This window comes from Cyanistes caeruleus, chromosome 5 (genome assembly GCF_971803275.1).
Source record: "Cyanistes caeruleus chromosome 5, bCyaCae1.hap1.1, whole genome shotgun sequence".
In the NCBI taxonomy this organism is placed as follows: Eukaryota; Metazoa; Chordata; class Aves; order Passeriformes; family Paridae; genus Cyanistes; species Cyanistes caeruleus.
Window position 1 is genome coordinate 45,777,979 of NC_141705.1, and position 134,001 is coordinate 45,911,979.

The following is a 134,001-nucleotide window of genomic DNA, read 5'->3' on the forward strand; positions in this document are numbered from 1 at the left end:
AGCAGCATTATTTCCAGTTATTTACCTTAGTAATGCTGTGATCAGAGGCAAAGTTTATTATAATTTTCATTGAGATTCCATACATCATATTCAGTTATTTTGAAAATTTTACGCTGCTCCTGTAAGCACATGACAAAAGCAATCACAAAGGAGTATGCTATTTTCTAAGGCTGCTTGCCCCCAACATTTGATTTCTTGTCCACAAGGCATGGACATAGGCTTTATTTGTAGCAAGAGGCTGTTATAGAACATGAAAATAAGATTCAGAAACCAAAAATAATGTGAGTGTATGTATAAAATTCTAAAGGCCAGTCTCTGAGTACGTGAGTGTACTATTTACATTGATTTCAGCTGATTACATTGATGATGTTCTCATGTGAGATAGACACTTTAACCCCACAGTACCAGGACTTCTCTGCAGGTAAACTGCTAGAAGAGACCTTCAAAGGAAAATCTAGTTCTCCTCCTTTACAACTGAATCTATTGATTTTAATAGCACTAAAACATCAGGCCCCAGCATGAAAAGTGTTGTTTGCGAAGATTTCAGTCAGCATTGCACTTTAGAAGGGCCTTATAAGATAAAAAGCAAAAAATAAAATTCTTTCATAGAACAAACAAACATGCCCAATTCTTTTTCTGCACTGAAACATAGTTTTTATCCTAATTTAATTAACATGTTACCTTGGGGCAACACAGCAGTTCAGAAAAAGGTACAAGGAAATTAAAAGGGCAACAGAGCAATTTTACTGAATATTTCTCTAAAGGAAAAACATTAAGGGACTCTAACAAAAATTTATCCTTTGAGGAGAGATAAAAGAATTCATTCAAGCTGGCTAAATACATTTTTCTTTCATATGATAACTAAGAATGAGACAAAATCTGAAGACAATCATCAGTCATTTTACCACATGAAGAATGGTTTACTAGCAAAGTCAAAAATATAAATATGTACAGATGCTAGGAGAGAGGGTAAGATTATTTTCATCAGAATGCATGAGCTGCGTTTTCTTTTATAGCCTAACTTAAGCATTTTGCTTTGTATCTCAGGACACAGCACTGCCTAGCCTGCATTGCTCATTTCCTGCTGCAAAAACACCAGTGCCGACACTTCCCAGCACCCTTGTTTCTGGGCAGTCTCAGACCAGGGCTTTGAATCCCCAGACGTGGAAGTGTCCTGACCCAGGGATTAGCTTGGGGCCACCATGAAGAGATGAAATATAGACATGGATGGCTTCTCAGAGCCCATCAGTAGCATTAATCTGTTTGTCTGCCTATTTATCCTCATTTGGGTTGGCCAACAAAACATCAAGACTAAGCAAACATGGAAGTGTCGTTGTTACTCATCCAGCACCAATTACTACTGCCCTGCTCCCACTGCACCTAAATCTAAGATATTTGGCTTAACTAGCAGCATGGGCTATAATGAAAAGCAGATGTAGACGCTGCCACCTTTTGGTGATAGCCAATTGGATTAATACACATTCCCAGAATTCACTGATGTTGTACCTGTACCCATCCCAAAGTAGTTCTGGCACATAGAGAGAATCTTGAGCTCCTAACCAGCCTGAAAGGCAGACAGTTCCTGTCTTCTAGGAACTGCTTTAAAAATAGAGGTATTTTTAAATTACAATTTGTCTAAAGTCATCGTGCTGTGTCAAGGCACTACTGCAGTGCTTTAGACTTTTTTCTGACAAAGAGAATGGCTACAGCACAAGCCCACGTCAACCATTTATGTCAAGGCCTTGGTATGAAGGGAAATTAAATTCTTTACTCCTTAGAACTCTGAGCATTAGTGGCAACTTTCAAGAGCAACCTTGGTTGTGTTTTTTTCCAAGAAGTTTGTCCACTGCATCATAAGAGGAAAGGACAGAAATACCTAGGTAGCAAAAAGATGTTGGGGAGGAGCATTTCCATCTTAGCAAAGAGGAAGGGCCCCCACCATGAACACCCATCCCAGCAGAGAGCCAGACCAGGCAGCAGAGCTCACAGCAGGCAGCTTTCAATATGCACAGCCTGGCCACGGGGAGGTTTGCAGCAAATCCCAGCCAGGCTGACAGCATTCCTACTCAGGGCTCACCCAGTACACCAGCATTCCAGAAGCTAGTACTCCATCAGGCACCTTTCTCTTGCTTGATATATTTTGGACATCCACCTGTACTGGAGGAACATCAGCACCTGAGCCACCACAGGATGTCACACAGCACCTCCTGAGGAGCACTGAAGCTCAGCACTCAGAAGGCTGACAGAAGGGAGGAGGGAAGGGAAAGGGGGAAGGTGTTGTGCCAGCACTTGGAGCGGCAACACGCTGTCTAAAAGGCTATCCATTTTCCTGACGGGTATCCAGTGTCCTGCTGTCAACAGCGTGCAACAAAAAGGAGCGTGCTGCTCTGTTCCAGGGCAGCAGCAAAGTGCCCTCTGCTGCACATGCCCTCAAGGTCCTGACAGGTAATTCAACCTTTGCTGAGCATGTCCCTAGGGCGCCCTGTGCTCCTCACAGCTAGGACTGTCACTACCTCAGTCAGTAGTGAGGTCAGTACCTCACTAGCCTGGACTGTGGCCGGCTAGGGCACACCAGTCCTCCTTCCATGGGATTTCCCTGCCTGAGAATCAGCAAATGTGGTGCTGGCTGAGTCAAGAGGAGTTGTCATTCAGCCACCACAACCCTAAAAAGTTAAGGTCATTCTGCAAAGGCAAATAGAAGCCTGGGCAGCTTTCTGAAAGCGTTTGGCTTATACACAGTGCTTACTCATTTATTTACCTATTTATTTTTTTTTCACTTGTATGGGCACAACAGGAGAAACCCAAAGTAAACCCTCATTTACCACACAAGGAAATAATCTGAATAACAGAGAGAGAAACATACAAATAGCTGCTGTTCCAGCTGGGTTACCAGACTATTAGCACAATGCCTTTAGCTGCCACAACACATCACCCTTTGCTCCCTGATTGTTAATACTTTGTCTCAGTTTCCAAGCTGTCTTTGCTAACAAACAACCTTGTCTCAAGGCTTTGAACTTAATCGTTACATTTGTAAGTGGTGATAGACTTTGTCACCGCTACCCTGACTATCCAGCAGCAGCCCTGTTGAACATTAAAATGTATTACTGCAAGCACTCAAAAGTTCAGAAATGGAGGAACAGTTAAGGATTTTGTATTTTGATCTCTGCACACCATAAGGATGATGACAGATTAGTACTATGAGATGTAACCTTACAGAGGACTGAGGTCCAGTTTTCCTTTGAAGACACACAATTTCTTGTGTGATGGGGTGCTAGGAAACACCAAAGTTCCCACAGATCAATCTAAATGTGGCCCATGGACAAATAAGCAAAAGTGATATAATTTGTGAGGGTTTACATTTATTAAAGTCAATTCTCACACAATACAACTTCTCTCTCAAGTTTTATGTTTAGGCTAAAGCTAAAGGCTTTCATTACTTTTAAATGAAAAACTGATTTACTTGTACAACAGAGCTGAAATTCCACTTTGAAAAATAGGGTTTTGAGGCTTTAACTACAGTTACACAGCCATATATGACTATAATTTTAGACTTCATATTTCTTCACAATGCTGATGAATTAATTCCACTGAAAGGACATCTAGTGCTAATGCTAAATTTACAATAAAGTCAAGGTTGTCATTTGTAAACAGATACATTTAGGAGCTAGTATTCCTAGGTATAATGGGTAAGTTGTGTTGCTCTCAATAAATTAAACACAATTAGATATATAGTTTTTTGAAATATCAGTGGTGTCTTTTGACTTTGTGAATCTAACATTAATCCCATGCATCCTGTACAGATGATTTTTTTAATCTTTTATAGGTTTTTATGCATTAGCATCCATGGCATTATCACACAGGGATGCATGCACCTTTCCACTCCATGCTTCTCTACCTGTGTTTGTTTGCTATCTGTTAAAGAAAACTAGGCAGGGGAGGGAGATTTGAGCAGTAAAAACATTCATCTTTCCTCAGCCTCTATCCATGCTTTTTCCACCCTTCACAGTTTTAGATCCCATACAGGACAGTTTATGGTTACCCAAGAACAAGTGTCAGAATAACAAAGAATTGGCATCTGTGTAGCATCTGGAAATATGGTTGTGGCAAAACTGAACAGTAACTCCCTGCAAACTACTTCAGCACAGGGATTAGAAGCATTACTTAACTCAAAAATAGACAGTTAAGTACTAATAAAAAAAAACTCAAACCAACCAAACAAAAACACCAAACAAACAAATAAAAAGTCACACTAAAGAAATCCCAAACCTCCTGTTTCTCTAACTAATAGGAGCTGGAACTAGGGCAACAGAAACCGTGTAAGCATCTTCTCCACAGCATGCTGCCATCATATGGAAAGAAACAAGAGGCTGGAGAACTGAGACAGATATAACACCTGCTGGGCTGGGAACAGAGCAGAGTTCTTCTCTGTCAGCAGCAGGTGCCAATCTAACCTGCTAACACCAGACCAGTTATACTTAGATATTGGTTTGTGACATTCATCTGGTAAAATAACAGCTGAACTTTGCTTCCTTCTATGATGGTCTTTTCTGTCCCTGCCTTCACTGTACCTAACCTGTCTGTCCATACTGGCACAGTAGATACCATAGACAGCTTAACCACTTCTTGCACTGCATCCCTTTTGCCAAAATTATCTGAATTTCTCCAGTTATAAAGGTTTACACATGAGGCTGATGAGGTGAATTGAAGCCTTCCTTCCCAAGGAGCAAGTTGGACAATTCCAAGTGCAGCTATAGCTTGTCTCACCCAGTGCTTTAGTTGCTGTTGGTAAACTTTGTGCTGGAATCTCAACACTGGCAAAAACTTACAGCTAGTAGCAGTGGAATTAATTTTACCTTATGAACTTGTATTCAGTTTATGTTGCATACTTACACCGTTCAGCCACTCACATCACCAGTACACTGACTATCACTCCTGAAAACCTGGCTGCATGAGTGAATGTCCTCAAGAAACTGAAGAGGTCCAGATTTTCAGTTTGGGGGTCTATTTTCATTCTGACAGGAAAGACACCTTTTTGCTCCAGTAGGCAGTCAAGAAGAATCTGTGGAGTTCACACCTTGAGTTCTTCCAGGAACAATCCTTCTCATGTGGGAAAGACTACTGGAAGTTGTTCCTTGAAGTCTTTGCTATATTCCTGCTGCATCAAATCCTCTGATGATGGGAAGTAGCATAAGGCTACTGACATTCGAGGTTTACCCCTGGCAGGCTTATTGCTTTTTTTAAGGCTTTTTCAAGGTACGGTTCCAGCTGCAATGATTCACAGACATTGGCCAATATTCTCTCAAAAACAGAGTGGCTACTGTAACATCAAATTAACTTAGACTTTTTTGTCATTTGTTCCCTTAGAAAATACTGACCTGAATTTCAAAACACTGTGTTTTAGCATAAAAAAAGTTACAACTCATAAAAGAATATCTGACTTTATAAACCTACTCAAAGCCTTTTACTGAAGAGGGAATTCTTGGTTTCTGCAAAATTGATAGATTTAATGAATATATTCCTGTTATAATATGACATCTCATTTTTCTCTCTCATAAATACTTGTCAGGTTTATGATTTTTCACTCATTGGCCAGGAATTGTGCTGCACAAGCTCAGATTGTGGGTGCTCATACCAAGTTTAATTTCACTCACAAGTAGAGTTGACAAAAGATCACAGTCACTAAGCCCTGGAATTACCCTAGATATTGCCCTCTGTGCTCTGCAAATGAAATCCTACAGAAGACCCTTTGGAAAAGAAGAACACGATGGTTAACTCTCAGAAATCCATTTTGCACAGGGCAGTGTCAGTACACAGAGAAGCACTGAATGACAGGCAGGTCTGCCAGGTCCTGGATGAGCAAAGTCAGATGCTCAGCATTACACTCTTGCTGTCTGCCTGTCTCAGGCTGTTCCTTTCCCACTTTCCCTTGTTCCTCTCTCATGCCCTTGATTAACTACCAGGTCAGATAGGAAATTAAGAACAGTGAAATCAGAACCAGACCGCACCTGTCCCCTGCACAGCCAGAACAGAACTGAAATAAAGCACTTACGAAATTGCTGTGATCATAACCTTCAAAACACCAAACTCCCCCAGCTGTCTGCTCTCACGGACCAGGCACTAGAGTGGAGAGCTGGGCAAGAAGGCCCAGCAAGCTATTTCTAATGAAATGCTGTCACTTTGGGAAAGGCTAAGGCAGTTCACAGAGTAAAGATCTGTTTTTAGCAACAAAGCTTCTTAAAATAGACATGACACTACTATTTAGTTCATCGGGTTACAACTCAGTAATAGAGGGATTGCTTTACTGCTATTTCATTTGATGCTATAAGGTAAAAAGATAACTGCTGTTATGAACGAAGCACTGCTTATCTACTACTTAGCCATTACAGCAGCAATTGTCATGGTGAGTGCCTATTGTAGTAGAACATGTTATTCTTGCAAGATACAGAGAACATTTCAGTCTCAGGATACAGCTGCAGAAGTTGTATTGCTGATCTTGGTCCTAAATACATACGTAGGCATAATTATGCATGTTTGCCTATAAATGTATAAGACAGTTCTATACAGTCAAAGCTGAAGTCTTATTTTTACTAGCAGTGTATTTCAGGGACAGCCTCATTTATCTGATGAGTGCAGGTAACTCTGAACCTTACCAGATTTTTGACCAAAGAGGTCCTGAGGACAGAAAAAACCATCAGAGGGAAAACATATTCAGAGAAGGTTACTTTTTAAACCCAAAGAGGTGCAGAAGAATGGAAGTCTGTCTATAATCCAAGGCAGGAAACCAGGTTTACAGTTCCTGCAGTGAGCTCAAGGCTACTAAATTAGATCTCCAGCTCTACTCAGTGCAAGCAGAGAACATCTCAGAATGAAAAAGAAAGTTAATAATTTGAGTCCCACACATCTAGCACCATAAAACTGTGACTGGAGTAACAAACTCAGTAGCGGATATCTTGGGCTGAGGTGTCTTTTATGAAGGAAGTTCAGGATCCAAAGACTAAAATGTTTTTCTGCAGTATAACTATGCTTTCTTTTGTAGAACAGGCAGGAATCCACTACTTTCTTTGAGAGACAAGGTGCAAGACAACGTGGCAGCAGTCCCCTTTGAAAATGCCTCATGAACCACACGCTAGCACAGAAACAGGCTCATACTAAAAAAAAAAAAAAAAAAAAAAAAAAAATCACAGAAAAGAGAATGTCTTCCATACAGTACTCTAGGTTTCCCAAATTCAAATTGTTTTCATAAGTCTGAATATTTGCTGCTTCATAATTAAAGGAAGTTACAAAATGCTCCTCCTAGCTGAAGAGAAATACTGACAGATGTGCAACTAATGCTACACTTCAAAGCAAGAACACAATGCAAACTTGTCTGTTCTGAAAGAAAAAAAAAAAATAAAAGTGACATTTCATTAGGTAGCAGTCTGGATTTGGTTTGTCTGGTTTACAACCATAACGTAACCCCTTTGCTTATTAAGTTGTCAGAGGAACACAGATTAGCACATAGATTAACAAGGAAAACATATACCTTTCTAAAAGAATTATCCATTTCAATTAATCACTGAAGCGTGAATGAAGTCACAGGAGTTCTGCAAAGAATTTTCACATACTCTCTTTTGGCTACATGTGCAGTTACATGTATTAACAGAACTCATTTGAAGATCACCACTGACTTGGCTCTTCTTCCAAGTAAAAAATAATAACACACGAAGTTCTTTCTTAGTTCCCACAAAGAGCAACAGGAAATCCTCAATGAGAAAGCAAAAATACCTATGGAGCTGTGAAAGAGTAGAACATAATTGCACATTTAGATCCAGCTCAGGTATTTAGTGCTGCTACTCACAGCTTTGAACAGAAAGACATGAATGCATGTACAGCTAGTTACTCAGCAGATTGTTTGTTCCTGCTTGTGGGCAATGGTTATGGTACTCTATTTACACAGGTCCTTCAGTAGTCTAGACTGTATATTATACCAGTGTATCAATATACATTAGACCATTAAAGAGTTCCATTAGAAAGCCATTGTTAAGGAAGAAAAAGTATGACATTCTAATTCCTCAGCCGTGATGCAAAAACCTAGCTCAGAATTTAGCAAGTGACTGTATCTCAGACCAAAATCAGGATGGCATGTCACGAATTCACTGTTATTCTCTATGGTTGTAAGGCACTCTGCAAAAATGGAGCATTTAAAACAATTTGCAGCTACTGAAATGCTTCTCAAACAGGTTCTTGAAACGTCCTATTGCAACATATGGCACCTAAAACTGAGACAACATCCAGCTGTTAACTGCATAAACCTCTGTCACAAAGCTGAGTGTTTCATATCCCCCCCAGCAGAGGACAGGGTACATGCAAGAACTGCAGCTGGCAAGGACACTAAAGCAGAGACTGCTCACCACCACCTTCTGGGAAAAGACCTGAAAGAAGAACCTACAGAACAAAGCATCTTTGTTATAATTTAGATTTATTTTCAGTCCAGATCCAAAATAAAGAGGAGAGTGAGAGAAAAATGTTAGGTACACTTTTCATGATAAGGGGAGAACTTTGCTCCTAAAATCATTCACTCCACATTAGACTTTCCATCCTTATCCCTATATGAGGACACTTTGGGGAAAAACTTTTTATTGTAAATAGTTTTTTATTTCACACTGACATTTCGGCAAGAACAGCAGCAGAAAGGTTAATGGATGCACGTAAGATTGTATTTTAAAATTTGGCTTTGGACAATAGAATTAAAACACACATACCTCAAATTTTAAGGAAGTGTGCACTATGAGATTAGTCATTATGTTTACCAATGTTCATCAGTGGTGGGATAGTATTGCTTAAAATGAAATTAACTAAGCATTCAGAAGCCCTAATACTCTGATGGCTTCTCTTCAGGTTATGATTATATTGCAGATTCTCTGTCATTTTAAAGCAAGCAATAGATTTAAAAACAGAAGGCTACATAGTTGCTTACAGGTAATGAACAATTACATCTGGAAAAGTGAATTCCATTTTACAAGACAATAGCATAGAACAACACCTGTAAAGGAGCTCAATTTGAATAAGGTCATTCATATTAATTAATTAACGTAATCACTCATACCAAAACTGAATAAAATACAGACCAAAAGAATTTAACATGTGAGCAGCTTTTTGTACCTTGTAATTTACCTGCCTTTGACTATTTCTACAGGACAAGACTTAATATATGCTTAAATCTTTGTAGGACTATGGCTGAAACCAGCTCTGTAGTTGTTTCTTCTCTTGCTTCACCAGGCACAAGCTATGACCATAAAATTCCTAAAAAGTATTTATTATTACTCTAGTTGTATACTGAACTGCATGTTTCTCTGAATCTGTCAAGTGAATTTTTAAACATCTCCATAACTTGAGTGCCAATACTGTTAACCATGAAATCTGTTTTGAATTTGAAATGGGGGGGGAGGGAAAATAGGACAGGAGGGAGAGATAAATCCTGTATTTTTCTTTATCTTTTACAAATTTTATTACTTCAGTCAAAAAATGTGACTGAAGCAATAAAATGTTACTGTTGCTCAGTGTAATGGTATGTGTTTGAAATACAACCCATTTGCTCTTCATTCACTTCATCAGAGTTTTGGCAACTGCTAAAGGCTTCAAGTATGTGTGTAGAATATTCCTTATGCTATCACATCCATATTATTTCTCCACTTACCATTTCTTACTGAGCTATTTTTAACAGTTGCCCACTTATCAGTTTTCTATTTATGGCTATGTGCTTTCCTCTGTCTAAAAACATTTAATGAGATTTGTTTATGAAACCCGTTTGCAATGCTTTGAATGCTGGCAGCAGCTACAAGAGACCATAGGTGCAGCTCTTCCAAATCCCTATCCTGACTACAGACTGGTGGTCACTGCCAACTCACATGAAATATGGTCAACTATGCAATCCTAGCAATTATACAGATGACAGGACACAGCTTGAGTTTATATCATGACATTGCTCCATTGACCCTCTCTCTCTGACGCTAGGGACGCCACCTCCAGGAATCATGGAAAGCAGTAGGAATGCTGGGGAAGTAATACACTCCTGCTGGATATTTGGGGAGCTCCAAAAGGCAATGTGGCAAGCTGATACTTAGCTGCCTTGTTTATCCCTTATTCTGGCTCCCTCGTATTTATCTAGCTGTTTATGGACACCTAAAAGCTACAAAAGCTGTTTTCTTTGGCTCTGAGCTACAGTCTATAAAATACTGCTCAGTAAGGGGATCATGTTTGTGTCCTTTAATACCTAGCCAGGTGTTTGTCAGAGTTGGCAGCAGTGTCTTTACTGATAAATTTGACTGCATTTTATGTCTTTTCCTTTTACAATTACAATGCAGACTGCTGTTCAGCTATTGCTCCCTCTAAATCATGCATGATCTTGGCTTGTGGTAAAATTCAAAGACTTTCCCACAAGCAGTATATGCCTCTACCTACTAAAAGCAAACAAACAAAAAAGCAGTGAGTATAGAAATTCCCATCTAACTAAAATTGGATTTTCTTGGCTAACTTCTTAAGTACCTAAAGGGCATAAATTGTATTTTGCCAAAGCTTAAAACTCCTCCATTTCTAAAACCAGCAGAACAATATCAGCACAGGAAACACTGGAGAGTGTTCCTACAAGAATACATTTGGGTGCAACAATTAGTATTGCATAGCAAACTTTCTGGCACATTTTGACTCCTACTGCACCATTTCCATACTGGACTAATTACTAATTTTGAATTTATTTTCCTTAGAAGACCAAGACATATCCATTTCCCTCCTTAGAGCAGGAGAGGAACCTCTGCCACAACCTCTCTCCCTGTTCTATAAAGGACAGGGATTTTCATTCTGGACAATATCAGTAATTTTTTTGTATCAAGTACCCTGCTCGCTTGCAAAGTTCAGCGATGATCACAGCTTCCTTCCCTCCCTTCCCATTTCGATCTTGTGAAACTGCTCATTTCACTTTGAGTGAGTTATGGTAAACGAGTTACCAAAATTTTCTTATATGCTTCCAGTTTCCCCTACTGGTTCATACAAAGAGCTCAGTGGATATTTGTGATATGTGTCAGCTGTCAAGAAGAGCCATGTTCCTGGAATGCAGCACAAGGATCATCTCTTCACATAGCCAGGAAGGGTACACAGACCTTGGCTCAGTTCAGTGAGAGCTGACACAACAGGTTATCTATTTGCCAGAGTCACCTAGGAAAACTTGTGCACTATGACAAGGTCTCAGGAGGTCATTCATTCTGTTTCAGAGAAGCATAATAGGACATTAGTGCCTGGGAACCACTATAAAGGCATTTTAAATTATTTCCTACAACCTTAAAAGAAGACTTTGGGGTTTGGGTCTTCCGAGAATTGCCTGGATTTTCTGCAAACCTTGGCATAAATCTAATGTACATCAGGGTAAGCAACTGAATTATTGACAAAAACTGAATAAATTCACAAGGGTGGTGCCTAAGGCCAAATAGAAAAAAATAAGCTCTGTTACTGCTTAAGAACAGCAGAAATGTGGAAAGTCTTCCATTTAGTTTACAGTGCATAAGTGACATGCAGTTTTTATTCCCCTCAACAGCACCTCATTTCATATAACTATTATGGCCTTCAGAAGGCACCTCTGTGGCACTGAGTAAAATCTCCAGTGTGGGACAATTACGTAAATGACAACTTATGTTCAAAACATAACAAACCTCACAGGAAATGTGAAAATAACTGATTTTCCAAAAATTTTCACAGTATTTCTTTTCCATATTTCTGTTCCACAAACTGTTCTGAACTGAGAAAAAAATAAAACAAACAAACCCATAGTTTATAAGAAATACTCAAATTCACTGATCATTTCCTTCACAGTTTAAAAATTTTCTCTAGAACAAAGCAGAATACAGATCACTAAAACCAGTATTTGGGGAAAAAACAGTTTTCATGACAAGACCAGAATGCTCTGCATGTTCATATCTACAAGGGTGTAGATAAAAATGGCAAAATAGGTAATTTCTATGACATGCCTACATGGGCACTATCCCTTATTAACCTTGGCAATATTTCAGAGGGAAGCTTTCAAGGATTAACTGTTCAATCAATCAGATTTTATGACACACAAACCGGCTTCACAAATGTACTTGCAATCAAGTTGCAGGAATAACAACAAAAAAGGTTTAATCTATTGTTAGCTCTTACACCAGGACACACAGAGAAAAGTTGCATGCTTTGGCAGGAACCACCTGAATGTTTCAGAAAACCCTCACCTGCCTCAGTCTGTAGCAAGGGTAGAATGTAGCTCTTATGTTTGGAGGCTCTTTATATAGGAAAGTGCCTTTCTTCACCCCACTCTCAGTACATTGAGCTAATGAGAACTGACCCTTTTGCAGCCAGAGAAGGACACCCTTCCCAAGTGCCAGTTGCTCCCTTTGACACACAGTAGAAGGCTATGTACATGCAAAAATTAGAGACAGAGAGAAGATGCAGCCTGAAAGCAACCTTGTGTGCAGAACAGGATCTATCTTATTATTAGAATAATCAAATTGCATCCACGAACCTTAGTCATGACTGCATGGCCCTGAAGATTGTTGTTGTACTCAGAGTCATGCTATAAAAAGACAGTACTGCCCTCAAAGAGCTTAAAACTGAAAGATTGTAGCAAACAGGTACAGATAAGCCAATAATACCCCCGAACAGGTCCCCAAATAATGATGGTTATGAGACAGATGGAAATATAAGGTGAAGGACATGATCTTCTAACAAGCTTTTGTAACAAGTACATTTAGCAGGTGGAGGGAAGAAAATTTATCAATTCTGCTCTACAATATATCCTGGTAAGAAGAGAGTGTGCCATGACTCAAGGAGCTGTTCTCTATTTCACAAGTATAAGCAAAGCAATTGATTTCAGGTGATGTCACTTTACCTCAGATTAAGCAAATTTGTAAGTGCTTTATTGAGTGAAAGCCAAATCCCATATATTTCATTGCAAAATATTTGAGTGAAATCTGGACAAACAATGACAGTCTTCTCATACACAGAGAATCCCACAGAAAGCCTCAACAAACCCATTTATCCAGTGGTAAGAACTACTCAGTATCACACCTCTGCTATTTCTGATGCCCTTTTTTTGCAAAAATAAAAGCAACTAGAAAATTATTTAAGGAATGGAGGGGAGATATTTGATGGGAAAAAAAGGTAAAGGTAAAGATAGGATACTCTGGCCCCAGATTTTTTTTTCACCATTGTCATCTTCTAGGTCAAAGGGCAGATCAGAGCATGAACTGGGAAAAAAAATATTCCTACCAAACTAATTGAGTCACACTAGGATTTGGAGCTCATCTAACATTTAAAAAAATTGAATACCTTTTTAATAGATACTATTAACATAAGCAAATTATCCAATTTTTTTCTTTAAATTTATTAATAATCTTCATTCTAATTTTGTATCCAAAATTCTGATTAAAATAGATTGGCCAAATTTGATACCTGTTTGATTTGCTTCCTTTCACTATGGCTGCAATTGCAGCCAGCACAGCCAAGAATCTGGGTAGAAAACTTTTGACATGAGCAGCAGGTGATCATTCACAGCCCATAACTTGTCCTGAAAGACAGCTGTGAAGTTACCTTGAACTGTAGAATGACAGGTTTAGATTAACACCTTGGCCCCATATCCACAAAAAAAAAATCTTGAGGACCTACAGCCTCTACAGCTATAGTTTTTTGTGGGGTTTTACAGAGCTCTGAGTAGAGAAAGACAGGGATCTTTTCAACAATGCAGTATCCTCTTCTCCCTAGCACTGAGGAGAATATTTGATACAGTCAAACTTTGGAAACCAAAAGAAATATTTTTCCTGTGTTACGTGCATATTTTTATGTCTATGGTTGATGCATTCACATCAATTACAGTAATTGTAAACAAAAAAGTAAGAGATAGTGAGGTTTATGCTGCACAAGGAATTTTTTAGCTGAAGATTTAATTAAAGAGTGTGTGTTATTTGTAGATGGAAGAACCATACAATAAATCAGGCTGGAAGGGGCTACAAACTCCAGACATGGCTTGCAAGATAGAATTCATGAAAAGTGAAAGGAAGTTCAGATAAAATTTAGATGAAGTCCTTGAAAAACTCTGAAGCAGGCAATTTCTTTTTAAGAAAGAGCAATTAAGAGAGCCGGGAACAAAGTTCAGATATACATGGATGCACACAAGTACGTGTGGAATAAAGCTCTTTTTCTCACCTCAATGTATCTTCCAGTAAAAAGAGTCTTACTGTTGAGTGATTTTGAGTTGTTCTGCACAACTGTATTTGAAAAGGTTAATGGGATAAGTTCATTCTTCTTGTAATTCTACATACTTTCCAGTCTCTACTGTCCAGACACTTTGAAAGGGGGAGAAGAACTAAAAAAGAGGAGAAAGAAATCAAGACTATTTCAAGCATACTCTTTGGCAAAAGCTCTAGATCAAACTGATAAGCTTGCAGACTGCTGTGCATACTCCATCACAGTCTTTAAGAAGTGAAACAACTACACTGTACTTCCAAAAAAAATATTGAGAAAATAAGACTCTAGACAACAACCCAATTTTACTAAAGTTCGGATAGTTTAGCAAAAATGAAAGCTGCTGCCTTGTCTTCTTACTGTGCTTTTCTTGTCACCTTACCAGGTCTAAACCCTTCGTTACTGAAGAGTAAACATTGTTAAATTCCCTCTGTTATTCAAGATAAAGAGCTGTGGTATGAGCTGTAGTTCTGCTGACAAATTCCCTCACTAGGGTAAGCAATTTATTTCTCTAGGACCATGCAGACACTTTTTCTTGGGGCTCTCCTTTGGTTTCCCTGATGCATCTTCTTACACATGTGCCTATTCTCTGCTTCACCTCCAGAGCTCAAGTGTTGCAAAAGCAATCATTTTGCTCAATCATCCTTAGTTTTTTTTCCCTTATATACATGAGGAAAAGGAAGTATGAAAACATGAAGACTAATTAAAATGCTGTGAGTGAAGAAGGAATAAAAATTACTTCCTGACTCCAGGCTTTCTTGAAACCTCTTTTTACCCTGAAGGTATTTTGGAAAGAGAATAAACTGAAGATTATTATAAGCATAGCCGTTCAGAAAAGGAATGAAAGGAGGGAAAAGGTTTGTACCTAAGTAACAATCCAGCCAGAGCTTGTATTAAAGCCTAAGAGGTCTGTGTCTCAACAGCCCTGTGGTTTTAAGGAAGAGCTCTAATACCAGCTTGCAAAGTGTGCCTGATTTGGCTGCAGCTGCTGAGATGCCCATGCACAATGACAGCCACTGCACATTTGCTTCAGTGGAAGAGATCAGAAGACTTTGGCAGAGTAGCTGAAAGGCATTGGTGTCAAAATTCTGTCCCTTGGTGGAGCTTTGCTTAGCCTATTTTGTTACAAAATAAAGAAGTCATATCACATTTTTAGCACATTAAAATGACATTAAGATTGCACAGTCAGGCATTCAAAGATGCAGGAAAACACCAGAGTTAAGGATTTATGTGAAAATTTAATTAGTCTCATAAGACAGACATTGGAAAACTTATGTTTATTCTAATGTGCAATTTTTCATTACTTAATCATTTACTTCTCTCTCCTCTCCCCAAGTAAAAGCAAATGCTGCCTGCCAGATTTCAAGTGGAAAAGCATAGACTGTAAGGTTTCTCCCCCTACCTCTCCAAGTGAAGCAAGATGCAGGATATTTTCGGTTTGAAATATGTAAAAAAAGGTCATTTTTAAAAAAAAAAAAAAAGCTTATTTTAAGAAGTACACCAGTATAAGCCTGGCTGAAATCCCTCCCCTCCCCACTTCTTCTGAATGAAGACACCCATCTGGAAAATCTCAGCCTAAATTGTTTAAGCTTTGGCAGCATTAGCACAGAGAGTTAAAAACACATCCTTCTGGCTGAATGTGTTAAGCAACCTTAAGCATAGGTAGCGTTAGCAGCCCTGTCCATCATACATAAACACAAACAAAAGAATGAGATCACAATATTCTGAAGTTTTTAGAGGGGGAAGGAGATCCATTGCCAGAGCTGTGTGAGGAATACATTTAATGCCTCTTCAAGCCAATGCAATGGCATCCTTCAGTAACAGGGTTAACAATAGATATTTGCACATTTTCCTACAACATCTCTGCCAAAACAATTTAGCCCTGGCCTTCCAAACCTTTTGTCATACCCTCAATCTCTCAATTACACTACCTGCAGCTCCAGGAAAAAATAAAATATTCCTTTTCTCAATAGATGCTGAGGAAAAAGTTTATAGCAGAGTTTTTCTTCTGTCCAAAGTACATGGTTTACGTTCCCTCTGGAAGACTGTGTTAACACTGTGTACCCAGGATCCTCCTCTCTTCCTTGCACCCATTTACTGTTTAGCTGACTCTTATTCCACATCAGATACTGTTTTGCACTAAAAGACACAACTACAGTAGTCATCCCTCTTCTGATCAATAGAAGGAGATTTCTTCTATGTGTTCAAAACCCACACTCAGCTAATTTGGTCACAAGTTACTTAGCCAGCTGCAAGAACCACCAGGGAAACTCACTGCCTTACACAATGCAATTAATGGCCTCTTCTGCCCTCCAGAACTATCAACCTCAGAATCTCTGTTATGAACAAATTATCCAGGAACTAGTTCTCAGGTTAGTGTTACTCAATTAAGACATATAAGAATATCAATACTAATAGGTGGTTTGGTTTGTTGTTGGGTTTTTGGTTTTTTTTGCTTGTTTCAAGAGAGGGAGCAGTGCTATTTTAAAAGCATTGATTCTAGGTAAATGGTAGAAATGTACCATTTGTACAAATGTACCAATGTAACATTCACTGATCATCAAAAAGGGATACATATACAACGTTTATGTCAAGCAACATCATGGGGTAAAGCCATGTTCTTGCTTGCTCCCAGTCTCCAGCTGCAATCAGCTGTCAGGTATTTACTCCTGCAGATGGGGCTATCCAAAAGTTTCTGTGTATGGAGGAAAGGCCACCCACAGCCATTAGAGCTCCACATGGATAACAGCCACACACAGCTCAGCAGGTACTGGAGCACTGTGGAGATGCTCCTCTGGCACTGCTCTTGTGCTTCCTCATATTGGAAGGGAGCCAAGTAAATTCAGCAATGAGCAGGGGTGAGTGATTTTTAGCTTAAAGTTCACCAGTCTTCATTGCTGGTGTTTCCCAGACTATGAAGCAAGCCACCACCATCCTTCTCTAAAATCTCTGTAATTTACAATCATGCTCCATTTCAACGTTATGATTAAAATGGACAGGCTGACCCAGTCTGGAGACAGTATTCTGGACTAAAGTTCATTTCAAAACACTTGTTGCCATGGGGTGCTCCTGCTGTTTCCATCAGGACAGTTCAAGTTCATGGCCTAGAAAACCTCCTTGACTGCCTGCCTCCCTGTCTGTGAGCCACATCACCTGACTCAGGACATCAGCAGAGGCCCATGAAATCATCCCCCTGCCAGGATCAACACCTCCAAACAGCCTCTGTGTTGTTTCATATAAGCACTTCTAGGTGGCCACAAGGTCATTTGGTTGAAGAGGGAAATGTTTGGTTTGTGTTAGCTAAAATTAGTCGACGGGTGCAAAGTATTCCTTTACTTTGCAGTTAGAAGGTTGAGAGTAGCTGGATGCTCTAACTGGAAAAATTATTAATATAACAAGACTGTATCTTCCTTTCAAAAGTGCTGTGTCTCCATGTAGCACAGTTGTCTTAGGCAGAGTGGGGTTTTAAACACAGAGGGAGAAAGGCTTTGGGTTTGGATTTTTTTGTGTGTGTGTCTTTTAATGTATTTTAACAAGCTACTGCATGGAGTTCTCTAACTATTGTGCAGATATAAAAGCTAACTGGGTAAAGAGCTCTTGAAAAGAAAATATTAATGAATAAAACTTGATATATTCCACAAATTTTCTACTGTTTCCCCAACACTTATTTTTTAACTTCCTTGAAGAAAGCAATTATAAAATAAACTGTATAGAGAAGTGGGGGACAGAAATACGGTTACCATATAACAGAAATAACTAGCAAGCATTTATTTTCTTTGTGCTATGATCATGTCACTTACTTTGCCATCTGCAGCCAGCTTAAAATCAGGGTTTCCATAAAATAACAACCCACAAGGACACCACACAGGCTGTTGCAGTGGAGAGTCACTTCCTAGGCACATGTGCTCATAAGTCCTTGAGCTGGTTTATGCCCCAGCAGCTTTTCTCCCACTGGCTTCCTGGATAGAAAGCAAAACATGCCAGTGGGGCTCTCAGTAGAATGGCAGTAATGACTAATGACACTAATGACCTCATACTCTTGTATATTTGATTATGGGTTGATATGAGCATAAATTCTCAGACCTTCAACAATCCCTTCCCTAAATGTACAATTATCAAGGGCACAACACAGCCCATAAAAAGCAAAGTTTGAAATTTACAATAATATTTTCTTGTTATTTTGCCCATCACAAAGCCAGAACACAGATGGGCAGCCAGGTTTCTGTTTCTGCAACCCATCCTTTGAATTGTGACTTCTACCTCTTTTGTGCAGCCAGCTCCCTCAGCCTCAAGAAGTCCTGATCTCTTCACTTTCCTGCTCAGCTTGCTGGGAACACACAGCAAATTCACACCCATTTCTGTGTTTTTCAGATGCAGCTGATTTCCTCAGAGTTCAGTTCCAAGGCATTCTCATCCAAATGGGAGGCACAAAGGGTAAATGACAATTTACAAGAGATATTTAACCCTATTCTGTCAACTATCTAGGGATTACACTGATGATACTGCAGCATCACAGTTGTCAGCAAGGATTGATAACAAACATGTGGACAGATTCCCTACATTATAAAAGACTTGGGACAGATTTTGCACATGGGAAACAAGGTATGTTTTTGTTTTCACTTACTAAAACACAAAGTTAAACTTTCAGTCCATCTGCAACATGAGTTACTTCATTTCTCTGTGAATTCCATTATTATCTATTACAGGTATGTTATTTCAATAATTCTGTCCAGGATAATCCAGCATTTGGGATTAAGGGTACTGAACCTTTGAGAGCTAGAAAACCACTTTATTATGAGACCAAGAGATGCAGAAATGCAGAAAACCACAGTCTGAGAGGCTGACATTACTGCTGTGACACATTAGTGCACTATATTGATTCTGACATAATTTGAAGTTTTGGTACACTATGCAACATCAGAAATTAATGATTTCCTATTTCTATTCATTTCCCTTCACTTCAGAAATGGTTTCATTAAACAGACAGATGCCTGAATTTTCTCTAATTCACCAAACCACAGTGATTTCAACAACAACGAAATCAAACCAAGTCAATCTATTACCTATTATTCAATCCATTTCAGGAATCTGACCTCTAAATTTACCTCTAATTGACCTCTAAAACATATAACAAATACCCAAGAAGCAAGAGCTCTGAGGGAAGTAAATGCACGCCTCCATCTTTCAATGTAAGCAGAACAGTATGCCTTGAAGTAAAAGTTACTGCAACATTGTCATGATGCCAGCATTACATCAGTAGCATCAGTTTCTACAGCATGGAAAAATCAAGCCCTGGCACATCAGTTTACCCTTATCAGCTAAGCTGCTTCCCCAAGTTTTCTCTAAGAATAAATCTCAACCCCAAAAAAACAAAAATTAAAGGCTCTGGCTTACAAAATCAACCCAGAATTTGGCAAGGCTTGGAAGGCTTTAAAGGGTTAATTACACATCTGCTTTTGTTGCCATTTTTTAATTCTAATTGAAAAAATGAAAAGCTATAAACTGGATGACAACCATGGCCATCAACTGTTAATATTTCTATTCATTTGTCATGCAAAACAAGGGTTCCCATTTACTACTTTATTCTTAGTATAAAAATAAAAAAAAAATTAAAAACTTGCTCATAAGCAGCTTTGTATTGTCATCTGTCAGTTTTGAACTTGAAAAAAGTTACAGCACAGATTGCATTTACACTTTGCAGCTGGTCTAGGTATAACATTTTTATAATCACTTGAGAGGATATGTTTTCTACATATGAATCTCTACATTCTATCAGATGCACAAAAACCAGAAGAACTGTGCATTTTTAATTTTTTTTAAAAAAAAGAAGAAATGTGTTAGGATAATTTTCTATATCAGAGTTATGCTTAGAAAAAAAATTAAAAATTCATAACTAGAAAAGGGGAAAGGGAGAAATTATAGAGAAATATTGAAGTGTGGATGTTGCTTTCATAATCTTTGAGGTTGCTAGGTGGAGCTAAAATGGATAGCTTAACATAGGATCTTAAACGCCAGCCCACAGGAAAATAAATCTGTGAGGTTTTTTATGTGTGGGGGGGAGGTGAACTTGAACATTCTGAGTTTTTCAAAACTGATCTTAAAGTACTGTGCATACTGGGGATGATCTCAGAGTAGAATCCTCAGAATGCTCAAGAGGGTGAGTGACCACAAGCTTTCTTTTTCTCCTCTGAGAATGTATTGTCCAAAATTAACCAAGTCATTGAAAATTATAATGGAAATCTACATTTGAATGCTGAAGGAAAACAAATTGAAGTGAGGGCAAAGACATTTTTTTCAAGAGAACTGGTAGTCAACCAACAGTGCAGTTATCTCTTGGCATCTTCCCACACAGACTAGATAACCTTTTTTACACTAAATTAGGTAACCTGAAAAGGTATGGAGCTCAATATTCATAGAGTGAAGGGTTAAAACAAACACCTGTAACAGCTAGGAGCTCAAGCAACCTTTTTTCAATAGTCTCTTTTTGACTTCCCAGTCTTTAAACAACTTCATCAAGCTCAAAGAATGAAAAAAGAAAAAGTTAAGGACAATTTCTCCCCTACAAAACTGTAACAATGATGTTTATTTCTCTTTTTACTTATTTTATCCACACATAATAGTATGTCTAGTCCATAGCATCTAGCCATAAATAGAATTCCTCCAGGTATAGAAGTGGAAAAGTCTACTAAAAACTGATCCACACTAAATGAAATACAGGCTAGCCATTTTCTCTTTTAGAATTGTATTTTCATTGTTATTTTTTATGATCTAGTCTTACAGTAACATTGTTTGCACATTTTTTCTGAGTCAGAACGTCTAATAAATGTTATATGTTGTCAATAGGTGCATAGTGTGAATAAACTGCAGTGAATGTAACCTTTCTTCTCTAATCCATGCTGCCAAATTACTTTCTAGAGTTTCACTCAACAGGTGAGAAATGCACAAATTGCCACAAAATAATGCGACAGTTGGAGCCTCTACTCTAGAATGCAGCAGATATGAAACAAATTAAAGAAGCTACTGCAGCTAGTTAAAATAATCCATTGAAGATAACCAATACTTTAAAACATTTTGTCTGAGAATAGACCTCATTTCATCTGTGGGCATACTTGGGTTCAGAAGCTGGTTCCTAAAGTAACAAAGCAAATATGTGAGCTAACAGAACAAATAATAAAATGCATCTAAATGAATCCCTTATTGTTGAAGCCAAATAAAATAATCATGGTGATATCTATGTTCATATCCATTTTTGTATCTTCTGAGTCTAGGCTTTTTCATGTTAAATGCCAGAAGTCAGCCACAGAAAGCTCATCACATTATAAAAAAAAAATTAGAATCTAATAAGAAACCAAACACTCTGCTATAACATCTCTGTAGACTAAAAAAATACTGAAGGGCACAGCCCTCTCAAAACATGCATGAAATTGCCATTGACACCTATTAGAGCTCAGTGTACAGCAAAAGAGCAGGATGAAGCCAAACTGTTTTAGAATGGTTTACAAAAATCATACCAGTTTACAGGCAAGTCCTACACCTCACACAGAACCCCCACAGGTCAGCAGGATACTTAGTCTAAAAGGGCTTCAGGAGACAGATTTTTATGTGACTAAGAGACAGATTAAAAGAGATGTTGTTTTGAACTTTCATTTATTTAAATTAATTTACACTATGAAAAGTGCTTTACTTAAACAAAATCTGTGAAAGGTTAGAGTACAGGGTTGCATCTCCTTTTCTAGTACTTCATACTTATTAAATGCTGAGTAATATGAACCTAACCATAGCCTTTCCCTTAAAGCTAAAAAAAAATCTGGATATTCTCTCTATCAGCAAATAAAGATAAGAGCAGCATGCTAAAAATGCCAATTTTACTGCATATTTCAAGAGGTGATAACACACTTTTCATGACTAATTCTCTTTTCTCTACCCAAAAAATCAATGACTTAACCATGTTCTTTTCCTTGAAAAAAACTCTGGAATTTTCTGAAAATATCAATTACAAAGTCATCTTGGTATTACAAATTTACGACATCTCAAGAGCACAAAAAATTTGTAATTATGTCATGGTGGGAAATAAATAAATATGCAACCATTTATGGTGGGAAAGCCTTTAGGAAAATCTTCCTTCTGAAAATACACATGAAAATGCTGAAAACCAATTGAAGAATGTGAAACAAGAGTGCTTTTATACCTATGCAAAGGTTCACATTCAGCCAAGAATTCCACTTGAAGAGATGAAGCCTACAATGGCTTCAATACATGACATTTACAAATAAAAGCAGCTGGCTATGAAGAGTCTCTAAAAACTAATCAATTTTCCAATACATTTTATTATGGTTGTCAAAAATCCAATGATGCAAGTTAGTAGCATGGAGCTATAAAAAGCCACACACACCATGCCAGCTGCATAATCTTTGCTTGTTTGAAATTCTGACAGTTTCTCTTGATTAAAATAAAGATACTTCATTATGAGTATTAAGCATTGCTTTATGAGTTATGTAAAGTTTATGCTTTTTCATTTATGCTTTAGAATTTTAGCCACACTGTCTCACTTATGCATAATCCATCAACCCAGGTGACAAATAGTCTTCTATATTTACACACTAGGAATATACAAGGAGCGTAGTGTATTAGCAGCTGAAACTACAAACGCCACTGTCAATCAAACTGGCTAGCATAGGGCCATATTTCTTGTCACCAAGAGGCTTAAAGCAAAGAATCTGTGCCTAATTCTCTTAAACCTTGCAGGTCAAAAGGTTTTAAAATTATTTTTGACACCATTTCTTTGCTTTGTCAACAGGCCTGAGTACTTTTTAACATGTAAAGGATATCAAAAAGCTGCTCATCGGAACAGTCTGGCATTAGCAATTTATGGGTTTAAAGTCTAGAGTGCACAGTAATTCCATTGGTATAACAGGAGGTTGTTCTGGAGTGAGGGAGGATGGAGATGTGGCCGTAGCACTAACTTTCATTAATGCAAGACCTCCAAACCAATCACTTGTGCTCCAGGCTACCAGCACTTGCTGAGCCAAAGCCACTGCAGAGCCTGAAGCTGTGGCACACGGCAAAACACCCCACTGTCAGCACAAGCTGTCACAGATACACCTTTGCTGCCTGGTGGGTGGTTTTATGGCTGTTTCCAGGTCTTGCATTGTCCACAAACTCTCAAACACAAAAATAGAGTCTCTAAATGGCAGCAGTGATGTCCTTTTTTGTTGATGTAGTCTACACAGAGATAACAAACAGCATCCTCGAAAAATCAGGGCTTTTAAAAATCTTCAGGAGCCCAGTAGTTTGAGCCTTTCTTACTAAAGATGCTGTTCTGCAGCAGGCCCAAACCTCAGTATAAGTTTTGGCCCCATCCCAACAGGTCAGCAGAAGAAAATCATTCCCTCCCAGTGGAGTTTACAGAAATTCTGAAAATACTAAATGACTGAAAAATAAGCCCACCACACAAATGGCTGGCTGCAGCTCTTGAGGACAGTAGCCAGCATCTCCCACTCTCTCTCCAGCAGGTTCAAGACAGTCCCTGTGACCTGGCAAGGAGCAGAGGAGACACACCATGGAACAGGCAGCACAGTACTTCTTGGAGAACCAAGAACTCACAGAAGTGGAGGCTGATCTACCACCTAGAAATTGCTACACAAACCACTTCCCAGTTTCTCCAATAAAGCAAGGCTGCTGCGTCCTCCCGGCAGAGTGAAGATTTCTGGCTGAAAACAAAGACAGCAGGCTGAGCTGAGAGGTGATGTAAGCAATGACAACATTTACATGCTGAAGAAAAATAGGGTGAAAGTCAAGTAACAACGGGGAGAGCTTGAACCTGGTGATGCAAATAAAGATTTGAAGATGAAAAAAGGACAGTAGAATAATACAAAGGAAAAAAGTAAAATAGATTACTGTGAAAGTAAAAAATGACAAGATATCAAGAAAGGAGAAAAACAAATTAAGAATAAAAAGAAATACATTGTATTTACACTGAAGAGATCATCAGGACTAGAGTTCCCTGGCCCAATATCACATTCAAACATCAGAATAAAAACAAGCAGTGAAGGAAGCTCAGAAATTCTGGAATAGTAATGCTCATTGGCCCTGCCCAGAGGTACTTATGGGATCACAGAATAATTTAGATTTGCAAAGACCTTTAAGATTATTGAGTCCAATCGTTAACCCACAACTGCCAAGTCTACAATTAAACCATGTCCCTAAGTGCCACCACTACACATCTTTTAAACACCTCCAGGGATGGTGACTCCACCACTTCCCTGTTCAGTCTGTTCCAATGCTTGATAGCCCTTTCTTTGAAGAAATCTTTCCTAATATCCAGTCTAAACCTCCCCAGGCACAATTGAGACCATTTCCTCTCATCATATGCCTTGTTATTTAGAAGAAGGGACCAACCACCTACTTCACTACAACCTCCTTTTAGGTGGTTAAACAGAGTCAGGCCTCCCAAGTCTCCTTTTCTCCAGGCTAAACACCCCCAGCTCACACAGCCACTGCTCACAGGACTGTGTCACAGGACTCCAGATCCTTCACCAATTCCACTACCCTTTTCTGGACTCACTCCAACACTTCATCTTTCCTGTAGTTAGGGACCCAGAACTGGTCACAGCACTCGAGATGAAGCCTCACCAGTGCCACAGAGGGGACAATCCCTTCCTAGTTCTGCTGGCCACACTATTCCTGTTATAAGCCAGGATGCCATTATGCCTTCTTGGCACTTCCCAGAACTTGTCATGAGGGTTCTCTCTCTGTCAGAGAACAGGTATTCAAAGCAGAGATCCTGCAACACTAGGCTTTACAAAAGTATGAACACTGTAAGGAAATCATGTTCTTGGACAGAACAATGATGCCTCTGTGCCAGTGAAATTGGTGGTGCTTTGAGTGTGGGAAAGGAGGCAGCAATAGTGAGAGCAGGTGCTGGTGTCCCTTCACCTTTGCTTTACTGCAGAGCAATCATTGCCAAATACTGCATTCCTCCCCTCTTTTCAAAAAGCTGTACAACATTAACATAAAATTGTCCCCATGCTTTCCCAAATGTTAAGCTTAAAACAATTATTTACAGCAGCAACAATTATATGCAGCCTAGAAGGCCACAGCCTTGCTGGAGTGGGTTACCTCCACATTCTTTCCCAGCCTTACAAGAGTTAATTCTCCTGTCTGCCAAAATGCTTAATTCAAACACTGAAGGAGAGGAAAGAGGAGGGGGGAGGGAGGAGAAAAGAGGGGGAGTGTAGCCAACAGGACGACTCTATGCAGCCCCTAGAAGTGCTCTGAATTTTGGCCTACAGCTCAGTGCTGGTGAATACCAGTGGCTTCAAATATATTAGATGAAATATTATCATAAGGTTATATCCATGTTCCTCCCTTCACTGTGTGTGTGCACTGAGTCTGGTTTTTATTTTGGTTACAGGCAAAGACACTGCATTCAACAACCCAAACTGACACTCACAATTAAAACAGTGTATTTCATGAAAACATGTACACTGGGACATAAATATCAAGTCTATTTAGATGAAAATTGTTGTGAACCAAACCTAAGGAGAGCTATGAGCTATGGAACACTTACACACAAGGATCATGGCTCGGCCTTCTTTAACTTTGCCCTGTTAGAGCCTTGCATCAGGACAACAGATTACCTGTTACACCTTCCTTCCTTTCCTGCACTGTTCTGCTATGCAATTCAGAAAGCAGCACAGCCAAAAGCTTCTCATTTCTCTGAAGACAGAGACAAACACAAACCTCACCCCGAGGTCTGACCTTTGTAAGGGTTGCAACTCATCTGTCAGAATAGGATAAGTGATAGATAACAGCCCATCATACAGGCAGGGAGAAGGAATAAAATCTACCTTCCATACTGGAAAGCAAGAGAGATGAAAGGCAGAGATAAAGGCTTCCCATCAAGAAACAAGGTGAAAGAGATACATGTATCCTTGAAGCAGAGACTGCAAAGTTTGTGAAAAACAGGAGAAAAGGAGACCTCAGTGAGAACAGAAACAGACCAGAAGACAGCAGCCACATGATGAACCCATTCTAACTTCAAAAAAAGGAAGTATAGGAATTTGTGCTGTTGCTGGAGAACCCAAAATATTTCAGATGTTTACAAGGTAAGCAAATAATCACTCTTGGTGGTGGACCACAAAATGCAGTTCAACTCAAATAACTTCTAATCGATTTGAAGATTCTGCTCTTCTTCTTTCTAATACTTATTTCCTTTACTGTCTTTCTCTTCCTATCCCCGGATCAATTACATGTTCCTTTTTTTTTTTTATAAAATTAAAGATCTGTTTGTAGAAAAAGAATTATCTTCCTTTCAGTAAAATTGCCAAGGCCTTTACAACCCTTACTTTTCTCTCTTTCCCCATTAACATCTTTCAGTTCCAGTGTGCTCCTTTCATCCATATTAGGTGGCATTACAGACGGTTCTGTTTTAGTGTAACCAAAGTGTAAACTTTTCCACTGATTTATAGCTGAATAATACTTATATTGCTTACAATACTACAGTTTTATATGTGACATAGAACTTCTCATGGTTCCTCAGATGTCTCTTCAAAAAGTGAAGTAGCGTGCGTTTTCCATATTGAACAGAAGGGTAATGCTAATTGATAAAAGAACCACACAGGTAGTCATGTTTAGATCTAAGAAAATTCAGGGAATCCTCAAGACACTGGAAAGCAGAAAAGCATTGTAATGTGATGCCCTTACTCAGCCTTAGAGAGAAATTACAAGATCCTTCCTTTTGTAGGTGTGCCATTAATTCAACTCATGTCACACTCAGTTGCTCACTTTATCTGGTGCCTTCCAGGTTTTCCCCACAGAAATTTCTCTTGCTAGGGAGCATGACGGCTTTCAACTCTTTCTGTTAAAATAGTTGGAGCCTAAGGTGCAAAATTCTTTGGAAACATTTTCCTTTGTTGAGAAAGGTACTAAAAAAATCTTACCTGCAAGAAAAACAAGCTACAAATTGGCAACATCAGGTTTCAGTAATAATCCCTTTCCATTCTCTAACTAATTCCATCTAATTCTCAGAAGTTTTGCTTGTCTGAGTTTGAGATGCTTCAGATATGGATCATGCGGAAGAAAATCCCAAACACAGAAGATCCAAAGGTACTAGGCAATGCAGCAAGGCTGTCAGACTTGTTAGGACAGATTCATCATTGATTCAGTGTGTACTCTGAGGAGGGCCCAAGAGCAGGCTTTCATCCAAACCTATTGAATCCTGGTTTAATTTCACATTTAGGCTGAGGTTTGGACATGTTAATATTTTTTTGGGAGTGATTCATCCAAAACTTTAAGTTATCCAGGAAAAAATGTGGGATTAAATTAATCCTAGATGTTAGTATTTAAAAAGGAAAAACCATGTTTAATATGATCTGAATGGCAGTAGAAACGTGAAGCCACAGAAAAATGATACATCTATGGAACAATAGCATAAATTACTAAGATCAGTGGATCTTAAATAACGAAATATATTCAGAAACAGTCTCTAGGAGAGGGGTCCTATACTGGCCAGAATTGGCCAAGAAATTAATTCAAATCTTGCCAGCACAGCAGGACAAAGCAGCAGTAAGGGGTGCTTCACCAGTCATGTACCAAATTAGCCCCCCTAATCCATCTGGGTGCTCCATAACAGCTGCTTTTGGTTGCGCATGCAGTATAGGTGGGCGTGGAAACCCAATTCCATTTCACTCCTCTACACCCAGCCCCCCATAACCCACAGGAAAAAAACTGCTGCACTTTCATGCCAAGACCCAAGACTCTGGGATTTTAATCTGGGAGGGAGGGAAGAAGGAAAAAAAAAAAGTGAAGCCTGCAGCTGGTTTGGGTCTCGGGTGGGAAAAAGAATTGAGAAGTCATAAACTATTCCGTTCTTTACGAGGAGATGGGCTCAGGAGTTTGGAAAGAAATTTCTGATTGCACTGAAAAGATTAAAATAGTGATAACAAAATAAGTTTCAGAAATGGAAAATGGTCTGGAAAAATAGTCTCCATATCTGCATATCTAATCTGCTTTACTTCAGCTGTCTAACCAAATGGTGATTCTACACTGTGGGCTCCTTCTAGAAATATACGGAAAGATTGGATGCCAAAATATTTATTTCCACAGTGAAAGGCACATTAGGTGCTGAAACAATCATCAGTTTTGTTGATGTTTACATTGTGAATATTTAAGCTGTGGTAAAGTTTTGAGTGATCATTTTTGTTATGAAAAGAAATGACAGGACATTTGTATTTTGAAAGCATCTGAGTTTATCAGATTATGATTTTTAGCATATTTGTGGTCTTCCCCTAAAGCATATTGTTTGTGTGTGCCTGTGAAGCTCAAGTGTTCCTATCCTGTTAGCCAAGGCATGTATGAAAGAAAGTACTTCTATTTTCTAGCTGGGCCTATGCTGCTGTATATTGTGGGCCTCTCTCTTTCTCCCCAGCAGTGTTCCACAAGCCACAGGGCTCCAAGCTAGGAGCTGCACTTCTCCTGACCAGACAAATTACTTGAGTCTTGAAATCCACTCAGCAAGAGTTCAAAACCAGCTTAGTTTGCCTTCCCACAGAGCCCTCCCCATAAGTTTGCCTGAACACTTGCTTCAATTAACTTCAGTTTTCAGTGCTTTAAACATACACAGGTTTAGGGAAAAAAAGACCAAAAGACTGCTTCTCTGACCATACAAGAACTTGTGCAAAGCATTCAAGGACTCAGCAAAGCAATGCAGCAGAGCTAAATATGCAACAAAGTGTTCTAAGAAGCCCTAAAGCACAAAGTCAACGTCATCTTTTTCTCCATGTGCTGTCCCTTCAACCAACTGCCTGAAATGAAAGACTGACACTCACCGAATTCAAAATCTTGGTCCCATATGAGACTAAGAAATTTGCTGTCATATTGTCATTGTATGTGAATGTCTAAGGGAAGGAGAGTCACCCAACACTGGGAACCAGTCAGGAGGGCAGGTTGAGGACAATACCCCTGTGCAACTTGCCCCAAATCCCTCCTCCTCTAAAAATGATATACCACTGTGACATAGGAATTCCTGCAGAAAGTCTGCTAAGCACTGCATGCTGACAATGCACAGGGACAAAGCCCAGCTGCTGCACAGGCTTCTTGTGGAGGAATGCACTTCCGTGAACATTTGGGTGCACACCCAGCACGTCTTAAAAGCAAAGAGGTGAAAACCAAAAAAACCCCTTTCTTCAAACCTGTCAAGTCACACACATTCAACGTGTGATTCTCTGATCCAATTCCTTCTTTGGACTTCCCTCCACTGGCCCCAAATTTTACATATTCCCAGCTACTGCCATAATTGCTTTGTTCCCCACTGCAAACACATATCAAGAGAAACTTCTCCCCAACAGGCCCCAGAGTGCCCAGAATATCAGGCCACCTGGTAACAAAGGGGCAAGACCTCAGCAGAACTCAGCATAGACAGGAGTCTGGTTTTCTGTTCCCTTGAAAAATCAACAAGTTGTGTCTCTCCTTTGTAATTCAGCCAGTCTTGTGCTGTATTCCCCCAGGTGACCAACTGCTTTCTTCCAACTTAACTTTGACTTCCCCTCCCCCCATTTATTTAAAGATTGGAATGAAAATATAATTTCCAAGGGTACCTACATTCCATTTGGCCTGTTTCCTCCTCATTTAGCATCCAATATTCAGAATTCACAGTGGATTTACTACTTACACACAATCTCTCTATTTTTAAAAAATATTGCAAAATCAGAGGGTACAAAGACTAAGCTTATGACAATGAAGGAATACGGGGGAAGGACTTTCCATAAGGTTGGAAGCTAAAGCAGTTAGACATATTTCAGACAAGGAGCAAATATAGGCAGCACAAAGGACAAAACTACAGAGTGAGGTATGCAAAAGATGGTCACAACAGCTATTTTTCCTTATCTAAATTCAAACCCAAGAGGCTTATTCAAATTTGTGAGCTCCTGGAAAATTCAAAAAATCACTCAACTGAAATACCATCATGCACTATACCACTAGACCAAGGTATTATAGGCTGCAGGAATTGTTCAAACAAAATAAGGTATCTGGATATATGCAGGTTGATATAGAGTTAGTACTGACAAGTAATTTCAGAAACTTATTAAATCACATCCCATAAGATTTAAGACAAATTCCAGTAAAAACTTGATGAAACTATGTTTTCCACAATCTGGCTCAAAGTTCTTACCAAGAGCTGTAATCAACAAGCCTAAACTAGAACAAAAACCAAATTATTTTGATAACAGAGAAAAAAAATAAGTCAGGACAGGAAGAAGTTTTGCTTCAAATAATAATCCTGTTGAGCCTCCATTTATCTTGTATAGCTTTACTAATGACGACATTTTTTTCCATTGCATGTCATCAAATGGAAAAGACTCCCTGAATGAATGACACATTAAAGAACTTCACGGACTGTGAAAGAGTTGAAAAGGAAAAACCAAGCCAAATTTCTGTCTAAGAAATACATTCCCCTCACCTGTGATGAGGTGAACAGTACAGCTGGTAAAGCTGAAGATTTTGGTAGCATGGATCTTCACATCACAGTTCTGATGAAGAGATTATATGAATGGAAAATCCCACTTCTCATGGATCATCTATTGGAAACTGGCTGCAGAACGTTAAGGTTGCAAGGCACACATGCAAAGAAAATGCTGTAGGGATCAACTGATAGTTCAGTAAACTGAAGTAAAATATGGAGGAAGAATTAAGCAAAGCACAGTCCTGTCACTAAGCTTCAGAATGCCCAGTTCCCTGAAACTGAGGAAACTCTAAGATAACCTAATAGAAAGGAAAGATCTAGGCAGGAATTACAACTGCAAATCGAAAATCCCAGAGATATAATTTATAAGTTTAATTGTTTGTGAAGATAACTACTTTGCCAATTCAAAAAGGGTTGGTGTATTCAGAGAGAAAGACTGGGGAAAAGGTAGGTTTTTCTGGTGGAAACCAAAGGATTAAAAATACTGCATAAAGATATGGGATGCAGATTATTTTTAAATTTTTTTGATGTTTAAGAGGGTGCATGAAAGAATAAAATAATAATAAAAAGCATCCATTTTAAAGACTGGAGAAAATTTTCAGGCTTTAAAGGTTTATCTGTTTAATTTATTAAATCAGATTATGCTGGTATCCTCTCATAGAAAATGAATCCTAAAGGACTTCTTTGAACCATGCTAAATGTTATAAATAGTACCTTGCATGTAAAGCTAGCAAATGCAGAGAAAATAAAATAGTATTGTTTTGGTTTTTGAAAAACTAAGTTGATTAACCTTGGTAGCAACTAAAATAGAAATGGAAAAGTTTTGGTTGTTTCAAATCAAGACCGTTTTGGGAAGATGTGCTTCAAATAAAAACAAGCAGTGGGGATCAATGCTTGTGTGTTGTTTCTATCAGGTTTTCTGTCCTGATGAATACAGGCAGTTAGATCAGATCACAATCTGTCCTGGCCCTTAGTCCTCTGCATCTTGTGCTTGCACTTCTGGTTGCATGTCCTGTGAAACCCCAAAACATATTCCATTTAGTAATACTCATACCTAAAACCAATCCACGTTTTGTTATACTTTCTCCTCCCTTGCAACTGGCACATGACATATTACCATTTTCCACTTTCCTCTCAAACATCACTTTACCCTTTGTATGCAGCTCTTCATCGGAAACAATGATATTAGCACAATTACACCGTCCTGCACCTATCCTCTCCTTGTATGTGGTTCAAACAGAAACTTGTAACACTGTTAGGAACCCTAACCTAGATCCAGATTTTGAAATTACTCTACACAGAAGCATAAGATCAGGAGTGCCCTAAATCATCTTGGCAAACACTCAACACTGAGGCAAAACTAAGTAAACTTAAATTGTTCTGTTTAAACCACTGTTAAGACTTACAAAGAGAAAGATCCCCAGAGCCTGCCAGGTAACCTAGTAAAGAACAGAATTAAATTACTGTTGATTGCAAACTGCTGTAAATGAACACTAAATCAGTAGGCCAAAGAAATCACCTAACTACATGAAAAGGTCTGATACAGGAATGATTAAGGAGCCTTCCATCCCAATAACTTCAGTCCCAGAAGACAAGAGCAGCATTAGCTATTGCTGTAAGTCTTGGTAGAAACTCTGTAGTGATGTATTCTCCCACCAAGCAAATGAGAATGATGAGTAAGATGAGCAATAAAGATCTCACCTGCAAATCCATCAGCATCTTTCAGGACTGATACTTGCACAAGCTAGCACTGAATTTCAAGCACTGTGCATTAAAATATGCTATTCACAGAGTTTCCATTTCCCAGCATTTCCATTTCCCATATTTGTACATTAATATTCTCTGTAAAATAGCCAGGCTCTAACATTATTTCATAGGGTGTGTCATTTCAGTTAGCTTGACTGATGCTCAGCAGCACCTGAGAGAAGGCCAGCTATTCTTACCCATTTTATTAGACTTTAGTGGGCAGATCATGCTATTCAGAGGACAGCTATACCACGAGTTACTTTGGCAGCTCCAGAGTGAGGGTTTCCCCCAGATCTTGTTGCATAGTGTCTCTTTTCCTCACTCTAACTCACCCTGTCAGCCAATACATCCTCTGCACACGATGTTTTCAACTGGTTTAATTTGTGCCCCCACAATGAATTAGAAATGCAAATCTGAATGCTCTTGTTCCTAATTATCCTGTCAGCACCAGCAGCCAAAGAATTATGGATTTAGGTGCTCGGATTTATATCACACTTGAACGCAGCACATTTGAGTGAGTTGAATGAAACACCTTAGGAAAGCAGCAAGTACCAACCTATGGAAAGTACAACCAGAGCCACAAATCCAAAAAATGCAGCAGAACAGCAGTCTCTGACATGTGTCAATAAGGATATACAAGTGTCCTTCATGGGATTTACAATGTATATATTAAGAAGCTAGAAGGATTTAACAAAATTGCTGTACTGACAACCTTTAAGCTAACTGCATGTGTCTTGACATCATACATGGTGTGGGAGGATACCACCACAAAGAGGTGCATTCCAGACAACTCATGCCCATGTTTGGAATAAGATATGATTTATTTTTACTTTTGTTTTGTATTCTTACTAGGGAATAAATAACAAAATAAAACATGTCACATTTTATTTATTCTTTTTTGGCCTTTCCAGCCAAGCATGCTCTCAGTCTGCAAACATTTAACATTTTCAGCATCAGTGCTTTACCACAGAAGACATCTGAAGGTTATCCTCTTCCCTTAACTCTAATAAATTATATAACTCAAAGATTGATCAAAGCACTCTCTCAACTTGAGCAAAGTAATGAAAGAAAAGTTTAAATTAGAATCATTTAAATATCCTCTGTATTGAAAATGTGGCTAGGCATTGCAGAAAGAGGAGGGAGTTGGGGTTTGTCGCTGATTTTTTTTTTTTTTTAATTTTTAAACAGACATAATCAAATCTCTTTTAAAGTTGCAATTAATTCCTAGCTGGGAGAGGGCATAACACATATGGAATTCAGTTCCTCTTTGGAAATCATGTGTTTGCATTCCTCCTATATGATGATTTTTACCACACCAGAAACTTCCTAATTAATTGCAACCTACTTCACTATACTGAAACAGATGTAAATAAGAATTTTTTCTAGTCACTATAACCATCCTCACTACACATGTACGTAAAGGAGAGCACTACTGGCTTTGTGCACCTACAGACTAAATTGCATTTCACCACAGGCTGGGGGATGAATGAATCAAGAGCAGTCCTGCAGACCTGAGGGTTCTGGTGGAAGAGAGGCTGGACATGGCCCAGCAATGTGAACTCACAGCTCAAAGCCAAACCTGTCCACCAGGTCAAGAGAGATAATCCTGCCCCTCTGCTCTGCTCTGGTGGGATCCCACCTGCAGTGCTGCATCCGGTTCTGGAGTACACAGCACAGGACATGGGCCTGTTGGAGCAAGTCCAGAGGAGGCCAACAAGTTGATCAGAGGAACAGAGCACCTCTCTTATGTGAGAAGACTGAGGGCATTGTGTTTGTTCAGCCTGGAAAAAACAGGCTTTGTGGTGACCTAATTGTGGCCTTCCAGTACCTGCAGGGAGTCTATCAGAAAGATTTTACAAGGGTGTGTGGTGACGGGACAAGGGGGAATGGATTCAAACTGAGAGTTAGTTTAGATTAAGGAGGAAGAAATTCTTAATTGTGAGGATGGTGAGGCACTGGAACAGGTTTCCCAGAGAACCTGTGCATGCCATCCCTGGAAGTGTTCAGTAGCATGTTGGATGGAGCTCTGAGCAACATGGTCTAGCAGATGATGTCCCTGTCCATAGCAGAGGGGCTGGAACTAGATGATTTTAAGGGACCTTCCAACCCAAACGATTCTGTGATCCTGTGCTCTCCTGCAGAATATCAAAAGTTGCTTTTTCCCATTGAATAAAGGAGCAAAGTAGTTTTCCATAACATTTCATTCATTCCTACTCTCACTCTACTCTAAGGAAAGTCAATGCTTCGGCAAAGCTCTTTAAACAGCCAACCTGAAGCAATTCTAACTTGTAACAGAAAGTCACTATAAGGGATGAAATATAAAACGTGACTTGAAACAGTCCCCCCTCGACATATTTTGCTTCAGAGTCAAGGGGATATTGTCAGAACCTGAGCATTTGGGAAAATCTGCCAAGTGACTGAGCTTGGTTTTAAGTACAAAAAGGCTGGAAGAATCACAGGAGAGCTTAAATTATTGGAGAACTTAAAAGTGAGAGAAAGCTAAAGCAGTAAAACCCAATGAAAACAAAATACTGGAGACTGAAACATGCCCAGGAGAGGCAAACATGGCCTAATGCCAATCAACATCAGCTTGAAGGATGGTACTTATTAAGAAGAGAGCTTCATACTCAAGAGACTGTTTTGGAGTAAGCCATGGAATCAGGAAGAGGGTAGCTCAGATGATGGGTATTACCAGTGGAATACTCACAATAGGCTTGCTAACAAAGACTCCTGAAAATATTAAAAGACTAAAGAGAGAGAAATATGCTCTATTCTCTCAGTTCAGCTCTACTGTGGCATCTGATTTTTTGTTTAGATGTCAGCAGCTGTAAATTAATCCATTGTCCCAACAGGACTTTCTTTTGGGTTAGAGGCTGAAGGTCCCCATGATGAAGAAGAGTTGATGTTAAAGCTCTTCTTTAAAGGTTTAAAGCTAAGAAGCACTGTTTCCACTGCATAATCTCTGGGTTAGTATCCTTAGCTTATGCAATATCAAAAAGTAAACTACAACTTGCAATATCACAGAAATTTTTGCAAAGCAATCCCAAAAGGAAAGAAACCTCTTGCTACACAGCCTACAACACCTCTGAAAGGATCATTATGAAGATAGGAAAATGCAGTCAATGTGATTTGTGTATGTTTGAATATCTGGTTTTTTGATCACTTAAGTACTGGATCAGAATTTGGGAAACCTACATTCATCATTTGTTTATAGCAGAGGACCTTGTAAACGTCACATTTTTTGGGCATCTTTGACTGCTCATGGGAAAGCATGGGAAATAATTCTTCCCCACTCCGCTAAATCTATACTAATTGGAAATTCACACTATACCTGTGCCAGTCACTGACACGGCATCTCTTGGCTGTTTCAGGCTCCATGGTAAACATAAAAACTTGCTTCAATATTCATTGTTTAAAAAATTTCTAGCCTTTTGAATTTTTATCACATGTCTGTCCTACAGTGGCTCAATAGTCTGCAGGGGAATGTATCTCCATGGGTTTTGCATGTTTTAAAAGGGCAGGACTGCAGACCAAGGGAAGAGACCTCCCTTCATAACACCAAAACCACTTTATTACCACACAAGCTTTTCCTCCTTCTCTCCCCAAAACTGTTTTTGTTTCATCATACACAAGGGATGTGTGAGAACAGGAAGACAAACTAAAACTCCTTTTGATAATAAAGCCCTATGGTGGTAAATAAGTTTTTCAGTTGAATAATTTGCCTTGACCTTTACCCAGTCCTTCTCTTACTGATTATCTTCAGGACTCTTTAGGGCTACCGCAGTACCTTGGAACTCATACTCAAGATGTCTCCTTCTCACAGTGCAGTCACTTCCAGCTGCCAGCACATCTCATTCCTCATCCTCTGTGTCAGGGGCTGCATGAGCCTCACAGCAGTGTCTTCAAAAAAACAACAAAAAACCCACAGCATATTTAAGAATATCCAACTGTTTCACATCTGCACTGTACTCAGCCAGATTGAAAATGTGTTCTGAGTAAGTGATGGAAACAGGTCAGTGTAAATACTTGGCAACAACAACAGACATGGCAGTGTCCCACATTTTATTTCAAAAGCTAGCACACACGCCTCTGTAATGGAGAAAAAAACATAAAATCATCACTAAGGACAAGGTGATTTGCTCCAGATAGACATTGAGCAAGCCTGTTTTGATGTTCAGCCCTAGAAACCTTTCATTATGTAAACACACATCCCCAGAGGTAGGATGCATCATTTATTTGATGATCAAAAGGTCAAACATACTTTAATTTCTTCAAGTGACATTAAAACTAATGTCCTTTCATTAGCATTTTGAGCTGCTGTTGCTGAAGTCAAGCATTTTAACAGCACAGTTACTCCTCTCCTCCCCACCCCTTTTCTCCTAGGATGCCCCCCAAAAATTAAATCAGGCAAAGTTATCTCTGTTATTAACTTGCACTTGGATGGAACCTTATTTTTCACACAAATAAGAAGACACTTAAATTATTTTTCACACATAAAACCCACACAGCTTGTTTAAACACACAGGGCAGAGAGCAAAACTGGATAGAGACATTTTGCTTTTGGAAGCAGCCTTAACAATGTATAACTTCATGGTAGTAGGGGGATATGGTTTCAATTCTAACCTGGATCAGACTCTAAATATTCTGACATGTATCAAGCAGAATTGCCAAAACATATTCTTCCCTTTCAAAACATTCCATTGGCTCTGGCCTCATTAGGCGGTTTAAATGCTATTTCATTTTAATAAATTAAAAATATAATGTTAAAAGGTTACATTGAAATAGAGAAATTATGTGGAACCATGGCACTTTATTTATTCTACTTTTGCAGTCTTCGGGATACCATAGTGTTAGCTATCAGGTTAAATTTAGGCATTGCCCAAATGAATAGCCTTTACATTAACTAGGTCCATTTCTACCCATTATTCTGGAATTACTAAAATTAAAACCATTGTTTCTTTCTTATGTGGCACATTAAGCATCTTGCTATAAGAACAACTATTAGAAACACTTCAAGAACCACAGCTGGCTCTGCTTCAGAGCATAGATTGAACCAGGTGACTCAGAGATCCTTTTCAACCTAGATTGCTCTATGACATCCTTAAATGTCTTTTCCCTCTTATTTTTCAAATTAATTTCTCAAGCATTTTATTGGTTGCAGTAACAAGTAGGTTAGATTATACCACACAGAGCTTCTACTGGCCAGACAAGTTGCTCATTCAGTGGTTAGTATCACCATGGTATCTCACTGTCCCATTTCGCCTTTCTATTTCGTTAGTGAAGAAAACAACCCAAATGTTATTTTTAAAAAATGTCATATTATGTCTATAATTCCTTTAAACCAAGGTATTGGAGTGTTCTGGGATAATAATGCAACTTAAGTATCATCATACCCAGACACCTTCCTCCACTTTCCTATAATAATTATTTTTTGATTAACAAATTTCACATCTGCCTTTTTTGCAGACCAAAAAAGGGAAAAAACTCTTTAAGATCAATTTGACCATGAACCAGTCACATTGCTAATCTCCTACACTCTTCTCCCATGTGAAGACACGATCAGCAGAGTTCTGTCCTCAAAATCTTGTTATTCCACAATCTTACTATAAAATCCTATATTTACTTGTGTTTGCCATTTGCCCCAGTGAGAATAGCAGAGCCGCACTGAAGTGATTTAGACTGAAGAATGTAGCTAAAACAGCACAGGTAGATAGAAACAAACAAAAAAATTGAAACAAAAAGAACTTATCAGTGGTTGATTAACCTGCTCACATCTGCAGGTATATGCAGGTAAATTGCTCATACAACTACATGCCACTCATGTCCCTGATTGTAACACCTCTTACATGATGCTCTGAAGAAGCTGCCACACCTCACAGTCTGGATTTTTTTTGTTGTTTTTTCAGAAAATCAGGGTAAGTAGTTGCCTAATAAGCTTTTACTGTGGAATCCTACAAGATTTTATATAAAATGGTATGCACATGGTATTAGTAAATAGCCCAAAAAACCACTAAATTGCAAAGTGACAAAATAACGATTCTACTTCGAAACAAGCTTTATACTCATTATGATTATTTAGAAAGATGTGGGGACACTTTTAGAACATTCATCAGTTGAACAGTGAGATTTTGAGCTGAGCTGGACAAAGCACTAGAAAATTACTAGCAAAGAAGACCATGGTATGAGCTCAAGGTACAGTTGCTGAGAAAGCAGGCAGGGTGCATTTAATATTTATACTGTTACTTATGATCCTGCCTGTTTGCAGCTCAATGGGCTCAGAGGCATCAGAGTCCCCATTGTGGCTTTCATCTAGGCCACAATGCCCATCCTCAAGTTCCTGTGAGTTCAACCACCAGCAGTATAAGATACTTCTCTGACATATTTTACCCAAGCCATATTGCAAATTGTAATGATAACCTTGATAAACAGCAGAAATTATGTTTCCTTCTTTTCCTTATAGCCTAACATATCAAACTAATCCCATAGTTACATAATATTTTGTCACAACAGAAGTCACAGAGGGATGTTCAGAGATAAATGCAGAGGTAGTAAATGAACAGATTGAAAGTTGTGACAAAAAAAGCCATCAAACATTTCACCCTTTTCATAACAACACAGGTTTAAAAACAAGAATATGAAAATAAAAAGAAAAATTCTTATGTTTAATATACTTTAAACGGCTACTACATGAGCTTAAAAAAAAACAACCCCGTAGAGTAGCATAGGCCAGCAGAACCAATTCATCTAGTTAAATGACACCAAGATATGCCATTCATACAACTAATGAGGATTAGCATGCTGATGATATTCTAAAGATAGCATTGTTAAATAAGCCAAATATATCCCAGGAATCAAGCCTAATATATAATGCCAATCTATGTCCATCAATTGGGATGACACAGAGTGCTAAAAATATATAAATCTGTAACAACCATTGGTCCCCTGAACACAGTCCAGCTCTCCAAACCTACAGGCTTTGAACACAGGCTGATAGAGTTGGCCTGTATAGTCCAGTAGTGTTTGTAAAGAGCAGTGCTCAGTTAGCACAATCTGCCTGGAGCATAATATTCTTTCATTACCTGTATCTCTGCACTAAATCTCTGATCTACTAAACAGCTGCACATAAGAAGTGTGCTGCTAGTTTTTCAAAGGCAATGACTTGACTTAACTTAGAATTCATAATGGCAAAAAAAAATTTAAAATATCAACCCTCTAAATTAGCTTTTCACAAGAAAAAATTTCTGGAAAATTAGACTAGCAAGTCTCTCATGAGAAGCCATTTGCAACAGAAAGTTTTCTACAAGGAAACACATTCTCAGCTGCACAACGGCTTTGAACTGCACATGACCAAAATTGTCTATAAGGGATGCAACCTAATGAGCTCCCTACCAAAGACATAAGAGACAGAGAGTCAAAGGAAATTAGGGGAGAAGAAAACCAAGCAAAACAACTTGGGAAAAAAAAAAATCTCACATACTAGTTCAATACTTTCTAAAACATTTTGTTTTCAGTCATTATACATGCAGTAGTGGGCAGGAGGAGGAGAGGAAATGAATGCAACACGTGACTGACTTTGTTAGTAATGAGAGTACCACAGACAGCCAACAGTAAAGATGGAAGTGTGCTGTTAAAATCTCCCTCTTAGCTATTACCAGTATTGTTCTTCCCTCCAAAATCCAGAAAAGTGACCAGTTCTGGCAAGAACAAGATAAAAGAGACATAAACCACGAGCCACAGCTGAGTAGGAATATCTACTGTGTTTCCATTGCTGGCATGGGAGGAATTTCCTTCTGGTTTCCTCAAACCACAATGCTGCGGCAACCTTGACAAAAGCTCAGAAGTGACTGCAAATCAGTATTGTCCAGATCCTTTTTCACCCTTGCAAGGTGTGAGTAGAGATGTCAAGTGTACCTCTAGCATATCCATTCTTTCTCTGACAGGTTGCAAAAACTTTGTTCTGCCATCCTTTTTTGCAGAATAGAACCCTCTAACAACTGCTCTCTCAAGAAATAGGCGAGAGGCTAAACATCCAAACATAAATGGTTTCTAGCCTCAGAAGACAATACAGCTCTGAAGAAATTTCTCCTCAAAACACAGTGTGTTTCAAAGCAAACTTAACAAGAGTTTCAGCTAAACAATTTATCACCATCTCTAGCTGGTCACACACTCAGTTTTATCTTTAGGATCAGATAATACAGCACCCATCACTGAAAAAGCAGCATTGTGATCCTCCTTCATAAGCAAATCAAGACCATTACTGCATAAGCCTGTAAAGATTTAGGGTAAGTTACAGTTCTAAATACATATTTTGGACATCTATTGAGTATTTTGCTCTTCTGCTTTTTGTGAGATTTTTCCTAATTTTCAGAGTGTTTCTCTAACATATCACCAGTTAAGATTTAAGTTTACCTGGGGCTCACAAATATACCGTATGTTTTATAATCTCTTGTTATAATGACAACAAAAGAGAAGCAAAATCTGACCTTTGTGGCTTCAGTCATCTCTGGAGCCAGCACTAGTAAATAACTGTATCCAAGTCACTTATAAGCATACTGATACAAACGTGAGAAACTAAGAGCAGCTAGACCAAATCAAATAAAAGCTTAGCAGGGGTAATAGTGAAGTGCATGACCAAGTCAAAAATATATGATTTTAAAAAATGTTGAAGAGAGTAACCTTTATCCCACATATCCCAGTCCCTTAAATGTTTTCAGAAGTACATAACCTTTCATTCTAGCCAGTGCATCCAATAGTTACCCAAGTTTCTAACTTCTATTGATACACCAAATCTCTCTCAGAGCATCCCTTGTACAGTCCCATGACACAGAACTCCACAACTAAGTCTTGTGCTGCCTTGCAGGACTAATCCTTCCTATTGCCCCATAATTCTACATCTATCCACTATGAAAATTTCATGGCTAAAATCAAAGGCTTTAATGTTTGGGTTTTTTTAAAAAAAGGTGATAGCAAACACAAGGTATAGACTCGACTTAATACAGCTGTATTCCAAAATAATTGAGACACTTTTTAGAAGTTATTTTTACATGTACAGAGCATAACTAAGAACAGTTCTGGAAAATAAAAATAAATCCAAATGCCTCATGAAGTGATACAGAGTACATGCCATAACTGAAACAGTTCTGTACATCCAATTAGTGAAAAAATTTGCTACAAGAAGTACATATTCAACACATTCAGATTATGTTGTCATGCATGTTTCCTTGCATACAACTCAAAAAGGAAATCTTGACCACCTGATTTTACTGTAATCTAAAGGCAGTATTTCTAAAGACAGCATTATCCAAACACCCTCCCAAAAAAAACCCAAAAAGCCCTGCTACATTTATAGTCTCTAAAATCTCTGGACAACAATGTACATTACTCCCTCTGTGTTCTGTAAGCATGCTGATATTCAAAAGATACGAAGCAAGCAGACACCTCACTATGAAGGGGATGCCACATGCATTTTGATATTTCTTTGGAAAGAAGTCTTTGCGTCTGCTTTGTCCTGTAGGACGTTGTTTGGGGTATTTTTATTTGTTGTACTCAAGTATTTAAATACACATCAATGCAACTCTGTAGCAGGGATCATGTTTGATATTTAAAAATGGTATTCTAAAAATAAACTGAGATGATGTAACTTCAGGTTCTGGAGGCAAGTACAGGATTAAATAACTCCTCATCTGAAAGAGAGTTTTCTTCCTAATAGGAAAGAATGAGACTGCATATATTCTCATGTCAGTTAATTCCTTAGACCTTGCTCACTTTTTCTTATATAAGATATAAATGGTGTAGCTACCCCCTTTGCTAATTTCAGGTTTGCTCAATAATGCTCAGTGGAAAGATCTTCTATGGAGAACACTTAATGCTTCTGTATCTGCATGTGGTGCGTGGTGGGACCTGAACCCCCTAGGAATCGAGATTATTCTATTTGGAAAGCCAGAATATCCATTGCCTCAAGCCAGCTGGAAAATGCTTGAGGAAAAATTAATACTTTCAGCAGTAGAATTTTTAATTCTAGGAATCATTATGTTGAAATTAACAATGAGTTACAAGGTTTGATTTCAAGTGTTTGAAAATTAAGCAGGCTGTATTAAGAGACTTCAGGTTGGAAGAATTCAGTAATTTTCCTCAATGTGCAGGCTTGAAAAGTCACACGTGACAAAAAAATTAAGAGGTGCTAGAGATGTTGTGAGAAAACACCAAAACCAAGAAAAACCTTGGCTGCTTTTGGACACAACAAACATATTCCCAATAGTGGTTGCAAAGGAAAGGATGCCATTTTGAAGTTATTAAGAGATGGAGTAGGCACACAGTTTTGTAAGACCATTTAATTATGTAGATACATACTACTTTAATCCTTTATAGAGGGGAAAAAAGTGAAGATTTGAGGCTATACCATAAGGCTCATGAAACAGCACATTAGAGAAGATATGGTCAAAACGCAGAAAATAAAATGCTTTCTGAACATTTGCTGTAAATGTGTATCAGATTTAAAACCAGCAATCCATTCCTGCTCCTTCGTGGTGTATAGCTTTGCTGTGGACTGCTGAGTAGCTGTCATGCTATGCAGCCTGGCTGCTTTCCAGTCCTGGGTGAAGCAATCCCCACAGTATTTGCATGAAAGAAACGATGGGTTCCTTTGATGTGAATGATCTTGAGTGAATAAAAGGTGGGTTTGGGTTTTTCTGGCCTTTATAAGCATTCTTTGTCAATGCCTCTTGCTCACAAGTAAAAACCTGTGCCAGGTGTCCCAGAAGGTCACATAAATGTTTAAGTATTCCCTCTGAAGCCCCATGTAGAAAATACCCATTCCTCACATCTTATGTTAGAATTAGCCTTTGCAGAAGGGATTGCCCTCAGCTTTTTCAATGGCTGTTTTTTTGTATATTACAGAATTGTCATCTGCAAGTATGTTGTGAAAAAGACAATTCCTTTGATAGAACACAAGTGGTTTTTATCTAAATGCATTTGTTGGTTTAACTTTACAGCTTTAGACAGTTTCTGCAAATAATTTCTTATAATTATTTAAATGTTATTTCATATGAAAGTCATTACTACTAAAATCTACAGTATCCCACCAGCAAGAAAAAAAAAAATAAATGGGCAAAGTTGCAAGCACAGCTCTTCTATTGTTTCTGATTCAAGCAGGGTTGCAAATGCTGGAGACTGTTGGCATTTGGAAACGTCTGGAGACTCCTGCAGATTTCTAAAATTACATGCTATGGCTCTTGGTGTTCCACAGATACCACAGCTGATTTACTGAAAAAAAAATCAAAAATATTAACAATTCATTTCTCAATAATACCTGTGTGCTCCATGCCTTACTGAAAACAGGAAATCCATACACCTATGGCTGCATAGTCAAGCATCCAGAGCCACACAGTCACAGTGAGTTTAGATCCAGTATAAATTTTGCACCCTAAACAACATATCAGAGAGGGTGTGATGCATGATATGCTCCATCTTTAGTCCATCTCTACTCTGAAGTTTACTTGTCTCTAACAAAAGTCCAATAGCATTAGCAGCTTATAGAAGGAGAGGAATAGCATGTCTATCAGGAAAAGCAAGTCTATGTTAAAAACACAAGTCAAATCAATAATCTAGGAAATCATTAATCTGACTGAGAAGAACTCCCACACTGTCAGTGTATTTAATTTACTAATTTACTCTTGTCTGTAAGTGATGCTGGCAAATCCATACAGAAGTTTTTTGAAAACAGAGGACCTTGAAAGAATTCCATGTAGAAATGGTTTGGTAGCACATCAGTAAAGATTTCTAGTACCTGCACAGGGCCCTTGGCCTTCACCACTGAGGTGGGAGGTAGGGACAGCCTCACCCCTCTTTTGTGCTGCCCAATGATTATATCAGCCTGTTTGTATCCTGACACCATTAGAATCACTTTGTGACTATGATACTTGCTCATTAACAAGTTGAGTGTGCTTTTGGCCTCCTCACCTTTGGTCTTCTTTTCCATAGCTTGTTTTCTGCCCTCCCATTTTTTTTTTTTGTCCCACCTCCATCTGCATCCAAGCTATATCAAGGTGTGCACCAAACCTCCTGCCCAAGTGGAAGGGATACCAACAGCTGAAGCATGTTGAAATCTTGCTCAACTTCTGTTCAGAAACCAAACAGTTGCAAAGTAATGCAACCTTTAGGGAAGACCTGGAATACCATCATTATTTCTAAGGTACTTCTCCAAGGGAAGACCTGGATTGCTATCATTATTTGTAAGGTACTTCTCTAAATTTTTTTGCAGTAAGGATGAAAAATAGTCAGTGTAATTATGATGTTTTTCTAGCAATAACTAGAAAGTGAGCATGAACCCAAAGTATTAGAAAAATCCAGAAAAGGTGTTTCTCCCAGTTTTGGAGCATGTGATTATTTTACAAGATGAGAAAAACACATTAGTTTGTAAAGTTTTCCCAGAAATTTAGATCCAAACCCAGCAAAATATTTTGTCTAAGGACAAAGCATTATTTCAGTTAAGCAAATCTTCTGGTAGATGCAGTAATTTCTTAAGGCACACAAATAAAACATTTGAACACAGATCTATTATTTGATATCTTACAGTGATTGGAAAAATACAGGATGGAAAGCAGATTAAACACTTTTCTTAATGGTCTATAATTGCAAAAATTACAAATACTAAAGCTTTATATAAGCATGAAAATTCCCATTGAGGATAACAAACCTTTCTTTATTTTAGGGCAACCACCAAAACCTAGGAAACTTTAGTCTCCCAGCTTTATGACCAACACAAATATCCATCTCTTCAACAGGATCTACAGAGGAAACAGTACTGGTTACTCAGGCACCATAACAATTTTAGTTGCTCCCAAAATTAAGGCCAAGACTGATTTTAAACAAGCTCATTTTAGTACAGGTTAAATCAATTGAGTTACTTTTAAATGCTAGAAAATTATGAATGGGATGTCCAAGCAGAGCTTGCCTCAACTAATCTTCCTCTCAAACAACTTCAGTTGTAACCAGGCTTTTGTTTAAGTAAGATATACACACATTTCTGGGGTACCTTAAGCATTGTCCATTATTTAACCTTTATCTTTTCAGATGTTGTAGTATAAAAAGTCTTAAAATATGCTGGGACTGCTAAGTTCCTGTAAAGCATTCACAGTATCTTTGTATTTCCTTGCATTTCCTTACTCAAAATAGAAAAAACAGAAAGAACCATTTGGAAGTTTTTGGGGGTTGTCTTTTTTTTTTTCCACCATTTAAAAAAAATATATATACACAGCCTTACACTAGGACTCTGTGTCAGGTTTCTACAGTATTTGTATTAATACTCAGCCACAAATGAATTTCCAGTGTAGAAAAAATGACTACATACAAATGCATTTCTGAAGCAAATAGGAAAAAAAAAATATAGTTTTCCAGACTTATTCCTCCACATTGTTTGCCTGCATTACTCTTCTGAGATGCTACACAGAAGTGGGACACAGAAGTGTTTTTTTCTCCTCCAAATCCCTTTCTAAAGCTCTCCTGTACCAGAAAAAAAAAAAAAAAAAAAAAAACCCACCCACACCCACGACTTTGACACCACTGGAAGTACAAATTTTACATTTTACATTGATGCCCACTGTGGTCATTCCTTGTATTTTCCTTGCAACCATTGAGACTTTTTTTAAACCATATCCATGAAGTATCTTGTGCAATAGAATCCAAGGCTTCATAAAGTGCCATGACTCTGATGAGAAAAAATATTTAACTAATGGACACTGTAATCAATAGGAAAGACTCAGAAATGGGGAAAATAAGGAGGACTAGGGGTGGAAATCAGCCAGATACTTCCACAAGAGGGTTATAGGACTTCATGCACCAAGCCTGCACTGTAAGCACCATTTCGGTGGTGAAGTCATCAAAAACATTTATCCTGATAAGCTTGGTTTTTAATGGTACCAAGATATACCCTGGTCTTGAAATTAATTAATTCAGTCCAGTTTAATTTAATTAATTAAAAATAAATTTTAAATTACATACTTTTTTACAATGTATTGTATTTAATTTCTGGATAAAGAACACGCTCTTTATGTACAGAGACGGCCTGGGTTTAGCCAAAAATAAAGTATAATCCAGAAACTGGAAATGGTAGGTGACCAATAGCACTTACATTTTCAATAATCATGGTCAGGTTTTCTTTGTGTAGGGCTCTAGGATAAACTCAAGGGATGATTACTGTAATTAAGTCTCTGAAGAAAGAGATCTGAAAAGTTCTGTCTATTTGGCAGAGATTTGAAGTCTCTTCAGCGAACTCCCTTCGATCCTCTGAAGTCCCGATCTTGCACTCATTAGGTTCCCAACTAGCGTGTACATGCAGCTGATACTGGTGTCAGTCAAAGTCCTATCCCAGTCAAACAGTTCTTGCAAACAGAGATATTTTCTGGCATCTGACTTCTTGAGTGTAATAAAGAATTGGATGAATAAAAATTCGAAAGAAAAGGTTTAAATAAAGTATATGCAATTGTAAATGATGAAAATATGGAATGAGAAATCCTCCTCCAGGTCGAGGCAGGATTTCTCTTCCAAAGCAACAGATTGCAGCCAAGCACCCAGATAACAATCGCAAGCAGGCACATCAGCCCCGAAAGAATGGGCAGGACACGGGCCATCGAACAAACAAAAGAACGGGCCCGGACGAGATATCGCCGAGCCCGAGCATCTCCGCCCTGACCACCTGTGCTGGAGAAATGGAGAAACTAGACAAAGGAAGAGGAGCCAGCCGAGATAGCCATCGGCTCCAAGATGGGTGCCACCACTCCACCCTAATGGCCCGGACCAAAATGATATCAAAAAGACATCCTGGACCTCTTTACATATGAGGAGCCTCTGCCCAACGTCTATTGACTCTATTCTCCGGTGCCAGGAAATCTATTCTTCGAACAATTAAGAACCTCTTAGCAAAGGGTGCCTGCTTAGAATTTGGCCTCGAGACACAAACTTCCTATAAAAACCCAGGCCAAAGGACTCTCAGGCGTGGATTTGGGAGCATCTATACCTTGCGTATAGACCCTGTCCACCCAGCGCTGCGCTGCTTATTTTATTGTGGTTTTTTTTCTCTTTGTTCGAATTTATTATTGTTTGATAATAAATTTTCTCTTTTATATAACCCGAAATTGCCTTTGCATTTATAACATTGAGGTACACAAGGGTGTTTCCAGTCCCAGGGGAGGAGGCAGACTCCAGCAAAACCCAACCCACCAGATGGTCTAACATTACACAACCAGCTGCTCCAGCTACAGTCCCAACCACATCCAGAATCATGCTAAGTAATATCTTTGAGAATAGAGAAGAATCCAGACTTCTACCAACGTAACTGAAATCAGACAATTACTTCTTACTGAGAAGGTCCTATCACTCCAGTTACAGTCTTTGTTTCATATGACAGCTGGATATATCACCAGCATGCAAAAGAATGATATCCACTCTTAGGAAACCTGGATTAGAGAAAGCATACAAACTTGCTTTAAAAAATATCTTCCTTACTAACAACTAAATCTAAGATTTCACCTGGGAATAAGAGCATCTAATCACATGCCACAGACTTTGAAGCATTCTAGAAATATAGCCCACTTATCGATCCATGCCTGTTCTAAACAAGTATTGAAAATACCTGTTTTATCCATAATATAGCATCCAAGTCTAAAATTATATCCTGGTTAAACCGATGCTCACTAGAGAAGCCACAGAATCAATGGAAGTTTGCAAATCAGTGATTTTGGGTGCCCAACCTGAAATACTCAAACAGGATTTTGAGAAAAGAGGCGTGGGGGAGTTGCTGAGCCTCTCAGACTGTACGTACAGACAGTAGTTAGGCTATCACCATAGTTTGACTACCCCCAGTGAGGACACATGGAGAAAGTAGCTGCCTTCTACTTTGCTATTTACTTTGTAAACCAGGTGGCATGAAATACATTTCAGAAGACTGATTCAAGAGGGAAAGGGACATCCAATTACATTAGAAGAAGAATTTATCTGATTTTACCACCGTTCATGTAGTTTATTGCCACAAGTTTAAAAAAATATATAAACCCAAACACTACTATCCAAAGGCAAATCAAATCTGGACACAGATAAGAATATTTAGAGGAGTTAAAGTCACCAACCTATGAAGACTGCTGGAAAGGATAAAAGCTCCTACTTCAGTTTTAGCTCAATTTCTCATTAGAAGGGATTAGAATGAAATTTTCATAGAAGCCTCTAATTCCTATGGGGTCTACCATCCTCATCTCAAGCATCTGGTATGGTCATCAGAGAAATGGTAGTACATTAGGCAGACCACAAGCACAATCCAATATGCCAATTATTACATGTTTTCTTCTGCTTGATAAAAAGTTAAACAGTCCATCTAATGCTGCTGTCAAAATGCAATCTTGGAACAAAGCACCAAATAAACATTTCTTTATGGACAAAAAAAGACCAAATATGCTCACTAGCAATTTACATTCAATTCCAGAGATGCAAGATTACCTGCCTAGACCACAGTCTATCCCATCAAACCCTTTGAATGTTCTTGTGAAAAGCTAGAATGTGAAATATTTTTTTAGCTAGGAGGGAAAATGGGTATCATCACTGGGCTACATAGCTGGGTTAGGAAAAGCCAGAGTTCACTGGTTTTGTTTCTAGATCAATGTGGGCATTTCAATAGGATTTTGCTTCTCAGTGAGAAAGGGCAAAAGAACAGATTATTTTCTTCTAAATATTTAGCTCCTTTTGGGGCAAGTGGTACACCAATTGTCTCTCAGAATTGAAGGAAAGGACAAAGAATATTTATATCTTTAAGTTACCAGGAATATGTTACACTTAAACTCTTCTTTAACCAAATAGAGAAAAAGAGAGGGGAAGAAACTGCTCTTCCTCACTGCTTTATCCAAAATAATCACTTTTAGTGATACATTAATTGAGCAAAAAAGTGCTATTCACATGACCTCTAATTTCATTTCAGGCCAGCACAACTGTGTAGGGATTACACATTTTATTATGTATCCTATAATTTTTATATAACTTAGCAAAAATACGAGAGTCAAATACATTGTTCTTAGAATTGAGCTTAAATTCATGCTCAGACTCTGAGAAATACAGCCCAGCATCCTGTATCAACCCTCAGAAAATTCTCTTAAATGCAAATAAGTCTTTTTTTGCTGAAGTCTGCCAATCACAGCCAATGATGTATCACAATGCCAGTGATGGCTCTTCTCTTAAGAACTTTGTCAGGTAAAAAGAATATCACACACTAACCAATGTTAACGTGTGATGCTACATTATTGAAATAGTAATTACAATAAACCAATTTTACAAAAGAAAATTAGGGAAAAGGCCTCTATACATACCCATTGTATATCATTCCTGACTGTACTTAGAGATTTAAGTGAAATCCCACTGAAAAAAGAAAGAATGGGGTAAAATCCTATCAGTTGTCTTGGACAAGAATATATTTTTCTAGCTTCTTTTCCCCTAAGAGCATGCTAAACCATGAAAAATGTAATGGCAGAAGGAAGAATGTGAAGACACTATTTTTCATACTGATGAAAGAACATTACTTGCTTAAACAGTACAAGACAGTACCTATAAATGTGAAAAAGTCTCTCTGGCTTTCGACATATGTGAAACAGGGACAGTCATGGAGGAAAACACACTTGTAAAGATATTTTGATAATTCAAATCGGTAAGAAGCAAAAATAAAATAAAAAAAAAGTGATATACAGTCTTTCACAGCATCTTCTCTAACCAGAACCTAGAGAACGGGACTCTACAATGAGAGCTCTAAAATGACCACTTCAGTTTTGTGCCTTTGCTCCCCAGTCTGGCCATGAAAATTATACTTGCTCATCCTTCGGAAATTATTTGAAATCTACAGTTAAGAGGTGACTTTGAAATGTTGTTCAATAGGAACTGCCTTATTAGATATAATACCTACAGAATTAAAAAAAATGTTATTTTCCTCTCACTTGGTTAATGCTGATTTTCCCCAATTTTTTTCTACCTATTCAATAATATTTCCCATCATTTTTCTTGTGTGTCTTATCTTCTGTTACTTGATAGGGAAAAAAAATTTTATTTTCCTGGCTCTTACCTCTGATCCCTTTCAGATACACAGAGTTCAGTGCTTAGTAAAAGAAGACCTCAGAAGTAGGATGAAGGCAGCAGAAACTAAAGCAGAAACTTCCCTAACATTGTACATTCTAAAAGCACATTCTGTGCTGTTAATATCCTGCATTTCACAAGTTGATAACTCTGGTAATGAAGGTACAGTTTCAATCATATTAACAGTTTTACACTAAGCAAAATAGGTGAGTAAGCTTGAAGACTTTCTAGGGCTATGAAAAACTGAAGAAGGCCTGAAGCACATTTAGAATAACAAAGCTAAAAACAGACTGGATATCTGCTTAGTCTTCCCTACAACAGATTCTACATTTCTACATCTGTCTGAAGTACTCTTGGAGGAAAAAACAAAACTAAATGAAAAAAGTGTCTGGACAAGTTAAAAAGGCATTCCTACACTCCAGAAAGCATTCAGCTCTGAGAAGAGGAGCTGGGAGAAACTATAAGTGGATAGCCTTTTGGAAAATACAGTGGAGCTGGAAGGAATATGATTAGCTCCATTTCTTGAAGAAAAGATTCAGCTTTCTAACATATGGGGAGAAATGGCTTGTGTCAGGGAGGAAAAAGATCAGAAATCAGAGCTTCAGTCAATAGTCTGGTTCTTGATCTAAGGCTACCTTTTTATGTGCATATTCTGTGGTAATCACCTAAAACTTTAATGTAACATAGATTTTACAAACCTAAAAGGTAATTTATGTTTTTTATCTAGGATGATCCATAGGAATGAAATTGATGGCTAACACCATTATTTTTTGATATCCATGAAATACTTAAACTGAAAGAACTGAAAAGAGAGATTTTGTACCCACTAAGCTGATGGAGCTTTCACTGAGAAATGTGAAATTATGTAAATGTGGACTTTAAGAGCAACTGAGGAACTTTCTTCTATTATGCACACACAATTATGGACAAAAGGTCACTCAGTGGTTAGCTAAGCTTCACAGCAAATACCACAAATAGCTACAATAAAAACTTGACATTAGTTATCAAGAGCTAGTGATATAAATTTGTGACTTGTAGGACTATGGATAATTTTAGCTGATTTAAACATAAATAAGCTGCCATGTTTTCTGGACTCAGACGAGATAGGAAATAGCACAACCTGGAAAAACCACATTTTCTCATTTTCTCTAAAAAGACCATTTGTTTTTTAAGGTCAAACACAGGCATAAACATAGCACACATTTAATTAAGGTAGCTATTCTTCTCCATATTTAGTCAGTTATACCCAGAGCTTTAACTAATGTCTATATTTTCTTATTTTTAATCACATTTTTCTGATGAGCAACACATGCAACTTCAGGCCCATATGCATATTGAAATGGTTTTTTATTAACCATTTGCTCACAAGATGAGTTAGAGAACAGAAATTCCACTAATTCTAGTTACAAGATCTGTGAAATTTGAACAAGCAAAAAGTAAAAAAAAACCCCAAACAAACCAGTTGTTCAAAGTTCATGAAAAAATTTACATTGTTCACATACTTATAGATCTCTAAAGCATAGCTTTGCATTTTATTAACATTTATTATTAAAATAAACCACATGCTCATGTCCATCATTATGCAGTATAAAAAGATCAGTGGGTACCAATTTCCAGGGGAATTCTTCAAGAAACTTAAAATTAATATTAAAATGACATGCCAATTTCACATCTACCCATATGCATTTGAGACCACTGAGGCTAATTCCCATTTTACAAATTTCTTTTGCACTGCACTACATCACACTTTTGGTTCAGAGGCTTTACTCCCAACAGAGTAGATGTCTAGAATCACCACTTTTTTTTAAGGATTCACTGATTGTGTTCTGATACAGATTATAATTATAAATTTTGCGTGTGTCTAAAGATGCAAACAGAATATCATAATAAGAGTCCTGAAATCACTAGTTCTCATTCATTTCAAATGCAGTCCAGTGTTGGTAGCATATTGACCTTTACAAGTGCTTTGAAACCACAGAATTTTACTGTATTTAAGTTGCTACTAAAGACATATTACATTTGCAAGAAATCCTGGACATCATGCTGAAGAGTAAAAATAATATGATCTCTAATAGAGAAATGTTGCCCTTAAGAGTGCACTGTGTGTCACAATGCTGAAGCATATTGTGGGATTTATTAATCCAAGTGATTAAGGATGAGTAAGTGTTTGAGCCAAACACACAATATATAAAAGCCTGACAAGTCTAATGGTTAGATTTTTCAAAAGCTTTGAGCTGTAGCTTCACTTTAAAAAACGAAATTCATCCCTTCTAAACAGATTACTCTGGTAACCCACCTAAAGAGGAAAAAAAAAAAGATGCTTCTTATGTTATTAATTTATCCATCACATTTAAAAATATTTTTAGTAAACATAATGGATAAATTTTCCAAATAACATCATACAGTGTCTTTCTAGACTTTCTCAGAAGATAGTTGGAGTATTTTTCCTCAAAGTCATGATCATCTTTCTGCCACAGCAATAACCAGGCACGCAGTATTAGGGCATTAGAAAGATGGAAAAAGATATATTCACTTGCACCATTGGTCATCATTGATCACAAGTCAATATTCAGCATATTATGAGTACTAGTAACACCTTTTCCCAATGATAGTTAAATCTGATGGAGCTTTGTGATAATTTTATTTACACCCTAATTCATATAGTAGATTAAGTATTTGAGATACCTAATATCATGTTTCATTGATATATACAACTACATCAATAAAATAAATTAACCAGAATATTTCTTAGCCATGTAATTGAACTCATTTGAATAATTCCATTGCCAGTTAACAAACATTTTGAAAAAGCTACCCAACTAGAGAAATTTTAAACACTAGAATAACAGATTTATGGCTCTTATCAAAGCCCCAGTAGGTAGGCAGGATGTAGAATCAGGAATTTGAAGCCCTTAAGCCTTATTGCTACCACTGTAGCCTCTCAGTGAGTAGAGTGTCTTTCTTGCTTTCCTCTGAAGAGTCTCCTGCCTTCCACCAGCACCTTGCAGCATCACACATACAATGATGTCTGCCCCCTAACCTGCAGTAATCTACAGTTAGCTGACCACAGTCAGCCAGTATCCTTTTGGAATGGCTGGATTTTTACCAATACTGTACCTTCCAGTATGTAAAATGAGTCAAGCGAGTTTCCTGCTAGGCAATACATTATCTCCAAAACAAAGTGATTTAAAACAGGAAATACCAGTATGCAGAGACAGCTCCCCTGCGCTATCCACACGCACAACTGTCAGTTTGCTGTGGAAATGACACTTCTGTGCATTGAGCTGGTTACATTTCCTTTGATTTTGCCAAACTGCAATCACATCTTCAATTCAGTGAAACTTTACCCACTGCATACAAATCTGGATTTCCCCTTGGGATTGGACCGACACCTCATCTTTAATGAACACTTTCACTAAGCCTAAACTAATTTTTGGTTGGGCAATACATTTAAAAGTTACAAGACCAAATCCCTGTAAAATAACCCCAGCAGCCTGTCTTTAATTCCAATGTCTGAAGAGCTGACTCTTCAGTGATTACACACATGATCCAGAGCAGTTTGTGAGTTGGTTTCATTGGCACTGATCTGCCAATACCCAAGTTCCAACCACACTTCTGGTAATACACATATACAGAGTTGTATCATAAAGAATTGGCCACAGGTTTTTGAATATTGTCATAAGAGACATTAAGAGGTCATTTTGTACCTTGCTCCAGGCATAGTATCAACCATGCTTTGGTCATTCTCAATAGATACTTACTTATTTTCAGAGTTCTCCAAGAACAGACCAGAGTCTCCCAATAAAATACTTAAACATTTCAATTATTTTTTTTAAAAAAGAATTTTACCAAAAGCTATTACTGATTCATCTTCCTGAAGTTCAAGGCCATTACTATTTCTACTTGCCACAGAGATAAAATTGTTACGCTGGTTCTAGAGCAGGCTTGCAAACCATTATGTCACCATCTCTGGTACTGCCTTCATCAGGTTAAATATCTGTCCATTCAGCCTGTCTCATCCTCCTAACATCAAAGATGCTCTGTGCTTTTCCTTCATTTCTCTGCAACCAGTTCACATCCAATTACCTTTATGTTGGGACTAGTTGGATAGATGAGGAGAGAGCAGTGAATGTTGTCTACCTGAGGTTCCACAAAGGCTTTTCACACTATTTCCCATTGTATTCTCATAGGCAAGCCCAAAATCTACAGGCTGGAAAAGCAGACAATAAGGTGGATTGAGAGCTGGCTGAATAGCAGGGCTCTAGGTTTTTATAAGCATCACAGTCTAATTGAAGGCCTGTAGCTAGTGATGTCCCCCATGGGTTGATACCAGATCTGGTATCACTTAGCTTATCCAACAGCTTGGATGGAGGGATAAGAGTGACTCCTCTGCAAATCTGCTGGGGATACAAAGCTGAGAGTAGTGGCCAATACCCCAGAGAGCTGCACAGACTTTCAGAAGGATCTCATGAACTGGAGGGATGGGCAGAGCAGGACCCTTTGAAACTCAACAAAGGCAGGGTCAGGGTCCTACAACTGGGAAGGAAGAACCTGGTGCACCAGTACAGGGTGGGGGCCAAAATGCTGTGAAGCAGCTCCGCTGAGAAGGAGCTAGAAGTCCAGGAGGACAAAAAACTGTCCATAAGCCAGCAGTGTCCTCGTGGCCACAAAGGCTGATGGTATCCTGATGTGCATTAGGAAGAGCATTGCCAGCAGATTAAGAGAGGTGATCCCTCTATTCAGCCTTGGTGAAGCCACATCTGGAGTGCTGTGTCCAGGTCTGGGTTCCTCAGTACAGAAATACCTGGGGTTCCTGGGGCAAGACCCACGGAGAGCAGCAAAGAGGGAAAAGGGACTGGAACACTTTCCCTTATGAGGAAAGACTGGGGAAGCTTGACCTCACAAAAAGACAAGTGAGAGGGAGCCTCATTAATTTCTATAAGTATCTGGAAAGAGGGTGCCAAGAGCAGGAAGCCAGGTGGATGTTTTCCTATTGCTTGGTGGTGCCAAGCAATGGGACAAGAGGCAATGGGCAGAAACCGATGCACACGAAGCTCACTGGAGCATGAGTCACCTTCTTGACTGTGAGGGTGACTGAATACAGAACAAGTTGCCCAAGGAGTTTGTGGAGTTTCCTTCCCTGGAGATATTGAAAAGCCATCTGGATGCAATCCTAAACAACATGCTCTAGGGAACCCTTCTTGAGTAGGGAGGTTGGACTACACAATCTCCAGTGGTTCTTTCCAACATTGCTGTTCTGTGAAGTCTTTCTTGAAGTATAAGGTTCAAAATGGGACATAGCATTCCAGCTGAAAGCTTACAATGGCAAGAGGGGAGGTAAATAAATGTTGTCTTTCCTGTTACTGTTCTGTTCAATTCTTTATCAATAAAGCAACACAGCTAAGTCATGTTTCTCTTGAAACATCTCTCATGACTTGTGACTTAGCATTGGATCTTTCTCCACAGAACCTCTGCTTACTCCATTGCTTCTCATCCATACTAATGCAAGCAATCTACCCCTAAATAATCATTCAACCTGCCTAAATTCCATCCCATGCTTTTCAGATCACTTCACTTCTAATTTACCAGAATTATTTTGAATTCATTTTGAATTCTGATCCCACCCTCAAACAATTGCAGCTCACCCCAGTTTGCTTTGTTGGAGCCTTTAACAAAACAGCCAAGTTACCAATGAAATCATCGAACAGAATCAGGCTCCAAACAGACCTGTTAGGTAGACTGTGGTGGTTTAGATCTTGAAACCAGCACATAGGCACTTCTATTTTTGGTACAAATAACTCCTCTGTGGTACAATTACCCAGCTTGTTGAGAGCCTACCTTACAATATTTTCACCTAGACAACAAGTCTTAAATTCATTACAAGTGTTGCATAAGACTGTTTTAAAAGCTTTTCTGAATCCAGGATACAGAGGAATTTATTGCTTTGACTCTATCCATATATATTTTGCCCTGTCATAGAAAGGAGTTATATCAGATAGATATAATTTGATCTTGAGGTATTTCTGGCTGATCTTCATCCTCTATTTCCTAGATATTTCCAAACTGTACATTAATTTGTTACAGAATTTTGCCAAAGATTAAATGCTCTCTGGATAGTCTAGAGGGTGCCCTGCTTCTTTCCTCTCATCAACCCCTCACTATTTTAAAAGATAAGCAAGCACTGTCCTCTTCCTCAGGTATTTTAGTACCTTGTCCACTCTCCAAAAATTCTTGAGGTACTTCTTGAACAACTGAATAAATAAATCACTATGGTCAAGAACAGACTCAAATGACATGGGAAAAATCCAAGGCTTACTTTCCTACCCACGTGGAAACATCACCCTTTTTTCAGGGCTATTAACTGCCATAGCCTGCAGCATGCAATTGTCCCATTGAGTAACAATGGATATGAAAGAGTTAAGAATTCAGCCTTGTCAGCATCCATCCTCAGAGGCACAAGACCAACTTCATGTAATACATCCCAGAATTTTGCTCTCCTGAAATGAAGGCAGAACAATTCCTTTCAACCAGCAAAATGGAGGAAGAAATCCTTCAAGCTTTCAGGCCAGATTGATCACTCAAGAGACACAACAAACTTGGGTAAATGTCCAGACTCAAGATTTCTTTCTGAATTGATGCTTTTGAGGTTTGCTCATACTGATCATTAGTCACTACCATTTATTAGCTTGCAGATAAACTGAAATACATCCTGGGAAAGAGAGAACAGTATTCTCCTAGGACCTTGGTTATTGATTTTATTTATTAACTAAACTTAGGCTAAGGCAAAATTAATAACATTCTACATGCATAGCAGAAACTTGGAGGAGAGACTGTGTGAAAGCAGGCCTCTCCCATTTGTATACCTCTGAAGAGGTCAGCTTCTATCCTAGGCCTCACAACTTCAGGACCATAAAGATGAGTGAGCATTAAACACCAGCAGACAGAAGCGAGGCACGCACCAGGTTGTTCGGAGGCATACCAAAGGACTCCACCAGCACAGCCCTCAGAAATGACCCCTGCCACACTGATTCTTAGACCCTAAGCAAACAGGCATGCACAAAAAGACATTGAATTTCTCATGTCTGACAGATGGGAAATTTGGAGCTGACTAAACACATGCCCAACCCTATATCCTTAGCCCAGATAGCACTTCATTGACCCCTGGCTGATGGAAATGCCAGAAGAGTATCATCTGAATGTGACCCCTTAATGTAGTCCATGTGTGAAAACCTTAAGGAACAGTTCTTTTTCCAGTGGAGGCCAGGAAACAAATGAAAAACGTTCACTGAAGTCAAGGGATTTACATTGGCATAAATCTGACATACAGAAAAATTAGGGATCCAAACTCTATCCTCCAAATTGAGGCCAAAATGATCCCAGGGAAAGATCTTCTACAGCAGTGTCCATAGCCATAGCCACGCTATTCTGCTCAGCAGTATAAAATAGTTAGTGTCATATTCTGTAACACTAAAGAATACAAAATATTTTCCTGAAATAAGAAAGAGTCTTTTGAATAATTTCTTTTTCACGTAGATGCAAAGGCCTTTCCAAGTTAATTAAGTTTACCATAAGGGCCTAGGGGCATAAAGTACTGAAATTGTATTGAAATTCTATAAGAAACTGACCAAACTGGCCACTAAATCTTATTTCAAAAATCCTAGCATCAAATAATTACTTGTAAAGAGTGGCTCTTCAGAAACATTTACTTCTCTAAATAGATATTCCAAATACATATGATCCTTGCCTAAACAAATTTCTATTTCCTTCAGCACAAACACATTTTTACACCAATATTTATAGATTGCACACTGTGATTCATTAACAAATAAAGCCCATTTTCTGTGCACACAAATGACTTAAAGAACACTACAATAAATTCTAACTTCCTTGTTGGTTATGGAAGGGCATATTCTTATTGACATCTTTATTTTGCAAAATTGCTCCGAGAGATGTATTTGGCAAATAATATTACTCTTGCAGATCTCACTGCTTCAGAAACATGACTTCTGAGGAAACACTAGATCTTGTAACAGAAATATCTTTAAATCTTTTAGATAGCCAGTCCACAGGGAAAGGTTTAAGAAAGGATCAAAGCTTGTCCTTTCAGCTTGAATTATTCCATTACAGCTGAATGTGACATAATTACAAAAGATGTTGGATGTGGAATCTCATCAGGATTATCTGACACTCATCTTTGTTGAAAAAGTCTCCCCAGCTGTTGCTCTGATAGCACAAATGTGACAGGAGTGTAGAACACAAAAGTAGTTGCAAGTGACTGCTGCTTTTAGGCTGGTTTAGGCTCTGTGCAGCGCACTGTGACTTTTCAGCCACCTCAAATATTGAGGCTGTTTAGGACTGCCTTGCAGGGGAGAGGGAATACCAAGTATGCTACTGAATTCCTAAATAAGAAAATTTGTTTGAAGCAGCCCATAGACCAATATGGGATCTATGCTCTGTAACTAACAGACAAGGAATTAATCTTCTTTCTTATGCAAGGTCAACATAACTCAGTGAGTAGCTGCTCATTCCTTTTTTCCTCCCTTTTAAAAAGATTGCTATATAGCCTTAGTTTGTTTTCACCAAGATCAAAGCAGTGCTGCTTACAACATCTAAGATGTAACAACATTCTTCTTACAATCTACATTTCTCTCTGCATTTGATGCATTTTAAACCAGTACATATGACCTCAAATAGGAAGGAGCACATTTCCTATAGTGCCACTATATTTGTATGTATGTATATTTTTTTGATTCTGTGGAAGGAGCTCAGTTGTAAACTATAACATCAAATCTTGAATAATTACCCATTCCAGAGGATTTGGTAGCTGTAAAAATACTTTTCTTTCCTTCCTTGTCATGGATTACATTTCCTTCATACATTATTAATGAAGTTAAACTACTAGTAACATGCCAAATGTGCTGCATAGGAGATTTGTGCCTAATCCAGCACAAAACAGGCCCAGTCACATAATGATAGAAAAAAAAGAACAAATGTCAACAGTTTCACACTGGGACTAGATTAAGCAGACCATACTTACTGATTCCTTACACAGGGATTATCTCACTTTTAGTGCTATGAGAAGACAAGCCACACTTCTCCTATATTATTAACACAGAACTGCACCTCAAAAAGAAACACCAGAGTCCCCAAACTGGCCTACAGACACAAACACAGAAATTGTCATTTACTAAACATCACAAACTCTTTTGGATAACAGATGTAAAACCAAGGCATTAATAGTAATAGATATCAAAAATTTCCTCCTCCTGCTTTAGATCTCAGCCCAACTTTCAATGGAATTTGTGCACCACCCTTAAGAGGCTATTACTTACAATTAGACTACAACTGAATCCCAATTAAATTAAAATAGTTGGTGTCTGTGGTCTTTACCTTCTTACCACAGGAAACTTTCTTTGGCTTAGGATCCAGATGCCAACAGCTATCATGTATTAGCCTGATATGTAAAGTGCCCACTGAAGGCAACAGAAGTGTACACGCATTTACAGGAACAGGCATTTGGTACAAAAGTGTCTGACAACTAAGCTACAACAAAGCGCAAACAGAGCTAGACTTTGTGGGGTTTAATCTCCTGTCTAAAAGGTGTATTCACCAGACTCCTTAGGGCACAGACAGATATTTATTGAGGTAGGTAACATAAGTACAGCTTTGCAAGATGAAGAATATTGCTTTAAGATGCTTACTGCTGTATCAGGAACACTGAAGCCATGACACAGACTGCAGAGCCAGTGAAAAATTGCTTGGTCATTTCAGATTTGTTTAAAATGTTCAAAGAGTAGCTGTCCCAGCAGACTGGGCAAGATCAGGTGTCATCTGTCTACACCACTCTTCACTTTATGCTGGATCAGGTATCGTCTGTGCTACTGCAGCTGGCATTGGGCTGGTAGCAACAGCACAGCTTGTGCTGCGCCTGGCTCAACACAGCACAACTGAGTGCACACACTGATCCAGCCCTAATTAGTATTAGCAGAGATCTGGCAGGAAGGATTGTTAAATCACAAACTAAACCTGAAGTTCCAAGTTGCTCTTCTGCAGGTAAACAGGCATTAAAGAGTTCTGCCTTCCAACTTTAGCCCAGCCCAGTCAGAGCTACCTAGTCTCTGGTTACCTTTGTCAAAAGTCAAAATATTACATACATGTTGTGTGTGTATTTTACAATTCTGGGCACTTCAGAAACCTAGACAGGAAGCTACAAATGGCTCAGTGACAGCACAAGGGCTAGTTATTCCCAACAAAGCCATGTTTTAAGCCAGTTTCAACAGCACTTGTAGATAGACATCCTGTAATTGAACTGCCATCCAGTCTGTTTGGGGTCCCACAAAATGCCCTGGAATATACAGAGCAAATAATCAAAATCAAATGAGAATTTATTCCACACACTGTACTTTCATTCTGAGCATTCTTTCCCACAAGCAGGGGAAAATCAAGTGAGCAAAAAGAAACTAGAAAGTTATCTTGCGTAAGCATCAAAACATTAGTAAGTCCAAATAATGATATAGTCACTAGCACATAAAAACTAATTTGCTCATTAAAAGCTTTATATTGGGCTTATACTCCCTTACTGAGACCATGAATCATTGCAATCATGAGAACCCATACCCTTAGTTTCTTAGGGCTTTCCACTAAAACCCATGAAGAAAACAGAATATTGTGTCCACCACACAACCTTCCTGCATTTCTTCTGTACACACACAAAGCTCCCATGGCAAGAGCAGAGTGAGAAATGCTAAAGGCAGAAGAGGAAGAAAATAACCAATGTTTATGTGCAGGAGAGATGACTGGGATGTATCAATCTCTTTTTTTATAAAGAAATAATCCACTGACTGCTAGAAACCGCAGCAGACACTATCTCCATGGAGCCCCTCCACTCCATACCAGGCTTAACATTTGTTCCTCTCATAGCTCTCCAGACCGTGTAACTCTGTGGAGCTGTTCTGATGGAGCTTTCTGCAAATACCCCGTGAAATGCCGTTTCTCACTGCAGAAGGGGGCCCAAGAGGAAAATGCTAGTCAGCATCAAATTCTTTCCATAGCCTATGGACATTTATTAATTCAGCCCTTTTCCTCCCTAGTCCAAGGCCTTGGATTTCCCTAAGCTCTGTTTGGACCCCACAGACAGCAAAAAATGATATTTCTAAAGAGACTGAATATGGAGGTTAGGGAATATCCTAACATAAAGGTTTCTGCCTTTGAAAACCTCATTGCACTACATGCATTGTCTAAATAGGACACCGAGAAATAAAATTTAAATTCAAGTTCATGTGACTTTTCTGGCACACTTTTGGTTACTAAAATATTAATTTTTGACCCCATGAAATGTGTCAAGTATGAGCTGTTTGGCTTCAAAGCAATATACCCCAAAAACTGCATGCTCAGCTTCAGTAAATACTAGTTCATAATTGCAGCCTATGCTTTACCCAGTTTCAAAGTAGTTACAAAGTCAGAAGACAGTCATTACATTTCATTCAATGAAAAGAGCACATCCCAAATGAGGTGTCTTTAAAGAAAAGAAACAGGACAACTTGCACTGACAACGTTTATCCTTTGTACTATGCAAAGCTCTCCTGATTCATCACCTATTCATCTGCCACAGACACGTTACTGCCCTACATCTGTTTGCATCTTAAATCACAGACTTACTGCAAACTCCCTCCAATTATGTGCCCTTGGTAAAGTACAAGTGTCATTCCAAAACAGTCTACTGGAAGGAAATCTAGGAACTACTGAAGGATTAGCATATAAAAATTCCACAATTATTTTTTCTGTCTTAATCGCTGTTTCCCCAAGTCTGCTTATTTCTTTTAATCTGTTACATTTAATATTTTGTTTGTTTAAGGCACTTCAGCTCAGAAAGGTCTGAGAGCAGTACATTTTTTTAACGCAGAGAGTTTCTAGTATTACTCCATTCTGGAGGGGAGCAGCTGAAGTGCAGAACACTAGCCTTATTCATACCTTTTTATTGAACCCTAGCTTTCTCCCCCATATACTTAGGTCTGCCCCAGGCATCATGCAAAATTCTTGTGAGCACACACCTGTCAGTCATCAGGAGCATGTCCATCACAAGCTACAACAAAGATAGAAATTTCTGAGTAAAACAATTTTTATCTGCTAATAAAGAAAAAATCATAGATGGATCCTTACTGAAGTAGGCCAAGGTTGCCAACAGATGTACTGAACAACATCATCTAAGCTCTGGACGCTGGTAGAATTTCACTATCATGCAGTTTTTAGGCCTTTTATCATTAATTTTGGCATGGGTAATGAGGTTTTTGATAACACAAACACTAAAAAATACACATACATATGTACCTAGTGATGTGCAAAGATATTACCCCATGAAGAACAATAGGGAACACACTATCCTACATCAGAGTACTTAATATGATCAGCCCATAAGGGGTTTCTGAAGATGCAGCCTGTAGTTTTATGTCACAGTGTTACAATGCCTTGACCTAAGACTTTTCCTGAAGAATTATTTTAATGTGCCATATACTTGAACCATTCTCAAGTTACTCCAGAAGAAAGAGAGAACTGTCTCATGGACTGGTTCAGTCCATACCCCTGAGATACAAACAGAAGCAATCTCCACATTTTCTCCAAACACAATGAGCAAGACCACAGGTGCAAGTAGACTAGAACAGGGAAAAAATTTTTCCTTGAAGGACTGCTAACATTTCCATGATAGATAGGAGCAGCTCCACGAGTCTCATAGAACAGATTTCACTTGTGTTCCAGGTAACATTTCCATATCAAAAAATCTAGAAGGCTTGCAAAATTTGAGACCTGCAACAAAAGAGCATCTACTCGATATATGGCTTATGCTATACACAGTAAAATAAATGGAGCAAATGAATGTTTTACAAGTGTGATGTTAGTATTCTGTAAAGGTTATTTCTCCATTAGAAAACCCTGATACTTAAAATGGATTCAGTGGGACTAATAAATTAGTCCAGTAGGTGTTAATCAATAATATAAATGAATAACCAATGGAAAACTGCCACTAGTATGCCAAAGGGGAAATCATCCAAGAATGAAATTGGTGCAATAATACAAGTGTATTGTATCCTTCAACAAATACATGTAAAGCATACTGGATAGGGACCAATTCCCAGTACAAAACTATGTGCTCCTTTAGATGGCCTCAAAATACTTAATTTTATAAGGAATCTTTATAGGATAGATTTTTTTTTTTTCCCCTAATTGTAAACACTGATATGTTGAATTCAAAGATGCACATATGCTGTTCTTGTGCACTGGATATTTTGTTTAAATTTTGTAGGGTTTCTCCCCCCCCGATTTAATTATTCTTGCAGACAGCTTTTTGCCAGAGCTCTGAAGCCTAGAAGAAAATCCCCGGAGATTTACATGAAAAAAGCTGGCGTTCCCTCTTATTTGCCTATTGAACACACTCACGGTGACAGATTGTTTGGATGGGCAAAGCCTATCCTGTTTTAACATCTGAAACATCTGTCCAAGATCCTCAGACAGTCTGCATGCATTTACAAAGCTCTGACTTTGCTCAGGTTTATAATACTTGTTTTACAGTGCTTACAGCACTGCCCACAGCTCCTGCAAGAGTTGAGCTTGCCGAATTTTGCCACTCAAAATTCCCTCTCAGCCACGAAAGACTAAATCTCCCAAGTTAATTTGGCTTTCATTTGTTTAAGATTTTTGGCAAAAACCCACAGAACACCTGGCACAAATTTTTATATTTAAAATTAAACCAGACACAAAATCTACATATGAAATTCTTGTAGTTATTGGAATTACTTCCTTTGATGACAGAGGAAGCTGAACTACATCTTTCATTTTCCAACAGGGAAAAATTAACTAACACCTTCTAGGATTATTCTTGTCCTTTGTATAAAACCTTTCCCCCACCACCACCAAACAACCACTGGCTTTTCTGGCCAATCCATTTCCACAACCTCTCATCCAGCAGTGCTAAAAGAGTGGCTGCCATAAAGCTGGCAGGCAGCAGGAATTTTGACTCAAGATTGGTAATACTGATGCTGAATATCTAGATTGTCAAAAGCCAGGTCAAAAATGCCTAAGATGTCCAGAAAAAAAATTTACATCTTGCAAGAGATGTGTTCATCAATATTTGAAAGTTTATCTTCCATGGAGCCTCAATGGCTACTTTTTTCCAACACTGGGACAATAAAACCCACATTCAGTAAACTTGATCTTTTAAAGCCTCACAGCAGTGTTATAGCCAGAGTTGTCAAAATTCATGCCTGTCTTGGAAAGTGCTAAGAAGCAGCTTGTCAGAAAGGGGATTGCTGGTACACAAAGCCCCAAACGCAGCCTCATGTCCAAAGCTGCCATCCTTCTCATGAGGGACAAATATTCTTCAGAGCAGCACTACAGTTTTACAGGTACTGATAGGCAATGCTAATCTCAGTGCCACAAAACCACATCACCACTCAACTCGGCCGATGTTCAAACCTCAGACGGGCTTTTCAGAGAAGTGTTGCCCTTACTGTTCATTCAGCAGCTGGCATCACCTCTTTGCATAGGGAATCTGAAGGCTTCTCTGCCTTATATTAACACACTTATTTTTAAAACCTATGTTTCTTTGGATCAGATAGGTGTGATAGATTATTTAAAAAATCAGGAAGCAAATAACAAAAGACAAAACAATACAAACCAATTAACACCTTGTCCATCTGAACTAGCTATACCAAAGAGTAGATATAAAGGCCCCCCACTCTAGCCCTCTATTATTTTCTAATCATCCCCAACACATGAAATTATATTGTAAAATCCTCACTGGAGAGAGTTTGGCCTCAACTCTAAGCTGTCTTTTTATTATGCTTCCTCAGAGGAGAAAAGCTGAAGCAGTAACAATTTTATATCACCTCCACATTTTCTCTCCTCTATCCCTGGGCTAGTCCCATGCACGGTAGCTCACACCCAGCTTCATATCGACTTAGAGTCCACTTCTAGCAGCCAGGAGTTCCCAGCACACTGAAATATCACAGCTTACTTACTTTTGCTCAGGAAAGGGTGCTTACACTGAGCAGGAAAGCAGAAGCCTTTTCAGGCTTTTTCAGGTGCCATCCTGGTGACCTTCTGTCAACAGAAGAGTCTTTCAGCCATGAGTTAAGCCAACATTACAGCTACTTCACACTACCAGGTAGCTGAGCCGAAGACCTGTCTGCCCATCTTGTCTGCAGTCTAGGAAAAAAAAAAGAAAAAAAAGAACAATAATAAAAAATAGGAGGCTTTTGACAGGCAGAACAAATAGTATGTTTTGTCAGTAACGCCATGTAAATCTAGCAATAGATATGATATGTTGACAGATGTAATAACGTGCAGCAGGAGCACAAGTGTGTCTAGCCCTCCCACAGGTATCCAGCAAGCTTTTCATACTCAGGTCTGCAGTGACTGGACACATGTGGCAGGTGCAGGAGGTTTTAAGATCGCTCCCACCTCCCTGCTGCTCACAGTGGTTTGTTGGCTTTATTTCAGGCATTCAGCAGACTCTGTAAGCCCTTCTAGGCTTGGAATTGATAGCTGCCAGACTGCACAAAAGAAGACGTTCATTAGAGTTGATACTAAGAGAACATCAGCACCCCATGTTTTTTAAATTCTGTTCTTCCCCCATCTCTGGATTTAGGAATAAAATTTAAAGCACTGTTCTTTAGGAAACACTGATTTTTATGGCTTCAAAACAAAACATACTATAACACATTCACAGAACGCTTGAAATGTTGGATAAAATTCTCCAGGTCATTAAGAGACATTAAAATATAATACATTTTTTTTCAGCCTTTTTAATACTTCAAATACTCTCCTCCAATTCAACTCAAAATTTGGGTTGATTTTTTTAATCAGTACTACAGATAACTGCCCCCATTCCCATCAAAGGTGATTGTTATAGCTTCCATGTCAACAGCTATTATAATAAAAATTGACTTGTGGGAAAGTATGCAATAGTCTCAGTACATTAAACCACAAAAAAAGTTAGAACATCCTAATCTATATATACCTGCCAGACTCATACCTATCAATCTGCTACTAAACTTCCAGATGATATGCAAATATGCACACTATTTCTAGCCAGCTTTCGTAACTTTTAATAAAATCCCTCTACAATCAAGAAATTTCAACCTATTTATTCTTAAATAAATAGGCATTGATTATTTTCTTCAGATATTAGATTCAGATTTTATGTTCATTTTGGAGGTAAAAACTAATATTTCAGTTGAACTGACATTCTTAACTACACATATGGCATTATAAAACAAAGCCCAGTAATGATGCCTTTCTTAATATCCATCATACAAATGTTCACTGCATAATTCCTGTTCTTTCCAGGAAAAACATGCAGTCTTGCTTCAGTTTCTTTTTAGTAAATCTTTGAGTCAAATTCAAATTATTTTTCTCAGTTTTTGTATCTCAAAAAACTGCAGTAGTAAATTTGATTAGTGTCAATTCTGGCCTTCCATAAAACTTCAAAGATTTCAGTAGGCAAGAGGCTAAAATAGGCTTAGGCCTATTCAGAACTGTTTTCAGACATTGTTAAAAAATATATCATAATTTTATGGTTTGCAGAATGATTTCCTGCACTTATTTAGAACTGCCTAAATAAGTGATAAGAAATGATCAGTTTTTAGCCTTCAGGAAGTGAAACAATTCAGAGCTAGAATAAAGCAGTCTCTCCAGCACCTCCAGTACAGCTGGTCTATACTATCCCCATTATTCATCATTTGAGGCTACAACAGATAAATAACAGACCATAAACTCAAACATCTGGACAATCTAACACATACCTTTCTTGGGATCCCCTTATAAATACGATTCACATTCTGGGTTTTTAGCAGAGTAAGTTAGGCACAACCTAACACACTGCCAGCATTACCCTGCTTCCATATTTACTAATTAATTCATAACGTTGATACATGAAGCCCATCCATTGTTTGAGATATGCATCACACTTTCTATACTTGAATCTATGTGCACTCTGGATATATATTTCTCTGAAGCAACCAACCACACATATATTCTTCAAAAAGCACTCAGATATCTAACTGCAACCTTGCTTGCGCTGTTGCCACACCATTGCAAGCCTTTCCCATCATTTTTATTTGACACTTGCTGTTCAGGTTTCAACTCCACCTGATCTGCAGTTTTCCCCAGATAATTCCACCCACAAAAAAAAAAAAAAATGCAGGGGAAAGCAGGTGTGAAACAATCCATCAGCCAAATAGTCAACACAGATTATTTACATCTGAAACCTATTAAACTGGTAAAGTCATAAAGGATAAGGAACTCCAAAATTGGAGCAGACAAATTCCTAAAATGTGCATGTAAGGAATAACAAAACATACGAATTTTAGCCTTTAAATAGATGGCTTTTTTGGAATTAACTTGATACAGCAAGTATTATAAGGTCAATAACATTCATGTTGTCAAAAAGGGAGAAAAAAAATTAACAAGGGAGTTTTTAGATGCAGGGGTTTTTATGTTCAGTGTATACACTGAATACACACCACCTATTAAGAGTCCCCAGTTTCCTCCTTCCTTTCTACTCACATACTTACCTCCCACAGACAGGCAGGTAACTCCTTCAGCCACTGCTTATTTGTTTTGCTGGGAGAAGTAGCAATATAACCAACCCTCCTTACAATTTCTTCCTAATTTGGTAAGCGATTAATCACCGACAAGAATCATGGCAATGTCCATCTCTTCAGTGGATTATGCTATCACTACAATAATTTACACTGCTAAGTTTATGTGTGGTTCAACTCACACTTCACTTAAATATTCAACTAATGAATGTTTTCCCCTCAATATTCCTTGCTGTAACAGCAGCCTTTCCAGATCACATGAAATCTCTGAAGCTACTACTTAACTCTACAGTAGCCCTAATGGATTAAGGTTTTTAAACCACCTATATCTTCCCAGCTAAAAAGAAGTGAAAATAAAGTAAAATTTGGACATTACTTGATCCTCCATATCTTTCCTCCTACGAAGTCCCCCACAGCACACACACATTGAACTGAACTCTGCACAAATAAGATTCATGCAATGACATTTGTTAATTCAGTCTGCAGTAGGAGCATCTGTCTGAAAATAGGTATAGAACATCCAACCACAGCCAGATTTGGACCTACATTTAGTGTATAATCTGTGTCACACTCTGTGGTGGTACAACCACAGCCACACCATGATTCTCTGAACTACTTAAGACACTGCTTCCTGACACTCCTTGAGGATACAGACCAATGAGATTATTTACCCGATTCTGTCACATCATGGAGTTCATGCTCAGAAATCTGTGGCAGGTAACATGCTCTCCATTCTATATAATTTACAGCAACCAAAGGGAAGCATTTCAAAGGGAAGCATTTCAACATCCCTTCTCCAAAAGATATTGGCCACATTATAGACAAAATAGATTATCCCTCAGAAATATGACATCTAGCATTGCTTGAAGTCAAATTTGAAAAGAAAAAAACCTTTTACTGCTCTACATGACAGAACTTTGGTCACTACAAGACATCCAAGCAACATAGAATTGACCCCTAAAAGCCGGCGTGACATTCTGACAGTGATGCATTGCTGTTCCTTATGTCAAGGGAGTGCACATCAGCAGCTGGCTGATGCAGGAATTGGACACACATCCTTTTGCTGGAATACATCCTCCTTACAGGCCTTGCCTTCATTCCAGCCTGTCAGGAGAATTTCTTCCACTGCACCCAGACATATTGCAAGTGTTTTGCTTGTTTGATGAAGCAGCAACTCTTCATTTGTTTCCTCCCAGAGTGCAAGATGCAGCCCCAGGGAAACTTCCTTGTACATCAAGCATTCATATATGAAAATGTAATTTAAGGCAACTATTTAAATAATAAGCAAAGCTACAAGACTCTTAACAGATGTGGTTTGTAAAAAGCTGACCTAGCCTTATGGGACACTTTCCACTTCAAATATGCAGAATCAAGATTCCACATAGAATTTTTTCATAAATTTAGTTTGATATGTTTAAAATACATAGTTTATGACAGCTCTATTATGAGAATGAAAAAAGCACTTTAAAGTGTTGTTGAATATTGGAATGTAAATCTCAGAGCTCCTTATCTTATGAAGTAAGTCTTGTGTGCATAAAACACAGTTCAAGTATTTCCTAGAAAACTGATGACAAATCCAGGTGTAATCTTCAGACAAAGTCATTTCAGATGCCTAATGCCTGTAAAATTATAGCTGTGCCTGGTCTTAAATTTGATGTACTTTCAACATATCTATTAAAAAAATAGTTTTCAGGGTCTTCTAATTCAATAAAAAAAAAAATTGATTCAGCATGCATCTTGGCATAAGAATGTTTGGACCAGACTATACAAGCAAGTACCCACAGACAGAGGAGAGTGAATTTTCCTTTGATCATAGGGTCCAGGCTCTCTCCCTAAAAAGAGGATATTTGTATTTACAAAGTTCTATTTCTATCCTTCACATACATGGAATCAGTTTCAAGAGAACAGCAAGCAACCTGCATTTTTACCTACCTGCCCTGTAAGTCAGCACTGGACAACTGAAGAACAAAAGCCCTCTTTCCACAGTAAGGTGAAAAGCATGTAGAAACTCAAGCAGTATTTTTTAACATGTTTAAAAGAGTAAAAATAAAAATGAGCTCTTAAAAAAAAACCTGCCAAAAAAACCCCCAAGAACCTAAAGCCTGTTTCTAAGAGACATTTTCTTGATATGTAATATTACTTTAAAGCTAAAATAAGAGCCATTTAGCTACTGTACTAAATTCCCCAAATTACTATTTTTTAAACTTGATCTAGAAAAGAATAAGAGGCTGGGCCACCCTGATGAGGCCTTCCTGCTGGGCTTGGGCAAAGGAATAACGTAAATTGAGAAGCCGGATCTGATCCTAAAAACTCTTTTCAACAACATGAGACTCTGGCAAGAGCAAAGGGATAGGCTGGCTGGTTATTTTAGCCAATGCACATGTGCTACTGCCTGCAGCTCACAGCTGCTGAATTAGGCAGTGGGAGCAAAAAGACACATGGGCAGGCATCTTTAAGCAGAAAAAGATACAAGCAGCAACGTTTGGACTCGTATTTCAAATGCACCAGTGTCTAGCAGCTCTCCAATCCAACATCACAGCAACGGGCACCACTCTGCTTTCAATGTGCCCAGCCACAAATTAAACAGAGAAGTGTTTGCCCACTCCACAGTATGGCACCCTAAGAGAGTGCCAACTAAATTAGGATTAGGGTTTCACTGGCTCTGGAAGTCTAGGAGGAAGAGAAGCAGCTGTGGTTGAGATGAACATGGGTACCCAAAAAACAGTGATCCTCATTCCTGCTCTATTGTATGTTTTTAAGCACAGTGAAAAACCACCTTCCAGAGATTAAACCGATGGCATAGTGGAGAGAAGGCTAATCTTTCCCACAGCCCACCATTCGGGGTTTACAACGTAACTGAAGAGACAAAGTGCACACAAGCGTGACCAAAAAATTCCACAAAGAAAAGAAATAGCAGGGATAATTATAAATACCCACATGTAATCTAACTATAGGAACAACTCAAGTAACAACCAAATCATATTAAAATCAGCAGGAGACCAGAAGGAGAAGGGAGGGCTCAGCTCAACTATTTGGTGTTGTTTAACTTTTGTCAGTTTCAAATGCCCTTTACAGACATCCATCTTTCTTTTTACAACAGCCCCTTTCTATTATTTTTGTGGTTCTGAAGAGGAGCAGGGGGTCTGCTAAGAAGATTCCTGCTCATTTCTATGTGCCAAACATAAGCCATAAACCAAATTATGTTTTTCCACTGTTTTTGGAGCTGTGCTCTAAACAGCAACACTCCCCCCCAACTATAATGCTCACATACCTCAACCCTCACCTCAACAACAATCACATATGACATGAGTTCTCTGTCCTTCTGTCTCTGCCAGGAGGCTTCCATGACCTGAGATGTACTTGGGACATTGCCAGATGGCTCGTCTCCTACCCTTTTATTTGTAGCTAGCAAAGGTATTTTAATAGAATGTACAGACTCTTTACTATTCACAGTTGGCATTTAGATCTTCGCCTTGATGAGCTGTGTATCAACAGCCAGGCACTGACTCACCAAAGAGCTCCTAGCCTTTTTCAGAAATCAGCACATTGTCACAGAAGGCAAAAAAAAAACCCAAAAAAACAAAATAAACCCCTATATTTGAAATGGTAACTAAATTTTGCTATTCAGAACTAGATGCAAATCCAGTCCAGAGCACTGACTGAACAGCCTACAGTTAAGTCAAGTGATGACACAATCCCAGGTTTCGCTATGGTAGGTTGTTTGGGTGGGTTTTGAGGGCTTTGTTTGGGGTTCTTTTGGGAGTGGGGTATGTGTTAATTTTTAGCAATGTAATTGAAATGCCTCTTTTACAATTGAGAAACACTTAAAACCTAGTGGGCAGTCAAGATTCATTTCATTTTAGTAGATAGCTGTCCAAGTTCTGCTTTCTCTCTTCCTCTCCCAGGTCCTTTTCATCATCACATTATTATGCTGTATCAGTTAACATAAATAATTCCACAGCAGCTAAGTCTCCAGTAATTTATCATATATCTCACTAATGAGAAAATTAAGATAAGCTGACATATTTTACCAAGAGCAAATTTAAGATACCATCTCAGTTGTTTTATACACTTAAATACACATTTTACATGAAAAAGCCTATCCCAGTGCTGTACAAGTGTACTGCACCAGACCCCTGTGCCTACAGGACCTGCAGTAATTGGGTACCACATCTAATCAAGCATGAAGAAAGGCTTATGTGCCTGGAAATTCGTCTTTTTTATCCTCCCCATCCCAACTCAGTCACCTGACAGGCAGGAAAGGCACGTTTATTTGGGAGAAATAACATACCACCGCTGCATTTAATCAAGTCTAATGAGCTTGCTTTTTTCTATTTTTCTTTAGCAGCTGCATTTTTTTAATGTGTGAGGTTCCTTAATTGAAAAAGGCCTCTCTATTGCAAAGGCAACAGTCTGTAGATCTCTACATCTCTTGAAGTATCCTCTACACTTACCCCATTAACTGACCACAATTAATACTAAATTTACAATTTTTTTTTCAGATAAGCATGGATACTTCACTTCTACACTGTAGCAACTGAATAAAACACAGGAACATACTGAATCTATAGAGTCTCATATTTCATGAATCTCCATAAATGCAAGTAAAGTCAAGACAGTCCATGCTCAAAGACAGCACAACCTGAATACAGATTTATCCTTTGTGTGATTAAATACAGCAGTACTTCTAAAAGCAGCATCCTCAAAATACAAGTGTTATCAAAGAAAACATGGAAGTACAGGAAAGTATTAGCAAGTCACTAAGTAAAGAGCATGGTGTCCAAATAGAATAAGCACCAGTAACAAACTAACCACAGAAATATCGTACCCTTAGAGGAACCATCGCATTACCTTCATGTTAAAAACCAAGCCCAAACACAAGCACACAGCCCTCCAAAGACAGCCTAGGAATGGCTGTGTAAAGACAAATTATTCAGGTTCACTCCACTCTGAGCAACAAAATAACTGCTATTTCTCTAAAATAGTTCGTGCTTCATTTAAAAATAAAAGATACTCTCTTCTGTGGTACAGGACTATGAAGCACCTGCCTTCAAGTTTCTTTGAAACTTATGAAAGTCTGAAGAAAGAAATAGACTTAAAAAACACTATGGACAAAGTTGCCCAGAACAGAAGATGTGATGGCCTCACTGATCAAGAGGAGCCTCAAGATGTTCTGTAACAGGAAGCACAGAAGTCCAAATATCAAGATCATCCAAAGCTCTCAATTCCATGCCTTGCAAACTACAAACAATATGGTTTTTATTAAAAATACATAGACATTCTTTCAGCATATTTTCACTTGAGACTCTGCTGCATTCACAACCAATTCCACCATTCCAGTTTCTGTGGTGTTTTTGTCAAAAGATGTCAGTTGTTTTCCAGGTAAATCTGCTCTATCCACAGCATTTCAAATATTCACCAATCACTTGCTTTTAAATGTACACATAGTGTGCATATATATATATATATTTCTATGTTTTTATGTTGTACCTGGTGTTTGATAGGAATACTGTACTTGGAAACAAGTATTTACATCACAGTATCTACTAAAACTAAAACTTGATAACTGGTTATCACATAGCATATAATGAAGTCAAGAGATGAGTTTTACATGCAAGTCCACAGAAAAATTTGAAGAACTCAAATTTAAGGTATCTGTTTAAGTTGTAAAGAAACTTGAGGGGGTTAAGTAAACCATTACAATCAGCAAAATTGGAGTATTCCTGCAACTTTCATCTTTATCCAAAAGCAACAGTCTAGTAGAGGGTGGTTTTAATATAGTCAGTACATACTCTCCTAACAAGTTAAGATACATATACACAGATGTATAGAACACCAAAGATGAAACTATTTAGGAGTGAATGCAGAGGTAATGAGCTTAAATGCTGAAGTTAGGCCAAATTCCATTTTTATTTGTAGTATACTCTATGAGAAAAATCAAATTTTTCAAGTAAAGCCACAATTTTTTTTTTTTAAATACTCCCACTATTCTTGGCTGAAGAATCTCTCCTGGCCAGAGGACAGACTAAAAGCAAACCAGAAAAGTCAATTATAAATATGCCTGCTATGATACCAGATTAAATGGACTGCACTTTTTTGTTGGGAATTACCTAGAGTAGCATGCATCCTCATTTTACTTTTGGCTTGAGTACCTCCACTAGCCTGCACTGCAAACCCTTCCTTTTCATTCAGCAATCTTAACACATTTTAAGCAGATGTATTGTCAAACATATTACATGCCAATCTGTTTATCATTAAAATGAAAAATCAATATGTCCAATTCAAGCGTAAACAGGAGTTGAATGTTCAAGCTGTCATTGAAGATGACATATAATTATTGAATATGATTTGTACTTTGCAAATTATTATTTCCTGAAAATGAAAACAGACAGTAGCAAGGAACTTTTCACAGCAAGTCAGTATAGTGCCACTTATGGCCAGGGAATTAATTTTATGAATGCAGAAAGATACCTATGCAGCCAAAAGAAGCAATGAGAAAACAATCACTATTAAATTTAATCATTATGTATGTTTAGCTGATGAGAGAACATGTAACTTAATGTTACTGGGCTGAGTCCAGACTTTTATTCAAAACAGGAGTACTGAAAATAAGAACTTTAAAAAATACTATGAGGTTTCAGTTCCGGACCATTAATTTTTCAGTCAAATCAAACTATCATTTAATTGAATCCTTATGCTAAAACTTGGATTCTACAAGAAAAATTTGAAACTAAAGCACATATAATATAATTTGTTATGTTGAGCTATTCAGCCCAACATGTCTAGAAAAAAAAAAAGAAACTCAAAATAACATTAGTCTGTTTTCTGTGATGACACTGAACTAATAACAAAAGGAAACTAAACTTGGTCCTGGCCAAGAAACTAAGTCCTTAACTACCACTGCTTTCTAACAGATGCTTAATTTTAAAACAAACTTGTAAAATGACAGAAAATACTCATCAGGAATACAATATCCATCGGTATGTTACTTGGGACACCCACCTCAAAAAGAAAATTAAAGACATTTCACAAGCAACTGACAACCTTTGGATTCCTCTTTGAGCCTTTCAGGCTTGTCTGAAAAAGGAAAAAAAAAAAAAAAAAAGCTTGCCTTTCAGTTTCAGGAGGAGTACATTAGTAATTTAGAACAATTTCTAAACAAAGAAAACTATCTCTAGAACAGTGTCAAATCAAATATTTAAACACTATGAAGATTGAGAAAGGGGCCACTCCACTTTCATTCTTTTAATTCTATACCAAAGGAGAATTTCAATTCAGAAAAGGAAACAGGAGTTCTTCCTCTGGTTTTGAATTGCAGTTTACAGAAACGTCCAAATCTGGCATTTTGGGGGGCTTAAATAAACATTTTGTTCCTTCTTGAATCCCATAATTCTTAATCTCTTCCACTACTGAGTCACTAGTTAGCACCAGCTGCATAACGAAAGAAAAAAGGCCCTCCACGTCATTCAGCTAACCAGCTGTGAACTTTTTCAGACAGACAAGGACATGCTGAAAGTATATGGCAGCCTTCAGCTGGGGAGCTGAAAGTATCCTGGTTCTGCTGAACAGTTGACAGCTTCCATTTGCACATGAACCAAAGCATCTCAGTCTTAAAATAGCCTTGGTGCAGCAGAAACCATCTAAGATTTCAAACAACGATAGAGAAATCAGTATGCTGCCAGGTCATAAACGTTAACAGACACCCAAAATCCCATTTATTCTTCCTAATAGCAGTCCTATGGACAAGGACAAAAGGTAAGTGTGTGCTGGGGAGGAGGAGTGAAGAAGACAAGAAAAAAGAACAGTGTTCTAATTACAGTTAAATCATTTGTTGTGTTCTTCACCAGTTACTGGGTTCACAGCTGCAGACTACCAAAAACATGAGGTATCTCTATTTTACAGATAGGAGAAAACATTAGACTCTTACTTCAACACTTTCCCCTGTAATGATCAGCTAGGATATATTAAAAGTAGCATTCTTATCATAATTAGACGATCAGGAGGAGTAAGTTTTATAACCCTTCCACTCCACTGTATCTTTATTTCATTGACACTAATAAGAATGCCAAACATTTAGCACATCTACAGATTGTACCAGATATATCAGAAATTAAGCACCTGAGCACTAATTTTGACACTTCTAAACCTACTCTTATTACATCTCCCTCCTTCCCCTCAGGTCAGACTTTTTACAAAACTGACAGGTACGTCATTTTTGTACATTACAAGTACATTTAACAAACCCTCAGAGATGCAGCAGTCTCCTGATACTCACTTGGTATTCCAACCTACACACAAAAAAAAATTTCTTTTCAAATAGTGTGTGTTGAATTAGCACAACCAGTTTCTTTCATTCAGCAAAAACACACAGACATGCTTTAATCTCAAAAAGAATTTTTTTTTTACATAATTGAAACAAAAGCCTTTGTATAATGTGACAGTTCAATAATGTAGAAATCCAAGGTTTGCTAATAATCTTTTAAATACTAACCTGCTAATTTCAAAGTTCCCTAACACATTAAAACTCAGCTTTACTTTGTCAGTAAACAGCATCTCTTATGCTACTGCTAAAACTGTCTAACCTTTAATAAGGGAACAGTGAAGAGTTTGACATATTCAAGATGGTAATAAAATAAGAAAGATAAAGCTAGCTAATTTTTTCTGTTACTTGCTTATAAAACTAGGGCACAATTCTCTTGTGTATACATTTACATATATTCACTATGCTAACACTACTAAGTCCAAAATGTAGCAAGCTGAACACACTCAGTACAGTATCAAAGAAATTGATAGTAAAACCAGAAAGGAGGAGGAAAGAAAAAGAGACTTAATTTGCCTTCTTTTCATAGGATGAAAAAAAGAAAACAAACCACAAGACCAATGAGTTGTAACAATGAGCAGAAACAGACATGCAAACATTCCAAGTCCCCACCTTCCCTTGAAAACCTCATGCTGGGTAAAGAGCTAAGCAAAGGATAGCTCAAACAAGGAAGGATATTATGACTTTATACAGGGGAACCTCTACACAGAGTAATTGCCAAGTGTAGGACCAAAAGAAAGTGTGAGACTACAGAAAAGCAGAAGATTCATGCTTAGATGAAGTATTGGCTAGTAAGACGAGTCCACAGGTTTTTATCAACCACAGTTAAAATCCTCTTTACCATAGGTCATCATAGTCCACTCCTTAAGCATGTGTACACTTCCTAGCTCCTATTCTGTTATATTAGGCAGTCAAAAATCAGTTAGCATTCCACCAGCAAGGAGAGGATGGTTCCCTCCAGTTTGTACCATGCAGTTTCTAGAAGACATAAACTAACTTACCACCCACACAATAAAGCCACCCAAGAAACAGAGAATTTAGGCTAAGACATCAGCTCTGTGGATTTGAGGTATTCACAGCATGCCTTCTTGACCTGAGCTACCTAGCTTTAAGGACTTTCCCTGGATATGAACCCAAACCCATGATAATGATAATTCATTAACAGGAATTATTTAGAAGTCTGAGTAACTAAACATTACCTCAGTGGAAGGGAAAAAAAATCTTCAGCAAACATCAAATCCATCAAAAGATCCAGAAGTATCAGATTTTTCTGATAAATATATATATACACACACACTTACACTAAGCTTTAGGATAGGAAAGGAAGAGACAGGTGGCATAGAAGGAAAGTGGATGGAATTGCTGAAACCAACATTCCCTCCACAATGAATTCTTGGGATGGAGCAAAGATTCTCTAAATCTTCAGCTCCCCAAGACAAAGAGGCCTTCAACCCCAGCAAAAATAATCCTCCCAGAGCTGGTATTTAAAGTGCCAACACCTGACTGGAGTTAACAGGTGATAGCAGTTATGGAAATGGTGCTGTTGATTGCTATTCTGTGTTTTCCTCACACTGCCTCTTGTGAGACTAATATTTTTGGTTGCCTGTAATAATGCAAAATTTTAGCTGGGAAAGCAGCATTTTCTGTGTGGAAACATCATTCTAGGAAAAAAAAGTCAGCCTTTAATAAGCCTGGAGCCTATTGAAAGAAGAGAAAGATGAATTTTTTTGCTCTCCTAAAATTTTAGATGGAAAAAAAAAAACCTCTTCTTCAGTAATATGTAGCATATGGATTAAGGTAAGGTTCTGCATTATGATGAGTTTTCTGCATCCCTAGGAAAATGCATAAGGTTAAATTCTAATCCTTGTATAAACTGTATGTAAACATTTCCAGAATGGAAACCTGGAGCAAATATGTAAGACCAAAAATCTGGAAAGCTGATGTAGAAGAGAGAGAGCAGAGAAACAAGGAAAGTCTCAAACAGCAGGTCCTCTGGCAGAGTAATGGAATGGGAAGATCACAATCAACTCTGTAGTTCATCCTTCCAAGGACAGGAAAAAAAGCACCCTTCAGGAAGGCCTAAATGATGTGAAGACTCCCTCCTTTTGTATCATCGTATCACCTGCAAATACAGGGTTACTTACTGCTTGTACCGCAGCTCAGCAGGCGTGATAAACAGCCCAAAAGTGAAACGTGTTGTGCTTCATTGTGCTTCAGCAGATTAGGAAAACCCACAGACAGGTTTTCTAAAGAAACTGGCTGTCATTCGACACCGTCTGGGTAGCCGCAGCTTCCACTCCGTGTGAACTGACACTGACTGGCCTTTCCAGGTACCAGGCAGGGACGGAGTTTGGCTGGCAGTGACTCTGCTGCCCATCATGCTCGTTTCTGTGCTCGTTGTGAAGCTTCAGCCTGCCCAGGCACTACAAAAATCCTTACCTGTTTGTTCACAGGAAAATTTCTGCCATAGCAGCAGCTGCAACTCTTGCTTAAGTATCTGGAAATCTTTTTTCTCACCCCCCTGTCTGTGAAGTGCCAAGGAGGAGCCCAGCTGTTCACCACTGCATTGCTGATTTCTTTGGAAAAGCTCAGAGAAGCAACAAGTGGGATGCTTTCCTTTTCTGAGGGAGAAGAGGAGCCTTTATAACTGGGGACAAAAAAACCAAAAAAAAACCAAAAAAACCCCCCAAAAAAATACCTCAGGACTTTTCACTGGTCCCTTGCCCTGTGTGAACTCAAGAATGTTAAAATCATCCTGCTCACCGTATTTTGAGCCTTTCTCTGCCATCTTGCAGCTCTCACAGCTGCAGAGGGAGTGTCTCTGCCTATCACCCATATTTCAGGCTTCTCATCTTTTTGCAGAGGAGTGCAGTCTGCTACTGAGCACACTCAAAAGAGATCTTATCGTGCCTTTTAAAAAGATTTTTCTCCCGAACCAAGCAAAGGGGGAGTGGCCAATGTCATCTATATTCTTGCCATGTTTCATAGCTCAAACATCAGATCGCTCATGCTGTAACGCAGTTTATAAAGTGTGTTTGGAGGGAATGAAAACAAAGCAAAAAATTTGGTGGGTTTTTTTCTTTACTGCTTGCAGATCAAAAGGCTTACATGCCATACTTTCACCACAAAGCAAATGTTTGTGCTAAGTAAACTCCCAACCATCGAGATTATAATGAAAGCACTAACAGCAATTTTTGTTGACCTACAGCTCACTTATAATCACAGGTATATTCAGTAGCTTTTAAAATCTGAGAAGACAGAACTAACTTCCAGGCTGTTCTTATAATGCAGTGTTTTTTGACCCTCTCTGCTATAATTTGGGTTTTCCTTTCATGGGAGGGTAATTGCCACAAAGTTTTCACGGCCCCTTTCGTTCCAAGTGCTCTAGGGCAAAAAGAAAAATCAGTTAAAGAAAAATAGACTGTGTGAAAATGTTTGATCTCAGAAATCAGGAGGGAAAACAATAACCAAAATGTGCTATAGCTACTCAGTAGCAGGCAGAGACAGATAAATCAGCTGCAGAAAGATCTCCTTCAGTCTCCACCAGTCTGCCAAATTTAAAAGGTCGCTTTCCTTTCTCCCTAAAGTTTACATGGGGAATACATTCTTTTAAATAGTACAATGCTAAACAGGGAAAGGCAGCACAACTCTTATCCCCAGAAACAGTGGCATGAGTAAACCCTGCCCAGGATGGTAAAAGCTTGCAAAATAAGGCCAGTAGAGACCAGACAGGAAGAAAAGTGAGATAAGCAGGTGTGTGAAGAGTTCAGTCATGAGATCAATGGCTGTAGACACAACAAGCAACTCCACAAACATGTGTTCCATGAGGGTTCATGGAGCATCCTAGATGGTGTCAAAGGTAAAGGGATGACCCAGCTGGATGGAGAACTGGTTTATGTGGCATGCTCTCCTCAGAAGACCCTGTTGACACCACCATCAAAAGCAGCTGGGAAGAAGGCTGCCTCTCACTGCACCGAGCTGCCTCTGTGTTCAGCAGGGTGGTACAACCTGGTGGAACCAGCAGACAAACTGCTCTCCTGGTAAGCAAGATTCCTGAAAGCAGAGAAATATGGGGAAGAAACCTGCCAGCAAGCTCTCGTCTTCTGCTTTCTTGTCTGCTGGAGTGATTTGAATACACTCATTCCCAAAACCAAAAATTTCCCCAAAATTAACACTATTTCTTGTCAAGTTTGACCTCAAAGTGAGTATTTTCCTCTGCCTGGGGAATATTAAGACACTCCTTCAGTTTATCTATAAACTTATTTTTCAGCTTAAGTGTTGGACTTTGTGGGGTTTTTTTAACCTGGCAATATTTCCAACTCTATTCTTTATTTTATTATATTCACATTCTGCTTCCAAACACTTTTTGGTAAGCTGTCCAAACATGCCTAAAAATATGGCTTTTCATAATTGCCACAGTGTCATCAAGAGCCTTTTTACCTAACCTGCCACATCAAGCTAACCATAAATTTGAATAACAGATCACATCATAAATTCCATCAGAACAAATATTTTTCTGAAAGCATTCAACATCTTCTCTGATGGAGGTCAGAATAGCTCCATATAAAATTAGGGAAAGTAGGGAAGCAGCCCTCAGCTGGTAAAGAAAATTTAGCACCACGTCTCCAAGTGCAATACTTTTTAAAGCAGTGTCTAATAAGGAGCCAGCACTTGGACACAGTATATTACAGTGAGTAAGAGAGCTTGGCCACGCTCCCAGACAGAGAACAACCCACCGGGTGCTGCCACCTTTGCCCTTCCTCAAGCGATTTTCCCAAATGCCACTTAATACTTTAACCTTCCTAAAGCATGGAGATTTTCCAAAGGCTAGGACACAGCCTGACCAGCCATTCTGGCCACCCAGCAGCCACCCTGGGTTGGTGGGAGTGTTGCTGAGGAGCTGGCACAGGAGCAGCAAGTCCTTCCCAGTGAGTCAGGAAGCTCCCCTCACAGCGACAGGGCTTTCCCAGGCTGTCCCAGCTAAACAGCTGGGCTGCTGTTAAGCTCTGTTTCCCTTGCTTTCAGCCAGCTCCTCAGGCACTGAAGCTTGTCTTGACTCTGGCCACATCCTGTCACCTCACACCAAAGAGGACGGCAGAGACAGGTGTCCCTTCCAGCATGAGAGCAAGGCCTCCCTGTGCTGGGTGGGATTTTGTCCTCCTTCTCCTCACCCCACTGCCAGCAGGGATTGTGATTCCCTGCAGCCCTGGGTGGGTTTGTACGTGTTCCAGCCCTGGCTGAGGAGGCACGGCAGTGGCTGCAGTGAGGCTGCTGTGCAGTGGCCCCGCAGGCAGCCATGAGCGGCCCAGGGCCTGCCACAGCCAGCTCCAGCCGTCTCCAAAGGCCAGGTAGCGCGACAGTCCTGCCGCCTCCCAAAACCTGACTGTACATCCCAGAAACTCATATCAGAACTTCCAAGCACACACAACACCCCTTCCCAAATATTCTTACCGAAAAATCCCCCACTGGCCAGGACAGAAGATGCACTCCAGGGCCTTCCATGGTGAGGGGGGGCAATTGCGTTGCGGGACTGAGGGTGTGGGGGACCCGCATGAGGGCAGGGACAGCCCAGGGAAGGCAGAAAGGAGACAGAAATTCCTTGCTTTCTGTAAGGAATGATATGAGATCAGATACAGACAGTATTTTCAGTGTGCATCTACCTTTTCAGCCACGTGCAGCTCAGCAAAGATAGCAAGACCCAGGAATGGATCGATTGCACATCATCACACTGAATGATCATGAAATCATGTGTGAGAGGAGAGCAAAGTCCAAGTAATGCACATTTACTTCATCTGCTTCAATCAGCTTCATCACAACTCTGTTGTGCCCAAAGGAGGAAAGAGTACTGTTTTGTAACAAAACCACAATATACAGATAATTTAGGGTCATTCTGGCATTTTTCTCCCCCTCCTCCTTCAGAAGCACTCAAAAGCCACAGCCAGAGATCACACATTGAAAGTGGAGCATTTTGCAGTTTGAGAGATGGACTGGCAGCAACAAAGGCAAGTGAGACACAGGAGAAGCAGTCACTTGATGAACATGACAGAGGCTCCCTGAAGAGGGTGAGCACAAACACTGTGGCATGAGGGATGGGTCCCTCCGTGCTGTGACAGACAGGAGGTGTGACACCTTGCCTGATTTCCAGATGAAAGTGGCAGGGAGACCGTGACACTCCAACACTGGCAGCACTGTTGTAGTATAGTACCTGTTTTTTGAAAAATGTGACATCCCCTTCAGCCTACACCTGCAGCACTTACCAGAAGGTCTAATTTTACCAAGTATGGATGAAAAAAAAAAAATAATCAATTACACAGAAATCCTGGGTTTCCATAATCTTTGGAAAAGATTTTCAAAGCAAGAGAGTCATGTCAAAAAAAAAAATCCAAGTGGCACCTCTTCAAGGGTTTGTCTACTAAACTCCCAAATCTTTCAAATTTGAATCCAGCTCCTGTAAGATAACAAGGGGTTGTTTCATTCATTCCCATTGCTACAGCATGATGCTGCTGAGAAGGAAGTTCAACAGCAATATTGCAAAGTGTCAAGCATGGAGGGGGTGGCAGACTGGATGCAGGATGCGAGCAAGCTATGAGCAGAAAATTTCAGTCACAAATGACTGAATGAATGTTAGGCTGTCTAATTTCTACTAATGGGTGGTGACATCCTATGAAGCAGAATTTTGAGGAGCTGAGGCTCAACAGAGAGAGTGTAAGACTCAGGTACAATAATTTTATGTCACCACACCCAAGCAGGGACCCACTGGAAATGGGAAGGGGGGGCAGACACCGAAAACAGGGATGTCATCAGCCTTTGTTGATGGGCAGATGTGATCTGGTGGGACTGGCATTTGCTTGGAAAGGACAATGCCCCCTCAAAGCTAACAAGAGTACAAAATGCTAAGCAACAGCCTGCTGGGCTTTCACAGCCTGGGTCCAGTCACTGCTGTGAGGTGGACAGAATCAGATGCCAAAATAGCTGCTAATCCCAGCCCTCAGCTTTCTGATACTAAAATAAAGAACCACACATGGGATGGGTTGGGGGGCGGGGGGGAGAGGGAACAGAAAGAGAAAAGGGGAGTGGGGAAAAATGATGCATATAAAGGATGGGTTTTGCTTTGTCCTGCAGAAACAGCAGCCAGAGTAGGAAGAAGGAATGTGCATTTGTGTGTTTGTACACCATGTGGGACAAAAGCAGTGTATTTCTCTTCAGCCAAGAGCATGCTGTCATCTGTCAGCATTGTATGCCTGTGTACAAGCAACACCAAACATTATTTGCCTCCCAGTGCCTTCAACAATATGTTTTTCATGTCGATTTCCTCATCTGAATTTTCTTTTTTGCTCCCCTGCTTGGAGTGTATACATCCAGTTTTGATGACACTCTAACAGCTGGCTGCAGACAAGTCACAGGCTTGCATGTCTGGCCGAGTGTAACACATGAATGTGCACACACACACACACACACACACACACACCCGTTGTCTTGACCTCTCTCCCCTTCTCCTCTGAGATCTGCTGCATTTGAAGTGTTTTCTTTAGCAACTCCCTTCCCAGGCTCGCCTCCCTGGCCCACGGAGGGCTGTTCCCCAGACCTGCTTTCGGTCTGGGCGAAAGAAAGGGGGCTCCGGGGGATGCTCGCAGCCGTGGCAGCCGGGAGGAAGCGCGGTTTCCCTCCGCTGGCCCCTCCGCAGAGCCCCGCGGCTGCTCCGCGCCCGCGGGATCCCTGGATCGCTGCGCCGGCAGCCCGAGAGCTCGGGCCTGGGGGAGCAGAGGCTGGGGCGGGACGGATGGGGTCATCTGGGTGCAGAGTTGCGGCTACCGAGGTGGGAACAGGAGACACGGAGAGTTTCTGAGTGGTTAAACAAGTTCGGATAAGCAAACTCTGTGCTGTCAAATTTCCCCCGCCCCCCGCCGCTCTTCTTATCCACCCCCCACCCCCCTACCCCCCGGTTTTTTCCCTTTTTTTTCGCCCCCCTTTTTTCCTTTTTTCCCCTTTTTATTATTTTTAAGGCAGTTGATGTGGTAATTAAGAATTTGGTGAGAGCCCGGTCAGGTCACCTCGTTTCTCAGATCAGAGCCCCATCAGAAATTCTTTCAAGTGTCCTTCTGCGTCGCCAAAGATGACAACAGCAAATCAATAAGTGCTTGAAATGAAAGGGGTTGCTGGCTAGCCCCGAGGCTACAGATTTTCGCACCGCCGGTCCTTTTTTTCTTTCTTTCTTTTTTTCTTTCTTTTTTTTCTTTTTTTTTTTTTTTTTTTTTTTTTTTTTTTTTTTTTTTTTTTCTGAACTTCTCGCATTCCTTTGCACTGCGTGTCCTAGGAAGAGCTACCTTTTTATCCCTAGTTTCATGACGAAGGTAAGTGCCATCTCTTCGGCGGGACGGGCCTCGCCGGCTCTGATTGCTCTTCCCTGCTTCCAGGGAAGATGCGAGCCGAGAGCGGCTCCGGCCGAGGGCATCCGCGCCCGCCCGGGAAGCGGAGACCCCAGGCTCGGAGCACAGAGGCAGATATTTGCTCTTCTTCTTCTTCTTCTTCTTTTTACTTCATTATTTGAAAAAATTAAATAAATAAATAAATAAATAAATAAATAAATAAATAAGAGAAGGAAAGAAAGAAAGACACAGAGAGTAAATAATTTTTTTTTTTTTTTTTAAAAAAAAAAAAAAGAAATAATAGAAGAGGGGTAAGGGATCAAAGCAAAGGGAAAGAAACATGGGAATCATTGCTTATATTACTTTGTGTTGACAGAGGTTGCTTCGCTCCGGTTCGCATACCTCTAATGTGCCCCGATTTAACAATCTTCCTAACGAACGACGTCCTCTGGACGTTTTAATTAGGCAATTCATTAGTAAGTCAATACAGACATTTATATTTTCTTTCAGATCAAGTGGTTAAGCGCTAATTTCGAAATGATTATAAAACACTGGAATTCACGAGGCGTAATAATTTTAATTTATATGCAAATCAATGGGTCCATTTGAAATGCTTAATTTTTTAACAATTACTGTATTGTAGCATCGGAACGAACAGCCTGAATGAGCAATTTGAAACCAGATCTGGACAGGAAGAAAATATTCGAGCAGCCCAACAAATCAATAATGTTTGAGTGTGTTAAACATAGCCAGCTATAGGTATTTACATACTCGTTTGCTGACAGATAAGGAGCTCAGAGAGGTGGGAGGAGAGGCTGGGGGGAGACGGGAGGATTTGCTTGCGAGGGCTGAGATCATAATCCGGGAATGAAGAAAGTAAATTCTCGTGAATTGCCCCACCGCGCACTTCGGAGGATAGCTCCCTTTTCCGCCGGTTCCCCAGCGCTGCCGGCCTGTGCCAGACGCTGGGGGCTGCCCGAAACACGGCTGAGCTCTGTGCTCAGTCACCACTACATACGCTTCGGGGGTTTTTTTTATGTTGGTCGGTTGGTTTAGTTTTTTGGAATTTTGTTTGTTAGTTAGTTTGTTTGTTTGATTGATTGGGGGAGGCTTTTTGCCTTTTTTTTTTTTTTTTTCTTTTTCTTTTTTTTTTTTTCCCCGTTCCTTTCTTCCATCGTCCCTGGGCAGCGGGGAAGCAGATCAGGCTCTCCTTTGCCTCACCCGCTCTGTGATCCGGGATCACCCAGGGAAAAGCTCCACGACACCCGCCGCAGTCGGGAACACGGCTGGTGCACCGGGTGCCTGCAAACGGATAGTCGCGATAGTTTTAAGAGAACAGCTTTTCCGTCTGTTGGAGCGATAAATAACTTCCACCCTCTTCCCAAGCGATTCGGAAAGCCGGCTTGCCTGCCGGGGGCCGGGACGGAGGGCTCTCCGCGTCCCAGCCGGGCCGGGGCAGCTGCAAGCCCCCCGCCACTGCCGCCTCACCCGCCGAGGAATGGCTTCGGAGCCTCCTCGGGGGTTTTAAAGCTGTTGTCACTGCGCTGGCGAAAGGGAGGAGATAGACTATAAATACAGCCGTCGCGCCCTTTGCTCGCCCTGAAATCTATTATTACATTTATTGCTTTGACAGAAGGGGGAAAAAAAAAAATTGAAATCCTCATATTAAGTCGGCTCCATAGTTTCCAGACACCCTGGAACCCCTCTTCCACGGCAGCATGTCTAATGTATTCCCTGGTGATTCTAGGCATTAATTAGTTGTTTAATAGGAGTATGACTAAAAATGTAAAAGAAGGATTAGGAGCGTGAAACGTATGTCCAGCTCCTTCCACACACTCGAGGAGGGGATGAAAATCATCCAGTATCTTATGTTTCTCCAGGAGCCATTTGCATTTCCCACCAGCTGCTCACTTTAGCCTCTCCGGGGCGGACGGAGACTGCTGCCTCCCGGCGCGGAGGCGGCCGATGATCGGCGGGCGAGGCGGGCGTCCCAGCCTTCCCTGCCCAACACACAACGGGGCCGGGGGTGTGGGGAAGATGCACACCGGCTCAAGCAGGTTGCTTCTCCCGGGTAAACAAAAGTGAGAGGTGGGAGCTTGGGATCCCTCTCACTCCCGCTCTTTCTTCGGATGCGCGGAGAAACTGGATTTCACCTGGCAGAGCGCTCCCAGGGATAGAAGTGCAGGTAGCCAAGGACGCACTTAACTAATTTATTTCTGCCTACATTTTCCCACACGATTTCATTTCTTGCGAGAGAAAGTCACCCCCTCCGCTTGGCGCGGCCACCGCTCAATCAAAGGGCTTTTCTGAGCACGCCGTGGAGCGGTGGTGCTGCCGGCTGCGGCTGGGCTGAATTAACGACCCGCGGAAAACTTGGACTCTTCCAAGGATTCGCTTTCCCCTCCAGCAATAACTGCCTAGCCCCCTGCCCACGGCTATAAATAACTAAAATTCACTCCAGGCTGAAATCATTTTAAAATAGCCACAAACAGATCAGGTGTAGCCTCCGAGTTAGTAAAGCGCCTATTTTATTTTCACGTGGTTCTTCTATAAACAAAGCCTCGGAAACGCTGCGAGAAAAAGCGATCGCTTTAGTTTGATCTGAATAGAGAAATCCGGCTTCGATATTTTCTTAAACACGCAAAACGCCGCAAAATCGAAATTAAATTTCCCCCTGGAGGCAGCTCGGTGTCCTTTGGGGGAAAGGGAGAGAGAGCAGCATTTTCTCGCTATCTTGCGTAAATGATGCAGGGCGAGTAACAGAGGAGCGGCAGGATTTCGGCTATCCCGGCACTGCGCTACCGATACAGGCAAGAACAAGAACACCCCGCAATAAAAAAAAAAAAAAAAAATACACATATATACATATATATGTAAGAAGTAAGAAAAATTTTTTTAAAAATATTAAAAAGTGGGTTAAAACAGGAAACCGAGACCTCTCCCAATAGGTTGCCGATCCCTCTTCACACCTGGTGCAAGGACAGCCACCGGCCCGGCCCGGGAAACTTCGGCCACAGTTACTTGTGCCCCCCTCCCCAGCCGGGCGGAGCGGGGCGCGCCCTGCGCGGGCGCGGAGAGGCCACGGCCGTCCTCGCTCACCTCGGGTTTCCTCTGGCTACCTAGCCCGCCGCCGCGCCGCCTCCGCCGACTTTTGTCCTTCCTCCTGCCCCCTGCCCCCTCCGCGGACGGGGGCTGCCACGGCCGCCGCTGCGCCCGTGCCCGCGGAGAGCCGCGGAGCCGCCCGCCCCGGCCCGGCCCGGCCCCGCGGCGGCGGGGAGCGCTCGGCGGAGCCTGTGTGACGTCAGGGACCGGGGAGGCGGGCGGGGCGGGGCGGGGGCGCGGGAGGGCCGGGGAAGGAGGGAGCCAGCGGCGGCTCCGCGGCCCCGCAGCCAGCGCAGGAGCCCGGCGCGGCCCCGCCGCCCCCGCCAGCCACAGGCACCAGCAGCGAGAGCAGCGGGGCGGGCAGCGCGACCGGCCCCGGTGAGTGCGGGAGGCTCGGGGGGTATCGGCGGGACGGGCGCGGAGCCGCGAACCCGGCGGGTCCGGGCTCTGCGCAGCCCAGGGCGAGCAGCGGGACCGCGGGCCGGCTGGGCAGGGTCCTGCCGGTTCGGGTTGCTGATGTCCTCCCGGGAGGCTGCGGCCCGTCCCGCTGGGCTGTCGGCGAGGGAAGCGCCGCTGCTCCCGCGCCGTTTGCCCGCCGTGCCGGTGCCGGTTCCCCGGCGGGGCGGGCGCCGAGGACCCGGCCGCGCAGGCAGCGCCTTCCTGCCGCGGAGACTCGGACCTGGGCGGGGGGCGGCGCGGGCTCGGGCCGCCCTAAAGCCATGCGGGCGGGTCTGGCGAGCCGGCTGCGGGGTCTGCGGCTGCGACCCACCGGCGTCGGCAGCGAGAGAATGGCGGGGCACGGCTGCCCCGCGGGCACTGCGGAGCGGTAGGCCCCGCATGGAACCCCCTGTCCTTTGAGAGCCAGCGGCCGCGGCCTCTGGCAGAAAGTGTCCCGCCAAAATCACGGACCACAACATTTCGGGCGGTGAGATCCTTGGCAGGCAACTCCAGTTTTGGGGGGATTGTGGACTTTTTTTTTTTCTTTTTTTTCCCCCGAAAGAACAGTGATAGATACCTATAAGGGAAAAAAACCAAAAATGCCGTGTGACTCCGCTTTCCTGTCCGCGCCCTGCAGTTGCTCCGAGCAGGTTGCTGCTGAGAGGGCCCGGCCGTGGAGAAAGGCAAGGTCGCACGGCTGGTGCGTTTGCTGTGGCTGTGGGCTCGCAGAGGTATTTAAATCTGAGTACTCGGAGAAAGGGAAGTGGAAAAGCAAGTTGCTTTCGTTTAAGTCGCCGGACTGGAGACAATAGGAAAACGCTCCCCTTGGCCCCGTGCTGCGATGTGCCTTACAACAAAATTTAAGAGGATACGGAGAGGAGCAAGGGAAGGAGCAATACAGGACAGGAAGGAATAATAATAATCTGTCCGCGAAAGGCACTTTTCTCCGAGGAGACCGGCATTTCAGTAGAGAGAAAAAACTTCCCCTCGGTGTCGGTGCGTGTGCGTGGGGGGAGCCGTGTGTCTCCACTCGTGAGATAAATCAGCCATAGAGGCAGGGCCGCGGGGGAGGGCATTTGTCACGCAGGACTAATCTCGACGGAGACCGATCCCGAAATAAGGCCCATCGGCGAAGAATTAAGGTTCTCTTAATCGCGTTCCCGATTAATTTAGGCATTGCTCGTGTGCTAGGCCTGGCTGCTGGAGGGAGTGGAGTTTCTCCCTGGCGTCGTTCATCTGGGAATATAAATCGCCATGTCACGACACGACCACGAGGAATCCCGATAACTTCACCTTCAAGTTTCCATTACTATTATCATTATCATTATCATTATCATTATTATTATTTCCCCCTTTCCTTCCCTTTTTCCACGGCCTTTTGCTGCCTGTCTGGCGGACAGTGGCAGGGCCAGGGCCTCGGGGCCCTTCTCGGTGGGTGCTGCGTCTGGCGCTGCTCACACGAAACATGCCTCGGCTCCAGGCTGCCGGATTTCTAAGCATCAGCTAATAATGAGCACAGTCCAGACATTAAAAAAGAAGCGAAGAAGAAGAAAGATTATCGAAATGATGGTGACATGCAAATTTCCCCCGAAATTATCATAAGTAAACATTTGAAGCCTGGACTAATAAAATCCCATCTGTGTTACTTCATATCGAGTTAGTAGAGAGCTGTGATAATGAATTTTGTAATATCTCACGAACAGACATCTCAATCAGGCACTAATCCTGTGATTTTACTGCCCGACCTCTCAGACAGAGGGAGGCGGCGGTGGCGGCCGGGGAGCGCGGAGGCGCCGCCGCTGCCGCGCAACTTCCGCCGCGGTGGGGGAGCGGCTGCTGGGACCCAGTGCCCTACGGCTCCCCCGCCACCGGGCTCGGCCCGTCCCGCCGCTCAGCACGGCGACGAGCTCCGGGGACTCTCCTACGGCCCCAAATAACTAGAGGTGCGGGGAGGCCGGAGGGTTGGACGGGCTGGGAAACAGCCACGAGCGTTTGCGCCTGTCCCGTGGTGTGACTTAGGTGGGACCCGAGGCTGAGGCAAGGAGAGGGGACGCTGCGCGCATCACTGGAGAAAGGTGCGGGATCCAGCCCGGGTCGCTGCGCCGTAGCTCCCGGGATGGCTCTGTTTCGGGGTTTTGCACTTATTTTTCAATCCCAAAATAATTGTCTTAAAACTCCGGTGCTTTCATCTTTTGCAGATAACGGGTAATGGAGTCCAACTGCCGCAAACTTGTCTCCGCCTGTGTTCAGCTAGGTAAGAGACACCCCCGGCCGCCGGGCCGTGCGGAGCGCTGCGCGGGTGTGCAGCCAAGCGGGCCGGCCCCGGGGAAACCGCGCCAGCTCCGCCAAGGGCTGCGCAGCGTCGGCCACCCACCCACCCACCACTTGAGTTACCTCTCCCCTTCCCCCCCCGCCCCGTGTCCCCGTCCCCTGGCGTGTGCAGCCCGCCGCCGTCGAGTCTCTTTATTCCGAAGGCGGACATCTAAAGGGGGAGGTGAGCGAGGGCCGCTGGAGGGCCGCACGGAGCCCGCCGGCAGCGCGGTGTCCTGGCGGCCGCTCCCAGCGCCGGTGACTGGCGGCGGGCCCTCGGCCGCGCTCCGCGGGCGCGCTGCGGGGCGGCGCCGGTCGGGCCCGGCTGCGCGGCACCAGGGCGCCCTCTGCTGTCCTGCTGGGCGGGCACCGCTTGCGCCGGGCGGTGCGCGGCCGCGGGAGAGGAAAGCCAAGGGGGAAAGGGCGTGCGCGCACCCCCGCGGCTGCGGCCGGGCACCGGCTCCCGCCGCCAGCGCGTCCCCCAAAAAAAGCATCGCTGTCAGCGCGCCGTTTAGACATCCGCAGCGTCGCTCTCGTATTTATTTTTATTTTCTATTTTTTGACACCACCCCCTCGCCCGTAAACAAGCCGGCAGCCCTCTCCTGCCCCCAGAGGTAGGCACCCCCACAGAGCCCGGTCTGCAGCAGAGCGAGCTCCTGTCTCTCTTCCCCTGCCCTTTTCAAGGGGTCTGACAGGCGAGCCTGAGGGGTGGTAAAGAAAAACAGCAATGCAAACATATTACAAAGAAGAAAACAAGCGCTCCGTATTTCGATAGACTGTTTAATCCAAGATAAACGTAATTTTGTTTAAATAAAATACATTAACCTGAATTAATAATACAGGAAACTAGAGTGAATTAATAATGCACGTATTCCTGGTCTCGTGGTTAAACACTTCCTTGTAAGAATACTGTATTAGCCCTGTTTGGCCAAACAGCTTGCTATTTCTCAAATAACATCCAATGATTTCAGGAGGGCCCACGTCCTCTTCTTGAGTCCACCCGCCCCTGGGACTTTAAACAGGATTTGCTAGCCGGACATCAAAACCCCCAGAAGAAGGAACGCTTAGGCTAAAGGAAGGTTGGCGAGCAAAATCCGGGGTAATTCCAAACTCCAAAGTGTTACGAACCGATAATTTTTAATCCCGGAAACATATACGATATTAAATTGTGCACAAATAGGCTTTACCAGAGTCTGGCACTTTTTCCCCGGCCACTAATAAGTGTTAAATAATGTGGAAAGGAAGGGTGACATTGCTTTATATATGGTTTGCAAATAAGAAAGGCCTTTTTACCCTCCCCTGCCTTTTCTTCCCGATGAACAGGTGGTCTTAATCAAAGCCCTTAGCACGATCTAATGGGAAAGTGGGGACCTTTCTGATATAATAAATTTATGAGCCCTTCCAAGTCAGCTTTATTCGACTAAGTATTTATAAAAGTAATATCCACATATGCTCCCTGACACGGTAACTTTAACTTCCTCTGCCGAGAAACAAATGGTTATTTTCTTAAACATCAATTATGAACCTGGATTATTGTAGTACACGCAAAATTTCCTGCCTTGTTACCGTACCAGCCGGCCTGTTTTTTACTCGCCGGGCTGCAGGGGAAATTGCTATCTAAACACCTTTAATGCCATTAATTAAAACACACGACCGAGTCCAAGAAGCAAGGCGGTGTTGCCTGACCATTAAAACGTTCCCATTTACGGGGAAGGGAAGCGCGACGACCTCGGATACGGATATATCCCTGCAGATACGGGAATACATCCTTGTAGATGTGGGGATGAACTCTGCGTGCTGCCTCAGTCCCTGCCTCTGTGAGACGAATAATGGCAAGCCCTGAGCTGATCGGGCGACTTGCTGAGAAATCACGGGTGTTTTCTCGTGATACCGGAGGGGTTTGTTCCGTCTTGGCTTTGATTTGCTTAAAACCGCGCGGTACTCGTTGATTTTTGTCTTGTCTGACCGTAAGGACGTCATGCTTTTGGGATTTAGTTTGCAAAATGTCTGATCCTTGGGGCTGGCTGGTGAAGAAGGCGGGGAAGGAAGCAGGGGTGATTGGGGACTCCCCTTTGTTACATTTCAGCTTTGGAAATTACGAGGGCAGTGAGGTCATTTCGCGAGATAGGCACCGTCGGTGGCAGCGAGGAGAATGATCGCTAACTAGAAGCGCTGGCAGGAATAGCAAAACATGGGACCGTTTGTCAAATCGATGGTTCTGCGAAAGGAGTAAACGAAATTCTGTAAGAAACCCTCCAAAATGACACGGCATGCCGGCTTCCCGCGGGGAATGGGGCGCGGAGGGGGAGGGATGTTCCAGAAGAAACGAATTCGTGGCCACGCCGAGGAAAGGAAAATGGGAAAGTATGAAAATATTATTGCAGCCTAGAGTGTCAAACGCAGCTCTGCGGGTGTCAGGTTTCTTCAGAGAGCCGGGAAAATTGCTCCTGGGTGACCAGTCCCACAAAATTAGGAAAACTTCAGCACATGCTTCGGCAGACCCACGGCACTTACAAATGGTTGTCGGTGGTGGGTTTGTTTGAATAATTTTTATGCAGTGAGAAAGGATGCTTAAGCCATTTGTGTGTACGTGTATAGATATATAATCTATACGATTCGTTAGGTCTGTGAATTCTACTTAAGGAATCTTTCCCTGTAATCGATAATCTGGGTATTGCTGAAACAGCAGCTTCCAGCATAAAATGTTGAAATTACATTCAGTTTTATATCACCATTCAGCATTCCGAATTGATTGTTTCAACTCTATCGACAAAAGAAAAAAAAACCAAAAAAAAAAAACAAAAAAAAAAAAAAAACAACGAGAGAGAGAGGGAAAAAAAAATTGGTCTAAATATTCCGTAACTGAACATTCTTTTCAAAAACAAGAACTTAGACCGAGCAGCGTGCAATGCAAAGGTCGCCGGTGCCTTTTTTGAGCCCCGGGACGAGGTGGGCGCGCAGCTTGTGCCCCCTCGGGACGGAGCGAGCGCGGGGGGGCCGAGGCGGAGCCCAAGAGTAGCTGCTGCCTCTGGGCCTCCAGGCAGAGCCGAGCGGCACCCTCCCTCCCCTCCACACAGCGCGGCCAAATTTGTCCCCGCAATTGTGACCCGAGCCGCGGAGCCGGGATGTTCCGGGCGCAAGAGCTCCGCTGGTGCTCTGCCCCCGCCAAGCGCAAATTACAAGTTATTCATTGAGCTTCGCTTATAGAATTTTCCCCCTCCGCAGTTGCCGTCTGAGAATAATATATGCAGCAGTTGTTAGCCTCACTCCAGGGAAAACTAAATGTATAACGAAAGCTTATTCGTGAGTAGGAATATACTAACGGAACAATCTGATGTCTTCTTAATCCTATGTAAAAAGCTCTGTAGTCTTCCTAATATTGACTGAATGGGTAATTAATGGCTCTTCATCGAGGAGAATACCCGGTAATCCGAGATAGGCGAAAGACAACAAGCCAAAGGTAAAAGACAACAGGACTAGTTGGAGGCTCTACATAAAGAACCAATTTATCCATTTAGGGGAGTATTACGCCTAGAAACAAAGATCTCGTGAGGAGATAAAGGAAAAGTGGGAAAATAAATACCCGCAGTAGGTCTGGCCACCCTCCGGCATCCCCAGCGCAGCCGCTTAGCTCCGGCCCTGCTCTCGGCCCTCCCGCCTCCCGCACCGGGGCGGGCACCGGGCATCTCGGGTGAGCTCAAAAAACAGCGTGAAGAAACGAAAAAAACAAAACAAAACAAAAAAAAAAAAAACCAAAACAAAACAAAAAAAAAACAACCAAAAAAAACCACACCCGCACACACAAAAAAAACCAAAACACAAAGCCACAAAAACCCAACCAACCAACTAACCAAACAATTAGGAGAAAACCACACCAGAACTCCCATGGAATTAAACAGGTGAAGCGGAGTGGGGAGTACCCCCGATTCCCCATTTTTCGCAGGCAGCGCATGTCCCCCAGTTCATTGGGGCGCATCCCCGACGGGCCCTAAAGCTCAGGGCGAAAAGGAAAGAGAGCAATTCCCAAAATAGTTTTGGAGTTTTCTCTGGTGATGGCAGCCACACGCAGCAGGCGCGGACAGTCAGTACGCGAGTGAGCTGGCGGGGGTGGCTTTGCGGCCAGGACCTGAACCCGAGAGGCGATGGGAACTTCCACCAGAAAAAAAAAAAATAAAGAAAAAAACCAAATTTAAAACACTTGACATTTTAATTGAAACCTTTACCGCTAATATATTACCTGGGTGACTACAATTAGGTTGTTTTTCGGTTGGCTGACAGCTTTTAAAATATTATTTCACTTGGGAAATAAAAGCTTCATCTCAGATTATAGGTGGGTATTTTTGGATTTACGTGATTTATGGTCACCATGACAACTAATGCTGTGTGGTAGCTCCCCTCCTGCCCGGGGTGGGGGAGTTTTAATCAAAGGCACGTAAGGAAATGCCGACAGCCTCTCCCTTTGGGCTGCCGGGGCCCGGGGCCAGTGTTGGGAGCTCCTTTTCGGGACGCGGGGACGCTGGAGGGTCTGTCCCGCCCGTGGCTGTGGGACGCGGGGCTGGAGCTAGGGAAGATGCGAGAGGGCGGTGCGGTGGCCGGGCCCTGCTCCTCCTCTCCCCGTTCCCTGGGGGAGCGCGCCAGGAACGGCCTGTCCCCGTCAAATGTCCCCAATGAGGCAGCGAGGCTGCGGCCGGCGGGCACCCTGCAAGGTGACAAGCACTGCGCCCCGCAAGAGGGACGGACTTTTCGCTTCGAGTCCCGGCCGAAGAAGACAGCATTGCCCCAAAATTACTCAAAATAAATGAAGGCAAAGAAAAAAAAAAAAATGGAAAGAAAAAAAAGAGAAAACGGTGATGGGTGTCATCCAAGACAGGGATGCACTGCACCGTCTGAAAAAAAAAAAAAAAAAAAAAAAAAAAGCGGGGGGAAGAAGGAGATACCTCCGTATCACCGCTCTCTGTGACTTCCCCTCCCCAGGGCTTTGCACACTTGTTTTCACCCCGACGTGAGGGCTGGAGAGGGGCAGGGCCCCTCCCAAGTGCCCCTCGCCCGGCTGGCCGGGGTTTGGGCAGCCCCCGCCCGCAGTCAGGGCACGGCCCCGCCATGCCCAAAGGCGGGGGGGGCGCTTCTCGGTGCGGGACCACAGAGGTAGCGAGAGGTTAAGAAGAAACTGGGATATGATTGGTAAACAAATTGTGCAGAATGGAGCTGGATTCATATTGACTTAGTTATAGGTCATCTGCTGCCGGTGCAAAGGGAGGAAATATTTACTTTACACATATACTTTATGATCTTGGGGGAATTAGAGGAAATTCAATAAGAAAACGGCTAGAATCATTTTAAACCCCCTATTTAAAAGACTTAAGCAAATTAGAGTCTTATCAGATTAAAATCCACTACAAATGTAAGAGCATTGTCTCCATCGAAACGCTGTGGGGTCTGAGGAAAGAGATTCTTTGCCAAATCTCAGGGATAAAAACACGTCATTTAAACACCAGATAATGAGCAGAATGTAAATTAATTTAACCTTCTTTACTAACAGGCTGCGAAAGTAATATGTATAATTTAGCGATAACTAAGATTGCGATGGATGATACGTACGTCGAACGAGAATCAGCGACTAAGGAAGACCCTTGAGGGAGGTGGGGGTGGGGTGTGGCAGACGGGATGGGAACGGGACACAGAAAAGTTTGGGCGCTGGGATGCGGATGTGTAGGGCCATATCAAGGGGAAGCTTTCGGTAAGTTTTCAATAGCGGTGACCAGCCAGATAAATTGAAGATAGAGACGAAAACCTGCATTTCCCGCTCCTGGGCTCCTTCGGAATCCCCATCCCTAAGACGGCCACAACTCCCCTAGGGCAGTGCTGGCTCTGCGGGCTAGGGCTCGGGGACAGACCCCTCTGCCCCAGGCGGACCTGAGCAGTGTAGGAGGGCAATCTGCCCCCGCCTTAGACGCGCGTGCAAAAGCCCCGCAGCTCCTTCCTGCGAGTCCACAGCAGCCTCACTCCAGCGCTAGAAGCAGTCCCACGGGCGGGATCTGCGGGGCACTGCAGTCCGTCCCTCTACTGCCGCTGCCCGGACGAAGGGTCAAATCATGTCCCCAAACTTCGAAGAGGGCTTTGAGTGGTTTGTGTGCCGGCGCTCGGCCCGATGTGGGACTTGGCCAAACGCTGTGAACGGCTGGCGTGGGTGCGGGTTCGTGGGATACCCCGGGATGGTCCCTCCGGGTCCGCGCCGAGAGGGAGGAATGGTCCCGCGGATTACTGTGCGAGAAAGTTATAAAGCCAGGGTGGAAAAGACTCCTTGGGGGCCAGCTTTTGGGAACGCGCTTGCAGAGAAGGGGCGGAAATGGCAAAAGCAAGGAAAGGATTTTGCCCCCCGTGTACTCTGCCTTCAGTGAGAGCAGAGAAAGAGCGCGGGGACTAGAAGAGCTCGGGGGCCTCCGAGCGCGGTGTGAAGCTTTCCGTAGCTGTGTCACGGAGGGGAGGCTGTCTCGTTTGTGTTTAATTGTCGCTGTTACCAGCACAAGGTCCGTCGTCTAACCGGCCGCGCCCCCGTCCTGCTTGTTGCCATCCCTCCACGAGGAGGGAATCCGGCTTTCCTCCACCCTCCCGCAGCGGCTCTGGCAGTGCCGAGCTCCCCGCAGGTCGGGGAGCGCGGCGAGGCGCGGAGCGGGCGCGCTGGGAGCGGCTCCGACGGGGTGTCCCGTGAGCCGGCGGCGGATGCCGGGCTCCAGGCGCGGTCCCTCGCGCGGGGCACACCGGGCGGAGGTTTTTGGGGGGCGGGTGTGCCCATCACCGGGAGAGCGCGGGGCGCGCAGGGCCGCGCGGGCGGGGCGGGGCGCGGGCGGGGCGGTGCGGGCGGAGAAGGGGCGGTGCGGAGGCGGTGCGGGGCGGGGTGGGTGACGTGCAGCGCGGGGAAGGCCGCCGCCGGTTTAAGATGTCAGGCCAAGAGGGAAGCGGCTGAGCTGATGCGGTGCGGGGCCGGCCGCGGCGCGGGTCCATGCGCGGGCAGCGGAGAGGAGCGCCCCGCGGAGCGCCGCCGCGCCTCGCCGCCCCCGCCCCGCGGAGCCCCGCGGCGGGCCGGGGGCCGCCGGCCGGGGAGCTGCCGTGTCGCCGTGACGGCTCTTACAGGACCGGACTCGCCCGCTCTCCTGTCGCCGCCGCCGCGCCCCCCCGGGCGGCGGGGGCTTCGAGGCTCGCCGTGCCGCCCGGGCTCTAGTCGAACGTCGCCCGCCGCGGCGCGGCTCGCCGGCCGGCAGCCCTGACCCCCGGAGCCGCGGGGCTGCTCCGCGTCCGCGGAGGGGGCGCTGCGCGGACCCTCCTACACGTACCGACACCTACAGACACACGCACACCTTCTCCTATCGACCCCCCAGGCGCGCACGTAGACTTTGGCGTCCTTTTGCCGATGAACTGCATGAAGGACCCGTTAAGCCTGGAGCGCCTGGGAGCCGGGAATAAGCTGTGCTCCTCCTCACCTTCCTCCTCCTCCTCCTCTTCATCATCCTGCCATCACCACCAGCCCGCGCTGGCCATGGCGACGGCGCTGGCGCCGGGGCAGGCGCGCTCCTCCCTGGAGTCCGCCAAGCACCGGCTGGAGGTGCACACCATCTCCGACACCTCCAGCCCCGAGGCCGCAGGTAAGAGGGGGTGAGAGGCAGGGACCTCAGCCCGACGGGCGCCTCGGCGCCCTGTCCTGCTCCGGCCCGGCTGGCAGCCCCGCGGACCGCGATGCGCCGCCGCCCCTCTGCCCGGGAGCGTCCCGCACCCGAGCCCACATGAGATTCGTGTTTTCTCGCGTGCGGTGTTCCGGCGTATAGGAAGATAATGACATACGTAAGGATAGGCGAGTAGCATGTATACTGCTATACGTGGACACAGATCGGCAGACAACGTGGGGAGTTCGTGGGCGAGTAATATCGATACAGACTGACAAATAGGGGTATATACGGACAAACAATATTGTTACAGGCGGGCGAATAAAACGGGTGTAGGTAAGCAAATAAAACGAATTACGTGTATACAGACGGGAGAATAATATGGATGCACACAGGCAGAAAGCTTGCATACGGAGAGGCGGCTCCGTCCCGCTGCCCGTGCGGTGGCTGCTCCACCGGGAGGAGCCGCCCGCGGGTGCCCGCGGGGCGCGGAGCGGCCGCGGCGGAGGGAGGCCGGCGCGGGTTAATCATTCATTCCAGCGTCGAGTCGCGTTCGGGGCAGTCTGCGGGATCCAGCAGCGCTGGGGACACGCTTTTCCCCAGCCGCTGGAGAGGAGGCAGAGGAGGCTGAGGCGCCTTCGTTTTCCGCCTTGTTCTTTTTTGTTTCCCCCACTCATAGAGAAGGATAAGAGCCAACAGAGCAAGAATGAGGATGCGGGGCCCGAGGACCCCTCCAAGAAGAAGAGGCAGCGGCGGCAGCGGACTCACTTCACCAGCCAGCAGCTGCAGGAGCTGGAGGCCACCTTCCAGCGGAATCGCTACCCGGACATGTCCACCCGGGAGGAGATCGCCGTCTGGACCAACCTCACCGAGGCCAGGGTTAGGGTAAGTCCTGACACTCCGGCTCAGAGCAGCGGGGGTCGGGGTGGGTTGGGAAAGGAAGGGAGGGCTGAAATGTTTGCAGCTGCTTTCGATTTCGCCTTCTATGTAAACTTCGGAGCCTTTGCACAAAAGCAGGGCAGAGCAGGACATTTTTGTCAAAGCGAGACAGATTGGGATCTCTCTCTGTGTCTCTGAAATATGGTTTGCTGCACGTTTCGCCCTCACCGTGCAATGCGTCCCTCTCCTTTTGATCGAAACGCTAATGAAAACATTAGCCAAGAAAGCGACTTGGAACAGGCTGCAACCTGCGCTGTCTCTAATGAGAAAAAGATGTAAAATACACAAGAGCTTTTGCTTCACTCCGAGGCACTCCCAACGTGCCCTTCCTTGCATTTTCTATTTCTTTGGGTTTCACAATTCGACGAGCGTCTCTCTCCACCCTCTACCCCCCTGTGAGATTTATGAGACCATCGCGGCGCTGCAGAGATACCGCGGCCGGATCCTGCTCGCCTGCAAACGCCGCGCTGGGGGGAAAAAAAAGAAAAACAACAAACCCCAACGCGCACAAAAAGAAGCCTGTAAAGCGGCCGAATCTCCATATTTTCGGAAATCCCACAGAAATCCTCTCCCTGAGGTGGCTTGAGGAAAGCGAGGCAGTGAGAACCGGGGGAGCGGGGCCGGCTCTCAGCCCCTGTCCGGCGGTGTTGGCGCCGGGGCAGGCTCGAGGAAGGAGCGGGGCCCGGCCGAGCCCGGTGTCCTCCCGGAGCACGGAGCCGCTTTCTCGGAAGGTTTTGTTTGGGTCCGAGCGGTTCCGCCAGACGGGCCCGTCCCCGTGGTGCCCGGGCGGCCCCCGCCCGGCTGGACCAGCGTGGGGGTGACCACAAACACCCCGGGCTGGTTTCAATACACACGGTAAGGCGGCTGCTGGCGGCTGCCCGACGGGTCAGACACCCAGATGTGGATTGGGAAAGGGCACGTTTTTCCATTGTCTGCGCGGGGAGGGTCCCTTAGATCTCATTTAGCACGTTGTTAAATGGTGGGTTTTTTTCTTTTTCGTTTTTTACTCTTTTTTTTTCCCTATTATTCCCCCCCCTCCAAAGAGCAGTCGAACAAGTTTGTTTAGAAAGTGGTTTTCGGTTCTGGAAGCTTTCACGCTAGAGGAACTTGTAGCTTTAACAAACTGAAGCAAGGATTTATTAGTTGCTGGCTTCCCCACTCCTTTCCCGTACTATCGGCTTAAATATTCCGCGGGTTTCCAAGCGTTTTACTCTCGCTTTTGCGCTTTTGTATTTTTCCTGGATGGCTGCAGTACAGAAAAAGCCAAGAGAAGGGGAGGTGGGGAAAAAATCCCCAAGAGAGGAATGAAGGGGCGGCAGCATAGAAGGGAGAGAATAAGAAGGAAGCTTTAGCCTCCGTGGCCCGAATTAGAGCATCACAAATTATGTGGAGAGCTGCGGGGGGGACTGGGAGGGGGAGTGGGGGGGCCGTGGTGAGGGTGGAATGATGCGGCCACGAGTCTGCCTTGCTAAACCCGGGCGGCCCCGAGGATGCTCGGCTGTCCCGGCAGCGCACCCCTGCCTCGGCCCAGTGCAGGGCTCCACAGAGGAGGAGGTGAACCTATACATGGAGATATATTCATATCTATATGTATATTCGTACAAACTTTCATATATGACTTCTATAAGGACAGGCTCGGCTGTTGCCCCGAGAACCTGCAAAGGGTTGCGGTGGTGGTGATAGTAGATCCTGACTAATTCGCATCTCCCTCCCTCCCTCTCCCCCCGTTTCCAAAGGTTTGGTTCAAGAACCGCAGAGCCAAATGGAGAAAGAGAGAAAGGAACCAGCAAGCCGAGCTTTGCAAAAACGGCTTCGGTCCGCAGTTTAATGGCCTCATGCAGCCCTACGATGACATGTACCCCGGCTACTCGTACAACAACTGGGCAGCCAAGGGCCTGACCTCCGCTTCCCTCTCCACCAAAAGCTTTCCTTTTTTCAACTCCATGAATGTCAACCCTCTGTCTTCTCAGAGCATGTTCTCCCCTCCAAACTCCATATCCTCCATGAGTATGTCTTCAAGCATGGTACCTTCTGCAGTCACCGGGGTGCCCGGCTCCAGCCTCAACAGCCTGAATAACTTGAACAACTTGAGCAATCCCTCCCTGAATTCTGCAGTGCCAACGCCAGCCTGTCCTTATGCTCCTCCGACACCTCCGTATGTTTATAGGGACACATGTAACTCGAGCTTGGCGAGTCTGAGACTTAAAGCCAAGCAGCACTCCAGTTTTGGCTATGCCAGTGTGCAGAACCCCGCTTCCAACCTGAGCGCTTGCCAGTATGCGGTGGACAGACCCGTGTGAAACATCCAAGTAGAAAACTGCGTGGGAATCCCTCCCCATTTCCCGCAGAGACTGAGAATTTCGCTAGAAAGTAATGGGCACTAGAGAGAAAGAGAAAGGAGGAAAAATCAGAGGAAGAGAGAGAGAGAGAGAGAGAGAAAGAGAGGAGAGAAAAAAAAAAAAAGAGGAAACCACTGAAATAAGATAGTTCCTTTGTTTTCAAAGGACCTCCTACAAATTCTGAGATCTTTCTTTCACTAAGAGTATTTCAACAGTTACAAGGACATATATATATATATATATATATGGACAAATGTTTGACTGGATATGATATGACATTTTAATGTTACTATAAGCTTGTTATTTTTTAAGTTTAGCATTGTTAACATAAAAATGACTGAAAGGATGTATATATATCGAAATGTCAAATTAATTTTATAAAAGCAGTTGTTAGTAATATCACAACAGTGTTTTTAAAAGGTTAGGCTTTAAAATAAAGCATGTTACACAGAAGCGATTAGGACTTTTTCGCTTGCGAGCAAGGGAATGTATATACTAAATGCGACACTGTATGTTTCTAACATATAATTATTAAAAAAATTGTGTGAATATCAGTTTTAGAATAGTACCTCTGGTGGATGCAATGATGTTTCTGATATTGCAATGTAAAACATGCCCTGTGTATAACATTTCGTACAATATTATTGTTTTACTTTTCAGCAAACATGAAAAAAAAAATGTGTTTTATTTCATGGGAGTAAAATATACAGCATACAGTTTTGTCTGGATTTTTTATTTACTGAGCCAAGCTGCGCAGCAGCAACTAGTCTGCAGTGATTGACTGATAGCTGACACTGGATCTCGTTCTCTGGCAACTCGGGGTAGTGCTTTTGCAATGCAAATAAATGCTGGCGCTTTTTTTTCCTCATTAAAACAAAAAAAAATCCCTCTCGCTAACGTTGCATGCTAGAGAAACATGGGACTTGTACCCCTTGGCTGCTTTTATTTCCCCACACAGCCCAGAAAAGCTGGATTATTTGACATCGCTGGACTCGAGAATTACCAGCCACTAAGTTGCTGTATCTCGGGCATAAATTTGTCCTGCTGTGAAGGAAGCTTTTATTACATTAAAGAAAAGGGAGGGGGGGGGGGGGGGGGGAAGGGGGAGGGGGAATTTTAAAATGCTAGCTTGCAAACAAACTGCTCCTGTTCAAAATAATCTGTCCCCTTTGCCGCCCCTGCGCCCACCTTCTCGCCCTTTAGCGGGGAGATCCTTCATGTAATATTACATTTCTATTTCCAAATCCCCCTTTCAGACATGAAGAGAAACAAAGAGCAGCCCAAATAACCGCAACCCCGTGGAGCGCGGGGGGTGAGAGGTTAGCCCGAGTTTCCTGCGACTTCGTGCTGCAACACGTCGTTGAAGGGAAAGGTCGTGCTCTCGTGTGTTTTGTTTTAAATAATATTGACCCATTCATTCTCAACCTGCTTGTTCGTGAAATTATACAGGATTATAACTTTGCCGTCGCCAGACAATTGAAACAAATCAAGATGAATTGCTGCTCGGCCCTCCCATCGGCTCACACCCCGGGCGGGCGAGGAGGGGCTGCCGAGAGGGTGGGCAGCCGCAGGATCCTGCAGGAATATCGAGACACGAAGAAATTCCGCAGGCGCGTAAAGTGGCGAGGGGCGCAGGGGACGGCAGGGAGGAAGCTCCAGGCGGTGAGAGCGAGCTCAGTCCTTGAGCGGCCTTTGCGCGCTCCTTGCGCGCCTTTGGGAGGCCGGGAGGAGCGGCCGAGGTGGCCCGGGGGTGGGCGGACACGCTGGAGGGGGTTCCTTCCCCTCCAGCGCTTGGTCGGGAAGAGGAGTAGAGAAGAGAGGGAGAGGGGAGAGGGGAGAGGTCGGCGACCTGCGCTTTCCCACGAGGAAAATGCTTCCTCCACACGAAATCAGGATACTCTCCCGTGGGTCCACTTGCAGCGAGGGCAAACCCCAGCCTCCACTTCCCCACCCCCCCGCCCCTTTTTTAATTTCTTTTAACACCCTTTATTTTTATTTTTTTTTCTTTCCTTTTTTTCTTCCTCATCACATTTTTATTAGGTTTTGGGTTTTTGTCTCTCTTATTTTGTTGTGAGTTTGGGGGTTTTAAAATTATTTTACGCGTCTTGCTGTTTCCTTTTCCTCTGTGTGTTCTTGCCAGGGGGTCAGTGGAGAGAAAGAACCTCGGTGCTTGGGACGGGGGGAGGCGGGGAGCCCCCCCCTGCTTGTCCGACCCAACTCCGCTCCCCTCGTTTTTCCCGCACCGTGTCAACACCTCACCCGGGTGAGTGCCAGGGGCTGCCAAAAATGTCCCCTTCCTCCTCCTTCTTCTCTTCCTCTTCCTCACTGGGCTGCGGGCGAAAAGTCTGAGGGTGACGGCGGCGAAGGGCTGGTAGCCCGGAGCCCCCTCCGGGATCAGGGGAGCCGGAGAAACGAGAAAGCTTTTCTGCCCAAACCCTCTCGGCGGGACGGGCTTGGAAATCAGCGAGCGGATCGCTGCGGGTATCGCCATGGTATTTTACACGCCTTTTTCGGCTCTCGCTTCTTCTCGGTGCTTTTGTTATTTATAGTCCTCTGTTATAAATATAATTATAAATATATATATATATATATACACACACATATAAAATGTCGGTATATATATGTAGAATCTGTGTTTGCGTGGAGAAATATTAGATACACAATACATAGTATACGCATATATATTTAGAAGTATAATATATACCGATTCCGGACCCAAAAAAAAAAAAAAAAATTGAATCAGAGTTTTTCACTCTACTGTGTAATGGCTCAAACGATGAAAAATCAACGTGACCGCTCAGAGAGGATATAAATCACTCCGAGAGTAATCTGAATTTCTTTCTCCCCCTAGCTGAAGCCTTGAGGGTCATCATTTTTCTGCGCCACTTGACCAAAGATATAATGTTTTGATTAGGTCGTAAATCAAAATCTTGGGTCGTGGTGCGGTTTTTTTTTTACCTTTTTTTTTTTTTTTTTTTTTTTTTTTTCCCGGGCGCTTTCCTTCTCCTTATCGGCGGTGGCAGTGTGAACCTGGAACAATGGAGGCCGCACAGAGGGGGAGAAAAAGCCACAACGAAATGGGGAATTTGCAAAATATCTATTTGCAGAAGCGGGGCGGAGAGTGGTTAAACAAGGGGCTCGCACCCCCTCGCACCCCCCTCGCCGCTCCGAAAGGCCCATTCAGGCCGCCCGCTGCGCAACCCCCCGCGCCGGGCGTGCGAGCGGGCAGCGCCGTCTGCCTCCCAATCCACATCCCGATCCACATCCCGATCCACACCCCAATCCACACCCCAATCCACATCCCGATCCACAGTCCCGCCGGCCCTGGCAGCCCCCAGCACCCCCCGAGCGGAGCCGGGAGCGCGCCCCTTCCAGGCGGGGATGCCCGGCTCCCGGTGGCCGCGCTGGTGTCCCCGGGCCGTGTCGCCGCCCCGCCCCGCTCCGCTCTTTTGTTTTCGGACGGTGCCTTCCCGCACTTTGAACCCCGGCGGCGTGCGCGAGTCCCGTCGGATCGGAGTGCTTCGCCTTCACAAAGGTCAAAATGACGAGCAGATATGGATGTAGCTCCTGTTGGTTATTGTCTGTGCTTCCCGTTGTCCTCTCCTTGCTTTGTTTTCAGTACGTGCGCGCTCATCCGCGTGTACTTTCCCAAACCAGCGAGATACCGATCTTTACATACCTGTACAGTTGTTTCTACCTATAAAATAAAAGAACTTTTTTTTTTTTTTTTTTTTTTTTTTTCCTTAGACATTCATTAGCATTTTTGGAGGCAAGTAACTACCTAGGGAAAATAGTTGACATCTGAGCCCGGGGAAGAGTTTGTTGTTGGGTTGGTTAGGTTTTTTTTTCTTCAATAAAGCCGCGTTTCGGGGACATTTTTTTCTTTCAAGAATACTCCGTTGTGGAGCGGGGACGACGGCGTTTGCAGGTTTGCAGTTCGCCTTCCCCCGCCGCCGAGGACGGGGTTGCGGGGGGTGTGCGAGTGGCGTGCGGGGGTCTCAGATGCCGGCTTAAGACAAGGAGGGAGGACAGGGAACCGGCCCAGGTCGCTGGCTCTAACACGCTTTTTCGGGACATGGAATTTACCTTGCTAAATGTCTGCTTTGGTACGCGTATTACACATGTAGGTTTGGATATTAGGCACCCGATAGAGCGTAACAGGCAATAATCCAGAAACTTGGAAGGATTTACACCTTCGGAGCTCCATACAATGCCGGACTAATTGATTGCTAAGTCTGAAGTTTTTTTAATGCTAACCCCTTTTGGAATTATTTTCTTCGGCCTCCTGCATCTACTTCTAAGAGTGGAAGAGAGGAGAAATAAAATAAACTCTAACGCGCAAATTTTAAGCGGCAAGGGAATATTTTTTGTTGTTTGGGGTGTTGGAGTCTTTTTTGTTGTTGTTGTTGTTTTCGTGTGTGTGTTTTGTTTTGTTGGAGGTTTTTAATAAAAAAAAATAAATTAAAAGGCCGCTTTTCCGGACCTCGGCCCTTCTTGTGCCAGGCAGGCCCGCGGGACCGGAGCGGGCAGAACGGGGCCGGTGCTCCGCGGCCCTGAGCAGGGAGCCAGCCCTCCGGCGGTGCTCGGCGATCGTCCCTCGGCTCGATCCGCGATTTCGGGGACGAGGGTGACTTGTTTGGTGGCTTTCTCCCTTGCGGCTGTGACCACCCCCCGTCCGCCCCGAAGCGCAGGGGGCAGCGCGGGTCGCTCCCGCCGCCGTGGAGCCAGGCTGGGCAGGGCAAACGCTGCCGCAGCCACGGAGGGATCCGAGCCGAGCCTGCCTTCTCGGAGGGCGGGCTGTGGCTGAGCGGGGGGGCCGCGGGCCGAGCCCGGCCCCGCGACCTCGCCCGGCCGCCACCAGCCCGTGCCCGGCAGCTCCGGCGGCGGCAGAGTGCGAGCGGGGCCTGCAGCCCCACGGGACAGGTACCCCCCCTCCGCACCGCTCCGGCAACAGCCTTGGCCCGACCCCACGCGGGAAGGGGCGGCTCGGCAGGCCCCGAGCGGCCGCCACTCTTCAATGGCATGGCCCTGGGAGTTTTGGGCGAGGGGCGCCATGTGCGGGCTTGGAACGTCCCGTCGGGAGTGGGGTATGGGGCGGCTGATGACCAACCCAAAACCAGGAGAAAGGAAAAAAAACACGTGTAATACACGTACACACATACACGTGTAATACACGTACACACACACACGTGTGATACACGTACACACACACACGTGTAATACACGTACACACACACACGTGTAATACACACACGCGTATCTGCTGCTCACACGCGCGTGTTTTCCCGGACACACACACGGTGCTGTGCGGGCTGTGCTCTGTAGCCGCCGCCCGCAGATGAGAGGGATGCTCCAGAGGCTTTGCGGATGCTCCAGAGGCTTTGCCAGCGACTGGCCATGCACAGACAGCGGCGGTGAAACCCACGCCTGACCGGAATGGCGGAGCGTGGTCGCCTTTCAGCCTCTCCTGCCGTTTGACCTTTTTTTGAGGTTTCCCCCCGCAAACCCAGGGGCTGAAGGGCCGTGGCGGGGCCGGGCACGGAGTGAGTCCGATGGCCGCAGCCCCTTCCCCGGCCGCGGGTTTGCGCCCTCCGCTGAGCCCGGCCCGCGTTGAACATTAACCGGCTGGAGCGGCCCCGCAGTGTAACAGGCTATGTATAAAAATGAATCATCTCCTAGGTTGTAGTAAAACGTCCCGTAAAGTCCACCTATAAATCCTGGTATGCACTTAGTGCTCTCGGCTTCACATCTTACTGTTGCTACGCAGTATTTGCCATTCCCTCCTCTCCCCACTTTTCTCTCCCTCTAAATGCCGCTGGCTGGCTGCGGTCCTAGCCCTGGGTCCGCATGTCCTGGGATGCAGTCTCGCCTCCCCGTGAGGAGAGCGAAGCCCCACAGAAGACCACCGAGGGTCGCAACCATCGGGGCGCTGGGGCCACCTCGCTCCCTCCAAACTAGGGCGAGGACAAAAAGAAGCGGGACAGGCCCGGCCCTTAAGCCTCCAGGGCGGCAGGAGCCCCCACCCCCCGGGGCCAGCCTAGGTGGGGCGGCTCGCAGCTGTCCTGCTGCTCCCGCCCTTCCAGGGGTCTGTATCTCTGTGCCTGTGATAACAGCTACTCATACATTGCAGCAAGGCTCAGTGAAACTCAACAAGGCTCCCCCCCCTGCAAATTCGTTATGTATTTTTCTCGGGATTAAAGGGAAAAGAGGAAGAATATCTAATCTGATTGGAGTGCAGTACTGCATAGCCTCGGTGGGCAGACGCGGGCAAGGATCAATGGACGTGAAGCCATCAAGGCAGTCCAGAGTTCAAATCTGCAACTGAAATTTCTGCGATTGGAAAGGAAGCCGAGGAACAAGCCCCCTGCCCTGCTGGGTGTGTATGTGGAGAAGTGGCAGCACTCGGGAAAGCACAAGGGTGGAGCCGGGCTCATCACTTGATGTGTATATTTAGTGTGCTGGTAGTCCCGCTGCCTCACCGGGGACTACTTCCATGCCGAAAGTTATTCACATGCCTGAGTGATTTGCTGGATTGTGGCCATATGTAAAGCAATAAATATAAGTGTCTACTTCTGTGCAAGTAAAAGATCCAGAGATCTCACAAGTAATTTTCCAGCAGATCCAGACCTCATAGTTTTAACATAAAAGTAAAGAGAACTCTTTTGTTTCATTCAATTAAAAAAAAAACCAAAACAACCCCACCAACAATTAACGTCACTGGGACAACAAAGGAGTATAAAGCCTTTCCTTTATGTAAAACCTTGATGGGCACTTTCATGGGTGCATTATCTGGAGAGGAGCAGGAATCTACAAGCCTGTGCCGATGAAGTTTTCAACCTTCCGAGCCACAAACTCCTCCATCTGCTTTGGTGGATGCAGAACTGAGGAATGAAAGAATTTCTTGCCAGGCTGAGGGAAGATGTGTCGGTGTGAGTGGGTCCCAGCCCGTTTGGTGCTCCTTTGAAGTCAGCAGAGTCTGAGCTGGCAGTGCTCAGTGCAAGAGCAGTTCCCAAGCAAGTAGAAATTCTCCCTATGAGTTTGGGGTGGTTGAATTCCCCTGATTTCTCCAGGGAAGGTCATGCATGCTTCCTACTCCTCAGCTGGGATGGGAAGAGCAGTGGAGACAGAGATGGCTTTTCTGCCTTCTTTCTTCTGTATGAAGAGCCAAAGTTTCTGGAATTTCTCAATTTTTTATTTTCTATTTTTTTAATTTTTTTTTTCCATGCAAAGCAAAACAGAGTTTCTGTAAAATAATAGTATCCAGCTTTTGGCAATGCTTCCTATAAATTCATGGCTTTAGCCTGGACTCTCTCATGGCCAGACTGTAAATTTTCACGTTCTAACTCCCTGTGACAAATCTCTAGCCTCAGTCATTGTTATTCCCTTCAGCTTTCACATCCTTCTGGCAAAAACCTCCAACTCTGGCATTCTTTTCCCAAAACAGAAATTCCTACCACAAGGCACATCACCCTGAGAATATTTTTTAATAAACATGTTTGGAAAATGAAAATAAGATACATAAAATATATGAATGCGAGAAACATCAAATGAAAACTTGGAAGGGGTTTCAAGTAGTATTACAAATAGGAAATAGCTTTCCAGAGATAAAAATACTCCATGTGTTTTGTTAACACCAACAGGCAGTTGGGCTTTATTCTCATGGTTTATTTGGATGTTAAGGGACACCTTTGTCCTACTTGATGTACTTGTAGCTGCTGGCTGAGCCAGGAGGTCAGAGACTTTAGTTGGTAATCAGTGGGTGACTGGCAACATCCTTGACAAATAATGTTGGCGTGACACGATCAGGGCGACAGCCATTCTCACATGTCAACAGCTATAGCTCAGTAAGTAAAGGACTCGGGGAGGGATGTTCATAGCACAGGTCATTTTTTTAGTCCTGGACCATGCACCTGAGATGCTATTTAAAACTTCACCCCCTGATGCAGAGCAGAAGCATTGGCTCCTACTGACAGCGGTGGTTTTGCTTTATTTTGGTTTTGGTTTTTTTTCACAACAAAAAGGGATATTATAATTACCTCTAAGAGTGGTCTCATTGCTCATTAAGTGACAATTGTAGGTTCTCAGGAACTTAGGGGGTGCTTCCTTTGAATTATCCAGGGCACAAGACATATTGCATTTTTCTGTCTTCCGAACAGAAAGGCTTCTGAAACTGGAGCACAGCTCTAACAATTCTTTCCAGGACAATGGAGTACTTAATTCTTGTGATGGCCAGGCACTGCTATTTGAGACCACTCAAATTCCCTCTGGTAGAGCTGGCAATTCTGGGGACATAAATAACAGAGCTTGGGGACCCAAGCAAGCATTGTTTACATGGAAATATTATGGGCTTACACCAGGCAGTGTAGCATTTTCCTCCTTGTGCTGGAAGGAGCAGAAGCTGTGACGCACTTGTCGATTCAATGGGTCATGTATGCATATACATAAATCCCATCGGCTTCCAATGGCATTTGAACAGCATGAGAACGACTTGACTCATACTGGAGGACAGCAGGAACAGAGCGTGTGCCCACAGAACATGCTGAATCAGGACCAGGCTCCAAGGCTAGAGAGGAAGGACTGGGAACAGGTTCCCTTTTTATGGTCTTAGACAGGCTCATTTAATCTTGCATGGCTGGGCAAGGAGAATAACTGGAGGTTCTACAGCACCTAGAATAAAAAAATTTCCAACCTTAAATACTTAATCTCTGGCCAGAGAAATCAATCAGCTGTTTGGAACCAGGGTATGTCTCGTGTTCAGGGAAATAGATGAATTAAAAATGGAGAAAACGCTCTAAAGGAACTCTGCAAAGGCTTTTCATGAGGGGAGGAAGACACATGCTGCCAGGCCATGAAGACCATGCTGATTCTGTGTGGAGGTTGCAGGCACGAGCAGACACCATGCAGATGCACGTTAGAAACACGTTGCATTAGAACTCCCAGAGTGGTTCCCTTACTTCTCTCTTCTGTCTGGAGAAATTAAGCCAAAAAATGAACAAGAAGAAAAGATGAAACAGCTTGAGAAGAAGAAAAGAGAACCTATTTCTGGTTCCTGTGAGATGTCCCATGCAGTGACTGTCACAAGAAGAAACCTCCATTGAATACAATGCCACTGAAACCAATGTGCTGTCATTAAGAAAAGTCTCCATGCTCTCTAGATCAGCTCAGGGGTGGTATGTTACAAGAGTGATAATTCTGAATCTAATTCTCTGGTGATGTAACCCAAGCAATTTTTTTTACTGATTTATTTTAGTGGCACATTTTCACTTTCTTAAAAGAAATCTAATTGAAATAAGCCCACAGAGGGAAAATGGGACAGCTAAATTGGTAGTCTTAATATAGACTCTGTAAAGGTAATGAAGGTACTCATAATTTATTCCTTGTTATTCTTCATGGCCTCTGATAAACTTCACTGCAAAATTCAGTTTACATGTATATACCAGCAGAGTGTGTGGAGTGTTGTGGGCAGAATGCCCATCCTGATTACCCCAGAGGATTAGGAATGTCAGGCTGTTATGAAGGAAAAAGCAGAGCCTAAAACAGGCCTCAAGAAATAATGCTCCAATCCTGTCCTGCCATTTTTGACAGCTTCAGGGTGCTTTAGAAGGTACCTGCTTGAGGATTTTTTCTCAATGCACTGAGGGATCCCAGAGGTACAAAGAAAAGCCTCCCACTGTCCATAAGGAGATGTGTAATCTGAGGCTAAAAATATGGACTTCAGCCAAATGAGTGAAAAGTATAAAATCGCAAAAAGCAGTTCTTGATATCTTGGCAAGAAACCCAAGACAGTACCCGACACTTGTCTACTACACATAATGCTATAGCCCCACATCACTGAACTCCTAAAGGCGCGACATCAGATACACAGTCCTGGCTCCGTGATCAAACCGCTGCCGTGCAATCTGGCATAGTAACTGGTGTTGGACACACAGTACCCCAAGGGGCTCTTGACATTTTAGACTGTAGCCAAGAGTCCAGGACAGTTGCTGTTGACTGCAAGCACAGTAGTACCCCCTTTCAGCTGCTTTGCAATCTCCCATATTCCCCTGTGAAGTGTTTGTGGATGGGACGTCTCCTTCTTCTGAAAGTGAACTCTTCTCACCAACTCCCTCTGTGAGCAAATGGTAAAACCCCCAAGGGAGCTGCTGGCTGAGTTAGGTTTGAGCCCCAAGCACCAAGAGGGTGAGAAAATTTCTGGATACTATGGGAGTGCAGAATGACCCTATCTTTTGCCTTTAGCAAAGAGGGTCAGACAGACACAGCGTATCCCCTGGACCCTTTTATGCAGAGGGCTCTTGGCCATGGTGTTACTGGCCCATCCCAAACTTTGGCAGGTTCTGAAGCTGAGCCTAGCTAACTAGGTTGCAAATAGGCTGTACATATGCTGAACTCAGTGAAATGCAGGACACCAGCACTAGTTCATGTTTCAGGCACACGGACAAGGTCAAGCCACTAAGATGATGTTTAAACTGAAGGATCTGGGATGCTTCAAGACTTTCAGATCCAAGTGCATATCCTGGTCATCTAGACTGGTGTAATGTTTTAAGCAGTCAAAAACACGTTGAATAAGCCTATGGATTCAACCACAGGAAGGAAACCAGGCATACAGGCAAGCTTAGAAGGAATTACAGTGTGCTCTCATCAGGTCTTTGGTGTGTGCCAAAGGAGATGGGCACCTGGAAAGTCTCATGTAGCTCATATGCAATGCAGACTTCTTTTCCAGCTGCCCTTTGAGCAGCAGTTGCCTAACTGGAATGACAATTGTCTCCCATATAGCGTAAAGATAAAAGTGCATTGGTGTTTGGGAAATGCTCAGCTAACTTTGTAAGGAAGAGCATTTCAGCCAATGGACAACAAACTAAATCCCTAATTTCTATCTAGAAATGGATACTTCCTATGCATAATGCACACTTCATTTTTTGTGTTTTTTTTTTTTAAATATTTTTACTTTTAGTTTTTGTTGTTATTGTTTTTTAATGTATAAGATTAACGTTCCAACTCCATACCTTTTATTCTGATGAAAAACATAATCTTCATAAAATTGTCTGGAGACAATTTGGAGACAAAATGGCTTGTTTGCCTATAAACTGGAAATTGGCTACCTTCACTAAGGAACCACAAAAGGTTTCAATCAAAAAGACAGGCATAGCTACAGGAAAAACTGACTCAGAATGAAGCAGCCACCTCACTGCAATATCATTAAGGAAAGACTTTAATAGACCGGGACAGATTTATAATAATTAGTACAACTAGCTTATTATCTGAGACAAGGCATCTACAGCATACAGCATGTCTCTGTGAAATTGTAGACAAGTGTGAGCTGATTACATTACATGTAAGTAGTGAGGTGAAGCAGGACATTTGGTCCAAATACATGTAAGTAGAGTACCTAATAGTTTAGGTACTATGCCATGAGTGATTTATACCTCTCTGCTTTGTCAAATCAAGTTGACCAAGTCAGACCTTTTCATTTGGTCTTTCCAAGGAAAAGCGCAAAAGAGCTGCTTTAGGGGCTGTTTCTTCTTCTCTCCCTAAATATCAATTAATGTCAAACTACCACAGGGGCTCATCTCCAGAAAAAGTGCCACAACATTAGTGATGCCAACTTTTAATTTTCCCAGTGGGTGGTCTGCTGCAAAATTCCCAGAAGATAAAGGATCTAGGGCTAGACAGGGCCTCTCTTAAGCTAAAGTGTTTAAGAGATTTTTTTGTGTAATTTAAGATGTTTGCTGAGAAACAGAGACTCTGATTTAACTATTTGCAGCCTATGATTTTTCCATTAGAAAATCTTACGGAACCATCAGCACATTCCATATTTGATTGACCACAAAATCACAATTTTTTCCCTCAAATCCATTGCCCCACAGCAGTGGTCTTTGTTCTTCTTCTTTCTCATTAGGCTTGTGCTTATTTGGAAATTGTCAGAGAAGACATTTAACCACTGTCATTCACACTAAGCAATATGAGCCTCTAAAAATATTGCCGCTAGCTTCTTTTGGGGCAATCTGCAAAACAAGGATGTCATCTGGAAGTCTGGGCAGACTGACATCCCTGTTTAATATTTAACACAATTCGTCCAACACCCAGAAGTTTCACTCATTCCTTTCAGTGCAGAGCCCTTTCTCTAACAGCCTGGAATATCAAACTGAAGAGAAGGAGAGCAGCAGTCAGCATTCTTCCACATATAAACTTCCGAGTCATCCCAAAGATGTCGGAACTGCACTGCAATAGGCAACTACATCAAATTGTCTCCCTTATTTAAGTATTATATTTTTTGTAGGAAATATATAACTTTTGTTTGACAGTGCAACAGGGTGGTCCTCTTTAAGTAGCCAAAAGGACCTGGAGCCAGTTTTCCCTCCTGCTCACCCCAGTAAGCTCTTTTTAAGGAAGTAGATGTGTGAAGGAACAGCAGACAAGATAGAGACTGGAGCCAGATGTTCCTCTGAAAGCTGCCTCCTGACTGGGATACAAATCCAGCTGTTTACTGACTCAGGAGGATTCCAGGCAGAAAACTCTGGGATTTGCCATGTATGTGTGAGAGAAAGGCACAGGCTTCACTCCCCTGTGCTTACTCTCCCAAGCCTGCAAATGGAGAGGGAAAGTGTCTGCTTGGCTGGCAAAAGGATGCTGTGAGGATGATGAGCGTGTGCCACACAAACCCCTTGGGAGAAAGCCTCAGCTGCTCAAATTGTGCAGATGAGTTAGGCAGGCACATTCCTCTTCAGACCTCTGTTGAGAAATCCTGTTCTCTGAAATGAACTGCTGCCTTAGATAGTCCGGACATTTGTCTAATTTATGGGAAGCATGGCGAGAATACTGCTCTACTGTGGACGTGCTGCAAGCTGACAACTTGCACCTAGCTCGTAAAATATATTAGCCAATTCTGGACAAATTTACAAACAACTCCTAGTTAGGATAATAAACTGCTTTGCCAAAGTCAGCGTAGACTGTAGCATATATTATATCACCAACAAAAATACCTTCCCTCCAAAAATTATGGTTCAGCCTCAGAAAACTTCTCTCCTCCAAATAGGTTTCAATGCCATTGATTCAGGGGGAAGACAGAGCTTCCCCACACTACTGGTCCATAGGTCAAAGACCCTAACCAGAAGTCTGGTGGGAGGGGACTCCACACACTGTACAAATTGCTTGCTTGGAGATGTCAGGGATAATAAGCCACAAAAAATGAAGAGAAGTCCATTTAGGATGTTTTTTATTTTATACTTTTTGCAGGGTTCAGGAGCAGGTGTCACACATGTAAATTAAGATTTATGAGGCTCTAGCTTAGAAATTCTGGAGAGGTGCACTATAGCCCAGGACTCTGAAGCAGGCCTCTGCACCCTGTACCTGTTCTTATTCATGGTGTGCTTCATTATGAGACAGTGCCAGTGACAATTATCCACCCTGGAAAAACTAGGGCAGGCTGTGGCTTTTTGCTGCTGAGCAGTCATGTCATTCAGCTGCCTCTAAATTACCTTCTCAGGCACAGGGGTCTTGGTGGGCTGTGAACCACCCGGGTTATTTGTCCTTTGCCGCTCCACACTGCGTGTGCAGGTTAAAGGGAGAGAGCTTTGCAGACTGGTCTGCGTGGCTCAGCATGGCTGTGATGCCTGTGAGCCCTGGAGCTGGCCATCACTGGAGGTACCCAGCCCCTGGAACAACACACACTGCCAGCCCAGGGCTGTCAGCACGGGTGGCTGAGGTCCAGCACTGCAGCCAGGGCCTTGGCAGCTCTGCAAGCTCACTTTCACTCACAGCCAGGATTAGGAGCACCTCTCATCCTCTTTGATAAAACCCAGCATGGGAGTGGATTTGACCTGCCCCTAAGCCAAGTGCAGCTCAGCAGCCACAGCTTGGCCAGCTCTGCTTCAGGCTGCTACACCCCACATCTTCATGGTTTTGAGGCTTTCTTCCAAAAACTTTGACTGTAAAGTGGCAGCACTGGTTGCTTCAGCTTCTAGATATGAAGAGCAGCAGAAATGAAGCAGCGGAGAGGGAGGGATCACTGTTTCTCCAAATGTACAAACATCCCCTCTGGAAAAAAACTTATTAGTATTTTATACTAGTGCTTTTAATTGGTAGTTACTTGCTGACTTTACAATACAATAATCTCAAGGAAGACGGGTTCACATTCAGCTAAGCGCTGCTAGCTAGCATAAGGTGAGAAATTCCCTGCTCAGAAAGGCTGCCATTTAAATAGATAAGGCAAATTGTAGGAGGAGAAACAGAGCTAGAGGAAAGTGAAAAGACTTGCTCAAGGTCACATGGCAGATCAGTGGCAGATCAACAAAACAGTCTGGTTGTCTGAAGTGCCAGTCTACTGCCTTGGGAAATCTTTAGAAAAAGGTCCCTAATAGCTGTAGCTGTTCTCATGCCTATAGTGTCCCTCTGCAGGTGATATATCATAACTCAAATTCTGACATCCCAGAAGTAAGAATTCCATACTTCATGCACTTAGAGCATGATCCCCTAATGTGGCTAATTTGAAAGAGAAATGGTTTGTCACATAAGTCAATTTTCTGTGAAAATTAAATTTTGTAAAGTGTAGGTGAACTGAAGTATATTTTTTTTCTGTGCTGAGAGGAACATACTGGTGACCATAATCTTGGCTAAAATATAGGATAAGGAACTCTTTGTCCTTCTCCCCCCCACCATGTGCTATTTTGAGTTGGCATGTGTTTACAGAGATAACATTTGATGTCATAGTTGCCACATTTGACAGAGAAAAGCCTGAGAGAACCATTAACTATAGGACGAGTCACCAATCTAAGGTATCTTTGTCCTTTGCTAAATGATTAGCTCAAAGCAATGCTCCATCTGAAGTTTCCAGCCCAAGAAAATCCCACAAACAAACATTCTAATAGCTATTATAAAATAAAGAGTCCTTTATATGTAACAGAATTTTACAACTGTGCAAAATCAACTCATCTTTATTGCCCACTAGAAAAAAAAATACTTATTTGTATTCATTTCTAAATGCATTACAGCAATGTTAACTACAGATTTGAAAGCATCAGTGAAAGAGAGAATAGAAACTAGAGACAAATAGGAGTCAGGATGCCAGATGTCTGTTTCTGCTCTACCACTTGGTTGCTTTGTAACTCTGGGTATGTTGCTTAAGCTCTCCACCTCAATGCATCTATATGCAAAAGGCAACAATGATTTCTCATTCACAGAAAGATTCTACTTCTTTTGGCACAGATCCAGACCCTTGACCCTTCCAGGGATGTGCTTGTGAAGATTCTGGGAGAAGTTTTTTTCTCTCCAATGAGCTGTGAATCCTACAGGATCATGTTCTGTAGACTAGATGCTGCACCAAAAAGAAGTGCTGCATGGAAACTGCATTCCTAGGATACTGCTGGTTGTGACTGCTTTGAAGACACTTGAGGGGGAGGATGCTGATGGTGCATCATGAAGACCCACATCGGGCTTTATTCTCTTAGACACCTTCAAGCCATCAGAGAAGCCACTAATATTTTTGCCTGCAAGTGGTTTTCCTGCAGGGGAAACATGGGAATAGAATAGGGACAGCCTAATTTGCCTGTGTAAGGGAGAGGAAGACAGCACACAGGAGGTTCTTTGGATAATGGGATCCCAGCAGCTGGGGGAAGATCCCATTATGAAGCATATTTAAATTCACTGCTAATACATTAAGAAAAGTGAGCTAGTTTTTAACACACTACTTGTGAAATATGAGCCTTGAAGAAGTGCTTTAGCAAAAGGTGTGACACAGATGCCTGTATAGTAATACAGGCAACTGCTGTTACTGGGAAATACAGCACTACACTGTGTCCATTAGAATGCAAAGTTGCCTCATGTAAATGGCTGTTTTAGGCACTTTAAATTTTTCTATATTTTCCTTCATACAAAAAAAAACCCAAAAAAACAACAACAAAAAAACCCACAAAAAACAAAAAAAAAAAACTCATGAGGGTTGTCTATCTTTGGTTGCTGATTTATGTATCTTTCGGTTAAAGATTCAACAAAAATGGTTCATCCAGTGTTTCCAGGGATAATTAAATTAATTTATCATTTGGCTCATTTTCCAAAGAGAGAAAAACTCTCTTATCCTGCTGCAAGACAATGGCTTGTACATGCTTAGGAGCAGGGATGTTAATTTGCTGGAAAAGTTATGCTGGCGTGAGGAATATACCTTTTCCTTTCCTAAATATTATCAGCCAAATTTCTGAAATTCTAATTTGGATGTACTCTAGAAACACTTCTTAGAGCTGGGCAGCTAAATTATCTGAGGCTTACACATGCGGCTCCTCCTCATCTTGCATCAAACTGTGGCTGCTGCAGGAAACATGCACTGATGTGTTACAAAGCTGCTGCAGTACGCCCCAGCCAGTTCCCTGCACTGATGGCAAGACAGGGCTGCTGCTTGCTTCACTTGAAACCACCCAGGCATCTGTCAAACAGACCCGCAGGCTGTCCTTCTGAACCCAGGCTCCACTGGGCTGGGCAGGCTTTTCCTTGGCCAGCTTGGAAGATCTCAAAGAGAGTTTGTGGTCAAGTGATGGCTGGAATCGCCAGTGTTTTTTAAAGCAGAACTTGACAAAAGAATTCATTTATCCAGGCCAGGCTGAAATTTAGGGAGGGCTGAGTAGTTTCTCTGTAGAGATGGCGGGAACTAAACATTGTTTAAATCAGGACACTCATAGCCCAAGACCATGACAGCCCGAGACAGCACAGACAAGGGCACTGTGCCATTGGGAAGAACTGTGATGGGTCAAATGCACTCTGGAGTGTGTAAGTGTGAGTAGAGGGAAATCAGCGCAGATAAGGAACGCAACAGTAGTGATTTTGGTTAGAGGAGATTTTCCACCATCATGGTGAAGAGCATTCTGGGGGAAGAGCTCAGCCTGAGTGGGCCCCGCTGCCTGTATCACCTCTTCCACAGCCATGCAAAGCCAGGCTGCTGTTTCCACCCAGGAAGGGCTCAGGGCTGAGGTGGTGGCAGCTGTGGCTGAAGAGGAAGCAAGACTGTCACTATCAGTTGTTCTGAGAATGACATTATTCCATCCCCAGGATTTTGCACACAGGAACCCAGTTCCAGCCCATCCCATTCTCTCTTCTCTCTGTGTGGCAAACTGGGTCACCTCTGTCTTTCTCTGCTTACCCTAAGAGAAGAAAACAGGGTTTTGCTACACAGGTGGGAAGCCTTAAGCTGAACATTTACTCATGGGTGGGAACAGGGGCCCAAAGAGCAATTCTGGTGTGGAGCCTTCACCTCAAGGACAGTGCCTACATGTTTTAGGATTGACAGCTCTTTACCCACACACCGTGTGATGTCCCCAAGCCAGGGCTTCACATCAGGACCTTGCTGTGCAATACTTCCTATGCCTGGCATGGAGCTGCAATAGGCCCTGGGATGGAGTCCTGAGGGCACACAATGGGTCTGCCAGGAGTCAGCACTGGCTGTTAGTAGCTCTATATAGGAGCAGTGTTATACCTGTGCATGGAGATTCACAACTCATTGTTATGATAGCTAGAGAAGGGAGCGGCAGGGAGCTGCAGTTTGAGGATGTTTGTAATCAGTGCCTATCATATACTCATACAGAAGAGAAGGCTATCAAAGTGCTGGCCCTAAGGTAACACCAAACTACACAAATTTCTTCAAAATCCTTCTTCAAACCCTATTTTGCCCAGTGAAAATAATTGCTAGACATGTTAGTGGTGAATAATGCCGGTGGAATTTGTGCCATGTAATGGTAAGTACCTGAAGAATTTTGTGGAAAATTCTTGACTTTACCCTCTCTGTGCTTACTTCACCATGATAAAACCAAAGACAATACTCTTCTCCTCTTTTGTCTTGCCTGGGAAAATTTTATTTTCCCTCTAAGCTCAGGAAAATAGAGAAAAGAAGAAAAAGAAGGAAAATCAAAATAAGCAAACGGAATTAGATTGGGTTTTTTTCCTTAAAAACTTTGAACATTTTTTAAAAAAAGCTCACATCTGTTATTTATAAAATTCCATTTTAATGTGATTTATTTTTTACTGGCTCCCAGTCAGATGACAAAAACGCAAATTAGACACAAGAATTACATGTTGTACCAGTAAGTGCTAGAGTCCCTGAAAGAATATGGCAGCAATTACCTTTTTTCTGAAGATTTGGCCGGGGAGGTATGATTGGAAGAGGGATAGAAGGAACAGAGGTAGCTTGAGAACAAAGAGAAGAGTGATTAATAGAATACAACTCTTTATCTTCCCTGTTTCAAGATATCAAAAATATTCAGGTGAGTAATGAAAATGGCAAGTACGCATTACATCCCTGATGAGAGCCTCAGTTAAATGAAACAAATTTCCAGATAAATTAATTTTCTTATTCAGATTAATATATTCAAAAAGGCACAAGCTTGTCAGCCTGGGCACTAGACTTATTTTTAAACATTTATCTAGTCAGCATGCCGAGCTCCTTGATATGCTCACAAGCAAAATTCTTAAGCCCGGTGCTTTATAGCTGCAGAACGGTACTGCTGCCTTCCTTGGGAAGCGCATTATTTCGGCTGTGTCTGCACACAGGAGCTGTGTCTCTTCCACCACTCGGGTATAAGAACACAAACACCGCCATTCCCCTCTGCCCCATATCGTGACTGCCATTATAGCAACATAAAGACCCCATACCGATGTTGTTATTCTTCAGCAGGAAAAGGAATGAATTGCAAGCACCTTCCTGCCACTGTAAGTGCATTGATACCAGGAGCTGTAGATGGAGTTAAAAGACCCCCCTTGTGCTTCCCCCTCACCAGGTCTCTCCCACAGCCGACACAGTTACACTTGTACAAAATCTAGCTATAGAGAAGGCTTTCATGGACCAGGAGTCTTTACCCTTTTTTAATCCACTTAGACTAACAGCAGTGTACTGCTAATTCACATGGCAAAGGGCAAAGGGCTTTTTGCAAAGAACAACTTTTCCTTGTAGCAAAAATAGATCAACCCACTTTCCTCCAAAGAATTGATTACTGGATGCCTTTGTGGATTTTGTCCAGCAATCTGCTAATGTGGACTAGGTGTAGTTTGGTGGATGCAGAGGCTTAACCCCCCTTCCTCCAACCGAATGTGGGAAAGGAAGAAATTTGTGCTTAAACTGAGGACTGCAAAAAAAAAAAAAAAAAAAAAAGCAACACCTCTATTTATTTATTTTTTTACACATAACATGTTCAGCTTTACATGTAATACCAAACATTTAAAAATAATAGCAATACAGAACTCTCTGAAGTTTTCCTAAAATGCCTGTAATGCTAAGAATCTCAATCTCCATTAATCTGGCAACACATTTTAATGGGAAACAAATAAAATCATAATTTTTTAAGAGATAACTTGGTTTTAATCCTGCTGCTACTCCAAAGGAGCCTTGGTCCATAAAGACGTTTCTTATTAAATGGACAACTGAATATTATGGATTTATTAAATATTAAAGTATTATATATTCTTTAGTGCCCTTTACATACATACTTGTTTAGATTGACTTTTAAGCCACTCAGGGTTTTCAATAGAAATCAAGCATTCCGGAATTCAGGCTATTGCTGCTACCTCAGCTGAGCTAAGCTTCTAAAGGAATTTTTACATACTACATGGTCTCCTATGTGCTACTTACCATTCAATTACATCAGTACTATCTGGCCCACTGCAATAACAACAGGTGCTGTGATAATTCTAACAAAACAGAAATATATGTATGTATGTATATACATACACACACACACACACTGGCAGGCACCACCAGAAATGATTGTAAACTGGAAGGCAGGCATGTGAAGGCAATTCTTACCCATGTTTGTTTAATATTTTAAAATCTCCTTTACATATTCAGAATTTTCTTTCTAGAAATTTTCTTGAAGGGGATTCTCTCAGCAATTAAATGAATATGCAAATATTTTGAAATTTCTAACACCAGTTATACCTATAAAAGCTCAGTGATATTCACATTGTTAAGGTTAGATTTGTGCTTCAGTGCTTTGCTGAAAGAACCAAGCAGATTTTTCCTGCTGTCTTAGCGAAGGAGTTACATCAATGTTAACAAAAAGACTTTCTGTATGAACTGGTTATTAGTCACGTTCAGTCAGTCTGTCAGATTTTGCTTCCTCCTTGCCTGACAGCACATTACTAAATCTCTATTCACCTATAGACTAAAGCAAGCAGAATAAACCAGGACTGGATGTTTTCCTATAAAGCATTACCAGAAAATTTCAGTCTGCAACAAGTAAACCCCAACCTTGTGGATTAGTAGAGATTAAAACTATAGAAAGTTTCTTCCACTATTCAATCACATTTGAAGGTAGCCTTACATCTGCCCTCACTTACACTTACCACTCTTTTTTAATTTTCCACTGAAAATTGGGATTTAATTTTCTCAACAGTAAAATTCCAGCAGTAGTAAAAGCGAGGCTTTTCTTGCAGGTCGTGATAGAGATGAAAATTGCACAGCCCTCCTTTTCCTCTTCCCTTCCTTGGGGTCTGTTTCTTACCCTGTGATAAATGGCACCTAGATCCAGGCGGATCCTGCTGTATCGCCAGCACGGCTTCCTTAAGCATACCATTGTGCTCTCTGTACCAGCACGTGGCCGGAGCCTGGGGGAGCGTGGTGCACATACCTCCATCCAGCCTCCCGAAACGCAGCGAGGGTATGGGCGTAAGCCATCCTTCGTGTGTGTGTCAGATATGGAAAATAACAACAGATTTTTGTTTCAATAAGGTACAGAGCCAACACCACCTCCAACTAACTGTGATGCTTGAAATTTCTGCTCATAACAATAATTTCGGTCAAATACATCTGAGAGGTGGCAGTGATGTTATTTCACTTACTGAAACACTAGAACATTTCAGCTCTCATCCTGCAAATTGTATCACAGTTGGTGCTCTGTAGAAAGAAGGCTCCTCTTTAGTAAGCCAGATGGCAAGTTTAGGGCTTTTAAAGGCTATATCCAAAACCCACCAGAGCAAACAGACCCAGTGATCTTGCATACAGAGACTGCTGAGCACATGAAACAAAGACCCAGCTTCTGCTCACACAGATGCACAAGCTGATCATTTGGGCTTTGTGAGGAGGGATTAAATCCCGGTGGCTGTGCCTTGCCTGTGGGACAGCGATGCTCCACGTTTCCGCACCTCAGGGAGGTCGCTCTGTCTCCTTGCTAGTCTGCAGATCCCCTTTCCCACCTCCAGACTGAGCAGGGGCAAAGTAGAGGCATCACATTCCCACATTTCACCCCAACACAGAGTCAAGACGTAGCTGAGCCAGACAGCAGGACCCAGGAGCTAAGCAGTACCCAGGGTCAGACTGCATAAACACAGTCAGTATTAAATCCGTATTATTTGCTTTCGCTGCAGTGCCTTGGGTCTCTGAGAACCTTACTGTGCCAGGCACTGTATGAGTCCAGAACAAACTTACCCCAATATAGAATTTGAATAAGGACAGTATTGAACCATGACAAATTTAGAACACAGCCTTTTAAGATATCATTAAAAATGTTTTAGACCCCTGGATTTTTGGAACAACACCATCCCCCACCCCTTTAGAGGGGAGATCTTGTCAGGCACTAAATAAATGTTTACAGAAAGGTGTTTATGACTCTACATTAAATAATAGTTTTAGATGGAAATGTTGACAGAGTCTGAGTGCTAGCAATGCTTCTCAGAATCTCGGTGCATCTGGGAATTTATTTCCTTTTACAGCCTATGATAAAAAAAGGGAATAGTTTATCCATGCTTTAAAATCTCACATCAAGGGCCAACCAAAATGATCTGTAATTCCTGAAAACAGGAATTTCTACTGGAAACAGGAACAGAACCTCCACTGTAGATTTTTCAGCAGGAAAAACATTATAAAAATCATCTCCATATGTCACACAAAATCCTTTTTCTGTTTACAACTCATTGTTTCAGAAGCTGGGACTTTAAGCTATCACTGTCTTTTCATTTCTCTATTCCCCTTGTTTGTCTTTGTATCTTAAAATGTGTATTTGCTTGAGAAAAGTCTTCTTAATTTTGACCCACCGGTGGCCCAGCTAAGCGCTGAGCTAATATTGACTAATATTTCAAAATAAATTGCTCCCTCTAGTGAGATCACGGCAGTACTGATGTCTAGCAGATGTGCCTGAAAACTGCTTGAATGTGTTTTGCTGCACCACTCGATTAAGCAGCTGGGTCATTATTGACTTGATTCTGTGCTTCTTACACAAAACTCCAATCTAAAGAGGAGACTTGCCTAAGCAAGGATGCATTATAAGGCCTTCTGCATTAATGACAATATTATTTATAAAGGCTTATGCCTCCTACACCATTAAAATCTTCCCTTAACACACCAATTAACTAGCAGCCCTTTTGAGGAGCTCACTAGCTTGCCGCACTATAAGTTTCATATAAACAATACTGTTATCGCCATCTCATTCATTTCTTTCTGCTCCAAGCTGCTTGGAAAAAAACAAAAAACAACCAAACACCCTCCAATTTAAGATAGACTTCACTCCAAACACGATCTGGATGCTTCAAATTGTTCCCCTGCATCCAGCAGCTTTTAATGTAAAAAAGAAACATTAATATGGCATATTTTGTGGGATAGAGGAGAACTCAAAAGTCTCCTGAGGGGAAAAAAAGGTATTTAAATAAAACAGTATTAGTATTCTTTTTACCCCCTTCTAGCCTATTGGAATTACAGTATCAGAAGTGTTTCATAAGGAAAAGGTTGCCCTTTCTCGCTTTGGTAAGTACTCAGGAAACACTGTGGGAATAAATCCCAGAGAGGCCAGGGCCCGTGTGCTGGGACGCTTCTCTGCTAATTAGCGGGAGACATTCATTAGCAGCATTATCCCGAAGTGCAGGGCCCACGAGTGCTGCAGACACCAGCTCCCTCCCTGAGCACCTGTGCCGCAGGGGCTGGGCAGGCCTGTGGCACCTCAGCTCCCAGGACACACGGACAGCAGCTCCCAGGACACACGGACAGCAGCTCCCCGAGCAAACCCATGCTCGCAGGGAAGTAAAACCAGAAACTGTCTTGTTCGGAGCCATCCCGTTCTCTGCTTCCTTCAGCCGGCTGGCAGCGCGGGGCCCGCTGTGGCGGAGGCCTGGAGCCCGAGCTGCCGGAGCAGCTCTGGGGGGTCTGGGCAGGGGGTGCCCACAGCACGGCCGATGCTGAGAGCAGCAGCAGCACCGTGAAGCCCTGCTGGCTGCTGCACGGTGATTTCATTAGCGGCACAGCCTGATTTCATTAGCGGGGTGATTGGATTAGCGGCCGATGAGTGGCTGTAAGGAGAGCAGCCGGCCACCCACCCCTGCCCTCCCGGGTGTGCCAGCGGTGTGGGGGGCTCGATCTGCCCAAGGTTTGGGTGCAGGGGAATGTGCGCTGCAGGATCAACAGCGGGATGCTGGTAGGCTTCCCATGGCCCTGCCTGCTACATGGAGACACAAACACTTCGCAGGCTTCTGGACCCCTAAGAAAGATTCATCTCCCTCACGATGGTGACCTCAGGAGAGCCGGGGACCTGGGCCACCCCAGGTGCTGGAGGGGTGCAGCTGCCGGGGATGCCAGGCCACAGAGCCCCACTCAGCTGTGGCGCAGGGCCTGGTGACAGGACTTCTGCACTCTCAGGAGAGGCTTTATACTTCAGGACAAGTGAACCAGCAGCGTGACTGGTGTGAGATGAGAATCTGGAAGAGGCTTTAGCCCCTCAGATTGTATAAGAGCAAGGCCCATTATGGGGAGGTAGGTGTGAGGAGAGGCAGCAGACATGCCTGAATACCGAGATCTGGTGTTCAAACCCTCCTGCCTGCCAGGGTGAGCACTGCCCCACCACTGGGTGCAAGGTTTTGTTCTCCGTAGCCCATGGGAAGCCAGCCATGAGAGGGAGCCTATCTCTCTGGCAGCTTCTCCTTCCAGCCTGCCTGGCTGGCTGAGGGGCAGGGGCTGCACTGCTTGTGCCAGGTGCTGCCCTGTGGTACGGAGAGGACAGGTACCTGATGCCTTACTGCTGTCCTGCCTGGGACAACGTTCCTGAACTCTCCCCGACTCTCCAGCCTCCCTTTGTAATGCTGCAAAAGTATTGCTGAAATGCTGAGGCTGCAGACACTATCATGACTGTGAAGCTGGATTAATTTTCTATAAGCAAAGCTTGACTGGCTGGAGCAAATCTCCAGAGTTCTGGGCAGAGCCATGTCTGCAGGAGAACATGTACCACAGGCAGAGGTAGATGAGTCCTCCTTCTGTAAATGAAGAAATTACTTAAAGGCAGGTGCTCAGCCTTCTTAAACAAATATTTCCTAACTTCTTTTCAGTGAGGAATAAAAGAACATATGACTCCCCAAAGCAATGGATTAAAAAACAAACATAAGGCTGTTTTGGAAATGCTAAGGGCATTGTTGTGGGCTACTGGCAGAACTGTGAGGGGACACTGCCTGGCTTTGCCATTTCCAGCCACACCTCAGGCAGCCAGAGCTTGTTTGGGTCCTGCCATGATGCCTCAGCATTTTGTTGAGCATGGGCACCCCACATGATCACAGGTGCTTGTTTCCACGGTCCCTCAAAGCACAAGTGTGTGTGTGTACATCCAAAACGAAAGACAAGTTTGCAAGAAGATGAAATATCAATGTCTCAGTTGCTATTAGTGAAAAAAGCTAAAAAATACCTAGCTCAGAATGATGTTAAGGAGTTTATGGGCATTTGTGCTTGTTGCAAATTACGCATGCCTGGTTTTTCCAGGAAGCTTTTTTTTTTCAGTCACAAACAACTTCTTGAGGTAAATTAGCCATCATGCCAGAATCCAGCACACCTTCTGTATACAGATGTGTATGCAATCTCGTTGTGACTGTCTCGTGTTCTGAGTGTTTGGCTTTTTGATTCATTGCGGCAGTGCCCACTGCTTTTTGAAACATAAATTACATTTTCATCAATTTCTAATGGCGAGTGGCATTCCTCAGAGGTTGGTATTGGGACCAGCACTGTTTAACATCTTTATTGGCAACATGGACAGTGGGATTGAGTGCACTCTCAGGCCATTTGCCAATAACACTAAGCTCTGTGGTGTGGTCAATGCACTGGAGGGAAGGGATGCCATGCAGTGGGACCTTGACAGGCTTGAGAGGTGATCTTGGGTGAATATCACAAAGTTCAGCAAGGACAAGTGCCAAGGTCCTGCACCTGGGTCAGGGCAATCCCAAGCACAAATCCAGGCTGAACAGAGAATGGATTGAGAGTAGCCCTGAGGACAAGGACTTGAGGATATTGGTGGATGAGAAGATAACATGGCCAAGGAATGTGTGTTTGCAGCCCAGAAAGCCAAACCGTGTCCTGGGCTGCATCCAAAGCAGTGTGGCCAGCAGGGTGAGGGAGGGGATTCTCCCCTTCTGTTCTGCTCTCATGACACCCCACCAGCGACACTGTTCAGCTCTGGGAGCCCCTGTATAGGAAGGGCATGGACCTGTTGGACCAAAACTGGTGTAGGGTCACAAAGATGTCAAAGGATGGGAGCACCTCTCCTGTAAATACAGACTGAAAGAGCTGGGGTTGTTCACCCTGAAGAAGGCTCTGGGGGGACCTTACAGCAGCCTTCCAGTAAGGAGACTCCAGGGGGCAGCCTAACAGAGAGATGGAGAGGAGCATTATACAAGGGCATGTAGCGGTAGGACAAGGGGAAATGGCTTTAAGCAGAAAGAGGGTAGGTTTACACTGGATGTTAGGAAGAAATTCTTTATTGCAAGGATGGAGAGGTACTGCCCGGAGAAGTTGTGAGTGTCCCATCATTGCAAGCGTTAAAGGGTCTTTGAGCAACCTGGTCTAGTGGAAGGTGTCTCTGCCTGCAGCAAGGGGGTTGAACTAAATAATCTTTAAGGCCCCTTCCAACCCAGGCCATTTTATGATTAAAATGGTTAAATGTTACCTTAAAAAGTGACACAGAAGCTTATTATATGGGTTGGTTGTTATTTTTTTAAACACAGATAAATTTTAGCCTTTGTGATTACCATTTATTCTAGGTTAAGTAGTTTTGTGCAATGTTACTTAGAAGCTGCTGTGTGCCTAGTGACTAGTCTCTAAGACCACATTAGGACTATTTTGTTTATTTTTTTAAGATGTATTACAAATAGTTAAGTAGGTGTTTCTGCTCGATGTGTTAAAGTGAGTATAATTAAATGTAATGGCTACCAACTGTCACTAGAGGCTGCTCTTAATACACTGTGAAGAAATAAAAATAGGGAAAAAAATCACTACACGTCTTCTATCTCACATAAACCATGGGGTTTTTTTATTTCTTTAACAAGAGGAAAGGAAGTTAATCACCATGTTGCATCTTCATGATTATCCTATTTATTTCCATTGCTAAAGATTAGTTTAACCACTCTGAAATCACTCTAGCTATTACAATCCAATGCAAGAACAAACCAGACTTCCAGTCTACCAATCTTCCCAGGCTACCAATGTTCATTGTTTATCTAGTGAACACAAAAAATAGATCAACTTTTTTGTATTGCATGTTAAGAAATATTTGAACAATAACTCCTAAAATTATAGTTGGAAATTTATGTTTTAACATATGCTTTTGGGATATTTCACTTAGTAAAAACATGATACTTCACTAATATATTTTCTAAAGCTTGCTTTTTTTCCTGTCCCTAATCTTCCCCATCTGATTTGTCTTTGACAGATTTCATTAATCTCCTATGCAAGGAGTCCTGACTAAAGAGTAAAAATACCTTCAATCTTTTGCAAAGAACTCTTAAATATTTTCAGCAGAACTGTTAGCCCCTAAGCCAAGAGTGTTTAAATAAGCAAAACACAAGCTTTGTGTGTCTTACTTGGACATGGGTGTCAACTTGTTTTGGTAACTGCCTCTCTGTTTCCCTGTCCTGCACACTGTTTCCATGTTCACCTCGGCAGCCTGGAAGGCACCCCAAAAATGTCTTTTTCCTGAGTAAACCCACCCATCCATTAGAGCAGAATGAGCAGTTCTGGCCAAATGACTTGTTCTCCATTCATTCAAAATGCAAAGATGTCCAAACCTTTCTTGTTCTGCTCAGTTTTCTCCTAGCTGTGCACCTGCAGCCACGAACAGGGGATGTGAGGAGGGGTCTGTCCAGGGTGCAGCACAGAAGGCGCTGTATTGGTGTGTTAGTGTAGCACCTTGCTTACATGAATACCATCCTTTGGCCTAGCCCTGACTTTCTGACTGGGCCACGCTGGTGCCAGCTGTGTCCTTTGCTGTTGTACCTGATTTCCCCCTCTTACAATCTGATTTTAGCCATGGTTGACATTGCCCTTGGTTGTGGCTTTTCAATGTAATTACGTGTTGTTGGCTCTGCTGCTGGCTGTTCTTTTTTGTAATACTTAGTGACTGACTTGATGTTCATTAAAACCAGCCCCAGCTTGCATCAGCCCTTCTCAAATTGCTCAATTGTGTGCTTCTGCTTTGTGGCTAAGGTGATACCTGAGGGGCTAGTTTGCTCTGGTTCACCTCCTAGTTTGCACTGGTTGTCTTTCATGCCTGGAGCTTGTCTTTCCTCTGTTGCAGTTGGGCCAGGGAGCTGAATAACTTGTCTGTGAAGCAACATTCATGTTATTTTGGGACATTAAGTGGAGGAGCATATTTTTGTTTGTTTTCCTTCTGAGCGAGGGAGAAGGGGCATGTGTCTATACAGCTTGAAGGAAGCTTTGTTTTCTGCTGAAGAAATGGAAAGCTGAAGTCTTGTCACACCTGACACAGAAATATTCCCTTGCACAGGACTGAGCATTTTGATTTGGAGTCCTTGAGGTAAGGTGAAATAAGGGCTGCATTTACAAGAGCACTGGAGGAGAGGAATGCCTTTTACATGCATTGGTTGGAGATCTTGTGCAGGAAGTGTAGGACTTCATGAATTGCTTCTGCTGGAGACAATTTTAAACCACAGGTCTTCCCTTTCAGGCTATTACTCAAACCACTGTACTACAGAATGGTGCTCCTCTACATTTCTAATTACTTAGGGCCTACTGATACAGATCTGAACTTATTAGCAGCCTCTGTTGAACGTATCCATCTTTACTTAACATAATGATAAAAATACTCTGTAATAAAATACTAATAAAAATGTCTGGCAATCCTGTGTTCTCAGGTGCTCACGTGAAGCAACAAATGAGGAAGTTACTAATTACTTTTGATTCTGGCTATTATTTAAGTACCATGGGAAAATTTGAAAGACCAGGCCCAGCAGAGTCATGTGGAAGAGTTCATGTGCATTTCTTTGGAGGAGGTAGAACTGAGCCTTGATCTGTTTGCTTTCTTTGCAAGTGCTCCAGCCCAAAAAAAAGCAGGGATGATGACTTTTCATCAGGGTTTATGTAACTTCAGGTCCATAGTGTTTTCTCCAGCTGAATTTGCTTAAGGAACCTGGGTGGGCCATAATTTCAGTTTGCTGAAAGTGACTGTTTGCTGAAATAAATGAATCCAATCAGTTTTTGGCTACCCACCAGACACCTGGAAAATCTTCCTCTTAGGCTGCCACAGTAACGCCTTTGGCTTATGAGAACTTGACCTACAGCTTAACGCCTTTCTTGGCATGAGATTCCTCAACTTTTGCTCTGGCTAATAGCTATGTTAGCAACCCTCCAGAGTGCATCCTGCAGGTTTTTGCTTTCAATATCCCTCTTTGAAAAAAAACAAAACCAAAAAACCAAAGAAACAGCCCTAAGTTTCAGAGCTGCTACAGATATGAGCTCTGTAGCTCAGGGGTTTGCAGTTCCTGGTTGGAGAAGCTTCCTTGCTGACCTGTGGTGTACAAATGCATTTGGCTGTAGGCAAAACAGAAAGGGAGCTCTGGAATGGCAGAACCTCATCACCCATAACTGGCCTTGCACTCCTTGGAAGAAATCATATCAGTGACCAGTCCCTCATACACTGCAAACAGTTAAAGAAAATATTGGGAAGGATATTTAGAAGTCATCTGGCCATCTCATCCATCTCCAAAGGAAAATGAACCTTGATGGTTTAAACTGGGTGAAGGTTGTGTGATGGATATAACATTTATAACTGCAACATCTACTTCAAATTAACTTTCGCTTTGTACTAAAAAAATGACCATGTACCTCCAGCCTTCCTTTTGTAGAGTTAGGCTCCAGACCTCTCTCATGCTTGGATATCTTCCTTTCCCTGGCTGCCTGGTTCTTGAGACCATCCATGCATATTGTTTCAGCATCATGAAACCATCAGAAAGTAGGTGTCAGCTTGGTAGCAGTCTCTGGATATCAATTTGGGAAGAAGAGAACATTGATATGGAAAGGAATTCTGCAAGTGATGGATTACTGAAATAACTAGTGAGTGCTACTTACTAATGGTATTTTTTAGATTTTAGGTGTTGTTACAAGCACAAAAGACATTTCTGCAGCTACAGAAGTTGTGTCATTTTCTTTCACACTATATTGTGGTCATATTTTTCAGGATTTGCTCTTCCCTCATGACTCTTTAGAATGTACACTGGGAAGTCAGAAACTCTCAGACTTACCTGAACCATATAGGTTTCAGATGCTTTAAATATATTTGTAGTTGATATTTTTTTTCTGAAGCACATCTTGGAAAAAATTGGTAGCAACTGGACAAGTTCCTAGCCTTCAGACCCAGTTTATCTAGGCGTTCCTGTGCCCAGCACGAGCTAGCTTTTTCCCTCTCACCTTGAGTCCCAAAAGCTGCTGGAAGATGCCATCACACAAAATGCCAAGAAATGGTACTGGTTATTGTGGGAAGACTGGAGGGATACTTCCCAGTCATGTTCTATTTCAACAGGCATACTATATGTTTAAGGTGGGGGTCTTTTTTTTTATGTCTGCATACTCACAGTGATCTTAACTGCTGGTTTAGAAACTGTCTCAGTCAGGGAGTTGTAGACGCCTTGGTGTTCCCATTGGTGCTATTAATTTTTTTGCTCTGTGCAGTAATACAATGTCTTCAGTTGTTTCTTTACCTTAATTATCAAGATAAAGCATTTTCATGCTCCTATCAGGCTTAAAGCCTCCTGGGGCCCATGGGTTCAGGCTCTGTAGGACGCACAGCTGTAGCTGATATGAGACGGATTTGCAGAGCTGGTGTAAGGCAACACTGCAAAAGTTGTAAGTGGCCCCTCTTTAACTCCGCCACATTGCACTTTGATTACACAAGACGTTTCTCTGCTTCACTGCCTGCAATAGCTTTTGCTGTGGTACAATAGGAACAGCAGAGTCTCAAAAAACTGTGTGGATCTAAGGGGCCAGCTGGTTCTGCACTCCCTCACTCAGCTTTATCAGTAGAAATTCCTTCCTTTCTGATCAAATGACCGAGGGAAAATTATCTCTTTTTAAAACAGTTCACATTTCTTTGGATTCAGTTTCAAATTGGCATTCTTAAGCTTATCACAAACCATTTATAAATGCACCAGTTCCTGACTGAAAGATTTAGCATGTACTAGATTTGTTATCCATCTCGGACAAACAGTCTGAAAGAGGCACATGCCATACACTACATTCTCCATGAGCCATTTAAAGGTAGCAAGAGCACGGCATAATCTAGAGAACATTATTTAAAATTGACAGAACCTTTACCCTATCATAAAAGTAGCTGCCTTCTGGGGCTTTTGGACTTTCTTCCATGTTCCTCTACCCACTTAAGATCAGTGTAGAAATCCAGCTAACCTTTCTGTAACATCGAAAGTATCCAAACACTAGTCAAAACTCTCTCCAATCCAGTTCAGGCACAAAAGCTGCAGTTGGTCACAGCTTTCTGAAGAGAATGAGAATCAAATGACAGGTGGAAATTGTTTGGTTCACTATTTAAATCTCCTTCTCTCCCCCATTCACCCAGGATCATGAGCTCAGTAGTTGTTCAGGCTTGTCCCTGGCTTCTCTTTCTCTCTGTGTTTCAGTGATAGGTTTCTGTTCTCTCTCTCTGACCTTTTTTATCCTTTCTACTACAGGGATACACAATGCTACCAATATACGTCTTGTCTGAAGCAGTGGTATTGTCTGTGTGATTTGGATGAAGGCTGCTAATGCTGTAGTTTTCCTGCATCATAAAAAATCTTCATTACTTCCTATGTTTTCCTTGATGAAAACCTGCTACTGTAGCTGACTAAGTTGGCCAGCTTGGTTCCACTTGGTGGTAGTAGGGGCTACATGTAACAAGGGATAAAAATATCTTAAAATAACTTCTTAATGTTGTACAATTCCCGTAACAGTCGTACTTCTCTTTCTGCAGCAACTTGTGGCAGAAATGTGTGAGTAATAAAATCAGTTATTTTTGCCAAAATTTCATTAAATCATGAGCTGTGTGCTTGGATATCTTCATATTGGTTTTGCAATGTTGGACATCATGGCCAGCTGAAATTAAAAACCTTCAATCAAAACATAGTGTACACAGAAAATTTTTCAGAGATGTTTGTACTGTTGATAGTCACAGTGATACAATGTGCTGATGGCATTACTGTGTGATGCTACCTAACCAGTTTGTGACCTTGAAACCAAAAGAGTTTTTGTTTGGCTTCCACTCCTTCAGTTCATGAAAAGCGTAAAATAGGTGAGTTGTCATATGCTGTACTGAGCTGGCAGCTGCCCAAGGACAATCTGCTCCCTGTCTGCTGCTGGTAGTTTTGGGTGTGGGAAGCTGCTTCACTTTCACTGTTCTCTGCGTGTGAATCTGAACCAGAAAAACTGGAAGGAACTGCTTGGCCCTTTGCCACCTCCTCACCTTAAAGACCAGCTGGTCACTAGCTGTCACTAGCAAGTTGTAACCACTGTTAGTCAAAATCCTGCCATGTTTTGTTTGCAGGAGGAAAATGACTGATATTTTCCATTGACAGAGCTTGTGTTTTAACCCCAGCTGGCATCTCAGCCTCACACAGCAACTTGCTCACTCCATTTGGGTGGGATAGGGAAGAGAATTGAGCATGTGAAAACAAAACACCTCATGGGTTGAGGCAAACATAGTTTCATAATTAAAAGCTGTGGATACAAGTAAAGCTAAACAAGGAATTCCTTCACCACTTCCCACCAGCTGGCAGGTGTTCAGCCATCTCTATGAAAGCAGAACTCCATTACACATAATGGTTACTTGGGAACACAAATGCCATCATTCTGAATGTCCCTACCTTCCTTCTCCCCTCCATCTCTGTATGCTGAGCATGATGCACTACGGTATGGAATATCCCCTGGGCGAGTTGGGATCAGCCGTCTCAGCTGTGTCCCCTCACAGTTTATGCACACTCAGTCTCCTCGCTGGTGGGGTGGTGTGAGAGACAGAAAAGGCCCTGACACTGTAAGCACTGCTCAGCAGTAATGAAAACATCCCTGTTTTATAAACACTGTTTCCAGGACAAATGAAAAACATAGCCAACACCAGCTACTGTGAAGAAAATTAACTCTACCCCAGCCAAAACCAGCACAACAGGACAGCTGACTT

General features: G+C 42.4%; 1 protein-coding gene and 2 long non-coding RNA genes across 4 annotated transcripts; 2 read left to right on the forward strand and 1 right to left on the reverse strand.

Moving 5' to 3' along the window:
- Positions 1-41,362: 41,362 nt before the first annotated feature.
- LOC111927785 (uncharacterized) lies at positions 41,363-77,927 on the reverse strand. The gene is made up of 3 exons (XR_002863756.2): positions 77,665-77,927; positions 65,563-65,749; positions 41,363-43,714 (listed from the first exon to the last, which is right to left on the reverse strand). It is a non-coding gene; the product is annotated as an uncharacterized LOC111927785 (long non-coding RNA).
- A 52-nt stretch (positions 77,928-77,979) lies between these two features.
- LOC147653078 (uncharacterized) lies at positions 77,980-82,077 on the forward strand. The gene is made up of 3 exons (XR_015287610.1): positions 77,980-78,262; positions 78,359-78,795; positions 78,919-82,077. It is a non-coding gene; the product is annotated as an uncharacterized LOC147653078 (long non-coding RNA).
- An 8,498-nt stretch (positions 82,078-90,575) lies between these two features.
- On the forward strand, positions 90,576-102,331 carry PITX2 (paired like homeodomain 2). Of its 2 annotated transcripts, none has more exons than XM_086891655.1 (3): positions 90,576-90,625; positions 99,019-99,224; positions 101,015-102,331. In XM_086891655.1, exons 1-3 carry the CDS (start codon positions 90,580-90,582, stop codon positions 101,576-101,578), a joined length of 816 nt encoding a protein of 271 aa, XP_086747781.1. In that variant the 5' UTR covers positions 90,576-90,579; the 3' UTR covers positions 101,579-102,331. The 2 variants fall into 2 exon arrangements, with proteins under 2 accessions (XP_086747781.1, XP_086747782.1); XM_086891656.1 differs by lacking the exon at positions 90,576-90,625 and adding an exon at positions 98,018-98,321.
- Positions 102,332-134,001: the final 31,670 nt, after the last annotated feature.

Coding starts and splice junctions, on each gene's coding strand:
- PITX2 (XM_086891656.1), top strand. CDS start 98,090: ATGAACTGCATGAAGGACCCGTTAAGCCTGGAGCGCCTGGGAGCCGGG. Junction 98,322..99,018: donor CTCCAGCCCCGAGGCCGCAG/GTAAGAGGGGGT, acceptor CCCCACTCATAG/AGAAGGATAAGAGCCAACAG. Junction 99,225..101,014: donor TCACCGAGGCCAGGGTTAGG/GTAAGTCCTGAC, acceptor CCGTTTCCAAAG/GTTTGGTTCAAGAACCGCAG.